This window comes from Durio zibethinus, chromosome 4, assembly GCF_047325235.1.
Source record: "Durio zibethinus cultivar Kanyao isolate XHJ-2024 chromosome 4, ASM4732523v1, whole genome shotgun sequence".
Taxonomy (NCBI): Eukaryota; Viridiplantae; Streptophyta; class Magnoliopsida; order Malvales; family Malvaceae; genus Durio; species Durio zibethinus.
In genome coordinates, this window is record NC_143165.1 from 11,062,679 (window position 1) to 11,183,578 (window position 120,900).

At 30.0% G+C, this 120,900-nt stretch overlaps 3 protein-coding genes and 3 pseudogenes across 20 annotated transcripts; 5 read left to right on the forward strand and 1 right to left on the reverse strand.

Moving 5' to 3' along the window:
* The first annotated feature begins 1,478 nt into the window (after nt 1-1,478).
* LOC149519143 (uncharacterized) lies at nt 1,479-5,412 on the forward strand. 4 transcript variants are annotated; one of them, XM_089759551.1, is made up of 5 exons: nt 1,479-3,177; nt 3,676-3,737; nt 3,882-3,922; nt 4,004-4,096; nt 4,542-4,950. In XM_089759551.1, exons 2-5 carry the CDS (start codon nt 3,701-3,703, stop codon nt 4,707-4,709), a joined length of 339 nt encoding a protein of 112 aa, XP_089615677.1. In that variant the 5' UTR covers nt 1,479-3,177; nt 3,676-3,700; the 3' UTR covers nt 4,710-4,950. The 4 variants fall into 4 exon arrangements, 1 of the variants encoding a protein (XP_089615677.1); XR_016341542.1 differs by lacking the exon at nt 4,542-4,950 and adding an exon at nt 5,015-5,412 and having other exon boundaries at nt 3,676-3,922; XR_016341543.1 differs by lacking the exon at nt 4,004-4,096 and having other exon boundaries at nt 1,480-3,177; nt 3,676-3,922.
* Nucleotides 5,413-17,596: 12,184 nt separating this feature from the next.
* Nucleotides 17,597-18,899, reverse strand: LOC149519144 (protein METABOLIC NETWORK MODULATOR 1-like; annotated as a pseudogene).
* A 10,520-nt stretch (nt 18,900-29,419) lies between these two features.
* Nucleotides 29,420-50,051, forward strand: LOC111288848 (uncharacterized). 15 transcript variants are annotated; one of them, XM_089759566.1, is made up of 15 exons: nt 30,372-30,549; nt 30,775-30,864; nt 32,734-32,866; nt 32,993-33,052; nt 33,209-33,311; nt 33,957-34,048; nt 36,393-36,466; nt 37,055-38,981; nt 39,380-40,241; nt 40,592-40,846; nt 41,199-41,648; nt 42,649-43,284; nt 45,894-46,511; nt 47,509-48,144; nt 49,715-50,051. In XM_089759566.1, exons 8-15 carry the CDS (start codon nt 37,066-37,068, stop codon nt 49,727-49,729), a joined length of 5,388 nt encoding a protein of 1,795 aa, XP_089615692.1. In that variant the 5' UTR covers nt 30,372-30,549; nt 30,775-30,864; nt 32,734-32,866; nt 32,993-33,052; nt 33,209-33,311; nt 33,957-34,048; nt 36,393-36,466; nt 37,055-37,065; the 3' UTR covers nt 49,730-50,051. The 15 variants fall into 15 exon arrangements, with proteins under 15 accessions (XP_089615686.1, XP_089615684.1, XP_089615692.1 ...); XM_089759567.1 differs by having other exon boundaries at nt 33,209-33,300; XM_089759562.1 differs by having other exon boundaries at nt 30,372-30,471.
* A 10,693-nt stretch (nt 50,052-60,744) lies between these two features.
* On the forward strand, nt 60,745-65,538 carry LOC149519145 (dihydrolipoyllysine-residue succinyltransferase component of 2-oxoglutarate dehydrogenase complex 2, mitochondrial-like; annotated as a pseudogene).
* Nucleotides 65,539-69,593: 4,055 nt separating this feature from the next.
* LOC149519146 (uncharacterized) lies at nt 69,594-73,163 on the forward strand. Its single transcript, XM_089759568.1, has 2 exons — nt 69,594-72,218; nt 72,677-73,163. Exons 1-2 carry the CDS (start codon nt 71,936-71,938, stop codon nt 72,838-72,840), a joined length of 447 nt encoding a protein of 148 aa, XP_089615694.1. The 5' UTR covers nt 69,594-71,935; the 3' UTR covers nt 72,841-73,163.
* Nucleotides 73,164-82,934: 9,771 nt separating this feature from the next.
* Nucleotides 82,935-97,978, forward strand: LOC111291591 (putative disease resistance protein At4g27220; annotated as a pseudogene).
* The last annotated feature ends 22,922 nt before the right edge of the window (nt 97,979-120,900 follow it).

Here is a 120,900-nt window from a genome sequence, read left to right on the forward strand (position 1 = left end):
AAGAAGGGATATGGTAGCTTTCAAAAGGGTGAATGATGAAAAGAAATCAGATAAAGGAAAGTGTGTTACTATTGCTGTTGTATCTGATGATGATGATGTCATTTTGATGACTTCTATGGATGAGACTCAAACTTTAAAAGGTGATAAAGGTTGGGTTTTAGATTCAGCTGCTACAGTTCATATCTACAATTGTAGGAGTTGTTTTGTGGAATTTGAAGAGAATGAGAAGTATAAGGATATTGTGGTTACTAAGAACGAAAAGGTACAAGTTCAAGGCATTGGGAGTGTTCACCTTACATCTCACAATGGTGTTGTTAGGATGCTTCATCATGTAAGGTATGTACCGAGTTATAGCTATAATTTAATTGCTTTGGGTGAGTTAGCTTCTCAGGGGTACACATACTATGGTAGTAATGATTCATTGAAAGTGTACAAGAATGGTAGTATGATTCTACAAGGGAATAGGATCAAAAATCACTTGTACATGCTTGATGGAAGCTCAATTGTTAAGATCCCTGTGATGAAAGAAAAGAAGAAAAGTAAGAGTGTTAGCTTTGCAAATACTATTGAAGTGTTTGGAGATTCAAGTCATTGGAGGATTTGTTGGGATTTACCTTGAATCTCATAATCCCACATTAAAAGTTGTAAGAGTTTTGAGTTTATCTTGTATCCCACATCGAAAATTTAGTAAAGGTATAAAGTGTTTCATCCTTATAAATAAGATGTTTTGGTTTTGGTTTTGATTTGGTAATTTCAGATAGTCAGACACCAAGAGAATAGCTAGGTGAGTAAGCTATTAAAAAGGTGTAATTGCATTTTGAGTAAGGAGTTTTGGAGATTTTTCTTATTCTAAAAGTCTCACAGTTGTAAAGATTAATTTGTTAGTGGTTAAGTTTGAAGTATGCCATTTTAAGTTGGGCCAAAACAAATATATTTGTGTGTTCTTATTATTGATTTGAGCTTACTATTTTGTTCGTGGGTGCTACATGTGTGTGTTAATTTCCCAACAAGTTGTACTCTTAATGGTTTCATGAAAATACCCTTCCTTAACAAAGAGTCTATATATTTTAAGAAGGGAAAATAGTAAATGGTTAAAGAGTTGAGATGGAGAATTTTGCGTTTATATGAAAAATCTATGTGTAACTATCATTTATCAAAAAAATTGTTATCTGATAAAAAGAATATAAAATCTTATTATAAAATTTTAATTTTGATAAATTACTTAAACAGTTGAGTTCAGTGACAAATACAAAAAGAATAATTGAAAAAAAAAAAAGGATCAATCAACGATATGATTTGTTGATAAAACGATAAATTTTTTATTTTAAAAATTAAGATTTAAATTTTGATAATCTTAAAGGTATAGCTCCCAATACTAGGAAATATGTTTAGCCAGCCCTTGTCTCGTTGTATTTCACCAAGGAATTGAATAAGAAAAATGGTAATCTATAACTATATATAACATCTATACCCTGATTCAATTTGCCTAGACACCTCTTTATTGGCTTAAAAAAATTATGGGAAAAATATGGGAAGAAAAAGATTCCAAAGCTTCTCCTCTTTTTTTGTTCTTCTTCTCCTTTTTCTTTTTCTCCCTTCTTTTTCCTTATTTCTTTTTTGTTGTCTTTTTCTTATCTCCTAGCCAATTCTGGGCCTTGCTTGGTCGCCGATCGTCACCTCTTTTCTCTTCCTTCTTTTCTCTTCTCCTTTTCTCTTTTGCCAGCCAAATCTTTGCCGAATTTACTGGGTTTCTCACAATTTGTGAGGATTGCGGTTTTTGCTTTCTTTTTTTTTTTTTTTGTGTTTTTTGATTATGAGTCTTGTGATGGGTTTTTTATAATATATTGTTTATTCTTTAAATCGTTTATTCTTTATAATTTTGTGATAGATATATGAAAATTTGTTTTGAGTTTGAATGCATTTGCTTTGTTTGTCTGACTATTTTTTATCATTTTGTTTGATGTAGAAGGAGGTGTGTTTTGAGTATAAATTTGGTTTGAGTTTATGTTGTAAGTTGTTTTTATTTCATGCATGAATTTCTTTGCATGTGCTATAAACTGATATAATCTATTGTCTTTCCAGTAAAAAATGTAAGCAAAAATAAAAAGGAACTGGGTTTTCTACAGTAGAATTCTCTGTATGTCGATAATTATCCTTTCCTTTTTTTTTTTTTTCTTTTCATGTTTAGTAAATAAAACAGGGGCCTTTTATTAATTAATTTTCAAAGGTAAAATTTTATATTATTAAATATTAATATATTTAAAATAAAATAAAGTTTAAAAAGAAAAAATTTGATAGAGGAAGTACGTATAACATTGTCTGTGATTCGCTTTCGTAATTAATTTTTTTGCTGTAAATCTCAGATTCTACGAAGATGAATTGCAAGGCGTAATTTTTTGCATAATATTTCTGTCATGGTTTTCACTTTCACTCTCATTGGCGATAGAAAATGTTGAAGTTGTCATTGAATGAGCAAATAATTTTATTGTTTGGTTTACTTTTTAGGATCAAATTTGTTTGTTGTAATTTTTCACTACAGTTATTGGTTTATTTGGAATGGAGTTAAGAAAAGTTTGTAGCTTTACTTAGATTTTTGTTTGATCTGATGGTTGTATTTGTAGATTGAATGCTTTTAGATCTGTTAATTAGATTTCTGTCATGCTTTTAGACTAAGCTTTACTCGGTCTGGTATTGCTTAAACAAGGGATGATAGACTTTTTGGTCAGTTCAAGGGTAGAGGAACTGAAAGATTGAATGCCATAAGGTTGAATAGAAAAAGACTGCAAAATTCAAATGATAATTTAACAATGCCTGTTGAAGATGGATTGATGAGAAGTGATGTAAATGGTGGATTATCAACCTCATATATCAATTTGTTTTACTGTTGGTATAAATAGAGAGTCAAACAATCTGAATATATATGCCTAAACTTTTAAAGGTGGCATAGAAACTCTGGCTATCACACAGAAGCATTTGGATAACTTAGGCGACAATGGCAGTGATATTTTACTTCAATAGACTACTACTATAAGATAATATAATATAATATTTGCCTGTTGAAATCTTTCTGCTTTCGATCCTTACTCTGATGCATCATTGAATTGCCTGCTAATCTTCATTGTCAATTTTAGGTCAGGCAAAACACAACTGGCACATACTCTATGCGTTTCTACACAGGTTCCTTTCTCACCTTTGTGATCCATGACTGTGAGATCTTTATTAATCCTTAGAAATTAGGGATGAAAGAAAAAAGAAGAGAGTTCTAAATCAACTCCAAACAACCTGTGCTATTTGCTTGATTTTGGAGGAGATTCCATTTGTCCCATATTGGTTCTTTGAATAAGAAAACCTTGCAAAAGTTTAACATGGGTAATGATAGATATGCTATGTCTGAATCATAAAAATGCACAACAAATCACTTTTGCTCACTTATCCTTGGATTTGTTTTTAGTGAAAGGCAGGACTGCGAGAGTATACATAATATGACTCCTCAGTCTATCATAAATTGAAATATTATCTGTCAATCAAAAGAATTGTTTGTTGGTATTCAAAACGTAGATTATGTGGTAAAAACATTATGTTTCGTGGATGGTATTGCTTTAGTTCAATTAGCTTACCATAATTTCGATATTCAAATTGAACTTTGTTGATGAGATATTTATCTTGCCTTTGCAGCTTCCTACAAACATGCGAGGTGGGAATGGAAAAGTGGCTTACATTGATACTGAAGGAACTTAGTATCCTTTCTATTCTTTTAAATTTTCAAATTACCTATTATAGTTTCTCTGGTGTGAGAAGTTAAGAGTATTATCTTCAATAATTCCAAACTACATTTACCGTGTTTTCTTCAACTACATGCACTGATCGAATTATACCCATAGCTGAAAGATTTGGGATGGACCCAGGAGCTGTTTTTGCAAATGTAAGCATCGATATCAGTAGAACTTTAATTGAATTTGTAGAAACAGATGTTAATTATTGGTAATTTTCTATGATGGCAAAGATTGTTTATGCTCGTGTATACACATATGAGCATCAGTACAATCTGCTTCTTGGTTTGGCCGCAAAAATCTCTGAAGAACCATTCAGACTTTTGGTGAGTATCTTATTGTATGTTAAAACCCCATGTCTCCAAAAAGGTATTTTACATGGGAGTTTGTTTGGCTTTGAAGTTTTGTTTCCAATATTTTTTCATCTTCCCAAAATCATATTCTTTTGTTTATAGCACTATTTTTCTTTTGTTTCCTTTTTTTTAAAAAAAAAAAAATCTATATCATGTAAACCTTCAATGTTTTTGTATTGTATTTAGGATTAAAAACATTGATAATTCTTCTATTAAATTAACATTTGCAATTTTTTATAGTATCCTTTCTGACATTCAAAATGAATAAATGTATATCTTCTAGAGTGTTTTATGTTCATGTTTTTTAACAAGTGGGGTTGAAAAGAAAAATAATTTGTAGAGAAAAGTAATTAATCTTATTATTTTGGAAACTTGGATTTGTCTGACAATGTAAGCTTTCTGCAAATTATTTGGATAGACTTCTGCAATGTGGTATTCGAGTAGAAGGAAAAGGAGCACTACAGACAAGAAACACAAAGGACCAAAGAAACAAGCCAACTTAGATAACAGAAGAAGAAAAAACAAAGGAAACTGGCCAACCAGAAAAATTCTGAAGCTAAAAAGAAGAAAGCAACGGAATTATTGAGCTAATAGTCCCAATCTCCAAGTTTAATCCATACATCAATATATAATTGATTAAAAATGAAATAGCTGGTTGATAATAGTATAGTATTTGACATGCATATGCCCCTTTTTCTTTTCGGCTTTAAACAACGTGACAAGTCCTATAACTGAGATTTCTAGAGTAAGTATGTAGTGACATTCCAAACTTCAAACTTGTTTTATATATGACACAGCACGAACCTTGATGCTGTATGTCTTGCTCTTACATGTTGTTCCTCACTTCGCTTGGCATGTTTGTGGTCCTTAATGTCCCTGTTGATCAACAAGGTTCTAGAGCACAAAACAACACTTTCCTCTATGGTGGTTAGAGATTTGTGACTAAATTCGTAAGCAATCAAACAAGGAGGGAGTCTAATGCTGATATCGTGGATTTTGTTTGACGATGTTGTTTGCGCTCATATTTTCAAATTGTGGATTCTGTGATTGCTTTATTTCGAGTGGATTTTACAGGGAGAGAAGAACTTGCTAAGTGCCAGGTTTATCTTGAAATAGCTATTACCACTTAAATATATAAAACCTTGCTTTTGAGTCGATTCTCTTTCATCATATGAAAAAACGATAGATATTTATGTCGATTGTATTGCTCATGGCACTCGCTTTGCAGTATATATCATTGTAAATGAGGTCACAGTAAGAATATATAACTTGGTTCTCTTAAGCTAAAATTTTTGTTCACTTTAGTTCTAAAATGCTACGTGTTGTATGCCCCACAATATAGATAGTGTTTAGGGTTCGATTTGTTGTTCTAAGATAGAAGATACTTTCAATTTATTTTAATTTTGTAGCTAAATTACAAATATATAATTTTATTTTACTTTCGTAACAAGCACAAACTTGAAATCTAACAATCATAATAAAAGAGACTCCAAAGAAATTAAATAAAATAAAGAAGTCTTTGATGCAACTTTTCTCCGTAGTTTCAATTGGTCAATGAGATTTCAAGTAAAAATTTTCAATATTTGTGGATAGTTGAAGGTTTTGTTCGGTTGAAGCAAAGTTTATTTCTATTGCTTTGAACTCCGAAAAAAAAATTTATCACTTGCATTAATGAAATATTTTATAAATATTTTAATTCTATTTTTTTGTGTAAAAATTAACAAATTGAAATTATAATGATAAAATTTAATATTCTCCCATCTCAAAATAATCGTCCCTAATTGATTTTTTGGTTAAATTAATTTGATTTTGATCATTATTTTTAATAAAATTTTAAAATTTTAAAAAATAAGATTTGCAAATTTTGAACTTCAAATTTTTTCAAAATATATTTTTTAAAGTTTTAATTTAATATAATATTTTAAAAAATGAAGATGAAAATTGAATTAATTTGAATGAAAATCGATAAAATATAATTATTTTGGGATAGAAGGAGTATTAAACCATAATATACAGACAAATTTGACTTTAATCTCAAAATTTTTTAACTAATTTACTGTTAGCGAACCTCAAATGGTATTTGGATACAGAAAAAAAATTATTTTATGAAGTATTTGAAGCAGATATACTAATTGTGTTTGGAAAATTTTTCTACCATTAGATAGGACCTTGCAACATATATGCAATACGTTAGACTTGGTAACATTTTAAGTGTTAAAAGACGTGTGGAATCTAATTAACTCTAATTAATTTTGACGTTCATTGTCTGTATCCAAAATCAATACGTGAATCGACTTTTAAATATGATCAATCGAGTTGAATGGGATGATAAATTTTCTTCTTAGAGCCTGTAGATAACAAAATTTTCTAGACCAAATTTTATATGTAAGAGTATTATTAATAAAGGTGTTTTGGGATTTTTCATAAAAAATTTGGTTGCTCTAATTATACTTATATTTGAAGACTTTCGATTTGAGGTGGTGTATATTTTAGAGAGAAAGAGAAAAAAAACGTTAGAGAGATGGTGAAATGTGCAATTGGAGTTTGTTTGTAATCTCTCTTTTATCATAATGAAGATATGTAGCATCTGCAAATAAACATGACTTTCACGTTAAGAGAAAATCACTATAATTTGTGTGCATCTTTTGTATTCTATTTTTTTTTTATGTATTTATTTATCATTGTTTCTTTCAATTAAGTTCAGAGCTTTAACTCTAAAATAATAAGTTGTTTCTTTTCATTGTCTACCAGAAAATGACAGAACAATAAAGGATAGGTGCGACATGTGAGAGTTGAGATTGTAATTGCAGGTGGCAATTTAGTTGTGTTTACAGATATAATGAAATGATATTTAGTCTTATACAAAAAGGAAATGTCAAGTAATGAAATTTATCCTTGTACTATAATTAAAATGAATATTTAATCACTGTATAACATTACTAAAAAATAATCATGGACCCTTGTATGGTTGGTCATTAAATAGCATGAGGGTATAATCTGATACAGAATTTAATCTCTAAAATAAACTAAAAGTAGTGGGTTTTTATTCTATTTAAAAATGCTTATGATCGAATTTAATTCTGATTGAGCATAACTAGATTAATAATAAATTTTAGATTTATTAAGCTCGACTCAATCAAAAAGTGATCTTGATTTTAATCTTTCAAATAACAAAAATAAATTTTATAATAAATGTTAATTATGATAAATAAAACTTAAAAAATGATTTTATTAATTTAATATTTAATTGAAATTGATACATGTAGGTATAAAAAAATTAATATACACATATGTATTATTTATTTTTATATAATATATATATAACTATCAAGTCCGACTATTATAAAAATAAAAATTATAAAATTAGGCTTGGGCCATAAATGTTATTCACAAAAGCTTATCTATTTAAAAAAAAAAAAATTCAATTTAAATCTTGATCCATTTGGCAAACTTAATATTTATGTGTAAACACTTTCAAACTTTGAACTAATTTTCAGCCGTGAATGATTATTTTGATTCTTGAATAGATGTATCCGCAAAGGTCAATCAAAAATAAAATAAAATAATGCAGAAAAATAATTGAAAATATATATATATAGGTAGATCAATTCAAAAGTGCATCAATGATGCCATGTCCCACTAACGAAAGCTGTGAATTGCAATCTAATGCAATTGAGATAAATGATAGATCAGTTTCCTTCAAAATTTCGAACAAGCAAAAAATATAATAATAAAGGTGTGAAATAAAGTCATTACTCCCATCTTCCAACTCCCAACTCCCAACTCCTAAGAAAAGGACAAGATGCTTGGGCCCTCATCTAGTTCTCTTCCATTAAGGATTTGAATAAGAAAAATGGTTATAGTTACAGTTCAAAGAAATTAAGGAAGTATTTGATGCCACATTTCTCAGTAGTTTCAATTGGTCACAGGATTTCAAGCAGAATTTTCCGGTATTCATGGATACTTTAAGGTTTTTCTTTTTTTTTTTTTCATGTGTAGGAAAGTTAGATTGTTACTTCAATTTTCTTTTAATTAAAAAAAATGACGGAATTAAAAACTCATGGAGTCTGAAAGTTCATATTTTCTAGTATATTTATTATAAGGTATAAGTAAGTAAATTTGATTATTAAATATAAAATATGGAATTATCATCAAAATTTTTATTTAAATGCAATTGTTCCCTTAATCAAATTTATTTTTTTTAAAAGAGATTTTAAGTTTAATTAATTCAGGCTCTTTAAAATAATAGATTCTATTTTATAAAATCAGATCAAATTCAAAAATACGATTACGTACAAGAAAAGATATAGCATCCCTATAACGTTTATCTAAAAAATGATACCAATTAATTTTATGTTATCCATTAAACCTTCAAAACATCTAAAAAATTTTCAAAACTATTTTTGTATTGAAAATTATCCTTAATCAAAATTTTAGAAAAAATTAATATCTTAACTTTTTTCTAATTGTTCAAAATTTTATCTTAAAAAAATTAATATTTCAACTTGTCTTAACATTTTCAAAACAATTTAATTTGAAGGAAAATTTTATATTTTAATTTTTTAAAATTTATTTTCAAATCAATAAAATCTTTTAATATATTGATAAAATTTATTTTTACAAAATTATTTTCAAACTCATAAAAATCTTCCAATCTATTGGTAGAAATTTATGGATTTTCTTTCTAAAATTTTATAAACAAACTTATAAAATATTTTGACATGTTAGGAAGATTTTATTTTAAAATGAATTTTTAAAATTTTAATTTAAAAAAATTTTCAATATATTAGTAGGATTTTAGTTTCAAAATGAATTTTTAAAATTAATGTTTACTTATCTTTTTTTCTTTTATTTCTTGAAAAATACTAGCAAATAAATAAAAACAAATAAATGAATAAACAAAAATAAAAATAAAATACCCAAAAAAACAACTCAACTTAATCAACAGCTCGGTCAATGATCAACACCTCAACTAACAGATCAATCAACTTGGATAAACAATTGAAAAGGCCCGGCTTGGCTCTGGATCAGCTCTAATTGGGTGCATGAATCCTAAGTGCCAGGTCGCACGTGGATCAGCTACCGAAACTTGTTATTTATCTAAATAATTATGTTAAATTAAATAATAGGTTTCATTCAAAAATTAATACACATTTAGTTTAATAAATAATTTTAATGTATTTAAAATCTTAAACTTAGATTTGATTATAAAAATTATTTAAATAAGATTTAATGAAAAAAATATAAAAATTATTTGATAGATAATTTTACCTTTGTGGGATGGAATTATAATTCTATTTCATTTAATAAATTAATAAAAAATTATTTTATTAAAATTAGTTAATGATAAATTTGTATTATATGTTGATAAGTTTGTGATAGATTTTTAATAAATTTGTGTAAATTTTTTTTTCCATATGACCACACACACTAAACTATCATTATGATAGAAAATTGTGACAATATTAATAACAGGTTTTAATTTTTTGAAGATAAAATGTAATAAGAAATAATAACGAAATTAGTAATAGTATTTCGCATGGTGTGACAAAATTTGTGATAAAATTTATTGACAATATATGAAAATCATGATAGAATATTATAATAGATTTTTCAATATTGTAATAGAATATTGTAACATAATATTGTGGCATTTATTTTGAATTTAATACTTTAAAAAATTAAAAAAATTCAAAAAAAATTCAAAATATTTTTATCTTAGAGAAATTAAATTTCATATTTTATTAGAGTATATGAATTAAATTTCAAATTTCATGCTAATACAAAAATTAAATTTTAAATTTTATTTTAATATAAAAATTATTTGTATAATTTAATAATTAATTTTATCTATCTCAATTATCATGTCAGCAAATCATGCTAATACATAATCAAAATTAACGTTTACATCGTTAAGCTAACACCTACGTCAACAATTTTTAATAAAAAATTTTAATAAAATTAATGAATAAACTAAAATTATTAAATTAAAATAATATAAAAACTAAAACTATATAAATTATAATATAAAAATTAAATTTTAAATTTTCATAAAATATAAAATCCTCTAGTATAATTTAACTTTACATCTTTTATCGTATGAGGCGTAATTCAATACAGAATTTAATTTCATAAAACAAACAAAAAAAGTAGTTGAGAAAGTTATTGTTAAAAAATAATTGAAAAAAAATAAAAATAAAAATAAAAGGATCAATAATTTAAAATAGCATTAATGATGCCATGTCCCACTAGCATCATCTTGTCCTTTTCCTGGCAGTTGGGAGCAATGCTTTTAATTCAAAATAGCATTAATGTTGCCATGTCGCAGTTGCCAGTTTTCTTCAAAAATTCGTACGAGCAAAAGAAAAAAAAAAAAAAGAGGTGTGAATTAAAGGCATAACTCCCAACTGCCGAAAAAGGACAAGATGCTTGGGCCCTCGTTTCGTTGTCTTCCAGTAAGTAATTGGAAAATGGTAATAATGACGATAAAAGAGAATCCAAATAAATTAAATGAGTCTTTCATGAAACTTTTCTTTGTAGTTTCAACGGGACACAAACAAAATAATTAATAAAAAAAATATAATAATTAATAAATGAAAATGAATAAAGAAAATAAATAAATAAATAAATAAAGTTAGAATTGGACCTTTGAATCAAACTCAAACAAATTGTAAACTAAATTTCAAACGGATCAATTAAAATTTAGAATTTTATTAACGAACTCAAATTAAATTTAAAAGCTCCAGCTAAATGAAATGTTTATAATATTTATCTTATTCTTCTATTTTTATCTCTCTCCAAGAAAAAAATGTTGTTATATAATTTTATGGATTTCTTTGACTTCTAATTTCTATTTTATTTCATGTTATATCTTTTATGATTTGCTTTTAAACACCAAAAAAAAAAATAAATGATTTTGAGATCGTCGGACGTAAAGAATTTTCAAAATCGAAAAAAATAAAAAGAATCACTACCAATCTTTTTTAAGGTGTGATTAATCACCTAAAAGTTTATCTTTTTAACAAAACTATAAAAATGGGTTTAAAATTTATCAAAAAGATAAATTTTGATCTACGAAAATCAGGTTGGATTCAAGAGTCGATTACGTATAAGGAAGGATTAGCACCCCCACAATGCCTATAAATTAGTACCAATTAATTATGTGTTATTTTCTATGTGGGATGAATAGTTTTAATTTGAAATTGAATAATAATCCATTTCGTTTGAAAAAAAAATTGTTAAAACTTTTTATTTAGGAATATTGAGAAAATCTTTAAATTAATGAATTATCTTCAAATTCTTCAAACATCTAAGTAGAATTTAAAATAACTCTTTTCACTTAAAATTTAACACAAAAATCCTTAAAATAAAATAACACTTTTATTGAAGATAATTGTTGGTAATTCTATAACATCTAGGCAGAGCACCAAAAATTTTTTCTTTCGAAATGTTATTTTTGTTTTATTTTATAATATCACAAATATATTTTTTAAAAGAATGTATTGTCTCTTTTTATTATAAGACACTTTATCATTCTATAGTAAAAATTAAAGACAAAAGAATGCAAATGACTGCTAACGATAACATGTTAATGTATCTATGCCAATAAATATTATGCAGGATGAAAAACAATTTTAAAATTGGGTTCTTAAGTATAATGAGACCACCTAAACTCTCCGACATCTAGGCAGAGCTTAGATGCGATTGTTTATATTTAAGATCCTAATTTACTATTATATTTTTTATTTATTAATGCATTATTAACGCGAATTAAGAATTCGTGTGAAAAATAAAAACTTAATGAAATAAAGTTTCCTAAATACCCCATCATCTAGGGTATATTCGGGAGCAAATCATTTCATTTAAGATTTTCACACATATCCTTAAAGTTTCGAAATAGATTTAGGGTATAGGTTTAGGGCTTGCACGATTTTTAGGGAATGTTTAAGGGGTATATGCTAAATTTAGGGTTCAGACTCTTAGGGTTTAGGATTTTGGATTTTAGGGTTAAAGAAAATGTAAACATCTCTAAAAATCTCCAACATCTAGACGGACTTTTGGAGCAAGTTCGATTTTTATGATTTTTAAAAATTAATTTTTTGTTATAAAGAGTTAATATTAATTTGCTTAGTTAAAATATTAATTATTATTTTTAATAATAATTTTCCAACATCTAGGCAAAATTATCATTATTTAAAACACGATTGTATTCCTTCCAACATCTAGGCAAGGAAAAGTTATTATTATTATTATTATTATTATTATTATTATTATTATTATTCTATGCATATTTTATTGTTTTTTATTTAATACTTGGATTATTAAAAAAAACATTAATAGGAATTAAAAGTTTTTAAAAAACATTTGAATTTTATTATTGTTATGGTCATTTAATTATTATTATTGTTAATTATTACCATAAATAAAAAAGTATTTATTTTAATAAACTCTAAAAATTTTAAAGCATGCAGAAAAAATAATAATAATAATGTTAGAAATGATATAAATAAATAATATATAAAAAAATTTTTACCTAAACCGGATCGGTCAACGGTCCAATCAATGACAGTTCAGCTAAGCCAAAAACAGAGGTGGTTGACAAGCAGTTCGGTTAAGCCAGTTGAGTGGCGGTTTGACTAATGATTTGACTGAGTCGGTTCAGGGTTGGTTGAGGGACGGGTCACCAAATCGATTGTTTAAATCTCTGGTCGGGTTCAGGTAAACACATGAATCCTCTTGGGTCCAATACGACGTTATTTTAGGCTTTGTTTCTCTTATATAAAAGCCAACCTTTTTTTTAACACATTTTTTCACTTTTCCAAAAAAAAAAAAGTTTTCAGTTCAAAAGCTTTCTCTGGCTTCACCGAAGTCTAGTGTACTGTTGTCATGTTAGTCGCCGTATGGGTCATCATAGGTGGTCGTTGTTGGTGATCGCCAATGATCGAAAAATTTTAAAATTCATCGAAAATCTCCTTTCGACCTTCTGAGCTCAGATCCGTTATCCTTTTTTGCGAGAAATAGCCTCGATTGACGTAGATCGGGGTTTAAAATTTTTTATGTTTTTTTTTAAAATTAACTGATGATATTTTTTTTGCAGGTGGCTTCAACGCTGAAGCTCCTCCCTACGAGGAGGACTGTGTTTTTGTTTTATTTGTTTTTTTCATTTTTATGGATCTATTTTGGGTTTTTTTATTTTTTTATAAGTGGGGATGGGGAAATGTTTGGGTTTCTAGGAATGGTTTTAAGTTTCTAGGTGTGGAAGGTTTTGTGTTTTTAGAAATTGAGGTGTGTCCCAAAGCTTGGAAGGGGAGGAAACTGGGTTCTTTATAAGGTCGGGTATATGTTCGGGACAGTGGGTGGTTTAGGGCCTGTAGGGGGTGGCTGTAGGTGTTTGTAGGGCGGCTATAAAGCTTTGGTGAAGGGGTGGTTGGTCTAGTTAGGTATAAGTGTAGTTAGTCTGATGAGACTGGTCTAGTAGTTGGTCTGGTTAGGTCATAAGGGTCGCTGGTCTGATAGGACTAGGGTGGTTGGCCTGATGGGACTAGGGTGGTTGGCCTGATGGGACTGGATAGCGGTGCCGTATACCAATCCCCTATTTTCTATCTTTTTTTATTAATTAATTGTAATTTTTGTTTAATTAATAAATATTAAAGTAAAAAATAAAATAAAATATGTTTTGAGATTAAGAATGAGATTGGGTTTCGAGCTTAATTGGATCAAATTGGGCCTGAAGCCCAATTGAGTCAAAATCAGGCCTTGGAGCCTAGTTGAGCCAAAATCGAAACTAGGGCCCAGTCAAATTGAAATAGGCCTGAGCCTAAAAATCCAATACCCCAATGCACTTTAAAACGAGACTTGACTAAAAATCGAACAAATTTGGTGTCTACAGCTACCTTTCTTTGCACATTCTAAGAATCAGTAATATGATAAAGATAAAGACGTCAATTTTATCTGAAACTAAAAAATTTTGCTTTGTTTTTTTTTTTGTTTTTGTTATTTTTTTCTTTGTTACCATGAGTCAAAAAGTTAAGATGATCGAAATTAAATCGTGAGTCGATGGATAACGAGATCGAAATTTAACTGCAAGTCCAAAAATAAAGAGACTAAGATTAAATCGTAACTCAAAGAAATAATGAGGATTGAGATTAAACCACACCTTAGAAGTAAAGAGATCGGGATTGAACTACGAGTCAAGAAAATAAAGAGACTAGGATTAAACCGCAAGTCGAAAAAATAATAAGGATCGGAATTAAGTTGTGACTTGAAGTAAAAAGATCAGGATTGAACCACGAGTCAAAAAAAATGAGATCAAGATTGAACCGCAAGTCAGAGAGATAATATGATCAGGATTAGACTGCGAGTCAAAGAATAATAAGACCAGATTGAACTACAAGTCAAGGAATAACGATGATTGATATTAAACCATGGTCAAGAAAATAATTACGACCAGGATTAAATCGCGAGCCAATGAATCACAAGGACTAGGGTTGAACTACAAGTCAAAAGGATAAAGACGACCGAGACTGAACCACGAGTCAAGAGGATAAAGACGATTGGGACTAAACCACGAGTTAAGAAAATAATGATGATCGATATTAAACTACGAGTCAAGGATTAATGAGGATTGGGGTTGAACTGCGAGTTTAGAGGAATAACAAAGACTAAGATTAAACCACGAGTTAAGAAAATAATGATGATCGAGATGAAATCACGAGTCAAAAAATCACAAGGATTGGGGTTGAACTACAAGTTAATAAGATAAAGACAACCGGGACTAAACCATGAGTCAAGAGGATAAAGACGACTGGGACTAAACCACGACTTAAGAAAATAATGACAATCAGGATTAAACCACGAGTTGAGAGAATAAATGTGACCAAGACTGAGCTATAAGTTGAAAAATAGGGGATTGCTCACTCTATAGATTGACAGTTTCGATTTTAAGAATCGTGCTAGAGATAACATATCATCTTCAAGGCCATCATCTTTGTTTTGAAAAAAAAAATGCTGATTCTTCCTGATGTCTCATAAAGAACCTTTTATGTAACTTATCATGAGGTATGAGATCTATGCAATAATTATGATGAATGAAAAGACAAAGATGTAATCAAAGAATTATATCATGCGTTTCCAGCCAAGTTAATTCAACTTTTTGGTTTAATTTTTTCAAACTTTAAAAGTCATTTCCAATAGCTCGTCCTTCTAAGTCTTTCGATTTTTATCTAGAAATCTCCATCTTCTGATGGACCTATTTGGCTTTTAGTTACTCTAAAATCTTCTTTGAATTCTTTTTTTATCTCATCTCATTTCTTTATTTTTAATGATCAATCAATTTCATTTCATTCTTTTTAACCCTGTATTATTATTTCTGTCATTCTTATATTGCATTCTCTTTTCGAGTGATGTATCAGTCTATTATGAACTTTATCAATCATTATCTTAATTTTAAATGACAAATGCAATGATTTCAGGTTCAAGGTTGAGTATGAAACATGGTTAGTAATGGGGTATTTTGGGTTTAGAAAGATAAAGATAAGTATTTCGAGACACAAAGAACAGTTAACTCAAAAGTATTTCGAAAATCAAATGTCAATTCTCTAGATAATGAACATTTGAATGACCTTGGCCTACTCAGACCAAGTCTTTTCCAAAAACTCATTACATTTGCGATCTTGTCACGTTTGATTTCATATAACCAATCATTGCCCCATATCTGTGATTAATGAAAACTTGCCCTTTAAAAGTCATCTCTCTTAATTCTGGTAAATATTTGTCCATTTGGTGCCACTTCTTCATTCTTTGAAGGATTTTCTCCTAGCTTCACTTTCATTAAAGCTACCTTTCAGGTTTTCAGCTTAAATGACCCTTTTTTAGTTCAAACCACTCTTTTCAGGTTTTCAGTTTAACTCATCTCCCTTTTTTCTTTTCTTTTTTTTGTTTTTTTTCATTTTTTTGCATCTTTTTTTAAGCAAAATATTTCTTGATAGTGTCTGAATTCATAAGATTTGATAATTCATCACCATCCATTTCTGCAATGATCAGAGCTCCATCAGAGAATGTTTTTTTTTATCACATATAGACCTTCCCAATTAGGCATCCATTTTCCTCTATTGTCATGTTGATATGGCAAAATCTTTTTTTTTAAAACCAATTCACCCTCACAAAAGCATCGAGGTTGTATCTTCTTGTCATGTGCTCGAGTGATTTTTTTTTGGTATATTTGCCCATGGTAAAGTGCCGAGAGCCTTTTCTCTTCAATAAGGTTCAGTTGCTCGAAACGATCTCAAACTCAATCTGCTTCATCTAATTTTACCTCCATCAAAACTCTTAGGGAAGGAATTTTTACTTCAATCGATAGTACAACTTCCATCCCATACACTAACGAAAATGGGGTAACCCTCATAGAGGTTCGAATTGATGTTCTATAGGCAAGTAAGGCAAAAGGTAACTTTTCATGTCAATCTCTATATGTATCAATCATTTTTTCAATATTCTTTTGATGTTCTTATTCGTAGCTTCCACTGCACCATTCATTTTTTAGCGATATAGTGCTAAATGATGATACTTTATCTTAAACTGTGCGCACAATTCTTTCATCATTTTATTATTTAAATTGCTAGCATTATCTGAGATGATCCTTTATTGGAGCCCATACCGACATATTATTTCTCTTTTTATGAATCTGCACACTACTAATCATGTTATACTAGCGTACGAAGCTGCTTCTACCCATTTGGTAAAGTAATCGATTACCACAAAGGTAAAGTAATGCTCATTTGAAGCTTTTGGGATTATGGGTTCGATCACATCCATTCTTCACAAAGAGAAGAGTCATGGTGGTGCCAAGACATGCAGTGAGACTGGAGAGGAATGAATTTTATCTACATAAATTTGGCATTTATGGTACTTTCTTGCATAATTGATGTAATCATTTTTTATAGTAGACCAATAGTAACCTGCTCTCATAATCTGTCTGGCCATCATATACCCATTAGCATGTGTTCCACAAATGTTTAGATGATCTTAATATAAGGAAGTCACATATATTTTAGTAAGGGCCGTTTACTAAGTGTCCAACCATAAAATCGCTATGGGGAGCCCTCTAGTCGGACTCTTAAATGGACGCTAAATGATGACAAAGCATAAAGTAAAATGAAAATAGATTTTCTATAAATCTGTGAAGTGACAAAAAAAAAAGCTTTAATTCCAAGTAATGGTATCAGTTTTGATCCTCAGCTTAAAGGATAGAAGATCTCGTGCAGCATTTTATGCTTTAAGGTCATAACCGTCCTGGGATCATTTAGCTCTTTCGGCTAGTTTAGGATTTAAAACAATTTACAGAATTTATCTGATTCAACTAAAACACTCTACAAAATGCGAGCTAGCCCAGAACTTGCTAGTAAAATGCATGTTGAGTTAGACCCTCGAAACCTGTGAATGCTTGTTGGAATCATGCATTTTTTTATCTCCATGCTAAGTTTCTCCAAATCTAATGGCTGGCTCTTCAGTGCGAGATGCTTGGGTTTCCCTCTTGTTTTTTGAACAGCCTTGAAGAGGAGTGCAGTGTATCAGTCTATGTCAAACCTCAGGGCATAATAGATTAGTCAAATGGAAATAAAATTCTAGTTCAAAATTATTATACCTTCAGCAACTCAGTCATCTTTCCAATTCAAAAATTTTCCAAATGTTTGAGCACAGAAGAAGAATGAACAGGTTGTACAGCTTGCATTGGTTCAATAAAGAATGGCTGATCATCTTTCAGGTTGTGTCCAAAATTTTTGACCAAAAAATTACCACCTTGAGCCTCCGATGGTTATGGGGGTACTTGAGTTCTTTTCATGACTACAGTTAATAGTTTCTCAAAAGGCATGCCAATCATTGATATGGCTTTTGTCTCCAGCAAAAACTCTGTTGCAGGTTGATTATATGAAACAGTTTCACTTTGTATGCCTTTTGGCATGCTGTGGTTACTACTTAAAGATTGAGTAAGAAATATTTGATTTCTAACTGTTGGCATCTGGTTGGTGGGTTTTCCCTCATTTGATGTATCAACAGCTTCAGACACTTGTTTACCTTTAGAGGCCACCAAATAAGCTGGTTGGCTTGCAACCAGAGATGGTTGGTTGGAAACTGATTCGCGGTTTGATAAATTAGCAGTTTGGAGCACAATAGGCACCACAATGTCTCTGGTCATTAGTGGAGAAGCAGATTATGTTGACACCGACTGCGCATGTTTGCTTTTTGAGCCTTTAAGATTTGAAAACCAGGTTGAAGGCACCTGGTTGACAACAGCTGGTTCATTGAATGAATGAGCAAATCGATTTCTACGAGAATTGACATGCTGCTCATTCCTCTCCCTTGGGAAAGAAATCTCATTTCTTCTGATCATTTGAACATTTGGTGCCACATCATTCTCAACTGAAGCAGGAACAAAATGGTCAGGCTTGAAAACCACACCCCTTAAAGTGGTGTCAGAGTTGCCAATGCTAACAGTGAACAAATATCCTGCAACAAATGCTGCCTCAATAATACTATAAATAGAATGACCCACCATTATATCATTTGCATCATTGATTGAATTTGCTTGACGGGGTTAATTTTCATTCAACCCTTCAAATCCAGGTTGGATACGGGTATTCCCTGCACAGTTCATATTTGGATTCTCCCCCTGTTTTAGATTATATTTCGGATGTTTCCTCAGGGGACCACGTCTGCGCTTCAGCGAAACATCTGCTGATGCATCAGATTTATTCTCTTGGTCATTGTCTTGATCCATCACAAATTTACAGCAAAGAAATTGCTTTTTTCACAGATTTTAATACTGTTTCTTTCCTGGAAGACAAAAGGGCAGGTACATTATAGCCCTATACAACCAAGTTGGTACAAAGCACAACCGTGTTTAACAAACATGTCAAAAGGCAAATATTCAACTTCATAAATCATCAAGCAAGAATGTTGCCTTCTCAACACCACTGCAGGTCATTAAGGCCATGTTGAACACCCTTCCTCTTTAGGAATATCCCAGCCAACAATCATGTATCTTATTTAGTGAAGCTATCGAGCTATTGTCGGAGAAAATGGGGCAGTCATAATCATGTTTCTTATCAAACATAGGTAATGTGGACATCAATAATACTCATTCAACATGTATAAATCCAGCAAAGCAACATGACCCAAAATCATGGCCAACAGGTTGAATTAGCTAATTACAATAGGAATAAAAACCAAGAAATCATGGCTGAACATATTTCAATACAAATCTATCTGTTTGTGTTCCTATGAAAAAAAAATAGCCTCTAATTTTTTTCCTAACAATGAAAGAATCACTTCGAATTTCCATAAAAAATCTTAAAATTGTTCCAACAATTCAAACTTTCCGCGACTAAAATGGCATATTTTGATAAAAACAACACGGTATAGATCTCCCCCCAGCCTTGGATTCATTGAAGGCTAAAGATAAACCCCCCCATTAACATGTTTCTTTTCTAAGATTTATGAACACTGATTTCATATAAAATTAATAATAATAAAGCTTCATGCAATATTTTCTATACAACTGAAACAGAGAAACTCACCTCATGCATGCAATCTATGAGACAAGCTGCACATTAATTTACTAACAAAACTAAATCATAATTATAAAATAATAATAATAATAAAAAAGAACCTTTATTCAATAATAACAACAAATTGTAAACATGCAATACATGCACAATTACAATAGCATAGAGGAAATCCAAGAGAAAAAATGTTGGATAAAAAACCCAACAAAAACCTAATATCTGAGTCAAAAGAGTAATAAAGCACTACAAAAACCATTGAAACAAAATTTTCCAAAGATAATAAATAAAAATTCTATATATTACTGGTAAGAAAAGTGAAAAGAGTAGACCTTTTCACAGCATTTTCAACAACTTCAATCAAAAGGAGAGTCCTGCAACAAGCATAAATAAAAATATATTAATAAAAAAATGAAAACTCATAGATGTTCAGATTTTTAGTCTTTTATCAAAATATTTTAGAGTCTAAATAAACTTCCAAATATGCTAAAGATAATATGCACAAGAATTGCATGAAATGTTTTCATACTTTAATTGAAGTACTCATTGACAAATTGAACAAATTCAATATTAAAAAAGTAAATATAAAATTTTTAGTTTTAAAAAATTTAAGTACTAAATTTATTATGATATAAAAATTTTGTTGTATTCTACTGAAATTTTAGGGTTTTATATATATATATATATATATATATATATATGTTAGGATAAATAAAGGAAGGAGAAAAAATGGATTTTGATTCGTGAACTCTTTCTTTGTTTGGTCATTAAATCTTGTATCTCATGGGGCATAATTTGATTAGAATCTAATCCCTTGAATAAGAACAGAACTATGAATAAAAAAATAAAATAATAAAATAATTATAAAAAATAAGTCAAAAGAAATTAAAGTTTATTAAACTTAATAATTTAAAATATGATATAATAATATAATATGAAATGATACGAATAAAAGATATGAAAAATAAGATAGTTTAAAATCTTAGCAAAAACTCATATGAATTTAATAAAATTAAAAAAATATATTTCATATTTTCATATCTGACACGAATTATAATACATAATTTTTATGTAAAAAATTATACAAATATATAAATATTAATATTTTATATAATACAAATACACAAATTATCAAATCTAATTTACATCTTTTAGACCCATGCATTCCTCTTGCTATTACACTATTATTTATTGGTTGAATAATTTAGGAAAAAATTAAAAGAAAAGTGAAGCGAAACTCCATAAGAAAAGGATGATTGGGCTTTTGTCTGTCTTTCACTAATTCTTTCATCTTTCTAATTTAACGATGTAGACACCGATTTTGTCTCTATTATGTCCATTTCAGTTTTATAATAATAATAATAAAAAAAAAAATAAATATTTAAAATATATAATAATTAAAAAATTATTAAAAAAAAAGGAGAAAGGAAATGAGACAAAAACCAGGGGTTGGTACGACGTCGTTGCCACCCTTGTCAGCCTCCCGACCAGCCCCCTGTCAACCCCTTAATGCCCTCTTACCAGCTTCCTTTCAGCCCACCTACAGCCACCCAAATCCCCCTAATTGAAGCCCTTTAAAATCCCCAACCATTTCCCCTTCAAGCTCTCTCAGCTCTTTGATTGAAAAGAAAAAAAGACCCATTCAATCTACCCATGAAAACCATCAAGCTCAGACGAACTCTTCCCCCCTCAAAACACCCTCAACAGCCCCAGACAGACCTCCGTTTCCACACACAAAAAACCAAATTTCATGTAAACCCCCCAAAACACCCAAATCGAAAACGAAACAGATCTACACAAAACATAAAAAAAATAAACATAGTCCTTCCTGTAGGGAGGAACCCAACGCCAAGCTATCTGCAAGAAGGAAAACAAATAAGTTTTTGTTCACAACAAAAAAAAAAGAAAGAAAAGATGAGAGATCCGAAACTTTGAAGACAAATTTACGACGGTCAAGCCACTTTCAGGCCAAGTGAAGGTCGGATCTGGGAAAGAGGGCGACCAAAAAAAATTTTGGTGACTTTCTTACCATTTTTTGGTCACCGATGACCATCACCGGCGGCGACTCACACGGTGATCGACGCAAGCACGATGTCGGATTCTGGCAAGACTAGAGAACCCTTCCCCCCAGAGCCTTTTTTTCTATCAAACGAAACAAACTGAGGAAAGAAAATAAAACTTAATTTTTATAGAAAACATAGGACCAAAACGTCGTCGTTTTGAGCATAGGACCAAAACGGCACCGTTTCAAGCGTAGAGGATTCGCACTTGGATCGAACCCGACCCGAGATTCGCTCAACTCGACCTAACGACCCGCTTCAGCCAGCCTTGAACTAGTTCAAACGAACCGCTAGTGAACTGGTTTGAACTGCTGATCGCCCGAACCGCCAATCGAACCACCGAACCGGTTAGACCGCCCGGACCAACGTTGACCAGACCTTTAACCGGTCCATTCAGGTAAAAAAAATTTTTCTAATTTTTTATATATTATTATTTTTGTTATTTTATATTTATGCATGATAAATGTTTACATTTATTAGGATAAATATCTAATTGTTATTAATAATAATAAAATGAAAAAAATATAAAATAATAACTAAAAAAATATATTAAAAATGTTTAAATAATAATAATAATAATGGAGTAAGCTTTTTATTTTCCTTGCCTAGATGTTAGAGGGAGTAAAAAAATATTTTTTCAAAAAAATAATTCCATCTAGATGTTGGGAAATTATTATGAATAAATTTTCATAAAAAAAAAACACATAAGAAATTCTTAATTAGTTTTCAAAAATTATAAAAAATTGAACTTGCTCTGAAAGTCCGCCTAGATGATAGGGAATTTTTAGAGATGTTCGCATTTTACTTAAACCTTAAACACTAATTTTTAATTTTCAAAATCCTAAGTTTTTAAAACCCCTAAAAATCCAAAATCCCCTAAAATTCAAAACCTCTTAAAATCCAAAGTCCTAAAAATTCTAAGGATACGTGTGAAAATTCTATTTGAAGCAATTTGTTCCCGAATGCCGCCTAAATGATGGGATATTTAAGAAATTTTACTTTGTTAAGTCTTTTCACACGAGTTCTTAATTAACATTAATAATAAAATTAATAAATAAAAGGTATAATAGTAAATTAGGATCTTAAATATAAACAGTCGCACCAAAGCTCTGCCTAGATGTTGGAGAGTCGGGATGGTCTCATTATACTTAAGAACACAACTTTTAAATTACATTTCATTTTACATGACATTCATTAGCATAAATATGTTAGCATGTTATCATCGATAATTGATTGCATTATTCTCTCTTTAATTTGTTGTTTGATGATAAAATATTTTATAGTAAAAAAAAAGAAATAATACTTTTAAAAAAAAATATTTTTGTGGTATTATAAAATAAATTAAAAATAACATTCCAAAAGAAATAATTCTTGGTACTCTGCCTAGATGTTGGACAGTCACTAACAATTATTTTCTATAAAGATTGTTATTTCATTTTAAGGATTATTATGTTAAATCTTAGGTGAAAAGAGTTATTTTAAATTCTGCCTAGATGATGGAGAATTTTAAGATAATTCTTTAACTTAAAGATTTTCTCAATAGTTCTAAATAAATATTTTAGCAAAATTTTATTTTTTTCAAATGAAGGGAATTAGTGTTAAATTTCAAATTAAAACCATTTTTGTCCAACACCGAAAATAGCGCGTAATTAAATGATGCCAATTTATGGGCGTTGTGGGGGTGCTAATCCTTCCCCACACGTAACCGACACCCGGATCCAACCTGATTTTTCGTAGATCGAAATTTATCTTTTTGATAAACTTTAAATCTGTTTTTATAGTTTTATTAAAAGGATAAGCTTTTGGGTGACCAATCACACCCTAACAAAGATTGGTGGCAACTCCATCTTTTTTTTTATTTTTTTCGATTTTAAAACTCATTTTACGTCTAACGGTCTCAAAACCGTTATGATAAACGAACATTAGAAGATTTACTTCAAAGAATTGTTCACAAATTTTGCACCTCAAATTCAAAGATTTCAGGTGTATACTAAAAAATTAGATAAAAGAGAATTTATGAAAGATTTTTTTATTAAAATAATTGGAATTGATACTTTAAATTAGTTTTCATAGATAATATGAGAATATTTATATAGCACATATCTCAATCTCATTAGAAATTATTAGAAATAATTAAATCTCAAATTGTGTTGATGAAATTGTTTTCCACTTCTTGTTCTAATTAAGTTTGAAGCATGCAGATATGGCTATAATTAATATTTAATTAGTTAACGATGGAGTTAGCTTAGTAGCAAACTAACATAAGTAGAACTGTCTCTGTCTTTGCAAAGAACAGAGTTCCATTTAGAATGGATGAAATAATTTTTTGAAATTAATTTCGTATAAATTAAGAAAAAAAAGAATTAACCTAGTTCACCATTCATTGGTTTTACGATCTCAATGGTTTCATGAAAATCCCTTCCCCAACCGTGAGTCCATGTATTTTAAGAAGGAAAAACAGTAAATGGTTTGAGATTTGGAGTTGGGGAATTCTTCTTTGTGTGAAAACTTCATGTACAACTATCAATCATCAAGCAATTCTTATCTTAGAAAATAATAGAAAATTTTACTCTAAAGATTTTAATTTTGGTAAATTACTATAAATAGTGGAGTTTCACTTCGTATAAGTTAAGATAATCTAATTAAAAAAATATAATCTTTAATGATTTTTTTTTCAATTAAAGATTACGTTTATATTTTTAGAGACTAATTTTTGCTAATTATTTTTTTAAACATCAACTAAAGATTGCGTTTTTAATTGTATTTTTTTTCAATTAGACATTACGTTTTTTATTTTATCATATATATTTTTTTAAAAAAATATTTTCCTTGTTTGTAGTAAATTAGCTTATTTTTAACATTATAAAAATAAAAATCTTTTTATATTTTGGTTATTTAATGACTGTCACAAATTTAATTTTAATAACATAATAGCAATTAAAATATTGATCATGTGATATTCACATGTAATGAAAGGTTATTATAATAAAAACTTTTTATTATGTAATCTAACTTTTTTTTAACCAAAAAAAAAATTTTAACATTCAAATAACATAAAAAATCATCTATTATTAAAAATTTATACTTACTCAAAAATCACTTTCTCTTTTTAAATTTAATATTTTATAAATCAAACTCTCCCTTATAAAAATATGAATAAAACGCGTCCCTTTTGCCATTACACTTCTTGACAAAGCACCTTCATCTTTTTCTTTTTTATTTCCTAAGAAAGAATATTATTTAGTTGAAATACTTCTTTTCGTTGAGACATGATGAATTTAATTATTTATCTTCTTTTATCTTTCCCCTTTGATAATTTATACTTTACTTTTAATTGAAATATATATTATGTCTTAATAATTTAAGATATATTAAAGTCTATACTTTAGAATAGTTCATAGACTTTATCAAGCTCTCTTTCACTAGGATTTGAATAATAAAAAATAGTAATAATCATAACAAAAGAGAATCCAAAAAAATTACGTGATATTCGACTCTTAAATTATTTAAAAGGGAATTTAAAAATCGGAATCGAATGAGCCAACAAGTTAGTGTCGAAATTAATGCTACACTGTTTAATATTTGAAATTGAGGATGGCATTTCGTTAAAGCTAAAGATCAAATCAACGTGGAAATGTGGATTTCAAGATAAGGGAAAATGTCGGCGGGAGGGGGTGGTCCTCGACGCAGACCAAAGGCAAGCCTGTGCTGGCCTCGCAGGTCGTAATCGGTTGCTGTCTCTCATACGTTTCCTTTTAGTGACGTGAATGACTCGGATACGGGAAAGAAAAAATAATTTTTATTTTTATTTATATAGTTTTATATTATATTTATTTTTATATTTAAATATTTTAAATTTATTTTTATTTTTATAAATATTTAATAGATATGAGTAGTTTTTATTTTTTTAGTCTTTAAAAAATAAAAAATTATTTTTTATTTTTATTTTTAATTTGAATATATAGATAATTTTTAATAAATATCTATTAAGATATTTTTTAATAAAAATATATTTATTCTAATTAATTTAAATAATAATTTAAATTATTTAACAAAAAATTATTTATTAATTATATATAAATATATAAGATATAAATATGAAATAAATGTTATATTATTTTTTTTAAACTTGTTTTCATATTCGTATTTTATAAAAATTTAAAATTATATTTATTTATATTTATATAATATAATATTTGTTTTTATTTTCGTTCAGATGAAAAATTATATTGTTTATTAAATATGAATAAAATTCAGATCCCATGCCTCTTGAAAGCGTCGTTTCAGAAAACCACTGTTTGCGCCGTGGATGATACGGAAAACACCTTTTTTTTTTTTAGAAACAGTGAAAAAGATTCCACCGACAAAGAAACAAACAAAACTTTAACAAACCAGTTAAAGGCACTGTTAAAGCGCACGTGACCTGCATGTGCGGTCAATTTGTTGCTAAATGCATGTGCCATTGCACTTTTATTTACTGGTTAAATAATTTAGTAAAAGAAAAAGATGCCTGGGCCCTTCTCTTGCTGTCTTTCAGAAGGATTTGAATAAGAAAAATGGAAATGACAATGTAGGAAAATTAATAGGTTTTTAATGTTATTTATTTTGACGTTGATTTTAATTTTTAAAATTAATTTATTCATAATTTTTACAAACTTTTGAAATTATATTTCAAAAAATTATTTGATAAATTAATAATGAAAATTTTTAATTTTATAAATTAGATTAAAATAATAATACATATCTTATTTTTTAAATTAAATTTTTTAAATATATAAAAGATATATTATCATTTTAATTTTATTTATAAAATTAAAGAAGTCTTTGGTGAAACTTTTCTCTGTAGTTTCAATTGCTCAGCGAAGTCTCTGATGGTTCAATTTTTTATTCAATTGAAGCAAAGTTGTTGGATCTTGAAACTACAAATTTCTCTGTTATTTCTATCTTTTATTCTGTTGTGTTGCTGCCTTATCCTACTCATATAGCTCTCTCTTCAAACAGTTTTTATTGAAGCAATCAAGCATCGTCTTCTATCATTTTCTCCACATAAATCCTTCCAAGGCAAAAAAGATAACATAAAAAGTTAATATTTTAAAATATATTTTAACAATTATTAACGTAAATAATTGAGAAGAATAATAAAATTCATATCAGTTAGTTTAAAATAAGTTAAAAGTGACATAATGTTTTAAGATAGAATTATAAAACTTTTAAATATAATGAAAGGAAAGAATAAATGTAAAAAAATATTTTTTAACATAAATAATTAAATTGTTACGTAAAATTTAAATTAATTATTATTCATATAAATACTTTTAGGCCAATGACTAAATAATACTTAAAAGTAAAAAAAGACAATGTTAAAAAATTAATGTTTGAAAATAAAAAAATAAAAAAATCATTAATATAAACATATGTGAGAAATAATCTTCAAAAAAAAATTAACACAAACATGTGAGAGAAATAATAAAATGCATATCATTTCTAGTAAAATGAGTTACAATTATTGTAACATCCTAATAAAGAATTATAAAAATTTTAAGTATAATGGAAAGCAAGAGTAAGCGTAAAAAAATATTATTTTGACATAAATAATTCAGTTGGCATCTTAAATTTAAATTAATTAATTTTCTTATAAATATTTTTAGGTCATGGCTAAAAAAATATTTTAAAAGCTAAAAGAAAATATAGCTTTAAAAATTAATATCTAAAAATAAAAAAATTAAAAAAAAAGTTAGCATGAATAGGTGAGAAGAAAAATTAAATTCGCCTCATTTGACGTAAAATAGATTAGAAATGTTGTAACGTGTTAAGAAAGAGCTATGAAAATTTTAAATGTAATAGAAGTTAAGAATAAATATTAAAAGGTAAGAGTAATATTAAATTCATATTAATGGACGCAAAATAAGTTATAAATGCGTGTAACATTAAGAAAATTATGAAACTTTCAAACATAAAGGTAAGAATAAAAGTAAATAGGTGAGAGTAACAATAAAATTTATATCAATTTGTCTAAAATGGATTAGAAGTATCTTAACGCTATCAGAAAAAGTTATAAAAATTTTAAACATAATAGCAAATAAGAATAAGTGAAAGAATATATCATTTTACAGTAAATAATTATATTGACAACTTAAAATTTAAATAATTATTTCTCTTATAAATATTTTTATGCTAGTGGGTAAAAAATACTTTAAAGGCAAAAAAAAAGTCAATTTTAAAATTTAATATTTAAAAATAAAAAATTATTAGCTTAAATATGTCAAATGAATAGTAAGACGTAAAATGGATTGAAAGTGCCTTAACATCTTAAGAAAACAGTTAAGAAAATTGTAAATGTAAAAAAAAAAAGGGATAAAAATAAACATAAAAAGCTAAGAGTAATAATACAAGTGGTATTAATTGAAGTTGAATAGGTTAAAAATGTTGTAACACCTTAAGAAAAACTTATGAAAATTTTAAATCTAATGGAAGACAAAAATAAATACAAACAGGTGAGAATAATAATAAAATTCATATTATTGATATAAAATTGATTAAAAGCGTCGTACCACTTTAAGAAAAAAGCTACTAAAATTCTAAATGCAATTAATGATAAGATCAAACTTAAGATGATATTATTTTAATATAAATAATTAAATTGACATATGTAAAACTTAAATTAATTATTTTTGTAAATATTTTTAGATTAATGACTAAAAAATACTTTAAAGAATGACAAAGAAAGTACAATGTTAAAAAATTAATATTTGAAAATACATTTTTTTTTTAAAATTATGTACATAAACATGTGAGAAGAGTAATAAAATTCATATCATTTGATATAAAATAGTTTAGAAGTATTGTAATATTTTAAGAAAAGTTATAAAAATTTTAAACGTAATAAAATGAAAGAATAAGTGTAAGAAAATATTATTTTATTATAAATAATTAAGTTAGTAATGTAAAATTTAAATTAACATAAACAAATAAAAAATATAATAAAATTAATATCATTTAACGTAAAATAAATTAAAAATATCATAACATTTAATAATGAGTTAAGAAAATTTTAAATATAAATGAAAATAAGAATAAAGTAGGCTACAGAAAATTTAAATTAATTATCTTCCAGAAGATAGATAAGATAGATGGCTTAAAAATACTTTTAAGGATAAAAAACGCAAAAAAGATTGATATTTTAAAACTAAAAATATCGTAAAAAGTATTAACTTAAACAGGCAAGAGGAATAATAAATACATTAACTTAAATAATGTTGCTGCATCTTTTTGGCTTTCTTTGCTTTCTTTTTTTTTTTTTTTTTTTAATGATAAAAAAGTACTGTATTATTCTGTTTCACGCTGTATATATTTTGATTTGCTTTTAGCTCCAAAGAAAGAAAAAAAATAATTTCATGTTTTTACAATTTTATTGTTGTTGATTTTTTTACCCTTTTTTTTTAATTTCTATCTAGGTTGGTCCTTAATTTTCCCTTCCTAATGATCCGTGGAGTTGGTGATGTAAAACGTCCACGTACCTTAATTTAGAAGATCCATTCCTAGTTAGGTAAGCTTAAATAATATATTTTTTAAATTTTTCATAAATTTTTAGTTATTTCAAAGTTCGTTACTTGTTTCTTTCCCTACCGAATTTAAATAAAAACTGCATTTATACTATGCCTTAACTCTAAAACATTATGATATATTCTTAATATATACGCGCATGTACACTGAAGGATTTCTACTATCTGCAGAATTTTCAATTTCCAAGTTGATCCATCAACAATTGTTTCTGTTTGTTACTGTAATGGATTAGAGCAAGTCTTTGATTTTTCCAAACAAATGGGTGAGCTTGAGGTACCTCTTTTCTGTCCATTTCTCCATTTCTTTTACTTATTCTTTTTCCCTGAGACAAAATAAAAAGTATAGCTAAAAGAGTAAATGGATAGAGAATTGAGATGAGGAATTATGCATTTGTGTGAAAAATCTATTTATAACTACTCCTTCTGTTCCTTTTTTTTTTATTTATTTGTGTTATTTCTTTGGGATGTTCCAAATATGTCTTATATTTTTTTAACATTTAAAATTTTTATTTTTTTATATTTTAAAATTACTTTATGTTTTTTTTTTACATTAAAAATTATTAAATTTTAATTTTATAAAAAATTAAAATTTAATATTAAATATATAAAAATCGAAATTTCTTTTAAAAGTCCGTGAAAATCAATACCTGATAAATATTTTGAAATAAGAATAGTATCAATTATTAAATAGTTATTATCTTATAAAAAAAAGTAAAAAGTCTTATTATAATATTTTAATTTTGATAAATTTATGTAAGCAGTGGAGTTTCGCGATATATCAACTAAGATAATCTAAAAAACTACTTTTTTATACGTTAGGATAAATCGATGGAGGAAAAAAAAAGATTTTGAATCATTAAATCTTTCAAGGCATTGAATTTCATCCATGAAAACTAACAAAATAAAGTAGGGTTGAAAGTGATTGTTGAAAAATAATTGAAAAAAGACAAAATAAAGGGGTCAATAATTCATAAGTGCATCAATGATGCCATGTCCCACTAAGGATTTGAACAAGCATAATGATAATAATGATGATAAAAGAGAATCCAAAGAAATTAAAATCTTTGATCAAACTTTTCTCTGTAGTTTCAATCAGTCACAAAGATTTCAAGCACAACGTCTCAATATTTGTGGATACTTGAAGCTCTTTGTTCATTTGAAACAAGGTTGGTTTCTACTTAAGTTTTCTTTGAACTCAAAAGAAAAAAAAATCTGCGTGGATCCTGATAATTCATGTTTCCTAGGTATATTTACCTTGTTTTCTGTGTTTTTGTCTCTACAATGAAAGAAAATAGTGTTGCTGTATAATTTTTTTTGCTTTCATGGCTTTCTTTGCTTTCTATTTTGTTTTATGCTATACCTATTCTGATTTGCTTTTAACTCCAGCAAAAAGAAAAAAACTAATTCAATTTTCTTATAATTTTATTGCTGCTAATCTTTATTACCTTTTTCTTTTAATATCTATTAAGGTTGGTCCTTAATTCTCGTTTCCTAATGATCTCTGGAGCTGGTGATGTAAAAAGTCCACAGTTTAATTTAGAAGATCCATCCCCAATTAGGTATGCTTAAATAATTATTTTTATTTCCATAATTTTTTATATGCTCAAAAGTTGTTTACTTATTTGTTTCCCTGGCATATTAAAAAAAAAACTGCATTTATAAGGAAAAAAGTGAAATAAATAAATTCATTTAAAATTTGATAAAATATTAGATAGATTAATGATAAAAACATATACTATGCCCTTACTCTAACACATGTAACATATATTCTTAATATACGCATGAACACTGAATAATTTCTTCCATCTGCAATATTTTTAATTTCCAAGTTGATCCATCAACAATTTGTTCTCTTTTACTTCTCATTTTCATAGAGCTATATGTTGCTCCGAAAGTTATTAAGATACTTCGCAGCATATCAGCTAAGGTAATCTAAAAATTTACTTCTTTCAAGTGTTAGGATGAATCAATGGAGGAAGAAAAAAAGAGATTTATAATCATTAACCCTTTCTTTTGTTTGTTTGGTCATTAAATATAATTGCATTGCATGGGGCATAATTTGATACAGAATCCAATCCATGAAAACCAACAAAACTGAGTAGGTGAGAAAATTATAGCTGACAAATAATTGAAGAAAGAGAAAAATAAAAGGGATCAATAATTCAGAAGTTTATAACTGATGCCATGTCCCACTAGCAAAAGCTATGAAGACCTGACAATCGTGATAGTGATATGTATGATTTCTTAAAAAATTCATAGTAACACAAATGGTTAAAGGTGTGAACTTAAAAAATATTGCTCCTAAGTGCGTAAAGGCTAGTAGGCTACAAAATTCAAATTTCATAAAATTATTATAGAGTTGATTTTGAATGCAAATAATTTGATATATTGAGAGAGTAGATGTTTATTATTTTAATAATTAGTTTGAATAATTTGTGAGTTTAATTGAGTTATTATATTAATTTAATATATATTTTTATTATTTTAATTAAAAAATTATTTTTTATTTATATATATTAATTTGAATTCAAATTTTGTTTGAAAATAAATAATTGAATTTAAAATTAAACAATTAAATTTATTTTTATTCAATAAATAAATAAATTTAATTTAATTTTTATCTCAAATTAAATTTATATTTAAAAATTAAAATTCATTCCAATTTAAATTAAACTTCGAACATTGAATTTGAAATTGAACTCCAACTATAAATGTTCACCACTAGACTCCATTAATATTATAGCCGTGGTGGCTCCCAGGACCCAAGAAAAGAAAACGATGTTTGGGACACAGTCTTGCTGTCTGTCTTCCTCTTTAAGGATTTGAATAGGGAAAAAAAATTAACACTCCCTCAGTCCTTCTTTTTTTTGTTTTTATATATCTGGAAATTATTTTTTTATCTAAAATTTTTATTTTTATATTTTAAAATTATTTTATTTTTAAATATTAAAAATCATAAAATTTTAATTTTATAAAAACTTTTAAATTTTAATATTAAATATTAAATATATTTAAATTAATTTTTTTAATTTCATAAAAATCAATACCATTTAAATAATTTTAAAAGGAGAAAATAGTAATAATGATAAAAGAGAATCCAAAGAAATTAAGGAGTTTTCGATGAAAGTTTCTGTCGTTACAATTGGCCACACAGATTTCAAGCGGAACTTCCTAATATCTATGGATAATTGAAGTCTTTTTTTTTTTTTAGTCATTTGAAGTAAAGTTGATTTCTTCTTCAATTTTCTTTGAATTCAAAAAAAAAAAAAAAAACTTGTACCAATTTTATCAGTGTCTTTAATAAGTTGTGCGTGGTGGAAATAAAAGCTGCATCTTGGATCTTGAAAATTCATATTTCCTTGTTATATTTATGTTGGGTTTTTCTTCTGTGTTGCTGACCTATCTTAATCATACTACTTTGTCATCAGTCGTCAAACAGTTTCCGTTGAAGCAAAGCATCGTCTTATATCATCCCCACATCTTTGGGCTAGCTACAGTGCCAGACACTTTGTTTCACTTCTGCATTGCTCTTCTATCAATAACTGAACCAAAAAAAATTAGGTACTCGTTTTTGTTTCAATTCTTTCTTTTTTTTTTCATTGGTTCGATCTATATTATTATTATTATTATTTTATTGACATATATATGAAATCCATACATTGGCTGGTCCTTGAATTTCCTTCACAGTTCTATGGAGTTGGTGAAGTAAAAAGTCCTTATAGCTCTTGATGATCCATACCAAGTGAGGTATGCTCCAATAAACCATTTCTATTTTATTCTCCAAAATTGAGAAAATATTTGATAGAATCATCGAAATATATACGATGCCTTTACTCTAACACATGTATGGTATATTCTTAATATATATGCGCATGAACACTGAAGAATTTCTACCATCTACAGAATTTTCAATTTCCAAGTTGATCCATCAACAATTGTTTCTGTTTGTTACTGCAATGGATTAGAACAAGTCTTTGATTTTCCCAAAGAAATGGGTGAGCTTGAGGTACCTCTTCTCTTTCCATTTCTCCATTTTTTTAACTTTTTTTTTTCCTATCAGACCAAATAGTTAAAAGCGTAAATGGTTAGAGAGTTGAGATAGGGAATTCTGCATCTGTGTGAATAATCTATTTACAACTATCAATTATCAAATAATTGGTACCTTATAAAAGAATAAAAAATCTTATTATAAGCCCTTTTCTAGTTGTCATACACTGAGGATTTGAACAAGGAAAATGGTAATAATGATGATAAAAGAGAATCAAAAGAAATTAAACGAGTTTTGATCAAACTTTTCTTTGTAGGTTCAATCGGTCTCAAAGATTTCCAGCACAACTTATCAATAATTGTAGATACTTGAAACTCTTTGTTCATTTGAAATAAAGTTGGTTTCCGCTTCAGTTTTCTTTGAACTAAAAAAAATCTGCGTATAATTTATCTTTTTTTCTGTGTTTTTCTCTCCGCAATGAAAGAAAATAGTGTTGCTGTATAATTTTTTTTGCTTTCTTTTCTTTCTATTTTCTATTTTGTTTTATGCTATACCTATTCTGATTTGCTTTTAACTCCAGAAAAAGGAAAAAAACTAATTCAATTTTCTTATAATTTTATTGCTGCTAATCTTTATTACCTTTTTCTTTTAATTTCTGTTTAGGTTGGTTCTTAATTCTCCTTTCCTAATGATCTCTGGAGTTGGTGATGTAAAAAGTCCACACAGTTTAATTTAGAAGATCCATCCCTAATTAGGTATGCTTAAATAATTATTTTTATTTCCATAATTTTTTATATGCTCAAAAGTTGTTTACTTATTTGTTTCCCTGGCATATTAAAAAAAAAAAACTGCATTCATAAGGACAAAAAATGAAATAAATAGATTCATTTAAAATTTGATAGAATATTAGATAGATTAATGATAAAAATATACCCTTACTCTAATACATGTAACATATATTCTTAATATATGCATGAACACTGAATACTTTCTTCCATCTGCAGAATTTTTATTTCCAAATTGATCCATCAACCATTTGTTCTCTTTTATTTTCATTTTCATGGAGCGATATATTGCTCCCAAAGTAATTAAGATACTTCGCAGCATATCAGCTAATATAATCTAAAAATTTACTTCTTTCAAGTGGTAGGATGAATCAATGGAGGAAAAAAAAAAAAAAACCAAGAGATTTAGAATCATTAACCCTTTCTTTTGTTTGTTTGGTCATTAAATCTAATTGCATTGCATGGGGCATAATTTGATACAGAATCCAATTCCATGAAAACCAACAAAACTGAGTAAGTGAGAAAATTATTGTTGAAAAATAAATTTAATCCATGAAAACCAACAAAACCGAGTAGGTGACAATCATTGCTGAAAAATAATCGAAAAAGGAGAAAAATAAAGGGATCAATAATTCAAAAGTGAGCTTGAGGTTCCTCTTTTCTCTCCGATTCTCGATTCTTTTACTTATTCTTCTTTCCTGAGACAAAATAAAAAGTATAGCTAAAAGAGTAAATGGTTAGAGAGTCGAGAACTTGAAATGACGAATTACGCATTTGTGCGAAAAATCTATTTATAACTACTCATTCCGTTCCTTTTATTTTTTGTTATTTTTTTGGGATGTTACATATATATCCTATTCCTTTTTTTAAAATCTAAAATTCTTATTTAATTTTTTATATTTTAAATTATTTTTAATTTTTTTAACATAAAAAATTACGAAATTTTAATTTTATACAAAATTAAAATCAAGGTTTTTTTTTTAAATTTCGTGAAAATTAATATATGAGAAATATTTTTAAATGAAAGTAATATCAATTATCAAATAATTATTGCCTTAAAAAAATAAAAATTCTTATTATAAGATTTTAATTTCGATAAATTTGTGTAAGCTGTGGAATTTCCCAGTATATCAGCAAATGATGATATGCAAAACTATTTCTTTCATACGTTAGGATAAATCAACGGAGGAAATAAACAAGATTTTGAATCATTAAATCTTTCAACGCATCGAATTTAATCCATGAAAACCAACAAAACAAAGTCGGTGAGAAAGTGATTGTTGAAAAATAATTGTGAAAAGACAAAATAATTCAAAAGTGCATCAATGATGCCATGTCCCACTACCATCAATAGATCAGTTTTCTTCAAGGAAAAAAAAAAAAAATTGACCGAGCACAAAAAAGAAAAGTAAACGTGTGACTTGAAGGCATTGCGCACCCGACTCCCAACAAAAGGAAAAGATGCTTGGGCCCTTGTCTAGCTGTCTTCCACTAAGGATTTGAGCAAGTAAAATGATAATAACGGTGATAAAAGAGAATCCAAAGAAATTAAACAAGTCTTTGATCAAACTTTTCTCTGTAGTTTCAATCAGTCACGAAAATTTCAAGCACAACTTCTCAATATTTGTAAATACTGGAAACTCTTTTGTTCATTTCAAATAAGGTTGGTTTCTACTTAAGTTTTCCTTGAACTCAAAAAAAAAAAAAAAAAAAAGAACTGCGTGGATAGAAATAAAAAGCTCGATCTTGAATCCTGAAAATTCATATGTCCGCGGTATATTTGTCTCTTTTTTTTTTTTTCTTGTGTTTTTCTCTCTACAATAAAAGAAGCAAAAATGGTATTGCTGTATAATTTTTTGGTTTCTTTGAGTTCTATTTTTTATTTTATTTCATACTATATCTATTCTGATTTGCGATTAACTTCAAAAAAAGAAAAAAATAATTCAATGTTCTTATAATCTTATTGTTACTAATCTTTATTTCCTTTTTCTTTTAATTTCTATTAAGGTTGATGATGTAAAAAATTCTCAGCTTAATTTAGAATGTCCATCCCCAATTTGGCATGCTTGAATAATTATTTTTATTTCCATAATTTTTTATATGCTCAAAAGTTGTTTACTTGTTTGTTTCCCTACCTTATTTAAATAAAAGACTGCATTTATAAGGAAAAAAAATGAAATAAATGGATTTATTTAAAAATTGAGAAAATATTAGATAGATTAATGATCAAAATATATACTACCTTTACTCTTAACACATGTAACATATATTCTTAATATACGCATGAACACTGAATAATTTCTTCCATTTGCAGAATTTTCAATTTCCAAGTTGATCCATCAACAATTTTTCTCTTCTACTTCACAATTGGCTCTCAAAGTAATTAAGGTACTTTGCAAACATTCACAATTGCTTTTGTCTCTCTAGCTGTTTATGTTAGGCCAAAAGGCTTCAATCTAATCACGTCAGCGGAGGCGAAATCAAATAATTAATCAAACACAAAAAGATAATAATTTAACGTGATTTGGTCCAATCGATCTACGTTCACGGATAAGAAATAAAATTCACTAGTTGTAAAGAATTAAAAACATACATCATAACATATCAATCACTCAACAATCAATACTCATACATTCTTTCAATCTTCTCTAATTTTATGAAGTATTCTAAACTCAAATAAACATATACTTGCACATTTTCAATACAATTAAACACATATTTATATGTATCCATGCATCATATCTATGCGGACCTTCTGAATTTCCTTTAATCCACTCACAAACAAACATACACACTCATAAGATGTGGAGTCTCAATACTCCTATAAGGTGTATATCCCACAAAACCTTACAACCGTATTTTTATTTTTATTTTTATTTTGAGCTTGCTATTTTGTGTGTGGGTCTTGCATGTGTGTGTTGATTTTACCAACAGTTTATATGTTTACTAATCATTAAAGTTGTTTTTCAATCTCAGATCATCAAAGAATGGCTGCTGAATTTGCTGCCTCTGGTGCTGCCAATGCTGTAGGAAACCTCGCAACAGAATATGCATCACCTTATGTTGGTTACTTTTTTCGATTTGGGAAAATTGTTGAAGAATTCAAGAATAGGAGAAAAGAACTTGAATTGAAAAGTGATCGGGTAAAAAATGATGTCGAAGAGGCTAGAAGGCAAAATGAGGTAATTGAGAAGGATGTCCAAGACTGGCAACAAAGGGCAGAGACAGAACTGAAAGAAACCCAGAGTTTGGAAGCTGAAATAGAACGTAAGAAGTGTTTCAATTGGTGTCCAAGTTGGGGTTGGCGATACTGCTTAAGTAAGAAAGTGGCAAAGAAGACGATTTCTATCAATAAACTTCTTGAGAGTTGTAACTTTCCAAGGGTGGGCCACCTTGCTCCTCTTCAGGGGATAGAATTCTTCCCCTCTAAAGATTTCATGCCTAATGAGTCTTCAAAGTTTACTTTCAATGAGATCATCAAGGCTCTAAATACCGATGGTGTGAACATGATTGGATTGTATGGAATGCCAGGGGTGGGCAAAACAACTTTGGCAAAAGAAGTTGGGAAGCATGCTAAAGAGCAAAATCTCTTTCACAAAGTTGTGATGGCTACAATGTCCCAAACGCCAAACATCAACAAAATTCAAGATAAATTTGCAGAATTATTAGGTTTGAAATTTAAAGCAAGCACGGAAGAAGGAAAAGCAGAAGAGTTACGGCTGAGATTGCTAGGCGTGAACAAGATCCTCATAATTATTGATGATGTTTGGGATGATTTTAAATTGCGGACTATAGGTATTCCATTCGGTGTTGAACACGAGGGTTGCAAAATTCTTCTGACTACACGTGATCCACAAGTCTGTGTTCGAATGGATTGTCAACAGATATTTAAACTCAACATCTTATCCAAATGTGAAGCATGGGCTCTGTTCAAAGATACTGCTCGTCTAAAAGATGTTTCTTCGAGATTGAATGATGTAGCCAAGGAGGTTGCTAGTGAATGCAAGGGTTTGCCTCTTGCAATTGTAACAATCGGAAAAGCTTTAAAAGGTGCAAATCTAGATGGGTGGCAAGCAGCAAATAAGCGACTCAAGGACTCAAGACATTTAGACAATGAAGAGGTTTCTCAAGACATCTACAACTGCCTTAAGCTGAGTTATGATTATTTGAAGGGAGATAATATTCGAACATGTTTCTTGCTGTGTTCCCTTTTTCCAGAAGATTGGGATATTGAGATTGAGGAGTTGATTATGTTTGCAATTGGTTATGGATTATTTTCTAATATTAACTTAATTGAAGACTTGCGGAGAGAAATTCGTGAAGCACTAAGAAAACTCCAAGATTCTGGTTTGTTACTGAGAAATGATGATGATGAAAGATATGTAAGAATGCATGACGTGGTTCGTGATTTTGCTCATTGGATTACATCTACAGGGAAAAATATATTCATGGTAAAAGAGGGGTTGATGGAATGGCCTCTAAGAGAAAGTTGTGGATCTCATACAGCAATCTCCTTTTGGAACAGCAACATAAATATTTTTCCTGAAAAATTAAAATTTCCAAAACTCAAAATTTTGATTTTTACAGGAAAGATTTTAGTGAAAGATCCAATTGCATTTGTTGAAGGAATGAAAGCCCTCCAAGTTTTGCATCTCAAAAATGTCATTTTCTCAATAGAAGTACTTAAATTGATAACAAATCTTCGAACTCTGTGCCTTGTAGAATGCGAGTTGGAGAATATCTCATCATTGGCAAATATGAAAAACCTTGAGATTCTTGCCTTTTCTGATACTAATATTTATGAGGTACCTGAAGAATTAGTGGCACTGCGTAAATTGAAATCGCTACATTTTTCTCACTCTAGAGGCAAAAAGTTAAATTTTCCCCCTACTTTGCTATCAAGGTAATAGTAGATGTCAATTATTTTTTTATCATATTGCACAAAATTAAGTATTTCTTTTTATGTTATTTATTTTTCTTTTATTTACTTTATTAAGTAATTTAATTTTAGACTATGGGAAACATATCTACCTTAAGCTTTTGTAGCTTCTGTTCACTCCCGTTATTATGAAGCATTCAGAGCTGTAGTCCTTCCCATTAAAAAAAATGCTACTATATAACATGATTGTCATGAATTACAAAACAGTAAAAAAATGCTCAAACGTTTTTTTATAAGAAAAGGTGCTGAAGAATCATGCTATATTTGCTGAGATAATTAAAATTAATATATGTTTACTTCTATTTTTATGATTCACTTGAAGTGTTTGATAATAGTTTTTTGTATTTGTGTGTAACAAACAGGTTGACATCGCTCCGAGAGCTACACGTGACATGTGAAAACAATGTTAACTTACTGGAGTTGAATTCATTGTCTCGTTTGACTGGGCTGTCACTGAGAGTTTCTACAGCTCAATGTTTTCCAGAAAACCTTGTGTTCCCTAAACTACAAAGCTACAATATAGCTGTAAATGAAGATCTTCGATTTATGCAGGAGCTTAACTCTAGAACCTTGGAAATTACTGAATTCTCATCTTCATTAAGTGCATTCGAGAAGTTGCTTTGCAGTGTGGAAAAGTTGGCTTTGAAGAATGTTATGGGACACAAAAATATTGTCCCAAACATAGATCCAAAGTGCGTAGGTGAATTAACTTCTCTTTGGCTTCAAAAGTGCGATGATATGGAATGCTTGGTGGACACAACAGGAGAGAAGGGACCAACTGCATTCTCTAATTTGGTGAAATTAAGAATGATGGAAATGGCTTGTTTGAAAGAGTTGTGCCATGGTCCGCCTCCGATTAGCTTCTTACAAAAGTTAAAAGATGTGACCATTGAATATTGTACGAGGTTGAAAGTGGTATTTGAAATGGATGGTCTTCTTGAAAAGGAAGAAATTAGTCAGACGCTGCTACTCTCAAATTTAACAAGCTTGAATCTATCGTCTTTACCAGAATTGGAGAGTATATGGAAATCACAATCAACCCATCAATATCATGCAAGCCTCCGAAGTCTGAAGGTTGTAAACATTTCGTGGTGTGATGAATTGAAAGCGATCTTCCCGCCTTGCCTTGCTCAAAGTTTGTTGCATCTACAAGAACTTGAAATATTTGAGTGCGATAGATTAGAACAAGTCTTTGATTTTCCCCAAGAAGTGGGAGAGCTTGAGGTATCTGTTTTCTCTCCATTTTTCCTTTAATGGATAATGAGAAATTGCTAAACTTTATATATTGCTCATATAATTAACTTCTATTGAAGATTAGAAGAGATAAAGTTTAATTAAATTATATTAGTAACTAATCTAAATGTATATTTATTACATGACTTGCAAGTTGAGAAAACTAACACTATATATCTTTTTTTTTTCTCTTTATTAGTACACTTTATAAAATCATTGTATTTTCTCTTTTTTTTTATTCTTTATTAAATTATATATTATTCAATAACTACTATTATTGCCTTTGTATGTAATGTTTTTTCTATATTTATTTACCTTTTCAATCAATGAATTCATGTCAGGCACGACCACTCTCTAATTTAACTTCTTTGGAGCTAGAGTCATTACCAGAACTACAGTGGATATGGAAAGGGCCCACCCATCTTGTTAACCTCCAAAGTCTTAAGACTATGACAATATGGGACTGTGCGAAATTGGCATATCTCTTTCCGACTCCCCTTGCTCAAAGTTTGGTGCATCTACAGGAACTTGAAATATCTGGGTGCCATAGATTAGAACAAGTCTTTGATTTTCCCCAAGAAGTGGGAGAGCTTGAGGTATCTGTTTTCTCTCCATTTTTCCTATAATGGATAATGAGAAATCGCTAAACTTTATATATTGCTCATATAATTAACCTCTATTGAAGATTAGAAGAGACGAAGTTTAATTAAATTATATTAGTAACTAATCTAAATGTATATTTATTACATGACTTGCAAGTTGAGAAAACTAACACTATATATCTTTTTTTGTTCTCTTTATTAGTACACTTTATAAAATCAATGTATTTTTTCTCTTTTTTTTTATTCTTTATTAAATTATATATTATTCAATAACTACTATTATTGCCTTTGTATGTAATGTTTTTTCTATATTTATTTACCTTTTCAATCAATGAATTCATGTCAGGCACGACCACTCTCTAATTTAACTTCTTTGGAGCTAAAGTCATTACCAGAACTACAGTGGATATGGAAAGGGCCCACCCATCTTGTTAACCTCCAAAGTCTTAAGACTATGAAAGTATGGAATTGTGCGAAACTGGCATATCTCTTTCTGACTCCCCTTGCTCAAAGTTTGGTGCATTTAGAAGAACTCGACATAAAAGATTGCGGCTCTTTGGAACATGTAATCTTCGGAGAAGCAGAAAATGAGGTCTTCAATATGACAAAGGATAAGGGTGGACTTCCACCACAAGCCATTGTGCTACAGAGATTGCAAATTTTAAGACTTAAAAATTTAGAGAAGTTGAGTAGTTTTTGTCCAGGAAATTTTATTATGTCATTATCTTTGAAGGAGTTCGAAGTTTGCAATTGTCCCCAATTAACTGAGTTTAAGACGTTGCAGGCCCATTTAAAGGTACGTACTTCTCTTATACTATATTTTTGTTTTAATTTTGTTTATTTTGGTAATAATTAATTGAATTATTTATCTTATAACACAAACGTCAAAATTTAGTACATTCACATCTACATGTAAAAGTATTATATATAATTGGCTTCTGTTGATGTTTAAAAGAAAAAAGTTTAATTCAATGTATATTTATTACATGGCTTGCAGGTTGAGAAAACGAATACTGTATCTTTTTTTCTCTTTATTAACACACATTATAAAATCTTTGTATTTTTTTCTCTTTTTTTATTCTTTATATAATAAAATATTATTTAATAACAAGTAGTATTGAATTTATAAAGCTCTTAAATCGTACAATTTGACAAACGGTAAAAAGGGAAAATTAAAAATTAAAAATAAAAAAAGGAAACAGGAAGGAGAAAGAGAAAGAAAAGGAAAAAAAAGAAAATGTAGGAAGAGAAAGAAAAAGAAGGAAAAAAAAGAAAAGAAAAGAAAAAAAAAGGGAAAATGAAATTATTTAAAAAGTTTATAATTTTATAATCTATTGTATTAAAAATTAAATTAATAAAATTAATTATATTGATTATTTTCCTACATAATTTTAATCTTGTTTATAAATTTATTTTATTTTACTTTTACACACACCATTAATTACATTGTAATTGCATTCAATTTATATTCGTATAAAATATTTATGGATAAAAAATATATAAAAATATATTTTATTGTAGCGTCTTACCATACCTGTGTCCTCCTTTTATAATTGTTGTGTTGTCGTGTCCATGTCATGTTTTAACTATATTATTTGTCATTATTCATGCTTTCTAGATTCTAGTTATACTCAACTTAATTTGGATTGTTTAAATTTCTACGATAATGAATTTTTAATGAAAAGCCAGAGATAAAATTGTTCTTTTAACTCAAATCTTTCTTTTTCTAATAAAAGAAATCCAATTATATGTTTCTAATTCTGCTAATAGTTTCCATTATATTGTGAATTTATCAGGATGTCCCATCATATGGTTTCAAGGAATTGTTATGCAATGTCGAAAAACTTGCCATGGATGGAATCATGTATCACAATTTGAAACATCTCTTCTCACCATCACTTGTTCAAAGCTTGGGGATGCTAGAACAACTCACGATAGAATGCTGCGATGAACTGGAACACATTGCCACTGAGTTGGAAATTGATAATAATGTAGAATCAGACAGTGGCCTTCTCCATCATCCGCCCTTGCCAAAATTGACATCTCTTGAAATAGATGGGCATATTAGGTCCTTACAAAAGTTAAAAGATTTGACCATTAAGAATTGTAAGCGGTTGAAAGTGGTATTTGAAATGGATGGGCTTCTTGAAAAGGAAGAAATTAGTCAGACACCGCTACTCTCAAATTTAACAAGTTTGGATCTAGCTTTTTTACCGGAATTGGAGAGTATATGGAAATCACAATCAACCCATCAATATCATGCAAGCCTCCGAAGTCTGAAGGTTGTAAAAATTTGGAGGTGTGATGAATTGAAAGCGATCTTCCCGCCTTGCCTTGCTCAAAGTTTGTTGCATCTACAAGAACTCTCTATATGTGCCTGTGAGGGATTAGAGCAAATCATTGATTTTCCCCATGAAATGGGTGAGCTTGAGGTACTTGTTCTCTCTCCATTTCTCCTTTAATGAATAATTAGAAATTACTAAACTTTATATATTGATCATATAATTAACCTCTGTTGAAGTTTAAAAGAAATAAAGTTTAATTAAATTATATTAGTAAATAAATTAAATTTATACTGATTACATGGCTTGCAAGTTGAGAAGGCTAACACTATATACCTTTTTTCTCTTTATTAACACAATTTATAAAATATTTGTATTTTTTTCTCTTTTTTTGTTCTTTATGTTGGGATTTGTCTTGAATCTCAGAATCCCACATCGAAAGTTAAGTAAGTTTGAATTTGTCTTGTATCCCACATCGGGAGTTTAGTAAAGGTATAAAGGGTTTCACCCCTATAAATAAGATGTTTTGGTTTTAGTTTAGTAACCTCAGAGAGTTAGACACCAAGAGAATAGCTAAGTGAGTAGGCTATTAAAGGGTGTAATTGGGTTTTGGGTTAAGTTTTGAGTAAGGAGTTTTAGGAGACTTTTCTCATTCTAAAAGTCTCACAATTGTAAAGATTTATTTGATAGTGGATTAGATTTGGAGTAGGCCATTTTGAGTTGGGCTGAACCAAATATATTTGTGTTTTCTTATTCTTGATTTGAGCTTGTTATTTTGTGTGTGGTTGCTGCGCGTGGGTATTGTTGTTTTTCCCAACAAGTGGTATCAGAGCGAGGTTCGAGGTTCGTGGGTCCAAGAGATCGTGAAGCAGTGTTTGAAGATGTCTGAAGAAGGTATGTCTGGTATGTCTATGTCTAAGTTTGAGATTCCGTTATTTGATGGAAAGAGTAATTTTATGTTATGGCAAAGTACGATTCAAGATCTGTTAGTACAACAAGGATTGGATCAGGCATTGGAGAGTAGTAAGCCTGAAGGAATGTCTGATGCTAATTGGAATAGGATTCAGAAGAAGGCTGTTAGTACTATTAGATTGGCGTTAGCTCCAGAAGTAAAGTACAGTGTGTTGACTGAGAGTACTCCGAAGAGTTTGTGGGATAAGCTTGAAGGTATTTATGCTTCGAAGTCATTGACTAATAGATTATGTTTGAAGATGGATCTGTATTCTCTGAAGATGGAAGAAAGTATGAGTCTTCATAATCACCTGAATGAATTTAATAAATTGGTTTCTCAATTGCTAGCGATTTCTGTTGATGAGTTAAAAGATGAAGAGAAAGCTTTAATTTTGCTGTCATCTTTGCCCAAGTCTTATAGGCCTTTAGTTCAGACTGTGTTGGTAGGTAGGTCTACTTTGAAGTTGGATGATGTGACTGCCCTGTTGCATGAGAATGAAAGGTTTATGGGAGCTCAGAACTCATCACCTGGGGGGAGTACACTAGCTGTAGAGGGTTTTGATCGAGGGAGGACTCAAAAGAGGATTGATGGATCAAGATGGAGATCTAAGTCAAGAGACAGAGATTACAGTGATGTAGAATGTTATTATTGTGGTAAGAAGGGACATATCCAAGTGCGCTGCAGGAAGCTGAGAAGGGATATGGCTGCTTTCAAAAGGGCGAATGATGAGAAAAAATCAGATGAAGAAAAGAGTGATACTGCTGCTATTTTGTCTGATGATGATGATGTTGTTTTGACAACTTGTGTGGATGAGACCCAGACTTTGAAAAGTGACAAAGGTTGGGTTTTAGATTCAGCTGCTACAGTTCATGTTTGCAATGATAGGAGCTGCTTTGTGGAGTTGAATGAGAATGAAAAGTATGGGGATATTGTGGTTGCTAACAAAGAAAATGTGCAGATTCAAGGCATTGGGAGTGTTCGCCTTAAATCTCACAATGGTGTTATTAGGACACTTCGTCATGTAAGGTATGTACCAAATTGTCACTACAATTTGATTGCTTTGGGTGAGTTAGCTTCTCGAGGGTACACATATTATGGTAGTAATGATTGGTTGAAAGTGTACAAGAATGGTAGTGTGATTCTACAAGGGAATAGGGTCAATCACTTGTACATGTTTGATGGAGGCTCAGTTGTTGGAATGCCTGTGATGAAAGAAAAGAAGAAAGGTAAGCATGTTAGCTTTGCAGATACTGTTGAAGTGTTTGGAGATTCAAGTCAAGGGAGGATTTGTTGGGATTTGCCTTGAATCTCAGAATCCCACATCGAAAGTTAAGTAAGTTTGAATTTGTCTTGTATCCCACATCGGGAGTTTAGTAAAGGTATAAAGGGTTTCACCCCTATAAATAAGATGTTTTGGTTTTAGTTTAGTAACCTCAGAGAGTTAGACACCAAGAGAATAGCTAAGTGAGTAGGCTATTAAAGGGTGTAATTGGGTTTTGGGTTAAGTTTTGAGTAAGGAGTTTTAGGAGACTTTTCTCATTCTAAAAGTCTCACAATTGTAAAGATTTATTTGATAGTGGATTAGATTTGGAGTAGGCCATTTTGAGTTGGGCTGAACCAAATATATTTGTGTTTTCTTATTCTTGATTTGAGCTTGTTATTTTGTGTGTGGTTGCTGCGCGTGGGTATTGTTGTTTTTCCCAACACTTTATGTAAAAATATATTATTCAATAACTACTATTATTGCCTTTGTACGTAATGCTTTTTCTATATTTATTTACCTTTTCAATCAATGAATTCATGTCAGGTACGACCACTCTCTAATTTAACTTCTTTGGAGCTAACCTCATTACCAGAATTGAAGTGGATATGGAAAGGGCCCACCCATCTTGTTAACCTCCAAAGTCTTAAGACTATGAGAATATGGGAATGTGCGAAACTGGCATATCTCTTTTCGACTCCCCTTGCTCAAAGTTTGGAGCATCTAGAAGAACTCGAAATAAAAGATTGCGGCTTTTTGGAACATGTAATCTTCGGAGAAGCAGAAAATGAGGATCAAATAGTTTCAAACGTGGATGGCTATCCTTTCCGCTGGCCTAAGTTGAGAACTCTCAAGATAATTAATTGCGGAAGATTGAATTATGTGTTTCCAATCACTTTGGCTCAAGGACTTCCTTATTTGGAATCTGTTGAGATAACTGATTGTTCTCAACTAAAGCAGGTCTTCAATATGACAAAGGACAAGGGTGGACGTCCACTACAAGACATTGTGCTACAGAGATTGCAATTTTTAAGGCTTAAAAATTTAGAGAAGTTGAGTAGTTTTTGTCCAGAAAATTTTGTCATGTCATTATCTTTGAAGATGTTCGAAGTTTTCAGTTGTCCCCAATTAACTGAGTTTAAGACGTTGCAGGCCAATTTAAAGGTACTTCTCTTATACTATAATTTTGTTTTAATTTTGTTTATTTTGGTAATAATTAATTGAATTATTTATCTTATAACACAAACATCAAAATTCAGTACATTCACATTTAAATGTAAAAGTATTATATAGTATTATATATAATTAGCTTCTGTTGATGTTTAAAAGAAAAAAGGTTGATTAAATGTATACTTATTACATGGTTTGCAAGTTGAGAAAAACTAGCACTACATATTTTTTTCTCTCTATTAACACACTTTATAAAATCTTTGTATTTTTTTCTCTTTTTAATTCTGTACATAATAAAAATATTATTCAATAATTACTATTATTGAATTTATAAAGATTATAAATCGTATGATTTGGGGAAGGGAAAAAGGGGAAAATGAAAGAAAAACAAAGAAGAAACGGGATGAAAAAGAGAGAGAAGAAAATGTAGGAAGAAAAAGAAAAAGAAGGAAAAAAAAAAGAAAAGAAAAGAAAAAAAGGAAAAATGAAACTATTTAAAAAGTTTAAAATTTTATAATTTATTAGTATTAAAAATTAAATTAAAAAAATTATAATTATATTGATTATTTTTTCCTATATAATTTTAATCTTGTTTATAAATTTATTTTATTTTACTTTTACACATACCATTAATTATTTTATAGTTGTGTTCAATTTATATTCGTATAAAAAATTTATGTATAAAAAATATATAAAAATTTATTTTATTATCATGTTTTACAATACCCGTGTTTTCCATTTTAAAAATTGTTTAATTGTCATATCCATGTCGTATCATACTTTAATTATTTGTCACTATCCATGCTTTCTAAGCATTAGTTATATTCAGCTTAGTTTGAATTATTTAAATTTCTACAGTAACAAACTTTTAGTGAAAAGCGAGGAATAAAAATATTCTTTTAACTCAAATCTTTCTCTTTCCTAATAAAAGAAATCTAATTATATGTTTCTAATGTTGCTGCTACTTTTCATTATATTGTGAATTTATCAGGATGTCAGAATACTTGCCATGGATGGAATCATGTATCACAAAAATCTCATTCCAAGCGTAGATCCACAGGGACTAAATGAATTAACTTTTCTTACACTTAGAGATGATAAAGAGCTGGAATGCTTGATTGATACAGCAGATCAAGGCCATGTCTCAACCGTTCCACTGCTGCCAAATTTAACAAGTTTGAAGCTAAAGTCATTACCAGAACTGAAGTGGATATGGAAAGGGCCAACCCATCATGTCTGCTTCCAAAGCCTCAAGGTTGCAGTAATTAGTCGCTGCAATAAATTGAAATATCTCTTCTCACCATCACTTGTTCAAAGCTTGGTGATGCTAGAACAACTCAAGATAGAATACTGCGATGAACTGGAACACATTGCCACAGAGTTGGAAATTGATGATAATATAGAATCAGACAGTGGCCTTCTCCATCCTCCGCCCTTGCCAAAATTGACATCTCTTGAAATACATGGTTGTCCAAGACTACAATATGTCTTCAATGTGGCAAAAGAAAATAATGGAGTTGATAATGCCATTCTGCCACCATCATTGGAGAAGTTAACCATAGTGGTTTGTCCTCGATTTGCAAAGTTCATTATTCAACAAGCAGTCCACAAAGGGCTTCAACTAAAGGTAATTTTGTACTCCTTTCCTTACATTATGCTTTGAGATTTTACCTTTGGCCCAAATCTTTTCTATACTCATAAAATAATCAATGTTTTGAATCTCTTTTCAAAAATGGGTTCTTATGTAAGTTTTATATTAGAAAAATTAAAATAAAGCATTCAAGACTTATGTTGAACTCTCATCTTTAACAATATTTTATGTTCAACTCATTCAAGTCTGAGTTAAACTTGTTTGTTATTTAAAAAAAAAAAAAAACCTTGTTAAGTAATGGTAAAATAATAAAATAAGCTCTCTAACCATATTGTAATCAAAATTTCACTTAAGCCCTTACAATATTATTGTGTGTAATTTAGCCATCCTACTATTTTAATTTAATGAAATCCAATTTGGATGGGAATTCAAACTGCTGGCATGCATACATATAGGCAAACTTTGATGACATGGCACTTGTAGAGAACATTTAGATAACATTTCAATTGCTTAATAAATAAATAGAATTTGAAAATCAATTAAACATATTTAATTTGTACATTATAATAAAATCTTGAGAATGGTATTTGTTTTACATATATACTAGCTTTTTTAACCGTGTTATTATTTTCATAATTTAAATTTATTTTTTAATTAACTTTAATTTTTTATATTTCCTTAATAAAAGAATATTTAAACTTTTATTAATCAACTATATATAATCATACATTTATAAATTTTAAGATACGATTAAATGATAGCATTCACATATTGTTGTTTTAAGTTTAATTTTTTACCAAATTTCAAAAATCCTTTCTTTTTTATCAAAAAATTAATTTTTTTATTTATTTGCTAAACACCAAAAATTTTGTTACTAATTATTTATTTTTTGATAAAAAAAGCAAGGGTCAGTCTTTTAATAGTCAAAATTAATAATTTTTTGTGATAATGTTAATATGGATATAAAAAAAATCATTTTATTAAATTGTAAAAGACATTTATATTAATAGAATATTCATAAACTATTAAATCTTATAAACCCAAGCCAAAAATAAAACATCAAATAATAATAATTTCTTTTTTATATATATATATATATATTTGATTGAACAATAATGCATATATAATTATTAATTTGTTCATAGCCATCGGAAAGATCAAATACCTCTATATATGACTTTGGGAGAAACAAGGATAATGTTACCAAAGGAAGTGAAAATTTCAGGAGAAACTTGTTAGCTAAACAGGTAAATATGGCTTTTTTCCATGTCTAGTGGTGGATTTACATGGCATTGTGGGGTGTACATTGAAAATCAAAAAAATTTAAAGAAAAATTTTGTGTTGCATACCCTCAAAATCATTTTTTGGACACTCCTAAAAATTAGAAAATAAGAAATTTTAAAAGAAAATTTTCCATAAACATTCAAAATTTTCTTTTAAACACTATTTTCATGGATAATATTGATAAATCTATCGTCAGTATTTTATATATTATAAGTGAACACTTCCCAACAAAAATCTTGAATCTGCCTCTGTCCATGTAGTTATGATTTCCTTAATCAAGTTTCTTGTTTAAATTCTTATTCATTCTTTGCCTCAATGATAGGTGGTTGATACTTGATTATGCTTATCATCGTTTGAGCTTTCTGTTTTATGGCGTCGTCGACTGGTTGGATCTCTATTTTTTCAGTTTTACTTTGCAGTGAAGAACTAGTTTACTCTACAATTTCATAGCATTTGCATGTTTGATATTGTGAATAAAGTCATGTTTAGCCATTCATGTAAGACAAATTTCATGTATTTTTTTCTTTGGACTCGAACTCAAGCTTACATGTCTCATAAATCCTCTTCTCATCGCTTGGCCAAGACATTGTTGGCAAAATTCATGTACTCTAAAGAAAGATGGTTTTTTGTGTTCAATTTGGTTTGCTGGTTCTTTATTAGTTCCTTATAGCAGCTTGTATGGATGAGCAGTATGTATTTATGTCTACTTGCATGTCATAGATGGTTCTCCATGCTTGTTTTTATTGTGGTGATTTAATAATTAATTCAATAATATGTTATTTATACACTATGTTATATGAACTCGTGCGATAAGACATCAAACATGAATAAATTTTGTTTTGACAATTTTTTATATTAATTTTGAAAATCAAAGTATCCTATACATATGAACAGTAAAGTGTTCAAAAAATATCAAGACCCATACGGAGCCAAATTGAATTGGAAGTTAATTATCCCACAAACTTACATACAATATACTTTGTGGAGATTATTTGTTGTGGTAAAATTTGTAGAAGCAGCCCCAACAATAATACCAAAAGATACCATGCAATAATGATGATGAATTCATGACTTTTAAAAAGGAAAAATAAAAATATAAACCAAATCAAAACATGTAAATAGCTAAAATATTATTATGTAATTCAACTTTTACATCATATAATTTTTTAAATTCCATTGAGATCTTTATAATTTTTTATTATTCGTCTAATTAGTGGGAATTTTTGGGTGGTTAATTTGGAAGAAGACAGCATGCTACTCCAAGGCCATCACTTTCCTCAAAGGCCAAGGTATAAAACATTGTTGGAAGGAGCATTATTATGAAAAGGGACAAAAGGTTTTGGCCTTTTTTATTATATTTTCTTTTAGTTTTTATTGATTTCGGCAATATAAATATATTTTCACTGATTTGTTAATTAATTGAAGATTGTCCATATTTCATTCATATTCTCGTGTCTTGATCTAGCTATATATCGAATATCATTCTTTTTGAACAATGTGAAATGAAATTAATTAATGAAAATGCATTTGCATACATGTGAATATTTTCTCTAGTTTTAAAATTTGAATTATTTAATCACTAGATTGATTGATTGATTTATTATTTATTTTTTAAAAAATAAATTTCCATAGATAAAAAATTCAAAATATAAACCATTCGTGTTTTAAGCTAATAATTTATAGCTAGCTGCTTAATGTTTACATACTTTTTTTTTCATTTTTTCTTAATATAATTAAAAAGAATTTGATTAACCATATTTATCATAAGTAAACCTGACGATTCATATATTCATATCGTGTAATATAATGAAATTCATGTATTCGTTTGTGTTTTACACAAAAATTATGTCATATTTCGTATCGATATAAAAATATAAAATATATTTTTTATTTTATTAAACTTATATATAGTTGTTATTATAATTTTAAATTTTATCACTTTCGTATTTTATTTTTATATCGTATTCACATTATATAACTATGTCATATTTTAAATTGTCAAAGTCTAATCATAATAAGTAATTATGGTATTCGGGTCATGGGGAGGGGGAATTTTTAATTGTTAGTTTTGAATTTCAAATTAAAACCAGAAAGTCATTCTCCTTATTTCTAGTTAGGATTATATATGACATTTTCCGATTATTATAAAGCAAAAAACCTAGTCTTGTTGCCAAGCCTTCAAGAGTTCCAAAAAAAAAAATTGCTATGCCAATGAAAATTTTAGGAAATTCTTTAGTTATTAATTTTTTTTATGAACTTAATAGTATAAGAAAATGTTATATAAGAAAATCATTGAATTAAATCAAATAAATAAATCAACACATAATTAAATAAATTTAATATAAAATTAAATTAAATTCACATATGATGAGAATTGAACTTAAAAATTTAATATTATCATATTTATAAATATTATACTATTGATAATGCACAAATGTTACTTCTAAAAACACAAAAATATTTTTATTTTATCACTAAATATTTAAAAAAAAAACAACAATGAAAAAATATAAAGTGATAAAATTAACGATTTATAATATGAATTAAATTGGTCATTTTTATCTTTTAGTTTATATTTGCATCATTAATTTGCTTCATGTTACATCACATACATTTTACTATTCTTAAAAAATATATAATGTAGTCAAAGATGACTATAAAAGAAATTATTTTTTAAAAACAAAATAAGATAATATCCTAAGTAAAATATTTCTTAAGACTCTACCTAAATATTAGAGGGATTCTTAATAATTATTTCTTATGAAAAAAATATTATCTTTGGTTTTAAGGATTATCATGAAAATACTTAAGTCAAAAATATTTTTCTAAATTTTATCTAGATATTGAGAAATTCGGAACACAAAATTTTTATTTTATTTTTAAATAAAATGATTCTAAAAAGGATGGCAAAAAAAAAGGGTTTTATGATAATAAATGGGATTTAAGGCATTCTTTTTTAAATTTTAAAATTTAGGCCATTTTTTATCAATATTAAAGGAATATATGTTATTAATTAAGACTATTTTGTAACCGGTACTGTGGAGTGTTAATACTTCCCTATGTATAACCATATTTTTTAACTCAGATGTGTTTTCGCATACAAAAAAATTATATTTTTAATAAGTTTTAATTAATTTTAAAATTTTTATTAAAAAAATAATTTTTTAAGTAACCAATTATATCTACTCAAATAAAGATTTGTGACAACTCATTGTTTTAATTTTATAATTTTAACGAGGTGGTCAGATTCCTAAACCTGCATAGTGTGACAACTTGACCATTTCACTAGAGATATTTTTTTAAAGTCGAGCCAAAAATAAATTATGTGCTATCTTAAGTTTCGATTTAATGGTTTTAATTGATATTTAATAGTAATTCCCTTATTTCTATTTTTCAAAAACAAAAATTTTGAAAAATGAAAAATTTTGCAAAAAACAAAAAAAAAAGAATAATGTTGCCTACATTCATGTTTATTTATATCATTCATTACTTATGTTAATTAAGGCATTTTCTATGTTGTCTAATAAATTGAGAGACATTTAAGATATTGGAATCTTGGTAAAGAGTATCAAATGCTTGTTTGTTCTTTGGCACACACAATTACGTATTCATTTACATGCATGAGGTTTATACGTGAGCTCCAACCTTTTTAGGAGGGAGTAAAGTACTTACACTCTTGTGAGATGAATACATCTAAAATACTCTTATTCATATTAAACCTTTTCCATTTGTATCCTATAATAGTTTAAGATCAAGGTACCTTACTAGACTAGTATGGGTAATAGTGAAGAGCAATTTGGGAATCTTCAGACACGTAAAAATCCCAGCCAAGCATATAGAAAACCATAAAGAACCACCCTATAGGTAGAGCCATGCAAAACCTTCTTTATAGAATGCACACAAAATTAGAACACATGAAAAACACTTCTTACCCTTTACTTGATTTTGGACAAATACATGGATCGTAGAATAGGTGAAGTTTAATAGCATCTCGATATCTATAATAGGATGACACCATCGTTTCGAGGTTTCTACGATACCTGATGAAAGCCTAAATGTAAAAAAAAAAGGAATTTTCTTTGATAAGTAAAAAGGCAAATGTTTTCAAAATAATGAAACCAATTTCTTTTCCTATTTTGAAATTTTATTCATTATAAATCTATTTTTACTAACTTTTTTATTTTTGTGTTTTTTCCTTTTTGCATACATCATCAAAAATATAAAATAGTTGCATTGAGGTGTATTTTTATTTTAGATAATGTCCAGCCAAAAAAACTACTATTGTGACCATGAAATCTCAGGACTCACTTTCAGTATTTACTATTAGTAAGACATATTGGAAAATTAAAGATCAATCTAAGAATAGGCAACAAAAGGATGGAGATTGTTTAATTAAAGGATATGTCTTGTAATAGTCCACTTAGACCTACGTTAGAATGACTTGACTGAATTGGAAAACATTTGGAATTAATGGAGGCAGAAAGAAAAAAATGTTTTTATCAAGAAGTATAGAAATATTGAGTTACTTATTTCGATAAAGACAAATGAAAGGTAGATTAAGGTGATAATATGATTTTGGAACCTCATCATACCATTGCTTAACTTTCAACAAAGAAGATATGACATTAACTATTGAGGACTATTCCACTTTGCTTCATATAAAGTTTCCAAGTTCAAATAAGATATACTAGAAAGAATAAAAGAAATCAAGTTATCAAAAAAAAAACTTTATAAGATAACTGGTGTGGATGTCAAAGTGATCGATAAGAAGAAAAGAGTCATTGATGGTATCCCATAGGCTTTCTTACATGATCTTAAACTTAAGAACCATAATGAAAAGTGAGTCATTGAAATATTTGCCTTGGTGATTTATGGTTTGCTAATCTTTCTGAGGGTATTAGGGCATGTCGAGGTATAAATGGTAGATTCTTCAGCATAGTTGCATAAATATTTCAATCCCTCAATGGTTATCTTAACAAAGATAATTAAATCATTGAATTGTTGTTGGAGAAAAAGAGAATGGCATTTTTTGGGATATGTGTAGCTTTTATACATCTAGCTTCAAAGCCATTTTTAGGGCAAAGATAAAGTTCCTCTAAACCATACAAGAAATCCTAGTCCTTATCACAAAGTTCTATAAAAAAGAATGGTCGAATGACCTAAAAATACCTATACCTAATGGAGAATCTAATTTTTTACCTAAATGAAGATGAAAAAGGGTATTACATTGTGGGTATAGGGATAGAGATGTGTATGATTTTAAATTTTTATTAGGTATAGGGATGGGGATGGGTAATATAACACCCACCTCATATTCGTACTCTACATATATATTTATAAATACTTAATAAATATATTTTTTGTTAAATGATATAAATTATTATTATAGATTAATTAGAATTAATATATTTTTATTGAAAAATATATATTAATATATATTTATGAAAAAATTACCTAAATACATAATATAAAAATAAAAAAAGCTAAAAAAATAAATTATAGTTTTTATTTTTTATTTTTAAAAAAAGCTATGGATATAAGGATTACCTATACCCATTAAATACTTAAGAGGATGGGGGTGAGGATAGATTTGAAATACCTATTGGATATGAATACCGAGATAAGTATAATAAAAAAATTCGAGAATGGGATAGGGAATGCTCTATTCGCCTCATACCCTACCTATTGACATCCGTACAAGGACCTCATTAAAGAGCAATGGGTTGCATTCTTTTGAAATCTTAATATGGAAAATTTGATTTGGAGAGCACTTTAGATGCTTCATGCATCTATACTGTATAGTTGTAGTGATAAAACGTGGGTCTATTTTTATGAATTTAGGGAGTTATGAGTTATGCACCCCTTATGGTCAAGATATAGTATAGGTCTAAACAATTTGTTCAGATGACCCATGGGTTGAACCAGTTAGAGTTCAATTATGGAAAATCTAACAATGTGGTTGGACTACACAATATCACTAAAGCATAGAGATAAACCTACTGATCATAGCTAAGAAGATGTACTCATGATGTCACTCCAGGATACTTGGTATAGAAAGCAAAATGGGTTAATAATATGGTACCCTCCATATGATGGTTTGCTCAACTAGTTGATCCATGGGCAAAGGCACTGACGTTGGACATCAAAATCATAAGTTGGAATTCGAGGCAAAAAAAGAAAGGATACAAAAAGAGAACCTAAGACTTCAAGAAAAATTAAGATAATTGAATTATTAAGCCGTTGTGTAGGAAAGTCAATTGGAGAAAGTTACTAAGGATAAAGATGTAAATCGTGGTTACCTTAAAGCTTGCATAAGAAAAATATGAGGTTAAAAACTTAATTAAAAGATGAAAAGATCAGACCCAATGGAAGCTAAAAAAAAAAATTGTTTTGTTTAGTAATGGCAAAACAATAAAATAAGCCATCTAACTATATTTAATCAAATGTTCACTTAAGCCCTTACTTTGTTATCGTGTGATTAAGCTAAACTATTTGAGTTTAATAAAACCTAATTTGGATGGGAAATTTTAGTGATGATCCTATTAATTCCAATCCAAATTGAATTGGAAGTTAATTATCCCACAAATTTACATACAATATACTTTGTGGAGATTATTTGTTGTGGCAAAATTTGTAGAAGCAGCCCCAACAATAATACCAAAAGATACCATGCAATAATGATGATGAATTCATGACATTTAAAAAGGAAAATTAAAAATATAAACCAAATAAAAAATGAATTCATGACATGGTTATATAACATGAAAATCTATTTCTTATAACCATGTCATATAACCATGTCATGAATTCATTTTTTATTTGGTTTATATTTTTAATTTTCCTTTTAAATGTCATGAATTCATCATCATTATTGCATGGTATCTTTTGGTATTATTGTTGGGGCTGCTTCTACAAATTTTGCCACAACAAATAATCTCCACAAAGTATATTGTATGTAAATTTGTGGGATAATTAACTTCCAATTCAATTTGGTAAAAAATAAAAAGGAATTTTCTTTGATAAGTAAAAAGGCAAATGTTTTCAAAACAATAAAACCAATTTCTTTTCCTATTTTGAAAATTTATTCATTATAAATCTATTTTTACTAACCTTTTTATTTTTGTGTTTTTTCCTTTTTGCATGCATCATCAAAAATATAAAACAGTTGCATTGAGATGTATTTTTATTTTATTTTAGAAAAAATTACCTAAATATATAATATAAAAATAAAAATAAGCTAAAAAAATAAATTATAGTTTTTATTTAAAAAAAAAAAGCTATGGATATAAGGATTACCTATACTTGTTAAATACTTACGAGGATAGAGGTGAGGAAAGATTTGAAATACCTATTGGATATGGATACCAGGATAGGTATAATATAAAAATTTGGGAATGGGATAAGGAATGCTCTATCCACCTTATACCTTACCTACTGACATCCATAGAAGGACCTCATTAAAGAGCAATGGGTTGCATTCTTTCAAAATCTTAATATGGAATATTTGATTTGGAGAGCATTTTGGATGCTTCATACATCTATATTGTATAGTTGAAGTGATAAAACATGGGTCCACTTTTATGAATTTCGAGAGTTATGAGTTATGTACCCTTTATGGTCAAGAGATAGTATAAGTCTAAATAGTTTGTTTAGATGATTCATGGGTTGAACCAGTTAGAGTTCGATTATGGAAAATTTAACTATGTGGTTTGACTACACAATATCACTAAAGCATAAAAATAAACCTATTAATCATAGCTGAAAAGATGTACTCATGATGTCACTCCAGCATACTTAGTATGGAGAGCAAAAAGGGTTAATAATATGGTACCCTCCATATGATGGTTTGCTCAATTAGTTGATCCATGGGCAAAGGAGCTGACGTTGGAAATCAAAATCACAAGATTGGAATTCGAGGCAGAAAAAGCAAGGACACAAAAGGAGAATCTCAAACTTTAAGAAAAATTGAGACAATTGAATTATTAAGCCATTGTATAGGAAAGAAAATTGGAGAAAGTTACTAAGGATAAAGATGTAAATCGTGGTTACCTTAAAGCTTGCATAAGAAAAATCAGAGGTTAAAAGCTTAATTAAAAGATGAAAAGATCAAACCCAATGAAAGCAAAAAAAAAAAAAATATTTTGTTTAGTAATGGCATAACAATAAAATAAGCCATCTAACTATATTTAATCAAATTTTCACTTAAGCCCTTACTTTGTTATCGCGTGATTAAGTCAAATTATTTGAGTTTAATGAAACTTAATTTGGATGGGAAATTCTAGTGATGATCCTATTAATGCAAATTAATGACATATATATATAGGCAAACTTTGATGACATTGCACTATGTGGAAAAAATTAATTGACAGTTGAAAACCAATTAAACATATGTTTAAAGTTATACATTCTTCAACCTTTGTAATTTATTCAATTTTAATGAAATTATGATTTTTTTATATTTATATGAACTATAACTTTCTGAGTTAAGACCTAACAACATGTGCAACATAATTAATTGGGAAAGGATACTTCAAATAAGCTAGATATTTTCTCTCAAGAATAGAGGTTATAAATTTAAAAGCGTGTACATTAGTTATAAGGTCCTTTCCAAGTTGCAAGCCTTCAATGTCTTAGAGAGTTAAATGTGTCAAATTGTAATAGGTTGAAATCTATCTTCTCTTTTATGCTGGCTAGAAATTTACCACACATGAACTATTTGGATATAGAGTGATGTGAAGAGTCAAATAAAATCATTGAAATAAACCAAACTTCAATAGCATCATTATTATAAAGTTATATCCAACCTATATCCTTCCCTTGTCTTAGACATATATGGATTTATAGGTGTAACAATTTCAAAGCTTGTTTCCAATTATTGTTGCCTATTCTCTTTCAAAACTAAAAAATATCGAAATTAATTTGGCTTCCAAATCAAAGCAAGTTTTTGGGTATCAAAGTGAATTAAACTTGAGATGATGGAAAGGGAATAATATTCTTTAAATTAGAAGGATTGAAACTTTCAAAGCTTCTAAGCTTAAATACCTTCATTCAAATGGGTTATCATTTTGGATTCCCTTCTTTGTGTTATTTTGGAGTACAAAGGATGCCCCAATTTGAGTACAAGTTTTAGTAAAGACTCAAAACACATTTTCATGCCATAACAATGGTACCTAACCAACTTTTTCTTTACTTATGCTTAATTTCTTGTTCTTGATGGTTTTAATTATCAAAATGAAGTGTTTTTGTTCTTAATGAAAACAAAAGTCATATCTATTTTTTTGTTCTTAATGGAATACTTGAATATATACACACATGAAATGTTCAGTCCATCACCTAATTATATAGAATCAATTAATTAACTAATATACTTTTTTTTAATTGAAGCTGTCAAATATTAAATCTATTTAATTAAATTAAAAATCTAACTATTAGGGGTATTTTTAGGTCTAAAGGTTATTTTGGTCATCTTTTCTCATTAGAGACTACCAACAGATAGCCAGTGATATTTTAGACTTTTAGACTGACCTTACATGTTTGATTGACTTAAGGTCATAATACCAAGTCGGCTCAACCACCTTACTAATCTGCCTAGCGGGTTCCCCTAAATGTTGACTTGTCATCCTCTTGGTGGACAATCAATATCTAAGTTAACTTGATACTTTAGGTCATCTTTAACCACATGACTAACCTTAGGTAGCCTAAGTTGCCCGAAACCTCTTACTTTCAAACTATAACTAAAGTCATGCAAGTACCATCTAGACATGACATGTCTTTCTATCTTCTCTATTCTCTTTTCTATTTTCCTCTTTGGCTAATCTTTGACTTCAGCATCAAAGCACAAACTTTAAGGACACTCATAGTATTTAATCTTAATGGCTTTCTTTCTTTCCTTTGTGATTTTAGAGTCTTACCTCTCCAACTTAGCTTGACACAAGCATTTGATGCACCAGGTAGGGGAATTTTTTTTTTGGCCGAGCTAAAACACCATGCCACCAAGAAAGAAAGTTGTCGAGGAAGTAAAACCAACTGCCATAGCTAGAATGAAACCTAAGCCAGCCAACCTACAAACTGGCCTACATTAGCAGGCCCTATAATGTATTTGTTTGTTATGGACGGAATAACATTACTGACTTAGTTAATACCGATGGAATTTTTTTTTCTATAAATCAGTCAATAATGTTATCATTGACAAAAATTTGGCTTTTACCAATGAAAATTTTCACCAATAAAACCCATTTTTCTAATAATGTGCTATATATTTGAAACCTCAATTTTAACCCATTCTCAGTAATTTTTTTTTATGAGATCGTAGCTTGGAGATAAGGGAAGGAAGTGCAAAGGTTGAATTCCAACCCTAAATTTACTAGATGCTACCTATTACAAGTGACTACATGAACTAAGTGAAGCTTTGAATCCTACTACTAGATTTTTAATAAAGTTAAAAAAACTTAATTTGCATTTCTATCATTAAAATTGAAGATACCCCAAGGTTCACTTTCACGATAAATACAAATCTTGTGTCTTTAACCTTAATTACCAGTTGAGAAAATTTAATCCAATAATTAATGAAAACAAAAGAACATTTTTCTGTTTTTTTTTATTACACTAAAGTTCAAACTCAAAACCTTCAATTTAAAAGCAATTTTAGTACTATTGAAATAATATTTTTCTTTGGCAAATTAATTAACATATTAATTATCAAGTCAACACACGAAGACTATGTTAATCCTTGATTTCTCATAAAATCACTTTTTAATAGTACCATGTATACATATAATAGTAATAAGGAAATTTTTATAGTAAAATTTTTAATATTTTCACCATTCTTAAGATATATTAAAAACTTAACTTATATTCCTTCTACTTCAATTTGTTTGGGTGTTATTAACTTTCATGGAGTTTAAAAAAAAGAAAAAAAAACTTTGATTTTATGTATTTAATATTAAATTTTAAATTTTTTATAAAATTAAAATTTTATGATTTTTAATGTTAAAATGTAAAAAAAATATATAAAAAAATAATTTCAAAATATAAAATGTAAGAGTTTTAAAAATATAAAAAAATATATAATTTTAAGATATAAATAAATATGAACATAGAAATTAAGATGGAAGAAATAAAAGTTTATCATAATAAATTATGAGATGCCGGTCTTAAAAGTTTTAAATTTCTAAATCCAAATAAAAGCCAAACGAAGCCAAACGAAGCCTAAACATTAGATTTTTGAGCCCAAACGAAGCCTAAATCTAGATTTTCGAACCCAAACAAAGCTCACAGTGTCATTTTTCGAAACGGCGCCGTAACGACTTTTCCTTCCTTTCCCGGTTAAAAGGAAGAAAAGAATCCTCACTTGTATCTATCAATAAAACGCTGCCAGGTAAGAGAGCTCAAATGAGCTTGCCATTGCGGATACAACAGACCCGCAAAACCCGCATCTTCGCGGTTTCTTTCTCTAATTTTCTCTCAAACCAAACAAAAGAAAGAAAAGCCAAATCTCTCTTAAAAACCGTCTTTTTAAAATTATACTCTATTCGACGACTCTCAATTTTGTCTGCAGCAATCAAGTCAAACTGCTCTCTCTTCGATATTACTTTGCTTCACGTCTCATTCATATACTGCTTATACACTGAAATCTGGTAAGTTACGTTATAATTTATTGATTTTTATTTGATTTTTTGGGTTTAAAATTATTGATTTTTTATTTTTTGCTTCTGATTTTGAAAAAAAGAGTAGGGATTGAATATCGGTGATGTTGGGCGCTTTAAGGAGAAAAGTCGCGAGCGGAGGCTCATCATCTTTGGTTAGAACTTTTATTGTTTAAATTGTAATATATTTAGCTAAAGCATAGGATTTTGTTAATGTTTTTTTCATTTTTTTGTGATTTTTCAGGTATTAGGGAAGTCATTGCTGGCGATTCGATCGGGTGTTTCAGTATCTAGAGTTTCTTGTAATGCTGGAAAAGAGGTAAATAATTCAGTTGATAATGAATTAGATTTGGTAATCATGAACTTAGTTCAGTTTCTTTGAATTTCAGTTGATCTTGATGCTATTAAATCTATAACTGATGTCGAAGATGGTTGATTTATTTAGGCCTTGCAATATTAAAATGTTGATATAAAGTAAAAGAAGTGCAAGATCATATGGTAAAATATTCTCTTTTTTTTTTTTCAAAAATAATTCAAACTTAGTCCTTTGATTTAAAGTAAAAAATCGCACATTTTATTGTCCATAAAATTTGAAATTTTAATCTTTAGTTAATTTAGAAATAATGTTACTTTTTTTTCTTTTTAATCATTTGGAGTTTGAATTTTTGTCATCCATTGGTAAATATTCTCATGAGATTGAAATTTCAAGTGCTTGAACAGATACTATTACTTCAACCGAGAGGAATTGCCCATGTCCGAAACTTCTCTCATCTTGTTCTGCCAGGTATATCTTTTGGGTGGTTTTTCTTCTTTTGTTGGCATAATTTTGTTGATTTTCTTCATTGTTAATGAAATATTAAATTATTATTATAGGCTGTTCAGCTGGTTTAACAGAGACAAGATTAGTTGGTTCTGAACTTTGTAATGCACATCAATGTTAGGAATTAAACTGTCACAGGGTATGAGTTGACTACTGGATTATTCTGACAATTGTATATCTAACTTTAATAGCAGGCCCATTTCAATGCATAGTCCATCTCTTATTTGTTTATCAGGAACTAGATTACTTAGCGTAACTGGTAAAGGAAATTCTCTTTCCATGATATATATATATATATATATATAATTCTTTAAATCAGTTAGCTGCTCCTTAGCACTTCTTTACTTCTTTCCCCTGAAAGCTTTGCTTGTGGGCAGGGATGTCATTTCTAGCATTCAGTCAGAGGCTATCATGCAAAAGTCGTGCAGGGCTTTTGCTCCTGGAGATGGTATGTTATTGAATAATTTCCTTAATGATATTTATTTGGCCTAAGGTTTATTAGCATTTTTTCTCTTTTTGGTCTTTTTTGAATGGTATTAACATAGGGATGTGTGTTTTTGGTTTTTGCTAGAATTTAGATCCTGTGCATTATAATTGTTTATTTGAATCACCACTTATCTGAGGTAGACCACTAACATCTAACAATTGTCAAACCCAATTTTCAGTTAGCAGTTGGGCCGCCCAAGAGGTACTATGGCAGGCAATATGTCAAAAGAAGAAAATAGTTTTAGTTCAAAATTTCTTTTAAAATCTTTCTCTGGAAAAGTGTGAATGCAATAGTTTCAAAACTTTGGCTGCAATTTAGTTGTATAATGATTTGGTGTAAACTTTGGTGGTACTAGACTTGCACCTCCACCATTTTGGCATTTTTAGTGCATTTTTCACTTTCAAAAAGTACATGCCGATTAGGAACAGGTCTGCTTGAAAATAAAGATGAATTCCCTTTTATGTTGTAATTATGTTAAATTTAAAGATTTTGACTTTCCTATTTTACTTAACTTGTGATGAAGGGGATCTGGTTGATGCTGTGGTCCCTTTTATGGGAGAATCAATTACTGATGGCACATTGGCAACATTCTTGAAAAGTATGTTTTCTGCTATTGTAATTTCCATTCATTCACTAGAAATATTCGTTTTCAGGGTTGTAAGTGTTTGATTGTGTATGTATCTGAAATTTGAGAGCAGAACCTGGTGATAGAGTAGCAGCTGACGAACCAATCGCTCAGATAGAAACAGATAAAGTACTATTCTTCTCCTTTTCCTCTATCAAGAAGATATTATACCCTTCATACCTGTGGTGTTTATTTCCATCAGGTAACAATTGATGTTGTCAGCCCCCAAGATGGTGTGATACAAGAGGTAATATATCAATAAATCTGGATCTTTGGGTCAAACATGCATGCACGCATGCATCTAGCTTGTTGGTCGTTCCTAGACTCCTGCCTTCTCATTTCTGGGAGGAAGGGAAGTGGATTGGATCCTGAATATTAATGTCATAATTCTTGCCAGTATATAGCCAAGGAGATATTGTGGAACCAGGTACCAAGATTGCTGTCATTTCAAAGTCCACTGATATGCCCCCTCTGAAAAGAAATCAGAAAAAGCTGCTTCCAAGCCCTCTCCTCCAGCTGAAACTGTAAAGGAGGATAAGCCAAAAGCTAAAGTCGAAGTCTCTCCTGCTGTGGAGAAGCCTAAAGCCCCTTCTCCACCACCTCCAAAACGAACTGCTACTGAACCTATACTACCACCCAAGGAAAGGGAAAGAAGAGTAAATCTTTTCATTTGCTGTTTGCATCCAAATGTTATCCAAAGGGTATGCTTAGAATTTTCTGATGCCTTTTGTGAAAAATGATGTTAGCATCTTAGAAAATATCCTGAGTTTATGGCTTCATGATTACAGGTTCCTATGACAAGGGTTAGGAAACGGGTTGCTACGCGATTGAAAGATTCTCAGAATACTTTTGCGATGTTGACAACATTCAATGAAGTTGACATGTGAGTTCAGTTATCTTCATATTTTAGTTCTTTGCATCAGGTGTTTGGCATCCTGCCGTCTGTGCTACTTCACTTTCTAAACATTTATATTTTGATTTTTTTTAGGTTCAGATGATTCTTTGACTGTACCTAACTATTTGCTTCCCTTTTCTGATACAAGTTTTCTGTGAAGTTAACCAGATCATTATACTTTATGAAGGCTATGCTGATTTGTTTCCTTTTATTTTTGATTTGCTTATCATTGCAGGACTAATTTGATGAAGCTCCGCTCTGATTTCAAGGATGCTTTTGTTGAGAGACATGGTGTCAAGTTGGGATTTATGTCAGGATTTGTTGAAGTATGCAAAATTTGTTCTTGAAATGGTCACATATGCACTCATGGCCTGTCTTCACTAACTTTGCTTTCTCTTTTTTCCCTTATCATTTCTTCTATTTTATTTGTTTCAGGCTGCTGTTAGTGCACTTCAGCATCAGCCTATAGTAAATGCGTAATTGACGGGGATGATATTATTTATAGAGATTATATTGATATCAGCATTGCTGTTGGTACTCCGAAGGTAATCTTTTTTCTGATTGATTTGCCAATTGATGGGGATGATATTATTTATAGAGATTATATTGATATCAGCATTGCTGTTGGTACTCCGAAGGTAATCTTTTTTGTGATTGATCTGCCAAATTGCAATTTATCCATTTAATGGCTTGCTGAAACTTGGATTGTTAGTGTTTCTCTCAGCATTCTTTCTTGGCTTGTTTTGAAAGAAATTTAAACATCATGTAAAAATGTATTGAATTTAAGAATTACCTATGAACTTAGAGCAGTTTCTAAAGTTGAAATGCGTAATCAATAGGTTCAAAACTGTGTCCTTTGACAATTAAACATTACAGATTTTTTGAAGGGTTTTTTTTTTTTTTACTTGTTTTCTTTATTTGCTGAGCTGAAGTTGCTTTATTTTATTTCATGACAAATGAGAAAATGAGGTATCTAGAAGATTATATCAAGTCTTTTCTCATTTTGGCTTGTTGCTAATCTTCAAAGTTTCCCCACCAATCAAATAGGCCTCTATTGATAAATATATGCATAGATCACCTCATCCTTCATGGGCACTGAAAGTTAAGAAAAAGAAAAAAAAGAATGTGATTCATGTTTCTATGTTAAGCTTTTTGTTTCTTTATCTTTCCTGTCAGGGGCTTGTTGTTCCAGTTATTCGAGATGCTGATAAGATGAATTTTGCTGAGATAGAGAAGACAATCAACAGCCTCGTAAAGAAGGCAAATGATGGGACCATATCAATTGATGAAATGGCTGGAGGCTCGTTTACAATATCCAATGGTGGTGTTTATGGAAGCTTGTTGAGTACCTCAATTATCAACCCTCCTCAGGTTAGTGGTCACAAACTGAATAATTGTGCATGCTTGTTTATGTATGAGGGTTCCATACACTTGTGACGTCTGTATTAATAGAGATGTTTGCGCTCGCTCTACTGTGTTTCTAATCTTCAGCTTTTGTTTGAGACCAGAACGAGAATCTCACGTGATTAAACAATTTTTTGGCAGTCAGCTATCTTGGGTATGCACTCAATAGTGTCCCGACCAATGGTTGTCGGAGGTAACATAGTCCCAAGACCAATGATGTACATTGCCCTTTGTGGAAAAACTAAGAAATAAATCAGTGTGGAAACTGAATGTATGTTGGAAAACTGCTTATTTTGAATTATACAAGAATCTTAGGTTTATATATAACTAACTAGGAGTTAAACTAGGAAACTAAATCTTCCTAAAAAACTAACCCTATAATTGAAAGATTGTCTATTCTAATTTTAGGGATACAAATACTTAATTCTAGAGATACAAATATAAATATACAGATTACAATATTACAATCAGCTGTAAATAAGTGTTTTCTCACACTCCCCATCAAGCTAGTGAATAGGTGTTTTCCATTCCCAGCTTGGAAATAATTTCTTGAAATGTTGCACTACTGAGACCTTTAGTCAACACATCTGCAAGTTGATCCTTGGTTGATACATAAGGTGTACAAATCAACTCACTGTCTAGTTTCTCATTTATGAAATGTCGATCTACTTCAATGTGTTTTGTTCTGTCATGTTGCATAGGATTGTGTGTAATGCTTATTGCAGACTTGTTATCACAGTAGAGTCTCATTGGTCCATCCCACTTGATCTTCAAGTCTTCTAGGATAATCTTTAACCATAGTAGTTCACAAATTCCTTGAGCCATTGTTCTGAACTCTGCTTCAGCACTTGATCTTGCCACCACATTCTGTTTTTTACTCCTCCAAGTCACAAGATTACCACCTAAGAAAGTGCAGTAGCCTGAGGTGGATCTTCTATCAGTTATTGAACCTACATAATCAGCATCTGTATATGCTTCTGGAACTAACCCCAAATTTCTTTTAGTAGATGATAATTTTGAAATTCTTGCTACTAACCCAGTAGTCAAGGATGAACCACCTTCATCCGATGAAACCACATCTGATGAAGAAGATAGTTCTGCTGATCAACCAAATCCAGAACAAACTGAAATTCCAACCCCTCAACCAGAGGCGTGGGAAGAGAAAAGCCAAAGCAATATCTAACCTAGATATTGATGATCTGATTGGCCTTCAAATAGTGCAATATACGGTAGACAGCCTGTAGGTGCACTTCTTTAGGACTATGCATAAATTGACTTACCACACTCACAGAATATGCTATGTCAGGTCTAGTATGTGAGAAATAAATGAGTCTTCCAACTAATCTTTGGTACATCTCTCTATTTACAGCAGCATCTTCATTAGCTTCTTCGATTTTATGATTAGGATCTATAAGGGTATTTGCAGGTTTACATGCAAGCTTCCCAGTTTCCTTCAGAAGATCTATCACATATCTCTGTTGTGAGATGAAAATACCATACCGTGAGTGAGCTACTTCAATTCCTAGGAAGTACTTCAATCTTCCTAGCTCTTTTATCTCAAATTCTCTAGTCAAATACTGTTTTAGAGATTCTCTCTTTTTTTCATCATCTTCAGTTACAATTATATCATCAACATACACTAATAGAACTGTGACTCTCCCTGAATCAGAGTGCTTGATAAATAATGTGTGATCTCCTTGACTCTGTTTATATCCCATTGCTAGCATCACTTTGGCAAATCTCTTGAACCAAGTTCTAAGAGACTGTTTAAGGCCATATAAAGCTTTTTTCAGCCTGCATACTTTGTTTGCTTCTAGATGACTTTCAAATCCCGGTGGAACCTTCATATATATTTCTTCTTCCAAATCACCATGTAGAAAATCATTCTTTACATCAAATTGTTGAAGCTGCCAATTGTAATTTGCAGCCAATGATAACAAAATCCTAATTGTATTCATATTGGCAACTGGAGCAAAGGTTTCTTGGTAATCCACTCCATAGGTTTGAGTGTAGCCCTTAGCCACTAATCTGGCTTTATACCTTTAACAGTACCATCTGCCTTGTATTTTACAGTGAAAACTCATTTACACCCCACTGGATTTTTTTCTTTAGGCAACTCTACCAGTTCTCATGTCTGATTTTTTTCTAAGGCCTCTATTTCTATTTTCATGGCTTGCCTCCATTTCTCACTGGATAATGCCTCGGATAATGTAGTTGGAACATAAATAGTATTTAGGCTCACAAGAAAATTTTTGTGGGATGGTGAGAATTTTTCAAATGATACAAAATTAGAGATTGGGTATAGTGGATGCTTGGTACATTCTCTGGTTCCTTTCCTAATAGCAATAGGTATATCATAATCACTAGTTATAGTTTTAGGAGATTCATGCTCATTTTGAGAAACAGAGTAAAAAATTGTAGTTACCTCATTTCTAGAGTTAGGATCAGGTTCTTGGACTGGCATTGGTTCAGGATCTGGAACTTTCTTTCTTGAGTATACCTGTAATTCTTTCATAAAATCAAGAACAATATTATCCTTTGTCACATCTTTCGTATTTGGAATGGGTTTAGACTCAAATTCAGTGTTTGACTTGGGCTCAGCAGAAACAGATTTCGACTCAGAAGAATTAATGGGTGTAAATGTTGAAGAAGGGGGTAAATCAAGCAAAAAGAAGTTTTTATCCTTATCTTCCATGAATGAAGTCTTCCCCTGAAGATAAGGTTGAGTAAAAAATGATTTATTTTCTTCAAAAGTGATATCTACAGACACATAGAATTTTTTGGTAGGAGGATGATAGTATTTATATCCTTTTTGAGTGGAAGAGTACCCCACAAAAATACACTTAATCGTTCTTGGATCCAACTTTTTCCTGTTATGACTGTGAACATGAACAAATGATGTATAACCAAATATCTTAGGTGTGAGATTGTTTGTGGTATTGAGGTTGGGATAAAATTGTGAGAGTAGTTTCATAGGAGTTTTAAATCTCAAAACCCTTGAAAGTAACCTATTTATAATATGTGTGGCAATGAGAACAACTTCCCCCAGTAAAATTTAGGTACATTTGCTTGAAAAAGAAAGGCTCGGGTTGTGGCTAGTAAATGACTGTTTTTCTTCTCTGTCATTCCATTTTGCTGTGGAGTATTAACACAAGATGACTCATGGATAATCTCCTCTTTTTGAAAATAGGTAGATAGACTCTGGTTGAAGTAGTCTCTTGCATTATCAGACCTAAATCTCTTGATTCTCACTCCAAATTGATTTTGGATCATGTTTTGGAAACTTAAAAACACACTATTCACATCTGATTTGGATTTAAGTAAAAAAACTCAAGAGACCTTAGTACAATCATCTATGAATGAAACAAATCATCTCGCACCAGAAATATTATGAATTGTAGAAGGACCCCAAATGTCACTATGAATCAAGTAAAATGGAGTAGAACTTTTTTTGTTACTGATTAGAAAAGACACACGTTTATGCTTTGCAAGTTCACAAACATCACAATGAAAATCTTCGACATTTAATCCTTGGAACAAAGAAGGAAACATGTTTCTCAAGGTTCCAAAAGAAAGATGTCCAAGACGAAAATGATAAAGTCAGATTTTGTTTTTATTGGAAGATTTTTCAGAAAGAAATGACAAAGGTAAATTATTCTTGATACTACTTGTGTTATTTGATGTCTCAAGATAGTATAGTCCATCCTTCTCTTTAGCAAGTCCAATCATCTTCTCTGAATTCTGGTCTTGAAATTCACAATAAGAAGGATAAAAAGTTACTTTGTAATTTTAAATTGGTTTAATTGATTTAAACCGAATAATGCTCGCCTAGATTCAAAGAGCGTTGCATTGACAAAGACAACACATGTTGCTCTAGGAATGAAGACTGAAGAATATTATTGGTATGGTTGGTCATATTTCATCGTCGTTACGTAGTGAATGCGCGTCGACTTTCCTCCTTTCAGTCTTAAACTGAGTAATTCTGGTCTCCTTGAAACGTAGAACTCTGGGCTTCAAAGGGTGAAAATGGTTAGGAATTGGGGTTCACATTTACCTGTTTTGTTTCGTGACCATCCGAAAATTGAAAAAGAACGGGGTATTTGCTTGCTCTATGGAAAAAGAAATCAAGATTTACCCGTGGATGCTCATAAATCAAACTTTATTGTTTTCGTCAATAATTTAAATCATGATATAATTATATGGTATAACAATGATAAAAAAATATATATATATATATATATATAAATAATATGATTTAAAATTTTAATAAAAATTATATATAAATTTAATAAAATCAAAAAAATATATTTCATATTTTTTTATTATCATAAATTATAATATGTAATTTTTTATATAAATTATTAAATTTTATATGATATAAATATATGAATTATCAATTAAAAAAAATGAAGTAACAGTCTGAATAGAACAAAAAGATGAACACCATAAATCTAATACTTTCAACTCTTTTCAATAACTCTTAGAATAAAAGAATGGTCGTAGACGGTGAAATTTTTACAATTAAATTTAATTTTTTGAGGATATCTGTATAAATTTGGGATTGATTATTCTAATACTTAATTCTTAACGTGGTGATCTCTTCAAGTTCCTACTTCCTCTGTACTTTTTATAATGTTAAAGTATTGGGATCGCATTGATTCTCACCTTTCTTTGGCAATGAAAATGTAAAAGTAAAATGTCAAGTGAAAATACCCATCAAGAAGCAAATAATGTCAAGTGAACCAATCAAGTGAAGTTTTTAACCGGCTCTACACTTCAATAACCGTAAAGGAAAGTCAAATTCAATTACGTTGAAAATGAAACCATGGACAAGTTCTGTAGAAAATCCTCCAATTATTCTGGCATAAATATCAGATTCTCACTCGTATTAGTGCAAAAAGCCTTTGAATCCCAAGCAAAGTGATCATGGCTATGCTTCAAGCTTTTTCACCAATTTTCTCTTGTAGTTCTTCCTCAAGTTCCTTTGGAAAAACCAAAGCCAATCTTTATAACCCAAATATTTCAGTTTCCGAATTCCTGAATGATGAGTTTAACAGAAGAAAAGGGTTGAAAACCTTGAAAACAACCAATCCCCTGGTAGAAATTAAGCCTGAACTTGGAAATAACAGCGTAAGCAAGGCAGAAATCTCTAATTCAATGGTGTTGCAAGAGATGTATGCTATTATGGATATTGTAGCAGAAATAGTTGAAATGCGCAAGAACATTGGACTATTGGAGCACAGCGTGATAACTGGAACTGGCTTCTGTTATTTTCTGTCAATGAAATGACAGTCACAGTGGCTGGAATTGCAGCTGTCGTTGGAGGTGGAGCATCATTTTTGGTTCTGAAACTATCTTCCAGTTTGCTTTACATTGCATCAACCGGGGTTTTGCTGGTTATGAGTAAGATACAGCCGTGTCAGTTGGCTGAAGAACAAAGAAATGCTTCAAGATTGTTTAAGCAGCTTCATGAGGAGATAAATACAATCATTGCTCTTGGAAACCCAGATTCAGATGATGTGAAAGCCGCAATGGAGAAAGTCTTGGCATTAGACGAAGCTTATCCACTTCCCTCGTTTGGAACCATGCTTGCTAAGTTTCCTTCACTGGTAAAACCAGCTCTGTGGTGGCCAGAAGCCAAGACTCAACACGAAAAGCTTAACAGGAAAGTGTTATAAAAAATAAATAAGAGAAAAGAAATAATATAAAAAAATTTTAGCTTTGAAAGCGAGTAAAACATTTTTTTAAAGGTAATTATATCTTTAAGATATAATAAAACCTCAAAGTCTCAAATATTATAATTAGAAGTAGTGAAAATAATTATACTGAAATATTTATTTATAATGAATGAATAAATATAAATTTTTATTCAGATAGTTATGATCTTTTGTATAATCAAAACATGTATGAGTAATACTCTATTTATATTTAAATAGTTATGATATGATAATTATTTTTATTCAAACATAATTATTTAAAATATAAATAAAATTAATATAAAAATTAATTTTATTAATCAATAATTAAATTTTTTTTATCTAACTTAATATGCATCACATTCGAAACTACAAATAGTAAGTAGAAACAAATGGGTGAGATGAAAATTTTAGTAAAATTTTAGGTCATGTTATTTTAGTGTTTTTTTTTTTTTTTGTGTTATTTTCATATTGTATGATTATATTGTGTTTTAAATTACTATGTCTATTTTCGAACTTACGACAAGGAAAAGATAAGGAGAGTTGGATTATGATGCCCAAGCCCAGTTTTAGCCCAAGTTATCTCACAACGAACTCATTGCTATCCATCAACATGTAAATCGTTGACTTAAATTCACTATATTTTGACATGGGAATGTAGGAAAAAAAAAAAATACAGAAAGCACTTTTGCTGCTTCAAAACTGAGCCTGCAAGTTATTCTGTTTCTCCTTGTTAATACATGTTGTGTCCATTCCTGTTAGTGAAGATATATTCTATTCTTCCTATAGAAATGTAAAGTGTAATTCCTTAATTGAACCAAAACTGAAGTTTTGAAGCAGATACCAAAATTTTAAACATGTTGTTAACATTTTCTATTGTAGACTTGGGTTTTGACTCCATTTTAACCCCATAAATTGTATTATAATTTTCTCAGAAACCATTGCAGTAGTTTTTTGAATACTTGATTGAGATGATTCATCTCTTGATTACTCTTGTTTCTGCTGAAATGGCTCTTGTTCTGGTGCTTCTGTTCAGGTCTCCTCTAAGGAACCTGGTGACCAAGGTATTGGACAAGATGAAGGAAGGGAGAGGCCCTGTGATTGCAAAGACAGTTGCAGGAACTTTGTTTGTTGTTTTTATCTCTATCTCATACAATATTATTGAGATCCAGAAACGTTCATTGGAAGGTGGTGTTCTCAATCCAACCGATGAGGTTCTAATGGCAAATCAAATTTTGGAAGCATCTCTAATGGGTAACTTACCACCATTAACTTCATTTGAAGTTCCTAAGGTGTATGAGTTTTAAGGTTTAACTATATATACTAGCATTTCCTATATCTGTGTCTATTTATTTCATATTAAATATGTATAAAATATAAAAATTACTGTATTATAATTCATATAGCATCAAACACAAAATCTGACTTAAAATTATATAATTTGACACAAATTTAAGATGTTAGATAGCAATCAATACTAAATTTCAATTAAGACTAAAATCCTGGATTAGTTTAACAGAGACAAAAAATGTATTCCATATTTTATGTCAACACGAATTATTACACGTAATTTTTATATAAAACACAATATAAATACAAAAATTATCAGGTCTAATATCAAATTATCAGCTCAATGGTATACGTTTTGAAACAGTTCCAATTACCTTTTAAAAGAAGTCTTCTAACATTCATATTAAAGGATTATATTTCAGGGTTTGCTCTATTCCTTGCACTGGTTACGTATAGATTACACTACTATATCAAAGAGCTTCCAAAAACAAAGAGATTGGAGGCAGCTGAAGAAACGAAATTAAAGCCTGATGTAAAGCATCATGATCTGAAAGAACATCCAAAGAGGGCAACAGCTTCAAGATGAAAAATTGATGTTAGAACTTAGAAGTAAACAGAATCATAAACATTTACCTCAGACAGGGTCATATGTTGTAATAAGATCAAAAATGAGAAGAATGAACTTCTGCAAATCTGCAATTTGATACATGGCGTTGGCTTAAGTTTTCAATATCTGTCCTTCACTGCCTTAACATCATCTAATTGCTCAAATTAAATGGCTATACACAGTTTTTCTGTTGTCGAATTCTCCTGCTAACTTTTGCCAACCAAACATTTCTTGAATCAAAAAAATTTTTTTTTTCTTTTGATTCATGAGAGAATAAACCAGACCAGACCTTTCTCAGAATTTGAATGAATTTTAACCTGAAACTGGAAAAATGGCACGAACTGGACCCAAACCAGAAGGCTACTATTGGATATACACAATTAATCAATTCATGAATAGTACTGGAAGAATGATTAACCTGCAGTTGATGGTTTTCAAAAGATGAGAATCTTCAATTTTCATAGCCTCGATTATAAATTACCAGGCTTTTTTATGGAACATAAAAGTTCAAGGTAAGAGGAGGCTTCCCATTTCAAGGTCAGGATAAACCGCAGAGAGAACTTGAATTAGATTTACAGATTTTCCATAAAGAAAAATTACTGGCAACGGGATTTGAATCTAGGCTCTATAAACAAAATATTCCAACTTTACCAACTCAACCAACCCCGTTTGACAATTGCCAAACTTTTTCATAGTTTCATTGCTCATATAATTATCTGACAAAATTTTTCTTTTTCTGAATGTGAAAGGCTAATACTTGGTCTTAACAAGTAATTCGCCTACCAATGATAGAAATGATGACATTGTAAAACGCTAATGCTGCTGAGTCTTCATTTCTCCATCAGTTGACTCAAACAAAAGTTGGCAAACTGAAACCATGTTGGTTTCTCCAACTTGTTGCACATCAGAGAAGACTTGACTTTGTTAAAAGTCATTGCCTGATAGATTGAAAAATGGAGTCAACCCCCTCTTCCAGTCTCTCTCAAGCACCAATCCTTCATTATCATCATCCAAGTTGATCACCGGCCGGTCATGTCTGCCTGCGAAGGAAATTTTGGAGAAATCAAATATGGAAGATTGGATTGGAATAGAACAAGAAATTTCATTGAATACTGTCTCAAAATTGAGATTGTCTGATACAAAAAAATCATCTGTTACACTATCAAATGCCAAAATACTGCTAAAATCAATAATATTTTCTATAGAATTTTCTAACAAAAAATCCCCATCTAAGATTGAGCTTTCAATTTCAAGTTCTTCTTCAAAAGGATCCAGGAATGATGGAGTTGCAAATGCAAAATCATCTTCTACCATGTCATTGCCACTGCTTCTAACTGTTATCCAATCTTCACTCCACGTCCAACAAGAAGCATTGGAAGACGGTGACAGAGTGCCTTGAAGCAATTTCTTTTGGGTGGTTAATTTGGAAAATTAAAAATATAAACCAAATCAAAACATGTAAATGGCAAAAATACTATTATGTAATTCAACTTTTACATTATATAATTTTTTAAATTCCACTGAGATCTTTATAATTTTTTATTGTTCGTCTAATTAATGGGAATTTTTGGGTGGTTAATTTGGAAGAAGACAGCATACTACTCCAAGGCCATCACTTTCCTCAAAGACCAAGGGATAAAATATTGTTGGAAGGAGCATCATTATGAAAAGGGACAAAAGGTTTTGGCCCTTTTTATTGATTTCGGCAATATAAATACATTTTCATTGATTTGTTAATTCATTGAAGATTGTCCATATTTCATTCATATTCTCATGTCTTGATCTAGCTATATATCGAATATCATTCTTTTTAAACAGTGTGAAATGAAATTAATTAATGAAGATGCATTTGCATACATGTCAATATTTTCTCTAGTTTTAAATTTTGAATTATTTCATTACTAGATTGACCGATTGATTTATTATTTATTATTAAAAAAATGCATTTCAATAGACAAAAAATTCAAAATATAAATCATTCGTGTTTTAGGCCAATAATGTATAGCTAGCTGCTTAATGTTTACATACTTTTCTTTTCATTTTTTCTTAATATAATTAAAAAGAATTTGATTAACCATGCTTATCATAAGTAGATCTAACAATTCATGTATTCATATCATATAAAATAATGAAATTCATGTATTCGTTTCGTGTTTTATACAAAAATTATGTTTATTTCGTATCGACATAAAAATATAAAATATATATTTTTGATTTTGTTAAATTTATATATAATTATTACTATAATTTTAAGTTCTATCACTTTCGTATTCTATTTTTATATCATATTCATGTTGTATTATCATGTCATATTTTAAATTGTTGAGTCTAATCATAATAAATGATTATGGTATATGGGTCATAAGCAGGGAGATTTTTAATTGCTAGTTTTGACTTTCAAATTAAAACCAGAAAGTCATTCTCCTTTTTTCTAGTCAGGATTATAAATGACTTTTTCCAGTTACTATAAAGCAAAAAAACTGGTCTTGTTGCCCAGCCTTCAAGAGTTCCAAAAAAAAAAAATTGCTATATCAATGAAAATTTGAGGAAATTCTTTAGTTATTAATTTTTTGTATGAACTTAATAGTATAAGAAAGTATTATATAAGAAAATCCTTGAATAAAATCAAACAAATAAATCAACACATAATTAAATAAATTTAATAAAAAATTAAATTAAATTCATATATGATGAGAATTGAACTTAAAAATTTAATCTTATCAGATTTATAAATATTATAATGTTGATATACACAAAGGTTACTTCTAAAAATACAAAAATATTTTCATTTTATCACAAAAAATTCAAAAAAAAAAAAAAAAAAACAACAATGAAAAAATATGAAGTGATAAAGTTAAAGATTTATAAGATGAATTAAATTGGTCATTTTTATCTTTGAGTTTATATTTGCATCATTAATTTGCTTCATGTTACATCACATACATTTTACTATTCTCAAAACATATATAAAGTAGTAAAAGATGACTTTATAAGATAATATCCTAAGTAAAATATTTCTTAAGACTTTACCTAAATATTGAAGGGATTCTTAATAATTATTTCTTATGAAAAAAAAAATTATCTTTGGTTTTAAGGATTATCATGAAAATACCCAAGTCAAAAACATTTTTCTAAATTTTATCTAGATTTGAGAAATTGAAAACCAAAAAATTTTATTTTATTTCTAAATAAAATGATTCTAAAAAGGATGGCAAAAAAAAAAAAGGTTCTATGATAATAAATGGGATTTAAGAAATTATTTTTAAAATTTAAAATTTAGGCCATTTTTTTATCAATATTAAAGGAATATATGCTATTAATTGAGACTATTTTTTTAACGGGTATTGAAGGGTGTTAATACTTTCCTATATATAACCATATTTTTGAACTCAGATGTGTTATCGCATACCAAAAAATTATATTTTCAATAAGTTTTAATTAATTTTAAAATTTTTATTAAAAATAATTTTTTAAGTAATCAATCATATCTACTCAAATAAAGATTTGACACAACTCATTGTTTTAATTTTAAAATTTTTGACGAAGTGGTCAAATTCCTAAACCCGCATGTTGTGACAACTTGACCATTTCATTGGAGATATTTTTTTAGAGTTGAGCCAAGAATAAATTACGTGCTATCCTAAGTTTTGATTTAGTGGTTTTAATTGATATTTAATAGTAATTCCTTTATTTCTATTTTTCAAAAACAAAAAATTTGAAAAAAAGAAAATTTTGCAAAAAAAAAAAAAAAGAATAATGTTGGCTGCATACATGTTTATTTATGCCATTCATTACTTATGTTAATTATGGCATTTTCTCTATTGTCTAATAAATTATGAGGCATTTAAGATATTGGAATCTTTGTAAAGAGTGTCAAATGCTTGTTTGTTCTTTGGCACACACAATTACATATTCATTTACATGCATGAGTTTTATACCTGAGCTCTGATCTTTTAAGGAGTAAGTAAAGTACTTACACTCTTGTAAGGTGTATACATCTGCAATAGCTAGCGAAATACTCTTATTTAGATTAAACTCTTTTCATTTGTATCCTATAATAATTGAGGATCAAGGTACCTTATTAGACTAGCATGGGCAATAGTGAAGAGCAATTTGGGAATCTTTAGACATGTATAAATCCCAGTTGAACATGTAGAAAACCATAAAGAACCACCCTATAAGTAGAGCCATGCAAAACCTTCTTCGTAGAATGCACCCAAAATTAGAACACATGAAAAAACTCTTCTTACCCTTTACTTGATTTTGGACAAATACATGGACCGTAGAATAGGTGAAGTTTAATAGCATCTCAATATTTGTAATAAGATGACACCATCGTTTTGAGGTTTTTGTGATACGTGATGAAAGCCTAAATGTATATATTTTCTTTAAAAAAAAGGAATTTTCTTTGATAAGTAAAAAGGCAAATGTTTTCAAAACAATGAAACCAATTTCTTTTCCTATTTTGAAATTTTATTCATTATAAATCTATTTTTACTAACTTTTTTATTTTTGTGTTTTTTCCTTTTTGCATGCATTATCAAAAATATAAAATAGTTGCATTGAGTTGTATTTTTATTTTAGACAGTGTCTTGCCAAAAGTACTACTATTATGACCATGAAATCTCGGGATTTGCTTTCAGTATTTACTATTTGTAAGATATATTAGGAAATTAAGGATCAATCCGATAATAGGCAACAAAAGGATGGTGATTGCTTAATTAAAGGATATGTACTATAACAGTCCATTTAAACCTACATTACAATGACTTGACTGAGTTGGAAAACATTTGGAATTAATGGAGCCAGAGAGAAAAAATGCTTTTATCAAGAAGTGCAAAAATGTTGCGCTACTTATTTCAGTAAAGACAAATGAAAAGTAGATTAAGGTGATAATATGATTTTGGAACCTTGTTATACCATTGCTTCACTTTCAACAAAGAAGATATGACACCAACTATTGAAGAATATTCTACTTTGCTTCGTATAAAGTTTCCAAGTTCGAATAAGATATACTAGAAAGAATAAAAGAAATCAAGTTATGAAAAGAAGCTTTCTAAGATAACTGGTGTGGATGTCAAATTGATCGATAAGAAGAAAAGAGCCATTGATCGTATCCCATAGGCTTTCTTACATGATCTCAAACTTAAGAACCATAATGAAAAGCGAGTCATTGAAATATTTGCCTTGGCGATTTATGGTTTGCTAATCTTTTTTAGGGTATTAGGGCATGTCAAGGTATAAATGGTAGATTCTTTAGCATAGTTGGATAAATATTTCAATCCCTCAATGGTTATCTTAGCGAAGATAATTAAATCATTGAATTATCGTTGTAGAAAAGGAGAATGGCATTTTTTGGGATGTGTGCAGCTTTTATACATCTAGATTCAAAGCCACTTTTAGGGTAAAGATAAAGTTCCTTTAAGCCATACAAGAAATCCTAGTCCCTATCACAAAGTTCTATAAAAAATAATGGTCAAAAGACGTAAAGATACCTATACCTAATGAAGAACCTAATTTTTTACCTAAATGGAAATGGAAATGGGTATTACATAGTGGGTATAGGAATAGAGTGGGTATGATTTTAAATTTTTATTAGGTATAAGAATGGGGATAGGTAATATAACACCTGCCCCATATTCGCACTCTACATATATATATATTTATATATACTTAGTAAATAGATTTTTTGTTAAATGATATAAATTATTATTTTAGATTAATTAGAATTAATATATTTTTATTGAAAAATATATATTAATATGAAAAAATTACCTAAATATATAATACAAAAATAAAAAATAAATAAAAAATAAATTATAGTTTTTATTTTTTAAAAAAGCTATGGATATAAGGATTACCTATACCATTAAATACTTATGAGGACGGAGATGAGGATAGATTTGAAATACCTATTGTATATGAATACCAGGATAAATATAATATAAAAATTTGAGAATGGGATGGGGAATGCTCTATCCGCCTTATACCCGACATATTGACATCCTTAGAAAAACTTTACTAAAAAGCAATGGGTTGCATTTTTTCAAAATCTTGATATGGAAGATTTGATGTGGAGAGCATTTTGGATGCTTCATCCATCCATACTGTATAGTTGTAGTGATAAACCATGGGTCCACTTTTTAGAATTTAGGGGAGTTATGAGTTATGCACCCTTATGGTCAGGAGATAGTATAGGTCTAAATAGTTTGTTCAAATGACTCATGGGTTGAACCAGTTAGAGTTCGATTATGGAAAAGCTAACTATGTGGTTAGACTACACAATATCACTAAAGCAGGAAAACAAACTTATCAATCACAGCTAAGAAGATGTAGTCATGATGTCACCTTAGGATACTTGGTAGGGAGAGCAAAATGGGTTAATAATATGGTACCCTTCAGATGATGGTTTGCTTAATTGGTTGATCCATGGGCAAAGACACTGATGTTGGAAATTGAAATTGTGAGGTTGGAATTCGAGGTAGAAAAAGAAAGGATACAAAAAGAGAATCTAAGACTTCAAAAAGGATTGAGACAATTGAATTATTAAGACATTGTATAGGAAAGTCAATTAGAGAAAGTTAAAAAGGATAAAGATGTAAATCGTAGTTACTTTAAAGCTTGCATGAGGAAAATAGGGGGTTAAAAGCTCAATTAAAAGATGAAAAGATCAGACCTAATGGGAGGCAAAAAAGATTTGTTTTATTTAGTAATGGCATAACAATAAAATAAGCCATCTAACTATATTTAATCAAATTTTCACTTAAGCCCTTATTTTGTTATCATGTGATTAAGCCAAACTATTTGAGTTTAATGAAACTTAATTTGGATGGGAAATGCTAGTGATGATCCTATTAATTCAAATTGGTGACTTATATATATAGGCAAACTTCGATGACATTGTACTATGTGGAAAAAATTAATTGACGTTCGAAAACTAATTAAATGTATATTTAAAGTTATACATTCTTTAACCTTTGTAATTTATTCAATTTTTAATGAAATTATGATATTTTTTATACTTATATGAACTATAGCTTTCTGAGTTAAGACATAACAATGTGTGTAACATAATTAATTAGGAAAGGATACTTCAAATAAGCTAGATATTTTCTCTCAAGAATAAAGGTTATAAATCTAAAGCGTATACATTAGTTATAAGGTCCCTTCAAGTTACCAGCCTTCAATGTCTTAGAGAGTTAAATGTGTCAAACTGTTATAGGTTGAAATCTATCTTCTTTTCTATGCTGGCTAGAAATTTGCCACACATAAACTATTTGGATACAGAGTGTTGAGAAGAGTTAGAAGAAATCATTGAAATAGACCAAACTTCAATAGCATCATTATTATAAAGTCATCTCCAACTTATATCCTTCCCTTGTCTTAAGCGTATATGGATTTATGGGTGAACAATTTGAAAGCTTGTTTCTAAGTATTGTTGCATATTCTCTTTCAAAACTAAAAAATATCCAAATTCATTGGGCTTTCAAATCAAAGCAAGTTTTTGGGTATGAAAGTGAATTAAACTTGAAGATGATGGAAAGGGAATAGTATTCCTTGAATTAAAAATATTGAGATTTTTAGAGCTTTTAAGCCTAAATTCCTTCACGCAAAAGGGTTATCATTTTGGATTCCCTTTTTTGTGTTAGTTTGGAGTAAAAAAATGCCCTAATTTGAGTACAAGTTTCAACAAGGACTCAAAACACATTTCCATCCCATAACAATGGTACCTAACCAACTTTTGCTTTGCTTATGCTTAATTTCTTGTTCTTGATGGTTTTAATTATCAAAATGAAGTGTTCTTGTTCTTGATGAAAAAAAGGCCATATCTATTATTTTGTTCTTAATGGAATACTTGAATATATATACACATGAAATGTTCGGTCCATCACCTAATTACATGGAATCAATTAATTAACTAATATACCTTTTTTGTAATTGAAGCTATCAAAAATTAAATCTGATTTTTTTACGTCCAAAGGTTATTTTGGTCATTTTTTTCATTAGAGACTACCAATAAATAGCCAAGGGCATTTTAGACTTTTGGACTGACCTTACATGTCTGATCAACTTAATGCTACAGTACCACGTTAGCTTAACTTCGATCAATCACCTAATTACATGGAATCAATTAATTAACTAATATACCTTTTTTTTTACTGAAGTTATCAAAAATTAAATCCGACTTTTTACATCCAAAGGTTATTTTGGTCATCTTTTTTCATTAAAGACTACCAACAAATAGCTAGGGGCATTTTAGACTTTTAGATTGACCTTACATGTCTGATCAACTTAATGTCACAGTACCACGTCAGCTCAACCACCTTACCCATCTGCCCGACGAGCTCCCTTCAATGCTATCTTGTCGTCCTCTTGTTGGATAGTCAATGTCCAAGTTAACTTGATACTTTAGGTCATTTTTAACCATATAACTGACCTTGGCTACCTGAAACGCTTTACCTTCCAACTATAATTGGAGTCATGTAAGTACCATCTAGACATGATACGTCCTTTTATCTTCTATATTCTTCTTCCTATTTTCCTCTCTTGCTAATCTTTGACTTGAGCATTGAAGCATAAATTTTGGGGAAACACCTAGCATTTAATTTTAACTGCTTTCTTTATTTCCTTTGTGGTTTTAAGGTCTTACCTCTCCAACTTAGCTAGACATAAGCATTTAATTCACCAAGTAGGGAAATTTCTTTCTTTGGTTGAGCTAAAACACCATGCTACCAAGAAAGAAAGTTGTCAAGGAAGTACAACCAACTGCCACAACTAGAATCGAAGCCCAAGCCAGCCAACCCACAAATCGACTTTCACTAGCAAATCCTAAAATGGATTTGTTTATTACGAATGGAATGGCCTTACCAACTTAGTTAATATCGATGGCATTTTTTCATTGATAAATCAGTCAATAATACTATTATAGACAGAAATTTGGCTTTTTCCAACAAAAATTTTCATCATTAAAACCCATTTTTCTGGTAATGTGCTCTATATTTGAATCCTCAAATTTCACCCATTCTCAGTAATTTTTTTGTTATGAGATCACAGCTTGGAGATAAGGGAAGAGAGTGCAATGGTTGAGATTCCAACCCTAAATTTACTGAATGTTACCTATTATGAGTGACTACATGAACTAAGTGAAGCTTTGAATCCTACTCTTAGATTTTTCAATAAAGTTAAAAAAAAACTTATTGTACATTTCTATCACTACAATTGAAGATACCCCAAAGTTCACTTTCACAAAAAATACAAATCTTGTATCCTTAACCTTAATTACCAGTTGAAGAATTTAATCCAACAATTAATGAAAACAAAAGAACATTTTTCTTTTTTTATTTACACTGAAGTTTGAAAACATTGAAGTTCGAACTCAAAATCTTCAATTTTAAAAGCAACCTTAATACTATTAAAAAAATATTTTTCTTTGGCAATCTAATTAACATATTAATTATCAAGTCAACACACGAGGACTATGTTAATCCATGATTTCTCATAAAATCACTCCTTATTTTTTATTTTTGTTAGAAAAAATCACTTTTTATAAGTACCATGTATATATATAATAGCAATAAGGAAAGTTTTATAGTAAACTTTTTAATATTTTCATCATTCTTAAGATATCTTTAAAACTTAACTTACACTCCCTCTACCCCAAATTGTTTGGGTGTTATTAACTTTCATGGAGCTTAAAAAAAAAAAAAACTTTGATTTTATGTATTTAATATTAATTTTAAATTTTTTATAAAATTAAATTTTCATGATTTTTAATGTTAAAATGTATAAAATATATGTATAAAAAATAATTTCAAAATATAAAAAAGTAAGAGTTTTAGATATAAAAAAATATATAATTTTAAGATATAAAAAAATATGAACAAAGAAATTAAGATGGAAGAAATAAAAGTTTATCATAATAAATTATGAGATGCCGGTCTTAAAAGTTTTAAATTTCTAAATCCAAATAAAACCCAAACGAAGCCTAAACATTAGATTTCTGAACCAAAACGAAGCCTAAATCTAGATTTTTGAACCCAAACAAAGCCCAAAGTCTCACTTTTTGAAACGGCGCCGTAACGACTTTTCTTTCCCTTCGCAGTTAAAAGGAAGAAAAGAATCCTCACTTGTATCTATCAATAAAGCCATGCCTCGTAAGAGAGCTCAAATGAGCTTGCCGTGGCGGATACAACAGCCCTGCAAAACCCGCATCTTCGCCGTTTCTCTCTCATTTTCTCTCAAACCAAACAAAAAAAATAAAAGCGAAATCTCTCTTAAAAACCCTTTTTTTTCAATTATACTCTATTCGACGACTCTCAATTTTGTCTGCAGCAATCAGGTCAAACTTCTTTCTCTTCGATATTGCTTTCCTTCACGTCTCATTCATATACTGCTTATACACTGAAATCTGGTAAATTACGTTATCATTTATTGATTTTCATTTGATTTTTTGCATTTAAAATTATTGATTTTTTATTTTTTGCTTCTGATTTTGAAAAAAGAGTAGGGATTGAATATCGTTGATGTTGGGCGCTTTAAGGAGAAAAGTTGCTAGCGGAGACTCATCATCTTTGGTTAGAGCTTTTAGTGTTTTAATTGTACCGTATTTAGCTAAAGCATAGGATTTTATTAATTTTTTTTTCATTATTTTTGTGATTTTTTAGGTATTAGGGAAGTCATTGCTGGCGATTCGACGGGGTGTTTCAGCATCTAGAGTTTCTTCTAATGCTGGAAAAGAGGTAAATAATTCAGTTGAAAATGAATTTGATTTGGTAATCATGAGCTTAGTTCAATTTCTTTGAATATCAATGGATCTTGATGCTATTAAATCTATAACTGATGTCGAAGATGGTTGATTTATTTAGGCCTTGCCATAGTAAAATATTGATATAAAGTAAAAGAAGTGCAATATCATATGGTAAAATATTATCTTTTTTTTTTTTTCAAAAATAATTCAAACTTAATTCTTTGATTTGAAGTTAAGAACTGTTAAAGCACACGTGACCTGCATGTGCGGTTAATTTGTTGCAAAATTCGTATAATCATTCATACCTCTAGTATAATTTCCATAGTTGTTTCTGCATTTTCATTTTTTTCAGTCTGACCCCAAAATTGCAATTCGGAGAATTTGTTTCCTATATTAAAATACTGTTCCAACAAAAAGTGCTAGAAAAAAAATTGTTGTTCTTGGTTTATGCATATTTGAGAGTCGTGTTGTCACACAAGTACACAATTCTCACTCCCTAAAACTAAAAAAAAAAAAATTTAAAAAATAAATTCTTTAAGTAAAACATTAATGTTTAATTTTACACTCGATTTATAATTATTTGTAACATGAAAATTTAACTAATAAACAAGGTCTATCATATTCTTTCTGGTGAAAAAAAAAATTCAACTTATTATTTGTGATCAACAATAATTTTTGAAGAAAAAGATGGAAAAATGCTGAAGTAATGTATTTTAAAGTTTTCAATCGATACCAACATGACAAGTAAACACTTTTAGAAAAGGCTAGCTAGTTCACTTGATAACTTTGTAGTTTCCATTAAAGTTTGTTAAAGTAAAAGGGTCTGGTAATGAATTAAGATGCTTTTCAAGGACCTTCTTTCATTGTTTTTCTTTTTTTAATTGTTCGACGGGTTAATTCTCATCGGCCAACGTTTCATACTTCTTCCATCACCATCGGTATTTATTATATACACATAACTCATTATCTCCATTATATATAAAATGTTTTTAACATAAATGAAACAAATTATAAGTACATAATATAATTTGAGGGGATTCAATTGAAGTATACATGTCTATTGGCTGAGCTAATTAACTAAACAAGTCCTCTTATTGGCTGATACTTTTCGCCGTAGTTTCAATTGAATTGGGAGATTTGAAGCAGAGTTTTAAATTTTGTGGTCGGTTGAAGATTTCCTATGCATTTACATCCTAGTGATATCCATCCCTCTTGCCATTGCACTTTTATTTAGTGGTTAAATAATTTAGTAAAAGAAAAAAATGTTTGGGCCCTTCTCTTGCTGTCTTTCACAAGGGTTTGAATGAGAAAATTGGTAATAATAATAGTAGGAAAATTAATAGGTTTTTAATGTTATTTACTCTGATGTTGATTTCAATTTTCAAAATTAATTTATTTATATTTTTTCACGAACTTTTGAGATTATATTTTGAAAAATTATTTGATAAATTAATAATAAAATTTTTTAATCTTACAAGTGAAATTAAAATGATAATATATATCTTATTTTTTTAAAATTAATTTTTTAAATATATAAAAGATGTGTTATCATTTTAATTGCGTTTATAAAATTAAAAAAATTTTCGTTAATATATTTAATAAAAATTTTTATAATTTTTTATACAACTCTTTGAACAAATTTTTTTATTTTTTTAATTAATGAAACAACCATCCATAAATGTTAAATTATGAAATTTGACTCTTTATTTTAATTAAAATAAGTAAGTGAGAAAATTATTGCTGAAAAATAATTTAAAAAAAAAAGTAAAGGGACCAAAAATTCAAAGGTGAATGTCATATCTCACTAACAAAAGCTGTGAAGAACAAGCTGGGAATCGTGATAACGATCAGATTTCCTCGAAAGAAAGATAACAAAGAAAAAAAAAAATAAAGGTGTGAACTTCAATGTATTTCACCCAAGACAAGGAAATGATGTTACTTTGGACCCTTGTCAAGTTCTCTTCTACTAAAGGTTTGAATAATAATAATAATAATAATAATAATAATAATAATAATAATAAAAGACTCTAAAGAAATTAAAGAAGTCTTTAATGCAACTTTCTTAAGTAGTTTCAATTAGTTACAAAGATTTCAAGTAAAACTTTTCTACATTTGTGGATTGTTGATTTTTTTTTTTTTTTCATTAGAAGAAAAGTTGACTTGTATTTCATCAGTTTTCTTTAAACACGAAAGAAAATTGAAATTAACAGAAATTTATCACTTACATTAATAGAATATTTTTAAAATATTTTTATTTTATTATTTTTATTTAAAAATCAATAAATTAAAATACAATGACAATAATTTAATATTAAATCGTAATATAATGACAAATTAAAGAAGTTACGCCTCCCAATAAAAGGAAAAGATGTTTAGGCCCTTTACAAATTGTCTTCTGCTAAGGATTAGAATAAGAAAAATAGTAATTATAATAATAATAATAATAAAAAAAGACTCCAAAAGAAATTAAAGAAGTCTTTGATGAAACTTCCTCTGTAGTTTCAATTGGTCACAGAAGTCTTTGATGGTTCAATTTTTTTATTCAATTGAAGTAAAGTTGTTGGATCCTGGAACTTCATATTTCCTTTTTATATTTATCTTTTTTCTTCTGTGTTGCTGCCTTACCTGACTCTTACAACTTTCTCCTCAAACAATTTCCATTGAAGCAATCAAGCATCGTCTTCTATCATTATCTCCACATCTTCCAGCTAGCTAAACTACCAAATCCTTTGTTTGATTTCTGCCTTATTGCTCTTCTTTTTATAACTCAACAAAAAAATTTTGGTTCTCTTTTTAATTTCCTTGATTTTCTACTTTACTTTTATAACTAAAAGAAGCTTTTTTTTTTTTGTTTTTTTTTGCTTTTATTTATTTCTAATTTTCTATTCTTTTAACAGGGAAAAAGAAAAAAAAATGGTTCTTGATTTTCCTTTACAGATCCATACAGCTTTTGAAGATCCATCTCAAGTAAGAGGTATGTTTCAATAAACCATTTTTATATAAATTTTTTTCTCCATAATTTTTGCTATGCTCAACTTCATTTTTCGTTTGCTTCGATTAGTCTTCGATTTTTCACTCTTACTTGTTTACGAATTTACTTAAAATAAATAATAATAATAAAATATTTATTTTAAAAAATTTAAAATAATTGGTTTCTCTTAAAATAGCTAAAATGTGTTATTAAATAAAAAGTATGATTCGATATAAATTAATAAAATATTAACATAAAAATAATTTCAAGGAAAATATAAAAGAATTGATATTTTAAAATGAAAGAATCAAAAAATATTGACGTAAATATGTGAGATCTAGAAATAATAAAATTTGTTAGAAATATTGTAACATTTTAAAAAATAAGTTATGAAAATTTTAAAAGTAATAAAACATAAGAATAAGGCTTTGCTCGATACAGAAGATGAAGAGGGATAAGGATAAAACTTTTTAATCTAATAGTTAAACTACAAAATAAAAAAGTGGTTATAAATTTTAATTATTGGATTAATAAATTTTTTATTCCTGATCTTTTCCATCTTTAATTTTAACCAAGCAAAGTTTAAGTGTTGGAAGATATTATTTTATATAAATAACTACATTAATAATGTAAAATTTAAATTAATTATTTTTCTAATTAATAGATATATAACATCAATGGCTAAATAAATACTTTCAAGGCTAAAAAGATAACATTAAAAGTTAACATTTTAAAATATATTTTAAAAATTATTAACGTAAATAATTGAGAAGAATAATAAAATTCATATAAATTTGTTTAAAATAAGTTAGAAGTGACGTAATACCTTAAGATAGAATTATAAAAATTTTAAATATAATGAAAGGTAAGAATAAATGTAAAAAGATATTTTTTTAACATAAATGATTGAGTTGTTACATAAAATTTAAATTAATTATTATTCATGTAAATATTTTTAGGCCAATGACTAAAAAAATACTTAAAAGTAAAAAAAGACAGTGTTAAAAAATTAATTTTTGAAAATAAAAATATTAAAAAAATTATTAATGTAAACATGTGTGAGAAATTATAAAATTAGTATAATTTGTTGTAAAATGGGTTAAAAGTGTTATAACATGAAAAGACAAAATTATAAAAATTTTAACATAAATAATTTAGAAAAGAATAAGTATAAGAAGATATTATTTTAGCATAAATAATAAAGAATAAGTATAAAAATTTAAATTAATTATTGTTTTTGTAAATATTTTAGGCCATGACTAAAAAATATTTTAAAGACTAAAAGAATAAAAGACAATGTTAAAAATTCATTTTTGAAAATAAATAATCTTCAAAAAAAATTATTAACACAAACATGTGAGAGAAAAAATAAAATGCATATCATTTGTAGTAAAATGAGTTAAAATCATTGTAACACCTTAATAAAGAATTATGAAAATTTTAAGTATAATGAAACTTAAAAGTAAACATAAGAAAATATTATTTTGACATAAATAATTCAATTGACATCGTAAAATTTAAATTAATCATTTGTCCTATAAATATTTGTAGGTCATGGTTAAAAAACATTTTAAAAGCTAAAAAAGATTCTGAAAAATGTAAGAATAAATGTTAAAAATATTATTTTAACATAAATAATTAAATTGACAATGTAAAATTTAAATTAATTATTTTTAAAAAAAATTTTAAGGCCAATGGCTAAAAATACTTTAAAGGCTAAAAAGTTAATGTTAAAAAATTAATATTAAAAAATTCAAAAAAAATAAAAATAACGTAATTAGAAGTGTCATAACATCATAATAAACATTTATAAAAATTTTAAATGTAATAAAAATTAAGAATAAACGTAAATATTTGAGAATAATAATAAAATTCATATCAATTAAGGTAAAAGGATTTATAAATATTTCCTTCAAAAAATTAATAGTGCAAATAAGTGAGAAGAATAATAAAATTCATATCAAGTATAAAATGATTTAGAAGTATCATAACAATATAAAAAAAAAGGTTATGAAAATTTTAAACATGATAGAAGATAAGAATAAACATAAACATGTAAGAGTAATAAAATTTATATCAATTGATGTAAAATATATTAGAAATGTTGTAATGGATTAAGAAAGAGCTATAAAAATTCTAAACGTAATGGAATATAAGAGTCGACGTTAGATAATATTATTTTAATATAAATAATTAAGTTGAAAATGTAAATTTTAAATTAATTATTTTCCTATAAAGATTTTAAGGTGGCTAAAAAATAGTTTAAAGTCTAAAAAAGAAAATTTTAACAATTAATATTTGAAAATAAAAATAATCTTCTTTAAACAAGTTAATAACATAAACAGATGAAAGAGATAATAAAATTAATATCATTTGCTATAAAATAAGTTAAAAATATCATAACACGTTAGGAATGAGTTATAAAAATTTTAAATATAACGAAAGATAAAAATAAAGTAGACAACATAAAATTTAAATTAATTATTTCTCTGTAAATAGATAAGATAAATGGCTAAAAAATACTTTTAAGGATAAAAAATGTAAAAAGATTGATATTTTAAAACTAAAAAATATCATAAAAAGTATTAACTTAAACAAGTAAGAGGAATAATAAAGACGTTAACTTAAATAATGTTGTTGTATCTTTTTGGCTTTCTTTGCTTTCTACTTTCTTTTTCATTTTTAATGATAAAAAAGTATTGTCACTATATTAAAATGGCATATTAGCAGTAGTTTTGTAGCGGTCTTTCACTTACAAACGTCATTAGCTTTCGTATTTTTATAAAACTTCAAGCGTTAATTATCCAAACGTCATTAAATATTCAAATAGAGGCGTTTATATATATAAACGCTATTAAAGACAAAAATTAATGGTGTTTATTAACTAAAATACCTTGAATAATCCTATCTGCTAAAATTGGAATGATTATTGAAGGCATTTCAGGAAAAAAAAATGCTTTGAATAATCTACTCATAAAAAATAAAAGTGATTATCGAAGGCGTTTTCTACCAAAAACACCTTCAATAATTCTTAAAAAAAAAATTGTAGAGGATTATTGAAGGCGTTTTTTGTCAAAAATGCCTTCAGTAAATCTCTTTGTCAATAAATTTGTGAAAAATGGAGTAGCATTGATGGTTAGAGTATACGGTTGTTAATTATAAGGTCATAGGTTTGATCTCTTCTTTCAGCATTTTTTGAAATTTTCAAGGGATTATTAAAGGCATTTATGGTCAGAATGCCTTCAATAATCTTTCAAAAAACCTAAAAAAATGTTGAAAGAAGAGATCAAACCTACACCCTTATGATTAGCAATCATATGCTCTAACCGACAGCATTACTCTATTTTTGATAAATTTATTAACAAGAAATTTTATTGAAGGCATTTTTGACAAAAAATGCCTTTAATAATCCTTTACAATTTTTTAATGAAATTATTGAAGATGTTTCTAGTAGAAAACACCGTCAACAATCGCCTTTATTTTCTATGAGCAGGTTATTCAAAGCATTTTTGTCTAAAACGCCTTTAATAATCCCTTACAAAAAATTGAAAGGGATTACTAAAAACATTTTTTTACAGAAAATACCTTCAATAATCCTCTCTAAAAAAATTATAAAGGATTATTGAAGGCGTTTTTGACCAAAAAATACCATCAATAATTCCCTCAAAAAAATTAGAAAAGATTATTGAAGACGTTTTTTAGTAAAAAATACCTTCAATAATCTTCTCATATAAAATGAAGGAGATTATTGAAAGTGTTTTTTTACAGAAAACGCCTTTAATAATCTCCTTTAAAAAATTAGAGGGGATTATTGAAAGCAGTTTTGGTCAAAAAACACCTTTAATAATCCCCTCAAAAAAATTTAAGGGGGATTATTGAAGGCATTTTTTTTTTCAAAAAATGCCTTCAATAATCCTATTTGCAAATAGTGACATTTTTTTAAAGTATACACTGCTATCGTGATGAAATAGTGTGGCTAAATTTTTTTTTCAAAATTGAAACCCCCCCTCTTTCTCCTCTATAATTTCTTTTCTTTCCCCAACTTTTTTCTTGGAAGAGAATGGTGAGAAATAAAATTCAAATCAAGAAGATTGACAACGTAGCAACAAAGCAGGTGACTTTCTTAAAAAAGATATAAGGACTTTTTAAGAAAGCTCATGAGCTTTTCACTCTTTACGATGCTGAGATAGCTCTTCTAGTCTTTTCAGCCGCTGGAAAGCTCTTTAAGTACTCAGCACAAGGTTGCTCTCACTTATCTCATATCTATATGTGAATGCTTTGCCTTGATTCTTGCTTTATCTCTACTGGTTTAATATAGAAATCTTTACTTGCTGTTTGATTTAATGTGTTAAATGTGCTTGGGTGAGTGTGAGAGGAAGTGAGAAACGTAACTATTTTGAAAGAAGATCTTTCGAATCAAGAGAACTATATAAAAGTATAAATTCATGATAATGCACTTGAATCTTGTATTCTATTACAAAAAGAACTTTTAATAATTTGTCAAAAGCTTAGGGGTTTGAGGTGGGAGGCCATGGTTTCACATGAATGTCTGTATGATATCTATTGATGCTTGTTCATACTTTTTTGAACCTTGTTTAAGCCATATTTTATGACTAATCAACTATTTTATAAGAAGTTTATGCTTTTCATATATCTTTGCTGGTGCAACTTAGAGCACAACATTGATATTTTACCTTTCATTTTTCTTGTCAGAACTTGATCTGCTGTCATTTTCAATTTTCTTAATTGAATCTTGTTACAATTTTAGGTTTCCTACATTCTTTTTGAATGTTCTTTAAGGTTTTCATAATGAAATTTACAAATTCTCATGATTTCCTTTTCAAATTCTGTAAAACTCACAATGAACTCAAATCTGGTTTCAAAATTACGCACTTGACCTATCTTCAATCTTTTGATCAAAACTAACTGAATTCTAGGTTGATTTACTTCAATTTTTTTTTCCTAGATTTGTAGTTCATAAGGCTATAATCCAGTAAAAATTCAGCCTCAAATTCCATTTGTACAAGTACAGTTAATTTTTCAAAGTTAAGGGTGAATCCAGAAGGCAGAAACAATCCATGCATAAAAACTTGATGAATGATGATCCTCTCTCCTTCTAGGTGTTCAATTTGATTCTCTCTTATTTTACATTTTTAGTTTTACATGTTTACTTGTTATTTTTTAATTTATTGCATTTATTTTCATGAATTCATTTGGTGTTGGGATAGATTTAATTGTTAACGCTCTGTTTTTCTCTGTTTTCAGTATCACTTGAGTTGCAAGTTCATTAAGCTGGTTTTTCTCAATTTTTCTGCCATTTTCTTGTTGAATTTTGTAGCAAACTTGATTGATGAATTGTTTCTTAGCTCATTTCAAGTTCATTTTCATTATGAGCTTCTAGACCTAATTTTTTCTTTCATCAACTCAGTGAGTTTCGGTTGAATTTCACTTTATATTTTAGTTGTTTCTAGTTAATTCTTGTATTTTCTTGCCCTTTTTGTTCTTCAAATCAATTTTCCTTTTGGTTCCTTAATTGATCTTTTCATTTCCAATTTTATGATCAGTTGTTTTAGCATCAATTAGGTGTAGATCAATGAGATCTTGTATATCTTCCTTGATTTTATCTTGCATTACAAATTTTATGTTACTTTTTATAACTTACCCAGTGACATTTTTCAATCAGGATGGAACATGAAGTTGTGGAGAAGATAAATAAAAAGTATTGTGATGCAATTCTAACAACACATTTTGAGGTTCTTGGAGAAATGTTCTCTTTAACAATGGAAGCCAAGATGAGGAATAGGCATTGTAGGTTCCACTCAAAGCAAGTGTGACTCATAGAGTCCGTTGATGGGCAAGAGGAAAACAAATGCAAAGTAGAATGTTATTACATATATTAAACTTTATGTTACATGCATATTGGAACAAATTCTGTATTTAGATATTTAAATATTTATAATATTCAGTTTATGAATTTAAATTCATTTTTATTTCTTTTAACAATTTTTATTTAATTACAATAATAAATATTAAAATAAAATTTAAAAAAGTAAAATTTTCGATTTAGCGGTGTTTGTATTTAAAAATATCATTAAATACTGAATTTAGTGACGTTTGTATCAAAAAACACAGTTAAATTTAGTGACATTTTTAAACACAAACATCGCTAAATTTAGCGGCTTTTTTTTATGCAAATGCCACTAAATTCATAATTTAGCAGCGTTTTAAAATACAAACATCATTAAATTTAGCGGTATTTTTTTAAAACATCTTTATTTTTCGCAACATGTGAATAAGTGGCACTCTGCGTGACATTTTTCACAAATACCGCAAACCTTATAGTGGCATTAATAAATGCTGTTAAAGAGTAAAAAAAACATCACTAAAACCCAAAACCCCTTAAGTGTTTATTATTTTGTTTCATACTATATCTATTTTGATTTGCTTTTAGCTCCAAAGAAAGAAAAAAATAATTTCATGTTCTTATAATTTTATTGTTGTTGATTTTTTTACCCTTTCTTTTTAAATTTCTATTTAGGCTGGTCCTTAATTTTCCCTTCCTAATGATCTCTGGAGTTGGTGATGTAAAACGTCCACATACCTTAATTTAGAAAATCCATTCCCAGTTAGGTAAGTTTAAATAATATATTTTTTTATTTTTCATAATTTTTTATTTGCTCCAAAGTTCTTTACTTGTTTCTTTCCCTACTATATTTAAATAAAAACTGCATTGATACTACGTCTTTACCCTAAAACATTATGATACATTCTTAATATATATGCGCATGAACACTGAAGAATTTCTACTATCTGCAGAATTTTCAATTTCCAAGTTGATCCATCAACAATTGTTTCCATTTGTGACTGTAATCCATTAGAGCAAGTCTTAGATTTTCTCAACTAAAAAGAAAAGGGTGGGATTGAGGTAACTCTTCTCTTTCCATTTCTCCATTTCTTTTACTTATATTTTTTCCTATCAGACAAAATAGCTAAAAGAGTAAATGGAGGAAGAGTTGAGATAGGAAATTTTGTATTTGTGTGAAAAATCTATTTACAACTATCAATTATCGAATAATTATAATGTTATAAAGAATAGAAAATCTTATTATAAGATTTTAATTTTGATAAATTAGTGTAAGATGTGGAGTTTTACAGTACATCAGCTAAGATAATTTTAAAACTATTTCTTTCATACTTAAGGATAAATCAACGGAGGAAATAAACAAGATTTTGAATCATTAAATCTTTCAACGCGTAGGGCATAATTCGATAGAATCTAATCCCATGAAAAGCAACCAAAAAAATAATAATAATAAAGTAAGAGAGAAAGTAATTGTTGAAAAATAATTGAAAGAAGACAAAAATAAAGGGGCCAATAATTCGGAAGTGCATCAAAGATGCCATGTCCCACTAGCATCAATGGATCATTTTTCTTCAAAAATCGTACGAGCACCGAACAAAAAAAAAAAAAGTAAAGGTGTGAATCAAAGAAGCAAAAATTGTATGGCTGTATAATTTTTTGGTTTCTTTGATTTCTATTTTTTATCTTATTTCATGCAATATCTATTCTGATTTGCTTTTAACTCCAAAAAAAAAAAAAAACTTCAATGTTCTTATAAGCTTATTGTTACTAATCTTTATTTCCTTTTTCTTTTAATTTCTATTAAGGTTGGTCCTTAATTCTTCTTTCCTAATGATCTCCGGAGTTGATGTAAAAAGCTCTCACAGCTTAATTTAGAAGGTCTATCCCCAATTTGGTAATGTTTAAATAAGTATTTTTATTTCCATAATTTTTTGTATGCTCAAAAGTTGCTTACTTGTTTGTTTCCCTACCTTATTTAAATAAAAAAAACTGCATTTATAAGGAAAAAAAATGAAATAAATGGTTATATTTAAAAATTGAGAAAATATTAGATAGATTAATGATCAAAATATATACTGCCTTTACTCTTAACACAGGTAACATGTATTCTTAATATATTCATGAACACTGAGTAATTTCTTCCATTTGCGGAATTTTCAATTTCAAAGTTGATCCATCAACAATTTGTTCTCTTCTACATCAAAATTGTCTCCCAAAGTAATTAAGTTACTTTGCCAACATTCACAATTGCTTTTGTCTCTCTAGCTGTTTATATGTTTACTAAACATTAAAGTTGTTTTTCAATCTCAGATCATCAAAGAATGGCTCCTGAATTTGCTGCCTCTGCTGCTGCCAATGCTGTAGGAAACCTCACAACAGAATATGCATCACCTTATGTTAGTTACCTTTTCCGATTTGGGAAAATTGTTGAAGAATTCAAGTATCGGAGAAATGAACTTGAATTGAATAGTGATCGGGTCAAAAATGATGTCGAAGAGGCATTAAGGCAAAATGAGTTAATTGAGAAGGATGTCCAAGACTGTCGAAAAAGTGCAGAGAAAGAACTGAAAGAAACCCAGAGTTTGGAAGCTGAAATAGAACGTAAGAAGTGTTTCAATTGGTGTCCAAGTTGGGGTTAGCGGTACTGCTTAAGTAAGAAAGTGGCAAAGAAAACGATCTCTATCAATAAACTTCTTGAGAGTGGTAACTTTCCACGGGTGGGCTACCGTGCTCCGCTTCAGGGGATAGAATTCTTCCCATCTGAGGATTTCGTGCCTTCTAAATCTTCAAATTCAACTTTGAATGACATCATCAAGGCTCTAAAGACTAAAGGTGTGAACATGATTGGATTGTATGGAATGCCAGGGGCGGGCAAAACAACTTTGGCAAAAGAAGTTGGGAAGCATGCTAAAGAACAAAAGCTCTTTGACAATGTTGTGATGGTTACAATGTCCCACACTCCAAACATCAGCAATATTCAAGATAAAATTGCTGCCAAAGTAGGTTTAAAATTTCAAGAAAGTATGGAAGATGTAAGAGCAGAAGAGTTATGGGGAAGATTGAAAGCCGCGGACAAGATCCTCATAATTATTGATGATGTTTGGAGTGATTTTAAATTGCAAACTATAGGTATTCCATTCGGTGTTGAACACAAGGGTTGCAAAATTCTTCTAACTACACGTAGTGAACAAGTCTGTAATGGAATGAAGTGTCAAGAGAAATTTCATCTCGACGTCTTATCCGATGATGAAGCATGGGCTTTATTCAAAGTTAATGCTAGTCTAAAAGATGTTTCTTCGACATTAAATGATGTAGCCAAGGAGGTTGCTTCTGAATGTAAGGGTTTGCCTCTTGCAATTGTAGCCATCGCAAAAGCTCTAAATGGTGCAGATCTAAATGAGTGGATAGCAGCAAATCAGCGACTCAAGGACTCAAGACATTTATACAATGAAGATGCTTGTGGAGGTTTGTACAACCGCCTCAAGCTTAGTTATGATTATTTGAAGGGAGACAATATTCGATCATGTTTCTTGTTGTGTTCCCTTTTTCCAGAAGACTTTCGTATTGGTTTTGAGTGGTTGATTATGTTCGGAATTGGTTATGGATTATTTTCCGATGCTATTCAATTCAAGACTACCGGACAGAAATTTGTGACGCACTAAGAAAACTCCAAAAGTCTGGTTTGTTATTGAAAGTTGATGATCGTGTACATGCTTAAGATAATGAAATCTATGTAAACATGCATGACGTGGTTCGTTACTTTGCTCATTGGACAACATTGAAAGAGAAAAATATTTTCATGGTAAAAGAGGGGTCGACAGAATGGCGTACGTGTGAAAGTTGTGGATGTTATACAGCAATCTCCTTTTGGAACAGCAACATAAACAATTTTCCTGACAAACTGAAATTTTCAAAATTGAAAATTTTGATTTTTACAGGAAAGAATTTCCTGAGAATTTCGAGTGCAGTTGTTAAAGGAATGAAGACCTTCGAGTTTTATATCTAAAAAATGTCATTTTCTCGCTGGAAGTACTTAAATTCATAACGGATCTTCGAACTCTGTGCTTTGTAAATTGCAAGCTCGAGAACATCCCATCTTTGAGAAATATGGAAAACCTCGAGATTCTTGCAGTTTCTGATACTAATATTTCTGAGTTGCCTGAAGAATTAGCGGCATTGCAAGGACTAAAATCACTACATTTTTCTTACTTTGAAAGCAAATGCATCAATTTTCCCCCTAACTTGCTGTCAAGGTAATAGTAGATGTCAAATTTTTTTAATCATATTACTCAAAATTATGCAATTAGTTTTATGTTATTTATTTTTCTTTTATTTTCTTTATTAAGTAATTTGATTTTAGACTATGGGAAACATATCTACCATATATTTTTTGTCACTCCCATGATTATGAAGCATTCGAAGCTGTAGTCCTTTCCATTTTTAAAAAATGCTAGTATATAACATGATTGTCACATGAATTACAAAATAGTAAAAAATGCTCAAACCTTTTTTATAAGAAAAGATGTTGAAGAATCATGCTATATTTGCTGAGATAATTAAAATTAATTTATGTTTACTTTTATTTTTATGATTCACTTGAAGTGTTGATAATAGTTTTTCCTATTTGTGTGTAACAAACAGGTTGACATCACTCCAAGAGCTACACGTTACATGTGAAAACAATGTTAACTTATCGGAGCTGAATTCATTGTCTCGTTTGACTGGGCTGTCACTGAAAGTTTCTACTGCTCAATGTTTTCTAGAAAAATTTGTGTTCCCTAAACTACAAAGCTACATTATAGCTGCAAATGAAGATCTTCAATTTATGCAGGGGCTAAAATTGAGAACCTTGAACATCGGACGTTTCTCATCTTCATTAAGTGCACTCATGGAGTTGTTTTGCAATGTGGAAAAGTTGAAACTGGAGGATGTCAAGGGACACAAAAATATTGTCCCAAACGTAGATCCCAAGGGCCTAAATGGATTAACTTCTCTTGAGTTTGGAGATTGCGATGATATGGAATGCTTGATGGAAACAGCAGGAGAGAAAGGACCAACCACTGCATTCTCTAATTTGGAGAAATTAAGAATGGAGGAAATGACTTGTTTGAAAGAGTTGTGTCATGGTCCGCCTTCGATTTGGTTCTTACAAAGGTTAAAAGATGTGACCATTGTAGGTTGCAAGCGGTTGAGAGTGGAATTTGAAATGGATGGGCTTCTTGAAAAGGAAGAAATTAGTCAGATGCCGCTACTCTCAAATTTAACAAGCTTGTATCTATGCTTTTTACTAGAATTGGAGAGTATATGGAAATTACAATCAACCCATCAATATCACGCAAGCCTCCAAAGTCTAAAGGTTGTAAACATTTTGGGGTGCGGTGAATTGAAAGCCATCTTCCCACCTTGCCTTGCTCAAAGTTTGTTGCATCTACAAAAGCTCTCTATACATGACTGTACTGGATTAGAGCAAATCATTGATTTCCCCCAAGAAATGGGTGAGCTTGAGGTACCTGTTCTCTCTCCATTTCTCCTTTAATGAATAATGAGAAATTACTAAACTTTATATATTGATCATATAATTAACTTCTGTTGAAGTTTAAAAGAAATTAAGTTTAATTAAATTATATTAGTAACTAAACTAAATTTATACTTATTGCATTGTTTGCAAGTTGAGAAAAGCTAACACTATATACCCGTTTTTCTCTTTATTATCACATTTTATAAAATCTTTGCATTTTTTTCTTTTTTTTTTATTCTTTATGTAAAAATATATTATTCAATAACTACTATTATTGCCTTTGTGTAATGTTTTGTCTATATTTATTTGCTTTTTCAATCAAATAATTCATGCCAGGTGCGGCTACTTTCTAATTTAACTTCTTTGGAGTTATACAAATTACTAGAATTGAAGTGGATATGGAAAGGCCCCACCCATCTTGTTAACCTCCAAAGTCTTTAAGACTATAAAAATATGGAAGTGTACGAAACTGGCATATCTCTTTCTGACTCCCCTTGCTCAAAGTTTGGTGCATTTGGAAGTACTCGAAATAAGCCATTGCGACTCTTTGGAACATGTAATCTTTGGAGAAGCAAATAATGAGGATCAAATAGTTTTAAACATGGATGGCTATCCTCTCTGCTGGCCTAAGTTGAGAACTCTCAAGATAATTAATTGCGGAAGACTGAAATATGTGTTTCCAATCACTTTGGCTCAAGGACTTCCTTATTTGGAATCTGTTGAGATAACTGATTGTTCTCAACTAAAGCAGGTCTTCAATGTGACAAAGGGTAAGGGTGGACGTCCACCACAAGACATTGTGCTACAGAGATTGCAAATTTTAAGGCTTAAAAATTTAGAGAAACTGAGTAGTTTTTGTCTAGAAAATTTTGTCATGTCATTATCTTTGAAGGCGTTCGAAGTTTGTAATTGTCCCCAATTAACAGAGTTCAAGACGTTGCAAGCCCATTTAAAGGTACTTCTCTTATACTATATTTTTGTTTTAATTTTGTTTATTTTGGTAATAATTAATTGAATTATTTATCTTATAACACAAACGTCAAAATTCAGTACATTCACATCTACATGTAAAAGTATTATATATAATTAGCTTCTGTTGATGTTTAAAAGAAAAAAGTTTAATTCAATGTATATTTATTACATGGCTTGCAGGTTGAGAAAACTAACATTGTATCTTTTTTCTCTTTATTAACACACATTATAAAATTGTTGTATTTTTTCTCTTTTTTTATTCTTTATATAATAAAATATTATTCAATAACAACTATTAATGCTCTTAAAACGTACGACTTGATAAAGGGTAAAAAGGAAAAAACAAAAAATAAAAAAAGGAAACAGGAAGGAGAAAGAGAAAGAAAAAAAAAGTAGGAAGAGAAAGAACCAGAAGGAAAAAAAGAAAAGAAAAGAAAAAAAAGGGAAAATGAAATTATTTAAAAAGTTTTATACTTTTATAATCTATTAATATTAAAATTAAATTAATAAAATTAATTATATTTATTATTTTTTCCTATATAATTTTAATCTTGTTTATAAATTTATTTTGTTTTACTTTTACACACACCATTAATTACATTATAATTGTATGCAATTTATATTTGTATAAAATATTTATGGATAAAAAATATATTTTATTGTTGTGTCTTACCGTACCCATGTCCTTTATTTTTATAATTGTTGTGTTGTCATGCCCATGTCATGTCTTTAACTGTATTATTTGTCACTATTTATGCTTTCTACGTACTAGTTATACTCAAAATTTTGTTACTAATTATTTATTTTTTTATCAAAAAAGTAAGGGTCAATCTTTAAATAGTCAAAATTAATAATTTTTTTATGATAATGTTGATATGGATATAAAAAATATATCATTTTATTAAATTGTAAAAGACATTTATATTAATGAATATTCATAAACTATTAAATCTTATAAAGTTGAACAAAAAATAAACCATTAAAACATCAAATAATAATATTTTATTGTTATATATATTTGATTGAACAATGGAGCATATATAATTATTTATTTGTTCATAACCATTTGCTTTTTATTAGTTCTTATTTTTTACAAACTTCAACATATATATTTGCTTTTTATTAAAGCATAAGTCAAATATGCATGTATAAAAAAAAAAATCAAATGTCCGAATTGAGAAGTTAATCAAAATGCAATGCATGAATGCAATCAAAATTATTCATTGTAGTAAAAAGGTTCTCGAAATCTCTTGCTTTTTGGTTTCTTTTATCAGAATTGCCACATGACCAATCTATTCTTAACATCTGACCATTGTATTCTTTCTTAACAATATTTTTCTTCTTCAAAAGCCCATAACATCAATGTCTTGTCATGCTTTTTTCATCCTTTTTCATCTGCCTTTGTTAACTTTTTTAAAAAAGTAATACTGAGATCTTTTGTGTTTGTGTTTTTTTTCATCATTTTAAGTTCAAGACAAACAAAATGCAATCACATATTTCTCTTATTTATACGATGAACAAAAATATCAAAAGAGAATAAAGAAATGGATAGGTGTTATTTCCAAAAGAAAGATAACATATTTCATTAAACTAATAATAAATGCATGGCAACAAAAGTGTTTGAGTCAAAACAAAGGTGCCCAAGTAATGATCACAAGATAATCATGAGCAAAATATTTCCAGATTCATTTTCTAAAGCTAAATCAAATGATTTCTTTAATTCTTCAGAGTTAGTCAAACTACACTTGCCTTGGAGTTATGGGATCTTCTCTTAATGATGCTTCTTTTTCATATCCAAGCTGCCTTTTTTAGGTTTTCAGCCTAGATAAGTCATCATTTTTTTAATTAAAATATTTTTTTACAGTATCTGAATTTATTAGAGTAAACAAATCACCTTCGTCCATCTTTGTCAAAATCAATGCCCTACCAGAAAAGACCTTTGTCACCATGTACGGGCCCTCCCAATTTGGTGTCTATTTTTTTCGATTATCATGTTAATTTGAAATGATCTTTTTTAACACTAAGTCCCCTTCCCTAAAGTGATGGGGAAGAATTTTCTTATCATGTGCTCTCATCATCCTCTTTTGATATAATTGACCATGACAAAGTGCTATAAGTTTTTTCTCTTCAATGAGGTTCAACTGTTCATAACGATTTCGAACCCATTCTGCTTCTTCTAACTCTACCTCTATCAAGACTCTCAATGAGAGAATTTTCACTTTAACCAATAGCACAACTTTCATTCCATATACCGAGGAGAACGGGGTGGCCCCAGTAGATTTTTGGACTGATGTTCTATAAGCATGCAAAGCAAAAGGTAACTTCTCATGCCAATCTTTGTAAGTATCAATCATTTTCTCTAAAATTTTTTTGATATTCTTGTTCGTAGCCTCCACTGCCCCATTCATCTTTGGACAATATGGTGCTAAATTACGATAATGGATCTTGAATTGAGTGCACACTTCATTCATCATTTTGCTGTTCAAGTTTTGGGCATTATTAGAAATAATTATCTCTGAAAGCTTATATATGCATATTATCTCTTTTCTTATGAACTTGCATACCACCGATCGGGTCACACTAGCATATGATACAGCTTTTACCCACTCAGTGAAATAATCAATCATCATAAAAATGAATCTATGCCTATTCGAAGCTTTTGGAGTGGTGGGACCAATGACATCCATGCTTCACATAGAGAATGGCCATGAAGAGGCCAAAACATGCATTGTTGTTGGAGAAATGTGGATCTTATCAGTGTAGATCTAACACTTATGGCATTTTTTAGCATAATTAATACAATCACTTTTCATTGTCAACCAATGTAACCAACCCTCATAATTTGCCTAGCCATCATATGACCATTTGCATGTGCTCTATAAACTCTATCATGTACTTCTTCAATAATCATCTTCACTTCAGCTACTATCACACATCTTAAGAGCACTTGATCTCGACCCTTTTTGTAAAAAATATCTATATCTAGGAAAAAACTCATAGCTAACCTTCTGATAGTCCTCTTATCATTTTTTGTTGCATGTTCTGGGTATTATTGGCTTTTAATGTATCGCATTATGTCATGATACCATGGCTTCCCATCGATTTTTTCTTTGACACTTAAATAATGTGTTGGTTCATCTTTCACATCCAGCTTGATGGTTGGATTTCAGTATTTACTTTTATTTTAATCATTGCAGCTAGAGTTGCTAATGCATCAGCAATTTGGTTTTTTTTTTTCTAGGCAAATGCTCAAACTGAACTTTTTCGAATTGCTTGACCAACTCAGAGATGTATTTATGGTATCGTAACAACTTAGAATCTCTCATTTTTCATTCTTCTCGTAACTGATAGATGACTAAAGCTGAATTTCTAAACACATCCAACATTTTGATCTTCTTTTCAATCGCTACTTGTAGACCCATAACATAGGCATCGTATTCAGTCACATTGTTTGTGTAATTGAAATTCAACCTAGCTGTGATTGGATAATAATGTTCATCGAGAGATATTAAAATTGCCCTAATACCATGGCCTAAAGCATTAACGGCTCTATCAAAATACATCCTCTAAAACTTCTCAACAGGTTCATTTTCTTCAATGTCCATCACATCTTCATCAAAAAAATTCAGTTTCATTGGCTCATAATCTTCGGTTGCACGATCGGTAAGAAACTTGGCTATTGCACTTCCTTTAATAGTCTTTTGAGTCACATAAATAATATCATATTCTAGAAGCATAACTTGCCATAGTGTTATCCTTTCTGTCAATGAGGGCTTCTCGAAGATGTACTTACTAGGATTCAACTTTGCTATGAGCCAAGTAGTGTGATAAAACATATATTATCGGAGTCTTTTAGTTGTCCAGGCCATTGCACAACATATCTTCTCTAATGGTGAATACTTAGACTCATAATCAGTGAATTTCTTGCTCAAGTAGTAAATCGCTCATTCTTTTTTATCAGTTTCATCTTTTTAACCCAGCACACATCCCATTGAATTTTTATGTACTATTAAGTACAAAATCAAAGGTTTTTCTGGGATTGACAGCACCAACACAAGTGGATTTGACAAATAATTTTTGATCTTATCAAAAGTCTCTTGACATTTATCATTTCATTCTCTTGGAACATTTTTTTTAAAAAGCTTGAAAATAGGATCACACTTGTAGGTGAGTTGAGAGATGAAGCGAGCAATGTAGTTCAATCTCCTTAAGAAACCTTGCACTTCTTTTGGGGTATGAGGGGGAGATAAGTTCTAGATGGCTTGTATCTTATCCGGGTCTACCTTGATTCTTCTTTCACTGACCATAAAGCCCAATAGTTTTCATGATTTGGCACCAACTATACATTTAACAGGATTCAACTTCAGTTGAAATCTTCTCAATCTGTCAAACAACTTTTTAAGGTTAACTACATGATCTGCTCTTTCATGAGATTTTGTAATCATATCATCCATATATACCTTTATTTCTTTATGCATCATGTCATGAAAAAGAGTCACTATTTCTTTTTAACAAGTGGTGCCAGTATTTTTCAACCCAAAAGTCATGACTTTGTAACATAATGTTCCCAACGTGATCACAAATGTAGTTTTCTCTATATCATCTCAAGCTATCTTAATTTGATTGTAGCCTTAAAAGCCATCCATAAAGGAAAATGTGGAATGCCTAGCAGTATTATCCACTAGAGAATCAATGTGAGGTAGAGAAAAATTATCCTTAGGGTTTGCCCTATTTAGATCTTGATAATCAACACACATTCTCACTTTTCCACATTCTTGAAAATTAGTACTATGTTGACTACCCATTCGGGATATTTTGTCACCTCCAAAAATCCAGCATCAAATTGCTTTTTCATTTCTTTTTTAATTTTTAGCAGCATCTCTGGCTTCATACGCCTTAGCTTTTGCTACACTAGCTTATATTCTGGTTTTAAAGGTAACTTATGCTCTACAATATTAATGTTGAGTCCTGGCATATCCTGGTAAGTCCACGCAAACACATCCACATATTCTTGGAGTAGTTCTTTTAGCTTCTGCCTTTTAACTGGTAAAAGGGATGTACTAACTTTGACCTCTCTTTGTTTTCATCATCTCTCAAATTCACTAATTTGATAATTTCCTGGTGGGGTTCAATTGACTTATCTTCATGTTGTATTAATTTTAACAAATCAAGAGGTAGTGTGTAGTTATCTGAATCTTCCTCATTATCAAGTTCATCAACATGAATTAAGTTTTCAAAATCAAATTTGAGATTATTGCCATGATTATGTTCATGTTTATTATTTAAGATCCTACAAAGGGTAAGATGAAGAGAATATTGGCACACAAAAATAGAATGGCAAGAAAATGATACAAAGAGAAATGGAAAACAAAATGAATATGAAAATAATAAAAGAAATACGGATGCATCTTCTAAGTCTTTTATTAAAACGACAAACATAAAGACACCACAAAAAATCATCCAATGCTCATAAAAGTAATTAGGGATTTAAAGTTCCACAAAACATTACTTTTCAAAAGTTTTAAAGATAACAAGCAGCTCTACGACTTTTCAATTGTCTAGCTCAAAATCTGAAAGACAATGGTGCATGAATAGCTCTTTATCTTGACTCTTCTTTTCTTTGTCATCCATCATTTAAATGGTCAGCTCTAAAAATTCTTCTACAAATCCTGCATTTAAGGCTCCAAGCAAATCTAGGTAAATATATCCTTCCGAACAAAAAGAATCATAGAGGTATGGAATGACTACAGACTCTGACTCTAGTTCATATCTTTCAAGATTTGCTATTTTTTATTTTTTTTCATTCATCATTCTCATTCTATCCCCTTTTGTTGGCTTATATCCCAAGTTGAATCTATCTTTCTTATCATATATTGTTGGTGGCTTTATGATTCCTTGCAAGTTCTTTCCTAGTTCAGTTCCAAGTTGCCATCTCATCCTAGTAAGTTGCTTAACGACCATTTTAGTAGTCGTATATAGGTGTGGCAAACATAGTTTAGATCCTTCAACCACATATGTGGCATTGGCAATCTTGAAGGATCTATAAGAGCATTTTAGCACTTTATCTGCTGATTTCACATAAAGAGTATTTACCGATTGAGTTACCAATAAATCTTATTCTCCTATAACACATGTTAGCTTTTCTTCAACAATGAATTTGACTTTTTGATGTAATAAGGATGGAATAGCATCTGTCATATGGATTTATGGCCTACCCAATAAACAACTGTATGAAGGAGAGATATCCATAACTTAAAATTTCACATTGAAAGTGCATGAGCCAATTTGCAATGGTATTTCTATATCTCTTAGCACCTCTCTTCGGGTCTCATTAAAGGCTCGAACTATCATATGACTAGGCTTCATATAAGATCCATCAATAGGCAATTTTACCAGAGTAGTCATAGGCATAACATTGATGGATGAGCCATTATCGATCAAAACCTTAGCCATTATATGACTCTTACACTTTATAGTAATGTGAAGAGCCTTGGTACTTTCTCGACCTTTAGAAAGAATTTTTTCATCATCGAAAGAGATATAGTTTGAAATTGTTAGATTACCAACAAGCTATTCCATATATTCAACAGAAGTATTGTGAGACACATATGTTTGATTTAGCACATTCAGCAAAGCATTACGGTGTGACTTTGAGCTGAGTAATAATGATAATAGCAAAATTCTAGCTGGCATCTTGTTGAGCTGTTCTATCATGCTATACTTGCTATGTTTTATCAACTTTAAGAATTTACAAGCTTCATGCTCAGAGACTAACTTCTAACATTCTCTTTCTGAGACTGCAACAAGATTAACCTAACTTTCTACTTCTTTTCTTATCTTTGCTTCTTCTTTCTTAACTTTTTCTAAAGTTTTTGGAGTATAACATCTTTCACTTCGAGTTATACCTCCTACGTCCATTATGTTCGTAGTGTCTGAATTGATTATGATATCACAATCATACTTCCATGATACTACTTTATCATTTTGGTATGAAAAAGGGTCAAAAAACTTTAATTGTCACCATTGGTCAGAAGATAGACTTTTCTAGCTTCAATGTCTATTTCTCATTATAATAGATAGTTATCGGTCTACACATAAACTTATTCTTTGAATCAACGGTAGACACTTTAGCTTTCACCAACTCTTCACTTTTTTCGTAAAATTTTATCTGACCTATATCCATCAATTTTTGCACCTTTTGATGGAATTGATGACAATTCTTGGTAGAATGTCCCAAAGCACCTCTGTGATAATTATAGCTCTCAGTTGAGTTAATTGCTTCAGAGTAATTCTGAGGTTCTATTAACTTCAACATGTCAACTTTGACCAAGACTTCAAACACCTTAGCCATCGGAGTCTTAACTTCATCTATTCTTTCATTTACGTGGCTTCTTTACCCATCAATTAAGGCATTTAGTGATGATTTGGTATGGTTCGGTAAAGGGTTCTCATTAACATTTGGAGTCCCTTGTTGGTTGGTATCAAAGTTTAATATCCCTTCATTGATTAACCTTTGTACTTTACGTTTCAAAATAGTATAGTTTTCAGTAGAATGACCTGGATTCCTATAGTGATAATCACAATACACATTGGGGTCATACCATTTGAGAAACGGAGGTTTCAAAGGTTCAATAATAATAGGTGCAAGTAAATGTTTCTCAACAAGTTGAGGATACAAATCTATGTATGTCATGGGAATGGGATCGAAGATAAATTTTTCTTAGGTATTTCTTGAAGCTCTTGGACCACTATTAGGACTAGGTTTCCATTATGATCTTATAGGTACAGTAGGATAATTTTATATGGGTGTCGAAAAGGATGACTGAAAATAGGATGGATAAACCGGTTATGGTAATGACTGGTATAGTTGATATGGATGAGGGATGGATGTAACATGGTTTACAGAAGGGTAATGGGTCTGGTAGACTGATGTAGAATAGGGTGTGAAACCTCTGAACTGTTGCCCCACATAGTTCACTGATTGAGCTTCATTCTTTTTTTTTTAAGAGCTCTACCTTTTTTTGCTCTACTTGTCTCTCTTGTATCAAGCTTTCCATTTATTATGACATTTTTAATGATCTCAGATATCACCATATCTATAAAGTTCTTGGTTACATTGCCTATCAATTTCTCATAGCATAGTGCTTTCAAGGTATTCACAAATAAAATAGTTGTTTCTTTCTCAGTGAGGAGATGTTGAACTTGTGCAGCCATGTCTCTCTATCTTTGTGCATATTCTTCAAAGCTCTTGGTTGCTTTCTTTTCTATACCTTGTAAAGATATGCGATCTGGAGCTAAATCTCTGACATGCTGATATTGTGTAAGAAATGCCCTTGTGAGCCTTTGCTATGAATGAATACGAGTTCTGTCTAGTTAGACATATCATCTAGTTATAGATCCAGTAAGGCTATCTTAAAATACGTGTATCAATAACTTCTTATCACGAGTATGTGCTGTCATCTTACAATAATACATGGTGATATGAGTCATTGGACATTTCATGCCATTATATTTTTTAAATTCAAAGACCTTAAATTTTGGTGGAATGACCACATCTGGGACTAAACAAAGGTCAGCTGCATCTGTGGAGCCATAAAAATTCATTTTCTCTACAGTCCTAAGCCTTTCTTTCAATAACTTCATCTTCTCTCGAGCACTGGTATCTTTCACTTTCTCAGGTGTCTTTATCTCTAGCTTTTTCTCTCTCTTTGGGATCATCCAAATTAGGAACTAAGATTGGCTCAAGTGGTTTTTCCATCATAACGAGATTAACAAAATTTTAAAATTATCCTGGAACAGGTGTAAATGTCATTCCTGGATAAGGATTGGGATATCCACCAAGAGTAGGAATTAGCACTCTAGTTCCTTGAAAAAGTTGGGTCGATCGTGGCTCAAACCCTTGAAGGTAGACAGGATCTACCATATCTGATGATTGCTCTTAAAAGCTAGGATTTTCTTCCACTACTTTTCTCTTGTCAAGTTTTCTAAGCATATCCATTATTGTACTGAGATCCCCTCTTAGTTTTTCTTGAGTTTTCTCAATTCTCTCAAATCGACTGGCCTGTTCTTGCTCCATAATTTATTGTTTGAGTCTTGGTATTGTATGAATGATGAGTAGGTTGGGTCAAAATTTTTGATGGGCGAACTATTCTTGAACCTTTATTACCACAAAATTTTTTTTTTTAAAAAAATTAGAATGCTATGTGTTGAAAATTTTTTTTTTTCACTTATTTTATAAAAAATGATGTACATGATGCATGAATGCAAGTGAGAAATATTTTCTCTTGGATGAATTTCAACATAAAAATTTTTATTGATTCCATACAACTTTTATTGCATGGGATTTACCATTCTAGAGTTATATCCATAGAAGCATTTGACTTGTTCATAATGGCCCTTCACCTCGTCTAAAAAGTTCACTAAGTGTTGTCCACATTCTCCTATGGGATTGACTTCTCTTCTTAACACTTCTACTTTTTCAACCATCTCCAATGCTTTTTTTATTGCCTTGCAAACTTGATTAGTCAGGTACTCTATGTACTGTTGCCTCCCTAAGCTTTCTGCTTTCCACCTTATGCAAGCATTTCTTTCTGAATCGCATTTGAAGATCCAATCTTTTTCTTTTCTATGCCACTCATCTATTATTGCTGAAATATGGCTCTTGTGGTCTTACAGTTACGTGTTCAACCTTTGGATCACTTAGTGAAGTGATTCTTTTTCATTCAGTACTTTAAAGTACTTTTTTCTCTCTTTTGTGAGCATGACTTTCAACTTTTCCTTTTCTTTTTGGCATTCCACCAATCTTGTTGAGGTTGTAGAGTATAATCCCCTCCAATTATGACATTCTTGAGAAATTTTGATGGTCTCATCTTGCTTTTCTTGAGCCCTTCCATCGGTTCATTTTCTCTCGGAGCTCATCCATTTCACGTTGTCGACTAAAGTAAGACTTGGTGACTTTTTTAGTTTTGAATTAGGCTCGTAACTTTTTGTTTTCCTAGTGTAAATCTTTCAAATCACTATTGGCCACATCCCGTTCTTTTATGACTTTTTCTAATCTGCTCCATTGTGTCTTTGTTTCATATTTCAATTATCCTACTTTCTCAAGAAGACTTAAATTTTCTCTTCTTATTTCTTCTTTTTTAGTTTCTAATTCTTTCTTGACAAGCTTAACTTCTGATAATTGCACCTCTTTTGAAAGATTAAGCAATTGATATGAGCTATCATCAGGAAGAAGTATTATGTCTCTAAGCCGCTTTGCTTTGCAAATTTGATAATCAGGGGTGACTTTATCGATGAGAGGCCCTAACCTCATTCTTCATATTTTTTTCATGCTTGGATCAATTGCTCTGAGGTTCTTGAAGGATTCGGTTCCCATAAATGAATTCTACTTAGACCAGGCCATGAATAACAGGAACAAACAGTTTTGCACCAAATTTCCTAAGCACCATTAATGAAGTATAAATTACAATGCCCCATAGCCTTGATAACGATATCCATGGCTCGTCTCTTCCATGATACAACAAGGGCACCCGAGGCATCCAGGGCGCCATCCATTCAATTTCATCCTCAATAACCCTTCGTAAGAAAAGGACCCACTTTTTTTTAGTCTTCAATGTTGGCCATTGGCTTTTGCAAAACTCTTCAATTAGTGCTTTATTTCATAGATACGACTTGAGAAAGCACTATTCTTGTACTTGAAATGACTTCTAACCCACACATATAATAGCGATGCACATCTTATGAACCGTTCTTTTCTATTTTGTCGATAGAAATTCAATGACTTGATGGTTTTAGTAGGACTGTTGAAGCAAGATTAATTGCTTGGGTCTTAGTTTGCTTAAAAAAGTCTACCATAGTTATCTCAATGCAACCCAAAGTCTTCGAAAAGATTACCATGCCATACAATGCTAAAGCAAACACTGTCATACAATGCTAAAGCAAACCCAAGTCCTAACGAATGTCGAGATGTTCACCTTTAAACTTCGCAAAGGAATTAATGGTTTCCACTTTAACTCCCATAAGCTTGGCCAACTTTTTATGATAACCTGATTTTGGCTTTCGGGTGAATACTTTATCAGGACACTATAGTTCTATCCAGAGTAAAATTGAGTACTCCTCAATAGTTAGCACTAAATTCTCTTAATTAAAAGTAAAGCATCTATAAGATGGATCCCAAAACTATAGAGCTGCTATGATCAACCGTTCATCAATCACTACCGAAATGAAGAATGCAATCTATCTGTACTTCTTGCAAAAGCTTTTTTTTCTTTCTTCATTTAACTGACCTCAGACGGTGGCTAAGTTTTCTAAATCATTTTGTGTGAGATCTAAATGCACTTTTTTGAGTAATTTAGACACATAATCGGTAGGCAAACAATCTTCACTCTTTTGTTAAGCTTCTTTTAACCAAATATGTACCTCATTATATGGCTCACATAAGACACTAACTGAGGATGAGCAAATCTGTAGTTTTATGGGATCCATGAAAACTTCTTAGGAGAAATATATCTTAGAGCAAATATCTTGATGTAGAACTATATGATATGATTAATGTAAAAAAAGAAAAAAAATAAAACAAAATTAAGCTAGTGTGAGGTTTGAGAAAAAAATATTTTTGAGTATTTTTTTTTAGTTTTGAGATTTTTTGTTTGTTGTGTTTTGTTTTGTATTATACATAACTTTTATTTTTAGGTATTTCCTACAAGAAGTTGTAGACACCCAATTTGGTCCAGGTCCGGATCAATTGGGCCTGGTCCAAATGGGTAAGCCTAATTTTGTTTTATATTTTTATTATTTTTATTTTATATTTTATGTATATATTTTCCTTTGTATCCTATGTATTTATTATTTATTTATTTATTATTACTATTTATTTATATATTATTATTTTTTCTTTTCTTTTTTCTCTTTTTCATTTTATTTTATATGTATTTTTATTTATCTAGTTATATATTCATTTATCTGTTATTATTATTTTTTTTTATCTTGTAATATTGTTGATTTATCTTATTTTTTTTCTAATTATCTATTATTTTTTTATCTGATTTTTTTTTGGAGGCTGAGATTGAATTCTGTTGAAGAATCCTACCAAGAATGGGGATTCAATTAGAATCCAGATTGGATTCAAAGATCGAATCCCCATCCAAAAAAGAATAAGGATTGATCAGAAACTCTTCTGATCAATCCCTATAAATAGGTACAGAACACAGAACACAGAAAAGAAAAAAAATAGTGAGGAAAGAAGCTACTGGTTGAAAGAAAAGGGCATATAGAAGATTTTTGAAGGCTCAGAAAAGGTTTAGAAGGGTTAAAACAGCTGTAGGAATCGAAAATTTTTTTGGAGATTTTTGGCGAAATTTTTTCTGGAAATTTTTGAAAAATTTCCAGATTCCGGTGAACTTTTCGACGAAAGATAAATTTTTCGACAACAATTTCGGCCAGGTTTGAAGTTTTCGGCTAGCTACCCAGTTTTCGATGAAGATTCCCAAAAGCCGACCAACTTTTCGGTGAACTTTAAAAAAAAAACCCAGATTTCGGTGAAAAATTCTAGAATTCGGTGAATATTCAACCGGAGTTCATCGGGCGTTTTAGAGAGAAGGGAGAGAAAAGGAAGGAAGAGAGAGAGAGGAGAAGGTTTTTGCCGAAAAAATGAAGGAAACAGCCTTATATACCCTCCCAAAACGACGCCGTTTTTCCGTTAAATAACCCAGAGGATCCGCGCATTTTGTCAAGATCCGACCCGACCCGAGTGTCGACCTGTTTTCCACCCGTGCGTGTTCTGCCTCCCCGAGCCGTTAGTTGAGCTAAGCCAACGTCTCGAGCCGCTTCTCCGAGCTATTTTTCTTCTATGAGTCGAGCCGAGCCGACCCGTTCTCTAAGCCGCTCCAGTTTTTTTAATTAATTAATTTTTTTATTATTAAATTAGGATTATTTAATGTTCTTTTATCTTTATTTTATTTTTATTTTTGTTTTACTTTTCTTTATTTTATTTTATTTTTTATTCTCACTTTTATTTTGTTTTATTATTTTATTTTCTTTAAATAAAATCCAAAAAAAAATATTTTTTGGGGAAAAGTTGAAAGTATCAATTTTCCTTAAAAATAAATTTTCAAAAAAAGGTTTTTGAGAAAAAGTTAAAAGTATCAATTTTCCTTGAAAATCAAAGTTTCCAAAAAATATTTTTGGAAAAAAGTTGAAAGTATCAATTTTCCTTAAAAATAAATTTTCAAAAAAAAAGGTTTTTGAGAAAAAGTTGAAAGTATCAATTTTCCTTAAAAATAAATTTTCAAAAAAAGGTTTTTCTAAGGAAAAGTTGAAAGTATCAATTTTCCTTGAAATTAAAGTTTCAAAAGATATTTTGGGGAAAAGTTGAAAGTATCAATTTTCCTCAAGATTAAAATTTCAAAAAAATATTTTGGGAAAAAGTTGAAAGTATTAATTTTCCCTGCATAAGAACAATCATTCTTTTCTTCCTTTTTATTTTTTTTTATGTTAAATAATCCGACGATGGAACTTCTGCAAGTGAAACAGTAGTTTTTCTTGCATACTCTTGAGGTGAGGGAATTGTCTCAATTTTTTGCTAAAAGTATTAGAGTCAATTGAGAATAATTTTCAATAATTAATTACTTGGTAAAATTTTAAGGCTCATTGGATAACACAAATTTAAGCTGGTACCATCTTTTGATGGGCGTTGTGAGGGTGCTATAACCTTCGTCACACGTAATCGAACTCTCGAACCTTATTATGTTAGTAGACTCGAACCTATTCTTTTAGGGACCCTTAAACTTAGGTGTTCCCTGAAAGGATAGATTTCATAGGTAGCCAATCGCACCTAGATAAAAAAGATTGGTGGCAACTCCCTTAAGTCAATGTCTAGCGATAAATCCCCAAATCTAGACGTTATGATAGCTTGGCGACTCCACTGGGGACTTCTGAGAGTCAAGCTAGCAAATAATTTGTGTTATCCAAAAGTCTAATAAAATTGAACCTTTTTGTATATATGTGTTATTATTCATTCATGTTTATTTACTTTGTTAATTATGTCATTCATATGCATGTGCATAACATGAGCTCTACACCCGAGCTCTGTCTCTCTAGGAGGGAGTAAAGTACCTATTGCTTTCGTGAGGTCTAATACCTCCGCAGTGGCTAGCGAAATACTCCCACTCAAATTGAACCTTGTCCGCTTGTAGCCTGTAATGGGTGAGGATTAGGGTGCCTTACTAGTCTGTGATGGATAAAGATGTAAGGAGCAATTTGGGAACCTTTAGACTTTGACCTTAAACCACATATAGTGAACCTTAAGAGTGCCTAAACCTAAGATAGAGCCCTTTCTACCCAATGATAGATATACCCTGAAATTAAGACACAAAAAAGGGTGTTTATCTAATCATTTTGATTATTTAACTTTGTGCATCATTTTCATTATTATATGTAACATTATGCATCAACATCACTTTCATTTCATCCATGGAACTAATTATGTTGTTTGTCTGATTGTATGCATCTGCATTACTTTTATGATCATGTTTTAACATAATCATTTGCATCCATTTCATATTAGATTTCATTCAGGAAAATGTACATTTCATTCATGCATCAAAGCATTATACATAAAGCATAGCATAACATTTCTAATCATAAGTATGGTAAGGTTCAAAGATAGCTCCATCTAGCGAGAACTCTGCCCATCGATACAACACAAGATCCAGAGCCAGACAAATGGAGCAAGAAAATTCTCACAGATTTGAAAAGATAGAAAAAGCACAAGAGAAGATTGAAAGTGAGTTGAGCAAAATTTTGGATGCTCTCAATAAGATGAATAAGGGAAAATGAGTTGAAGAAAATACAAGCCAACAAGTTCCCCCATTGCAAGAAGTGGCTGACCCTTTGTAACCTTCAGGTTTTGGCCCACCTCAAGCCCAGTTTGCTCAAGAGGTCCTATCGCAACACTTCACATATCCAACATACCCTGGAATACCGTCAGCTTCCAACCCAAGGCATTATAACAGCTATGTAAATCCTGTCTTTACTGAAAAGACAATAGAACCAATTCTTGATCTAGATGATTTAAAAGAGAAGGAAAAAGAAAAGATAAGAGTGGAAACTCAAGAAAGTTCCAAGATTAGTATGCTAGAGCAAAGGCTATGGGCTGTGGAAGGATTTAATTTTTATGGGTCAGTTGATGCTGCTGGGCTCTGCTTAGTCCTTGATGTGGTCATTCCTCATAAGTTCAAAGTACCAAAATTTGAAAAATATGATGATACGAAGTACCCCAGAACTCACATCACCATGTATTGTCGGAAGATGGCAGCTCATGCTCATGATGAAAAATTATTAATGCATGTCTTTTAGGATAGCATTATAGGCTCTACCGCCAGGTGGTATGTTCAGTTGGACAGAACTCGCATTCGCTCTTGGAGCGATATGGCACATGACTTCATCGGTCAATATCGACATATTATCGATTTGGCCCCTGATCGTTTGTCTTTACAGAATCTGGAGAAAAAGACAAACGAGTCTTTTAAAGAGTATGCCCAGAGGTGGGGGGATGTTGCTTCTCAGGTACAACCTCCTCTGCCCGAGAAAGAGACTACAGTGTTGTTTGTTAGCACTTTAAAACCTTCATATTATGAAAAGATGATAGGGAATGCAACGAAAAACTTTGCTGATATGGTAATTTCGAGAGAAATTATTGAAAGTGCCATCAAGAATGGCAAGCTAGAAGGAAATGAAGCATCTAGCAAGAAAGTCCCGAAGAAGAAAAAAATTGAAGCTCAGGCTGTAAGCTTTGATAGACAGCAATTTGGAGGCTATCAACCTTATTCACCACCAGAATATATGTCATATTACCCTACTGTAAATAATATTTCCCCTCACCTATACCAACCATTTGCACAATCACCATACCCCCAAACATATCAAACCCCTCATAGGCCTCAAAACACCATGTATAGTCCTAACACTCAGCCTACCTCAAGACCCTAAAATCGCCCAACTAACCCCATTGGTGGTTCGCAGGAGCAACGAACTACCTGTGAGAAACCTATGTTTGACCTAATTTCAATGACTGATACAGAATTATATAAGGAGCTTTACAATAGTCATTTGATTACTCCAAGTAAATTGGAACCCCTTAAGCCACCTTACCCCAAATGGTACAATCCTACAGCCCACTGCGATTACCATTATGGGATTGCTGGTCACTCCACCAAAAATTGCATCATCCTGAAACACAAAGTGCAACGGTTGATCAAGGATAGGATGATTTGCTTTGATACAAAAGGGGTGACTGCACCGAATGTTAGTGGCAATCCTTTGTCGAATCATAATGTGAATGCTATAAGTGAAGAACATGAGCGCCATGTGAAAAAAGGAGTGGCGGATATTAAAACACCTCTCAACCAATTGTTCGATGTTTTACAGAGAGCTGACTTGATACGACTAGTAAGTCCACATAGCTATCATGAAGCATATATAGCTGGTACTAGTTGTAAGTATCATAATGGGGCAATAGGCCATTTCACTGAGACTTGTGAGAAGTTTCACCAAGAGGTGCAAAACCTCTTGGATTCACATCAGATGGAAGTTTATGAAGAAAGAGAAGACTTAAAGAATGTTGAGGTGTACATGATTGATAGGCCTATGAAGCTGTTTCCAAAACCAGTGACAATTCAATGTGGGAACAAATCGAAGTCAATCATAGACAAACTCATCCCCAGGCTAGTAACTTTTAAAGTCTCAACTTTTTTCCCATATAAGGATTATAAAGCTGTACCCTGGAGATATGGCTGTGACACTATAGTTCAGGGGCAAGAAGAAGATATCTCCAAAGCTGATGCTTCTAATATAACTGGTGTAGGTGGCATTACTCGAAGTGGGAGGTGTTACACTCCAGAAATGTTAGAGAAGGCTAGAAGAAAGAAGGCTAAAGAAGGAGAAAGATGGAATAATCCTGAAATAGAACCTGAAGAAGATCATCCAAAGTCAGTATTAGAAAGAGAGGTTTGTGAATTCTTGAAGCTGGTAAAATATAATGAGTATTCAGTTGTGGAACAGTTGAATAAAATGTCAGCTCGAATCTCATTATTATCACTGTTATTGAACTTAGAGCCATACCGAAATGCCCTGCTGAAAGTGTTGAATCAGGCATACGTGGCACATAACGTATCTGTTGAATATGTGAACCGCTTGGCTAGAAATCTAGTCATGCCAAATCACATTTCATTCAGTGATGATGAGATTCCTTTGAAGGGAAAAGAAAATGCCAAGGCTCTACATATCGCAGTCAAGTGCAAGAGCCATATCATAGCCAAGGTCCTCATCGATAATGGCTCTGCTATCAATGTCATGTTTATGTTAACTTTGGCAAGACTACCCTTTGACTACTCTCATGTGAAGGGTAGTCAAATGATTATGAGAGCCTTTGATGGGACCAAGAGAGAAGTCCTGGGGGATATCGATATGCCCTTACAAATTGGGCTATGCACTTTCAATGTAAAGTTTCAAGTGATGGATATCTCTTCATCTTACAGCTATCTATTAGGAAGACCGTGGATTCACATGGCAGGAGTTGTGCCCTCTACTTTGCACTAAAAGATCAAGTTCAACGTAGAAGGTCAATTAGTAGTGGTAGTTGGGGAGAAAGACATACTAGTGACCCAACCATTGAACACTCCATATGTAGAGGCTGTTGAAGAAACATTAGAATGCTCCTATCGATCTTTTGAATTGGTTAATTCTGTAGGTGAAAGATTTTAAAATTAACCTTTTTCAAGGATAATGATGAGCCAAGTCATCAACAAGGGCTGGTTTCCAGGACTAGGGCTAGGCAAAAACTTACAGGGAATAAAAGAACCTTCGACAATAATAGACAATAGTAATAGGGTAGGCCTAGGCTATGAGATTGCAGAATAGGAGGTCAAAAGAAAGCCATCAAAAAAGACAGTAAGACTAATGGTTATCCCGCACTTGTATGAAACTTTCAAACCTGGAGGATTCATGTACCCAGATACAAGAAAAGGTGTGAAAGACACTTTTGCCCAGTTAGCTATTAATGCTGTTGAAGATGAAGTAGGGCTTAATCAAGAAGAGTGGGTTCACCTTTGTCCATCAGATTATGAGCTGAATAATTAGAGTGCCATCAAGATGCCTGTGACTTTTGATTCTAATACAATGTAATTATAACATCCCAATAGCTATTGCCCAAGGCATTGGGGTGATCTTTCTTGTTTAGGCCATTCATCTTTTATTATTTTTGATAAAAAATAGGAAGGATGCATTTTCATTCATTTCTTCTTGTGTTTTCATTATTTCCATCTTTCCAAGCACATCTTGCCAACATATCCCATTTCATTCGATTTCAGGTCTTTAAATGAACATGAAGATAATCATGATAACAATCAAGAGGTTAGCTTTGAGAATTCAATTAACACTGATGAACTTGACAATGAAGAGAATTCTGAAGAATATGTTATGCCTTCGGACCTAATGAGATTGATTGAACAAGAAAATAAGCCAATTGAGCCTCATCAAGAGGTAGTGGACTTAGTGAGTCTGAGAGATGAAGAGAATAAGAAAGAGGTCAGAATGGGCATTTCACTTTCATTTGGAGATAGGCACTGATTGGCAGACCTACTTCGAGAATTTATAGATATATTTACTTGGTTTTATCAAGATATGTCAGGGCTGAGCACAGAGATAGTGGAGCACAGATTGCCCCTAAAGCCAGAATGTAAGCTAGTTCAGTAGAAACTAAGACGGATGAAGCCCGAAATGCTACTAAAGATTAAAAAAGAGGTGAAGAAACAATTTGATGCAGGTTTTCTGCAAGTGGCTAAGTTTTCAGAGTGGGCAGCCAATATAGTCTTAGTTTTTAAGAAGGATGGAAAGGTATGAATGTGTGTAGACTATCGGGACTTAAATAAGGCCAGCCTAAAGGATAACTTTCCTTTGCCTCATATTGACACACTGGTAGATAACACGGTTAAGCATTCGATTTTCTCTTTTATAGATGGTTTCTCAAGGTATAATTAAATAAAGATGGCTATAGATGATATGAAAAAGACTACTTTTGTGACTATGTGAAGAACCTTTTGTTACAAAGTCATGCTCTTTGGGTTAAAGAATGCTGGGGCAACATATCAAAGGGCTATGGTAACACTCTTCCATGACATGATGCACAAAGAGATCGAGGTGTATGTAGATGATATGATTGCAAAGTCTTGTGAGGATGAAGATCATGTCACCAGCCTCAGAAAGTTATTTGAGAGGTTGAAAAAATTTTAGCTCAAATTAAACTCAACCAAGTGCACCTTTGGGGTAAAGTCAGGAAAGTTGCTAGGCTTTGTGGTTAGTGAAAAAGGAATTGAAGTTGATCCAGATAAGATATGGGCCATTCAGAATTTGTCACCTCCTAGCACACCAAAAGAAGTTCAAGGTTTTCTGGGAAAATTGAACTACATTTCTCGATTTATCTCTCAGCTTACTTACAAATATGATCCCATATTTAAGCTTCTCCGTAAGAATAATCCTAGAAAATGAAATGAAGAATGTCAAGAGGCGTTTGATAAAATTAAGCAATATTTATCGAACCCTTCAGTATTAGTGCCACCTGTTCCAGGAAAACCATTAATTTTATACTTAACTGTATGTGAAAATTCAATAGGATGTGTGCTGGGGCAGCAAGATGAGGTTAGCTGAAAGGAAAAAGCTATTTACTATTTGAGTAAAAAGTTCACAGAATATGAATCCAAGTATTCTTCATTGGAGAAAATGTGTTGTGCATTAGCGTGGACTGCCAAAAGACTCAGACAGTATATGCTCTATCATACTACGTGGCTCATAGCAAAATTGGATCCAATTAAGTACATCTTTGAGAAGCCTTCTTTATCTGGGAGAATCGCTAGATGGCAAGTAATGCTATCAGAATATGATATTATATACGTGAGCCAAAAAGCAATAAAATGGGGCGCTATAGCAAAATTTCTTGCAGATCGTGCTACTGAAGAGTATGAGCCAATGAAGCTGAAATTCTTTGATGAAGACCTAATGACTATTTCCCAACTAAAGGAAGGGGAGCATGGAGAAAAATGTTGAAGAATGTACTTTGATGGAGCTGCTAATGCCTTAGGGCATGGAATTGAGGCAATTTTGATCTCTCCAAAAGAACAATACTGCCCTGTAACAGCAGGGTTAAATTTCAATTGCACAAATAACATCGTTGAATATGAGGCATGTGTCATGGGCTTACAAGCTGCTATAGATAAAAAAGTGAAAGCACTGAAAGTGTTTGGAGACTCAGCTCTAGTTATATATTAGTTGAAAGGAGAATGGGAGACGAGAGATTTAAAACTCATTCCATATCATAAGTATATTCTAGAGTTGACGAAACAATTTGAAGATATCCAGTTTGTCCACTTACCTCGATAAGAGAATTTGATTACTGATGCATTGGCTATTCTAGCTGCAATGATTCAAATTAATGATAATACCGACATTCAGCCCATCAAGCTAGATGTTAAGGTTATATCAGCTTATTGCTCTAATGTAGAGGAAGAAAAAGATGGAAAACCCTGGTATTATGACATCTTATAGTATATTAAGGATCAGCAGTACCCAATGCAAGCAACAGAAAATGATAAAAGGGTTATCCGAAGATTGGCTATGAGCTTTTTCCTAGATGGGGATGTCCTGTACAAAAGAAATAGGGATAAAGTATTATTGAGGTGCGTAAATAAAACTGAAGCAAGAAGAATCATTGAAGAGGTACATAATGGAATATGTGGGGCACATACTAGTGGACAATGATGACGAGACAAATCATGAGAATAGGATATTACTGGTTGACGATGAAGAATGATTGCATTGACTATGCTCGTAAATACCATAAATGCCAGATATATGCTAATAAGATCCATGCTTTGCCTTCTGCTTTACATGTTATGGCACCACCATGGCCATTCTCAATGTGAGGTATGGATGTCATTGGTCCAATCACCCCAAAGGCTTCTAACAGGCACAGATTCATTTTTGTGATGATAGATTACTTAACAAAATGGGTAGAGGCAGCATCATATGTAAGTGTGACACGCTTTGTGGTTTGCAAGTTCATAAAGAGAGATCATTTGTAGATATGAATTTTCAGAGAGAATTATTTCAGACAATGTCAAGAATCTAAATAATAAGATGATACAAAAAATATATGTTCAATACAAGATCAAGCATCATAACTCGGTACCATATCGTCCGAAAATGAATGGGGTAGTTGAGGCAGCCAATAAGAATATAAAAAAGATTTTGGAGAAAATGATCGAGACTTACAAAGATTGGCATGAGAAGTTGCCATTTGCATTGCATGCATATCGAACGTCAGTTCATACCTCTACTGAGGTAACCCCATTTTTTTTGGTTTATGGGATGGAAGCTGTACTACCAGTGAAAGTAGAGATTCCCTCCTTAAGAGTTCTAAAAGAAGTTGAGTTGGAAGAAGCTGAATGGATTCGAGAACGTTATGAGCAGTTAAATTTCATAAAAGAAAAGAGATTGACTACACTGAGCCATGGTCAGCTATATCAAAGAAGAATGATGAGGGCTCATGATAAGAAAATTTGACCCTATTGCTTTCGAGAAAGAGAGTTGGTCTTGAAAAGAATTCTTCCAATCCAGTACGATAGTAAAAAAAAATAAACTCCGAATTGGGAATGGTCGTATGTGGTGAAATAGGCTTTTTCGAGTGAAACGCTGATACTGACTGAGATGGATGGAAATGATTTATCCCATCCTATAAATTCTGATGCTGTGAAGAAATACTACGCTTGAAAAAAAATAAAAAAAATAAAAATGAAAAATGAAAAAATAAAAAAATGAAAAAAAAAGTGAATGAAAAAGAAGGACTCAAGGCGAAAACCCTAAAAGGGCGGTTTGAGTCATAGGGGGTTTGTCTAAGTTGAAAACCTGAAAAGGCAGCT

Excerpts from the sequence above, each read along its gene's own strand:
- LOC149519143 (XM_089759551.1), top strand. The coding sequence starts at position 3,701 with ATGGAAAAGTGGCTTACATTGATACTGAAGGAACTTA. Across the intron at positions 3,923-4,003 it reads CAGGAGCTGTTTTTGCAAAT|ATTGTTTATGCTCGTGTATA; the intron begins GTAAGCATCGAT and ends ATGATGGCAAAG. Across the intron at positions 4,097-4,541 it reads AAGAACCATTCAGACTTTTG|ACTTCTGCAATGTGGTATTC; the intron begins GTGAGTATCTTA and ends TTATTTGGATAG.
- LOC111288848 (XM_089759560.1), top strand. The coding sequence starts at position 37,066 with ATGGCTGCTGAATTTGCTGCCTCTGGTGCTGCCAATGCTGTAGGAAAC. Across the intron at positions 40,242-40,591 it reads AAGAAGTGGGAGAGCTTGAG|GCACGACCACTCTCTAATTT; the intron begins GTATCTGTTTTC and ends AATTCATGTCAG. Across the intron at positions 40,847-41,198 it reads AAGAAGTGGGAGAGCTTGAG|GCACGACCACTCTCTAATTT; the intron begins GTATCTGTTTTC and ends AATTCATGTCAG.
- LOC149519146 (XM_089759568.1), top strand. The coding sequence starts at position 71,936 with ATGATTCATCTCTTGATTACTCTTGTTTCTGCTGAAATGGCTCTTGTT. Across the intron at positions 72,219-72,676 it reads TTTGGAAGCATCTCTAATGG|GGTTTGCTCTATTCCTTGCA; the intron begins GTAACTTACCAC and ends ATTATATTTCAG.